General features: G+C 40.4%; 3 protein-coding genes across 5 annotated transcripts; 1 reads left to right on the top strand and 2 right to left on the bottom strand.

Moving 5' to 3' along the window:
- The first annotated feature begins 6,313 nt into the window (after positions 1–6,313).
- Positions 6,314–17,098, top strand: slc16a7 (solute carrier family 16 member 7). Of its 3 annotated transcripts, none has more exons than XM_036591739.1 (6): positions 6,314–6,434; positions 8,152–8,276; positions 8,438–8,662; positions 8,941–9,084; positions 12,386–13,252; positions 15,202–17,098. In XM_036591739.1, exons 3-6 carry the CDS (start codon positions 8,446–8,448, stop codon positions 15,465–15,467), a joined length of 1,494 nt encoding a protein of 497 aa, XP_036447632.1. In that variant the 5' UTR covers positions 6,314–6,434; positions 8,152–8,276; positions 8,438–8,445; the 3' UTR covers positions 15,468–17,098. The 3 variants fall into 3 exon arrangements, with proteins under 3 accessions (XP_036447632.1, XP_036447634.1, XP_036447635.1); XM_036591741.1 differs by having other exon boundaries at positions 8,434–8,662; XM_036591742.1 differs by lacking the exon at positions 8,152–8,276 and having other exon boundaries at positions 6,318–6,434.
- A 1,163-nt stretch (positions 17,099–18,261) lies between these two features.
- Positions 18,262–32,734, bottom strand: si:ch211-220i18.4 (SRSF protein kinase 3). Its single transcript, XM_036591743.1, has 12 exons — positions 32,642–32,734; positions 29,935–30,038; positions 28,213–28,321; positions 25,737–25,824; positions 25,554–25,641; positions 21,874–21,980; positions 21,614–21,755; positions 21,445–21,491; positions 21,222–21,329; positions 19,721–19,790; positions 19,539–19,631; positions 18,262–18,503 (listed from the first exon to the last, which is right to left on the bottom strand). The coding sequence occupies exons 1-12, from the start codon at positions 32,659–32,661 to the stop codon at positions 18,319–18,321; spliced, it is 1,161 nt and encodes a 386-aa protein (XP_036447636.1). The 5' UTR covers positions 32,662–32,734; the 3' UTR covers positions 18,262–18,318.
- A 10,000-nt stretch (positions 32,735–42,734) lies between these two features.
- Positions 42,735–139,753, bottom strand: plxnb1a (plexin b1a). The gene is made up of 37 exons (XM_036591738.1): positions 139,436–139,753; positions 93,579–93,646; positions 90,908–92,018; positions 89,651–89,833; positions 84,415–84,540; positions 82,936–83,036; positions 82,657–82,789; positions 80,982–81,138; positions 80,246–80,354; positions 72,596–72,704; positions 69,676–69,813; positions 67,262–67,384; positions 64,901–64,994; positions 62,914–63,080; positions 61,590–61,741; positions 59,610–59,715; positions 58,765–58,901; positions 58,342–58,518; positions 57,871–58,099; positions 56,624–56,866; positions 55,286–55,462; positions 54,883–55,031; positions 53,883–53,983; positions 53,572–53,789; positions 53,283–53,461; positions 52,385–52,451; positions 52,053–52,199; positions 50,500–50,665; positions 50,067–50,170; positions 49,894–49,978; positions 49,605–49,777; positions 48,829–48,989; positions 48,554–48,701; positions 47,421–47,485; positions 47,133–47,208; positions 45,798–45,872; positions 42,735–43,243 (listed from the first exon to the last, which is right to left on the bottom strand). Exons 3-37 carry the CDS (start codon positions 91,994–91,996, stop codon positions 43,139–43,141), a joined length of 5,769 nt encoding a protein of 1,922 aa, XP_036447631.1. The 5' UTR covers positions 91,997–92,018; positions 93,579–93,646; positions 139,436–139,753; the 3' UTR covers positions 42,735–43,138.
- Between the last annotated feature and the right edge of the window lie 4,345 nt (positions 139,754–144,098).

Genomic DNA, 144,098 nt, shown 5'->3' with positions numbered 1-144,098 from the left:
AAACATTTAAACAATTTAATATTTAAAGGCAAACAACATAGTAACACTGTGGCTTTGGATATTATACATATGTGTTCATTCACCTATCAGACATATATTTATGTGATATTAAGCAAATATATCCAATATTTGATACTTACCTATATGTACAGAACACATATGTATATATATTTTCAAATACAACCCCATTTCCAAAAAAGTTGGGACACTGTGCAAAATGTAAATAAAAACAAAATGCAATTGTGCAAAATATTTAAACCCTATATTTAATTGAAAATAGTACAAAGACAACATATCAAATATTATCCTATTTTGAATTTGATGCCAACGTCACATTCCAAAAAAGTTTAAGTTGGGACGGGGGGCAACAAAAGGCCGGTAAAGTTGTGTAATGCTAAAAAAAACATGGTGGTTGATTGGCAACAGGTCAGTAAAATGATTGGGTATAAAAAGAGCATCTCAGAGAGGCGGAGTCTTTCAGAAGTAAAGATGAGGAGGGGTTCACCACTCTGTGAAAGACTGCACCATCAAATAGTACAACAGTTCAAGAATAACGTTTCTCACTGTAAAATAGCAAAGAACTTTTGCTTTTCATCATCTACGGTACAAAATATCATTAAAAGATTCAGAGAATCTGGAGAAATCTCTGTATGTGAGGGACCAAAAGCCAAAAACCAGTATTTGCTGGCCGTGATCTTTGGGTCCTCAGGCAGTACTGCAACTTTCGACGACGTCTTTTTCAGGGAAGGCCTTGATTATTTCAGGAAGACAATGTAAAACCAATTCTGCATGTATTACAACAGCATTGCTCCGTATTAAAAGAGTCTGGCTGCAGTCCAGACCTGTCACCACTGACAACATTTGGCACATTATAAAATGAAAAATGTGACAAAGGAGACTCTGAACTGATGAGCAGCTGAAATCCTATGTTAAGCAAAAATGGGAAAACATTTCACTTTCAAAACTACAGCAGTGTCTCCTCAGTTCAGTGTTGTCAAAGAAGAGGTGATGAAACACAGTGGTAAACAGGCCCCCGTCCCAACTTTTTTGGAACATGTTGTTGGCATCAAATTCAAAATGCTCATATATTTTTTCAAAAAACAATACAATTTCTCAGTTGCAACATTTGATATGTTGTCTTTGTACTATTTTCAATGAAATACAGGGTTTAAATGATTTGCACATCATTGAATTTTGTTTTTATTTACATTTTGCACAGCGTCCCAATTTTTTGGGGAAATGGGGTTGTAAATGTCTGACCCTTTATTAGATTAGACTAGATTAGATTCAACTTTGTCACTGTGCAGAGTTCAGATACTGAGCCAAAGAAATGCAGTTAGCATCTAACCAGACATACAAAATACAGTATTATTTACATATAAATTGCAGGAAGGTAACCATGGTAAGTGATTCTGTGGTTACAATATGTACAATTAAGGATGGTAGAGTGGTAAAAATATAGATTTTGCAAGTATAAATATATACACATAATATACAGAGTGAGTGTAGAGAATGCAAATGAAGATCATATGTACTGTGAGAGCAGCATATTTAAAATGATAAGTATGCAGAGTAAAAACATGTACAATAACTGTCTGTGCAAATATGAATAGTGCAGTAATAGACTGTACAAGTATGAGTAGTACAATAATTCCAGGACATAAAGTGCAGTAACAGTGCAGTGAGTGCAAAGATGTGGTTAAATTGGTGGTGTGAAGTTCAGCAGGGTCACAGGGTCACATGATGTGTGTGCATATGTGGCTATGTATCAGATTTCCGTAAGGGAGGCCTGTTCAGTATCGCAGAACAGCAGCACATTTGTCTGACCATTTGCATTGTGACTTGGACGACATAGACGTCCCCATGTGGACTGAGAGGGAGGCTAACAAGGGCCATGCTATTAGCAGTTTTACATTACTAGCATGGACAGACATTCATAAGTCATTTATAAATTGACAAAAGAACAGTAATGAATGCACACAGCCCTGTGGTGCCTTTACATTTAAACCTCTTATTCTCCAGGGTATATTTTGGTTTTTCCATCTGAATTTACATGACAAAATCGTAAGGCAAATTATTCAGTAACTGCATGAATAAATGTACATTTTTATTTTATTTATTTGTTGTAAAAACTCCCCTCAGATTAACAGAACATGTGTTTTATGATCACACATATTGCTATATGCTTATAATTTACTGCTGAAAGCCAAAAATCTTAGACGCTCTTTGTATTATTTTATAAAAATAATGTTTACAGAGCAGATCACTGAAGAGACGCCATCTGTTTATAGTTTATAGCCCAGATTTGTGGAAAAATGGGTCGACTTTCAGTAGAATAAAAAACTGTGAGTTCAGCTTCTTTTATTATAAGGGTTTAAAATTACATCACCCATCTATTTGACTGGGAAGAAGACAGTTACAGCTCTCATACGACCCCCACCTTTAGAATGTAGCTTATGAAATATGAAAGTTATGAAGAATATGACGAAGTGCGTTTTGGAACCACCAGTGGTCCCAAGGAGTCAAATATGTTAAAACCATATGCAAATAAACTCTGTCCTTCATAACCCAATCAGAGAGGAAATCTGTAATCCAACTAATGAGACCCTCTTACACTTAGCCAAGAGTGTAGTGAGTGCAACATAGAGAATAGAATAGAATAGAATTCAGAACCATTGGCCAACGGTGTTTGCACACAGAGGAATTTGACCTCTGCATTTAACTCAGAGAGATGGGCAGCCCTATCCATGGCGCCTGGGGAGCAGTTGGGGTCTAGGTGTTTTGCTCAAGGGCACTTCAGTCATGTCCTGTGGGGTCCATGGGCAGGGGACCCTCCGGTCACAAGGCTGGTTAACCTCCAGCCCACGACTGCCCCACAAGAAACTCTTTTCGACGAAGGTAGGTTACGAACCCACGCATGCAGAGCACAGTGGATCACACAGCACAGTGGAAATCTGGAATCATACACACATTAAGCAAGAGCTGCAAGAGCTGATTAAGGACTTTAAGCTCATCATGGCATTTTTTGAGCTCTCTACCATTAAACAATCTAGACTTGGTGCTTGAAGGACCCGGATAATGAAAAAACAAATTTCCCTCACTTTTCTATTTCTTAATTAAAAAGTTTGATGTTAAATTTTCAGAACATACCATTCACTCCCTTGCAGCGATATGGGAATTCTGGGCTGATGCCGATATCCAGTATTTTTCATGTACATCTCTGCCAATGCCAATAGATAGATAATGGATGGATGGATGGATGGATACTTTATTGATCCCAAAGGAAATTTAGCAATATAAGCATTTATAAAAAATAGAAACTGGGACTAGGTCCACCTGGACTAGCATTACAGAGAACTGTATTTTATTTATTTCTATGGACTCACAAATGCAGTAAAATGAATAAAATGCAGACATCTTAGCGCAGTACCACAGCGTCACCTAAACATTCTGCTCTTCGCGAGTACAATAAATAAGTTATCAAATATCAGTTTTTAATATCAGTCAAATCTAAACATGTCACATGTCAGCCTATTTTGAATTCTTTGTTTTTATGACATCACATAAACTAATCAGTATTCATATGTACATTTGAATATTTAGTTTCAGCAGTTCACATGGAAGCGGCGAGGAGTGTTTTAGTCCGGATTGCTTTTTGAATGAGGCAGCCAATCAGACCAGAGGCACAGCTTATATATTATGTTATAGTTTGAATACTTTGTTTATGGCTTTGGTTGTAAGAAAGCAGATCCCAGAGCTTCCCGAGCTCAGGCTCTGAGATCATGTGCTCTAATAGGTTCAATGACAGGGCAGTCCCAGTATCGGTAACAGTGGCTCTGAATACTCACCCTCTCCTAAATTATTTACAGCTTTCAGATGGAGGCATCAAGCTTAGGGCACTGCATAATCAGATTTAACTGGGCCTTCACCAGGTCTTGTTATTGAAGGGGTGCAGGGCAGCAAGCCTCAAAGCAGACAGGTTCTTATTGAATAGCCAGTAACACTGACACCTAGTGGAAGATAAGGGAATGGTCACATACATATACATATCACATTCAGGATATTTTCATTAGCTGGTCTGGTCTACGGGGTGATTGTTCTTTTTGTTTTTTGAACTGCAAAACACCATTACAATACATAGACTTTTAAGCAAAGCAGTATTTTTAAAATATAACATTGTTGTGATAATAATTGGTGAAAATACCTAAATATTTCAGGGTGAGCTCAGTGATCAATGTCAGTCGTTTCTCTTTTTTTTCAATATATAGTCATCCATCATGGATAAATGGCTACAAACAGAAAACTATATGACTTTTTGGTGTTTATTATGTTGTATGTTTGTACATTCAAGTTAAATTCAATGGGCTGCATTAATTATTGTGTCATATTTGCTTGCATTTGAAACAATCAGGCTGGTTAAATCTTCTTGTGGGCCACAGAAGCTTTTGTGGTCGGCTGTGTGGGCTGTCAATTGCAAAAGCTTGGGAACCTCTGGTCTAGAGGATCTGGTTTCATCAACAAAAGGTAGAAGGAAGGAAGTCTGTTTCAGTGCACACCATCCATTTAATGATTTTGCAAACATCTACCATAAAGCAGAATCTTTTCCCCGTAAGCCATTTTAGAAAACCAGCTCACTTCTTTGTTTGTGCACTGAGCACTGTGTAATATCATTTATTACACTCTGCTGAACAGGTCTGTTTATCTTCATAAACGTTAACATTACCGGTTTTACACTATATGGCCAAAAGTATGTGGACATCACAAAAAATGATCACACTTACGAACTTGTTGGACATCCCTTTCCAAAACCATGGGCATTAAAATGGAGTTGGCCCTTCTTTGTGGCTATAACGGCCTCTACTCTTATGGACTTTGGAGTGTGTCTGTGGAAATGTGTGCCCATTCTGTCAAAAGAGCGTTTGTGAGGTCAGGCACTGATAGTGGATGAGAAGGCCTGGCTTGCAGTGGGGTTGAGGTCAGGGCTCTGTGCAGACTGCTGGAGTTCCTCCACACCAAACTCGTCAAACCATGTCTTTATGGATCTCACTTTGTGCACAGGGGCTCAGTCATGCTGGAACAGGAAATGGCCTTCCTAAAACTGTCACCAAAAAAGTTGGAAGCATATAATTGTTTAAAATGTCTTTGTGCTGTAGCATTAATAACCTTCACTGGAACTAAGAGGCCCAAATCCAGAAAAACAGCCCAAGACTTTATCCTCCCTCCACCAACTTTTACTGTTGGTACTATGCATTTCGGTATGGCATCCACCAAACCCAGATTCATCCATCAGATAGATAATGAAGATTTGTCTATCCGTTAGACAATGAAGCATGATTCTAGATGATTTTCACTGCTCCAGAGTCCAGTGGCGGCGTGCTTTACACCAACATTTGGCATTGTGCATAGTGATCTCAGGCTTGTGAAGAGGGTTTGGCCATCCAAGCCCTTTTCATGAAGCTCCTGATACACAGTTCTTGTGCTGTTGTTTCTTCTAGAGGCAGTTGGGAACTCTGTAGTGAGTAATGCAAGAGAGAATAAGTGTTTTTTATGCACTACGTGCTTCACCACTCCACCACTGTGAGTTTGCGCAGTCTACCACTTTGTGGCTGAGCGGTTGTTGCTGCTAGACGCTTCCCTTTCACTGTAATAGCACTTACAGTTGATCAGGACAGATCTAGCAGGACAGAAATCTCACTAACTGGCTTTGAGCAAAAGACGCATCCTATGGCAGTGCCATGTTTACAGTCTCTCAGCTCTTCAGTGCGACCCGTTCTACTGCCAGTGTTTGTCTATGGAGTCTGCATGGCTGTGTTTGATTTAATGCATGTGTTAGCAAAAGGTGTGGCTGAAACACCTGAAATCCATAAATAGGAGGGCTGGGCAATATGAAAACATTTATTGTTATTGTGAAAAATGAGGTCACGATATGTCACAGTATGTTTTTCTAAACATATTGTGGATATGAATGAAATGTTGAATAAAAATCATCGGATTCATAGTTTTTGATAGTGTCTTTGAAATGTGACGTGATATCGTATATCGTAAAAACGTCTTGAAGTATTGTTTTACATTTTTATGACAGTTTACCACTGCAAACGAACATGTGACATCCATTAGACTTCCCAGTATAAATACAATTTTTAATTATTTTAATCGTTCAGGCTGTCATTCATTAAGTAATACGTCAACTGAACTACAAATCAGTGTGACACTCTGAATCAGATAAACTCCCCCAGCCATAAGCATTGTGTGTGTGTGTGTCTGTGTATGAGTGTGTGGGGTTGCGGGGGGTGGGGTGGGGTGGGGTGGAGGTTACTGATAAGAGCTGGCAGCGGCGGGCGGCGGCTGTTAAAGGCAAAAGCACAGGTGTGATAAGAAAAAGACTGATGAACATGTGGTGATCTACAACCGTCTCTCACCAACTCCACGCAGAGGTAAGTCCATAACAAACAAGACAGTCATGTCAACATATCTGAACAGATTTTAGATGAGACGAGTCATATCGTGATGTCAGAGTTCGTTTTTCAATCATTTTAGTGGAATTTAAATTACTGAATCATGACAGATTAAAAAAATGCACATTACAGAAAAAAAAAATTGCAATTTCTGTTAAAAAAATTCGCAACGTTCAAATGTGTTTAATGTGTTTAATAACATGAAACCAATCTTGCTGCAGATAAGTGTATGAAACTGTTCTAATGAGCTGTTCCTGTGCACTTTCACAGCTTTCAAACCATTAGTAACACATTACTGGAGCTGTAGAATATTCTGACATGACTGAAAAAGCTGGATAACATTGAAAATCTTAATAAAATTAACATTCATTATTTATCACATTTCAATATTGGAGATCAAATCTCAAAATGCATGTTTTGGCACACAATAATATTAATAGATATTTATAGTATATTATTTATTATTTTATTCACTTGTTCACTGTTTTTGAAATTTGACAATTTTGTATTTTTTAAAAATATCTTTTGCTAAATAGTTTGTAATATTATATTTTCATTTATTATTATTTGCAGTTATTATTGTATATAAAATAACAAAAGCCCTTTGAACGAGACTGCAAAGCAGTATATAAAGGCATATCTCGAGAGGTGAACTATATTCTGCAAACAAATGAATGTACACAAATTAAAAGATGGTTCGTCAAGGGTTCTTTAGTAAAGAAAATGGTTCTATATAGAATCTAGAACACAGCATGATTAAAGGAGTCTTTGCATCGTGAAAGCGTTCTTCAGACTGATGGAGAATGTGGTGCTGATGGTTCTACACAGCACCAAAAAGGATTCTTCTATTATTATAAGCTTGACATCGTAACAATAGAAGAACCCTCTTCAAAAAGGTTCTATATAGAACATCGTCCATCAATCTGAAGATCGCTTTCCCGATGCAAAGACTCCTTTAATCACGCAAAGAGTTTTTGAGTGCTGATGGTTCTTTATATAACCATTTTCTTTATTAAAGAACCCTTCAAGAACCATATACCGGATTATAGTATAAGATCTTTGTTTATGAGAGCATATTTATCATATCATGAACCAAACGTTTGAAGTGTTTAATGTATGTAAAAGTGAACTGATAGGAATTTATTACATGAAATAGTTACAGATATGCTTAACATGACACAAAGGTTCATTTGTGGTTTTGGATAATAAATGAAATAGCTACAGTGGGGGGTCCAAACGTCTGAGACCACTGGTTGAAATGCTTTTATTTTGCATTCAATTCTAATTTAATACAATTTTTTTTTTTAGAAATCATATTATTAGCCTAAATATTTGAGTGAAAACTAGAATCTTCGAGTGTGTTCATGAATTTGAATTTCTTAATGTTTGCTTTAATAACAGCATGGGCTCAAGCTGGCATGGTCTCCACAAGTTTGTGCAAAAGCCTCTGATCAGTAGATCAAATCCACCTGAGAGTCGCTCGAACATGTTTCAAAGGAAGGAATAAGACTGAAAAATAATAATAATAAAAAAAAAACAGAACAAAAACATTAACCTCTTTGTACAAAGGCCTTCGATTTGAATAGTGACCAAGGAATAGTGCAGAATTTTCAATATTTCTTTTTCGTTTTAACTGTCAGAACTTTTTCTGTTTTAAATTTTTTAATTTCTCAAACTTTCTGTTGTTTATTTTCAGGTTTAAATGAAAAAATACCGGATTTTCAATGTGGTCAGACCTTTGGACTGCACTGTATATTTCCGTAGCTGTAAATATTGCAACCCCTGGTTCCTATCACCACCACTGTAAAGAACTCTGAGTCTGTAAGTTTATCTGCCATAAACCATTTCACATCAAACCACTCTGAACGGCATTGTTTACATCTCAGCAACTGAGTTAGGCTGAAATTTTTAAAATTTCCCCTTTTAGTATTGCTTCATCACCCATGCCACCACTTACATACTTTCTTTGTCTGTTTGGAAAGCACCCACAATGCCCCCTGCAACTGCTACTAATCTGGGCTACACTCCTCCTGACGGAGGCTGGGGGTGGGCGGTGGTGTTTGGATCCTTCATCTCCATTGGCTTCTCCTACGCCTTTCCCAAATCCCTCACCATCTACTTCAAGGAGATCCAGGAGTACTTCTCCATCTCCTACAGCGAGATCGCATGGGTTTCTTCCATCATGCTCGCTACCATGTATGCAGGAGGTGAGGGGGTTGCCTATGTGTGTTTATTTGTTTATTTCAGTCCCATAAATATTTTGCTCAGTCCAATATACCCAATATATATCAAATACAGCAGGTGGTTAAGCAAAGGTTGCATGGATGGCCCACAGTTGTGTAACTCCTCTTACTTTGCAATCATGTGGTTCTGTTCATCAGTGAAATTCTCAGTATTAGCTTTGAACCCAAGCGCCATCCTTCGTGTGACCTCTTGCCTCCTCGGCTCTTCTCATGTCCACCGACTCGTCTCTCTCTCTCTGCAGGACCCGTGAGCAGTATACTGGTCAATCGCTATGGAAGCCGGCCAGTGGTCATGGTTGGCGGCCTCATGGTTGGGGTCGCTATGGTCTCTGCTTCCTTTGGCACTACCATAATGCATCTGTACTTATGCGTAGGAGTCATTGGAGGTAAATCTCTGATCGTTTGTCACGACATGCGTAGATCACTGCTGAGTAGAACCGGGTTACTGTGTGGAAGGACATGTTGGTCAGTAAGTCTGATTAGTCAGGTTCACTGAACGTTGGGAGCCTCCCCTGAGTCTGTTTGTGTGTGTGGTTAATGATAGCTGGAGGTCAAAAGCAGAATCAGGCATTGCTCCCGTGGTCACTTTGAGCTCGTAGTTGCTTTGCCAAAAGGTGCTAGAATACGATCTAGCATTTAAAAAAGGAGGTTCCTGCATTGTTTCCAGCTTGGATGTATGTTCTAGGAAAATGGTTTAATTGGTATAGAACTATTACATAATGTGGAGGTTCTCAAAAAGTGCAAAAGGCTATTCACACTCACACTTCTGATCTACAAAAATGGCCCTTTAAAGAAACATCCATTGGAAGGTTCAACCCCATTTTCCAAAAAAGTTGGGACGCTGGGCAAAATGTAAATAAAAATAGAATGTAATGATACGCAAATCATGCAAACCATATTTTTAAAAGATTATACTACAAAGACAACAGATCAAATGTTGAAACTGAGAGAGTTTATTGTTTATTGAAATATATATGTCCATTTTGAATTTGATGCTAACAACACATTCCAAAAAAGTTAGGACGGGGGCCTGTTTACCACTGTGTTTCATCACCTCACATCACCTTTTAACAACACTCTGTAAGCGTTTGGGAACCGAGGAGACACTGCTGTAGTTCTGAAAGTGAAATGTTTTTCCACTTTTATGTGGAAATATTTATATATTTTTTTGACATAGGATTTTAGCTGCTCATCAGTTCAGGGTCTCCTTTGTCGTATTTTTCATTTCATAATGCGTCAGATGTTTTCAGTGGTGACAGGTCTGGACTGCAGGCAGGTCAGTTTAGCACCTGGACTCTTTTAATACGGAGCAATGCTGCTGTAATACATACAGAATGTGGTTTGACATCGTCTTGCTGAAATAATCAAGGCCTTCCCTGAAAAAGACGTCGTCTGGATGGCAGCATATGTTGCCAAAACACGTTTATTTCATTCAGCTTTAATGGTGCCTTCACAGATGTGCACGTCACCCATGCCATGTGCACTAATGCCCCCTATACCATCATGAATACTGGCTTTTGAACTGTGCACTGATAACAAGCTGAGGGGTCTTTAGCCCGGAGGACACAGTGTCCATGATTTCCAAAAACAATTACAAATGTCGATTCGTCGAATCACAGGACACTTTTCCACTTCGCCTCAGTCCATTTTAAATGAGCTCAGGCCCAGAGAAGGCGGCAGCGTTCTGGATCCTGTTTATGTACAGTTTCTTCTTTGCATTTTAGAGTTTTAACTTGCATTTGTGGATGCAGTGATGAACTGTTTTCACAGACAGTGGTTTTCAGAAGTGTTTCTGAGCCCATGCAGTGATTTCCTCTACAGAATCATGTCTGTTTTTAATGCAGTGCTGTCTGAGGGCCCAAAGATCACGGCCAGCAAATACTGGTTTTTGGCCTCGTCTCTTACATACAGAGATTTCTCCAGATTCTCTGAGTCTTTTAATGATATTATGTACCGTAGATGATGAAAAGCAAAGTTCTTTGCTATTTTATGTTGAGAAACGTTATTTTTGAATTGTTGCACTGTTTGATCATACAGTCTTTCACAGAGTGGTGAACCCCTCCTCATCTTTACTTCTGAAAGACTCCGCCTCTCTGAGATGCTCTTTTTATACCCAATCATTTTACTGACCTGTTGTCAATCAACCACCAGGCACCATTACACAACTTCACCAGCCTTTTGTTGCCCCCGTCCCAACTTTTTTTGGAATGTGTTGTTGGCATCAAATTCAAAATGGGCAAATATTTTTCAAAAAACAAAAAAAAATTCTCAGTTTGAACATCTGATTTGTTGTCTTTTGTTGTCTATTTTCATAAATAAATATAGGGTTTAAATGATTTGCACATGATTGCATTTTGTTTTTATTTACATTCTGCACAGTGTCCCAACTTTTTTGGAAATGGGGTTGTACCATTGGTATGACACAGAAACACCATTAATGCTTGTTTATTAGCTATTTAAAAATCAGCGCACAGCATGTAAAGAAACAACTTCTTTCTAAACTGAAGCTCCTGCTGAAGCCTGAGTAGACTGATAAACCAAAATGAAGAGCTGTTTATTAATCTCAGCATTAGTAAACTCTTTTGAGGGATGATGGATCCGAACAGTCGTGGACATGTTCAAGAGTGAAATTTTGTTAGTGTGATATGGTGAATTGCTTGCTTAGTTCATGAGACTGCAGTGGGATTGTGGGAGCTTCAGTGGACTGAAGCAAACAATGAGAGCCAAAATCCCCAAGGGCTTTATTAAGATGTGTTCTAAATGGATTATGGAAATCATGCTTTTATTGTAATTGAATATGTTACTGAATACATTTAGGACAGTGTATTCAGTTTTCAGCCATCACTACATTTACAAAGACACATTTACACCGACTGGTCACTTTGTTAAGTACATCTACTTTGTATCAACATTCTTTGTCCATTTTATCAGGTTTGTTGAACAGCAGTGCTGTTCACTCACTGTCCACTCTATTAGACACTCCTACCTTGTCGGTCCACCTTGTAGATGTAAAGTCAGAGACGATAGCTCATCTGCTGCTGCACAGTTTGTGTTGGTCATCCTCTAGTCCTTCATCAGTGGTCACAGGGCGCTGCCCACAGGACGCTGCTGGCTGGATATTTTTGGTTGGTGGACTATTCTCAGTCCAGCAGTGACACTGAGGTGTTTTAAAACTCCAGCAGCACTGCTGTGTCTGATCCACTCGTACCAGTGCGACACACTAATATGCCACCACGCTGTCAGTGTCACCGCAGTGCTAAGAATGATCCATGTGGGTCCTGTGGGGGTCCTGGCCATTGAAAAGCAGGGTAAAAGGGGGCTGACAAAGTGTGCAGAGAAACAGATGGACTACAGTCTCTACAAAGTGCTCCTGTATGGTAAACAGAGCTAATAAAATGGACAAAGAGTGTAGAAAGAAGGAGGTGTGCTTAATGAAGTGGCTGGTCGGTGTATTTACAGTTATGACGAAGACTTCTATCTCCAATATGGTAATTGAACAGAAGAAGGAAAAAAGAAATAATTTAATGAAGAAATAAAGTCCTTTACAGAGAAAAACTCTTTTAGGCAGCTTTAAGTCTCCAAAAACATTCCTGACAAGTGTGTGGTCAAATAAATAAAGCAATGTTTTGTATTAAAAGATGAGACAAAACGTCTATTAAGGTGTCTTTGTATCATGCCATTTCTCAGGTATTGGCCTTGCCTTTAACCTACAACCTGCGCTGACCATCATTGGGAAATACTTCCTTGTGAAGCGGCCAATCGCCAATGGTTTGGCTATGGCAGGAAGTCCAGTATTTTTGTGCACTCTGGCGCCACTAAACCAGTTTCTGTTTGACAACTTTGGCTGGAGAGGGAGCTTCTTCGTCTTGGGAGCCATAGTGCTCAACTGCTGCGTGGCTGGAGCCTTGATGAGACCCATTAACATCAAAACGAAGCCACCTGTGAGCCAAAGTGCTAGTGGCCAAGGAGCAGCTGGTGAGGTGGGCAAAGGAGAGGGGGATACTGACCCTCAAGTGGTTGGCTTACTTAATGGGAAGCAGCAGCCCAAGGAGGCAGGATGTGCAGCACGAGTGAACGAATTCATCGACCTGACTCTCTTCAAGCATCGCGGCTACCTCATCTATCTAGCGGGGAATGTGGTGATGTTTTTCGGCTTCTTTGCCCCTGTCGTGTTCCTGGCCCCCTACGCCAAGCACCAGGGCATTGATGAGTACTCTGCAGCCTTCCTGCTCTCAATCTTTGCTCTGGTGGACATGGTGGCTCGGCCAGGGACCGGCCTGGTGGCCAACACCAAATGGATCCGGCCCCGGATTCAGTACTTCTTTAGCTTCTCTGTGGCATATAACGGGGTGTGTCATTTAGTTCTACCCCTGCTGCCTGGATATACAGGCCTGGTGGCGTATGCTGTGTTCTTCGGGCTGGCCTTTGGGATGGTGTGTGCGCTGCTTTTCGAGGTGCTGATGGATTTGGTGGGAGCCCAGCGGTTCTCCAGTGCTGTTGGCCTCGCCACCATCATAGAATGCTGCCCTGTTCTCCTGGGGCCTCCGATTTCTGGTAAGTTGAAAAATTGCAGATCAAAAGTTTGGAATTAACTTTATCAATAATATCAAACCAATTAGTTTGAAGATAAATGTACAGAATGATTCTAATATGTTAAACTGTGCAACATTACAAGTTCAGATGTATCCAGAGCTGCATATGATTCTAAAAAGAAAGTATATCATCAAGAATGTTAATAAAATTAAAGTTATATGATACACTAATATTTCAAAAGTGGTGATCAAATCTTGAGGCGGATAACTTGACGAAAATGTTTGCAAATATATTAGTATATTATTATCTATGTGAAAAATTATTGCACAGTTCTGCATAATTGAATGCATAATTACTGTTTATTGGGCAAAAATAAACATGAATTATGACGTACAAAGGTTGTGGCACATATAATATGCTTCATTCTTTCAGCAAGTAATTGTGCTTAAAACGTCCCATATCTTTGTTTACTGTAGAGGATGTATTATTTTCCACTTAACAAAACATGTAATTTAACCAGAGGCGTTTAAACTTTTGCAAACAAATATATGCAGTTTTTGTATACTTGTATATGAGCTTCATCTTTGTTTGATATGGAGGACCTAGAAGACCATGGATTTACATATTTCACTTATTTTGTTTCCCGTGATGATGCTTTTCTCAAGATCTCAAATTATTTGTCATTATCATGAAATAATAAATATTGTTTTCCTGAGATAATGGGATCATTTAGTCATGAACTTCCATCCATATGTTTGTGTGATGGCCTCATATCTCATGAAAATGATTTGAATCAGCGAGATCTCAAAATAATTGTGCTGTTATCTCAAGAAAACAACATTAGATTTTCTCAAGATCTCAAGAACATGATCCTGTTATTATCCAGTTAAAAGTGGGTAAATAAAATAGGTGAATCCTCAGCCTTTAAGTCTTCCATAGTTGTATATTATATTATTATTGTGTATTATTTGTACATGACAAGTGATTCCAAACTCTTGAACAGCAGTTACACAACTACATGATCTTAGACTAATATGCAAATCCATGTTAAGTGTATGTATATAAACCGATCAGCCATAACATTCTGACCACCTCCTTGTTTCTACACTCATTGTCCATTTTATCAGCTCCACTTACTATATAGGTGCACTTTGTAGTTCTACAGTTACAGACTGTAGTCCATCTGTTTCTCTGATACTTTGTTAGCCCCCTTTTACCCTGTTCTTCAGTGGTCAGGACCCCCATGGACCCTCACAGAGCAGGTACTATCTGGGTGGAGAATCATTCTCAGCACTGCAGTAACACTGACGTGGTGGTGGTGTGTTAGTGTGTGTTGTGCTGGTATGAGTGGATCAGACACAGCAGTGCTGATGGAGTTTTTAAACACTGTGTCCACTCACTGTCCACTCTATTAGACACTCCTAGCTTGTCAGTCCACCTTGTAGATGTAAAGTCAGAGACGATAGCTCATCTGCTGCTGCACGGTTTGTGTTGTTCATCCTCTAGTCCTTCATCAGTGGTCACAGGACGCTGTTGGCTGGATATTTTTGGTTGGTGGACTATTCTCAGTCCAGCAATGACACTGAGGTGTTTAAAAACTCCAGCAGCACTGCTGTGTCTGATCCACTCAGACCAGCGCAACACACACTAACACACCACCACCACATCAGTGTTACTGCAGTGCTGAGAATGATCCACCACCCAAATAGTCCCTGCTCTGTGAGGGTCCATGGGGGTCCTGACCACTGAAGAACAGGGTAAAAGGGGGCAAAGTATGCAGAGAAGCAGATGGACTACAGTCTGTAACTGTAGAACTACAAAGTGCACCTATATAGTAAGTGGAGCTGATAAAATGGACAATGAGCGTAGAAACAAGGAGGTGGTCAGAATGTTATGCCTGATCGATGTATATTACCATGTATTTGTGTTTATCACCTGATGGTTTTTGGTGTTGACCCTTTCTCCTTTAGGAGCGTTGGTCGACATCTTCATGGACTATAAGTACATGTACTATGCATGTGGCGTTATGATGCTGGTCCCGGGACTCTTTCTCTTCATCATGAACTTCTTCAACTACAGATGGCTGGAGAAGGAAGAGCGAGAGAGGAAGCAGGAGGAGCTTCAGATCGGTTCTGCCAGAGAGCTTGCTGCTATTGAGGAGGCCACTGATGCTAAGCATGGCATCAAACTCATTCAAGAGAAGCACTTAACAGACTCAGAGAGCACAGAGGCGTAAAGTGCTTATATTATCAGTGGAAAGATGCTTCATTTATATCTTCATATAAGATTTATTACTAGCATATTGATGCATTGATGTTGCTAGAACTTTTTTGGCTATAAAATAATTTTTGATTGTCCATCTGAGCTAATTCTTTATTTTCTTTATTATATTCGCTACTTTCCCTGCTGTAGCACACCGAATGAGCCTGCTAACTCAGTGCTGAGTGGAATCAGGTGAGATGGAGCAGGAAAATCACCATACTGTGCTGGACAACAGCCGTCCAGTACCAGAGCTGAACACACCTGATCTAATATGTATCTATGTGTCATTATTCAAATGGAATAGTTCATAGTCAATATTAAATTACACAAACTCTTAAACATCCAAACAATCCGAAGACGGTTCTTGCGACAAAAAAGACCTGCAACACTGTTTATTAGTATGTATTTAAAATGACGCCACTGTTAAAGATAACAGCTTCTATAGGCTTCTTGTGAACGTTTTTTTTTTATTGTTTTGCCAAATAGTGGTGTCATCTTAAATAAACACTGATAAATACTGTTGCAGGTTTTCATAACAAGGCCCGTATGGAAAGCTTGTGGACCCTTAATCTGAGATGCAAACAATCACCAGCAAGACGTAGTCTAACAGCTCACAGCAGAGATGCTCACAACTTGCTTCCTGCAAGCCTGAGCCCAAGTCTCAAATCTCTGAGTCTGAATCGAGTCTCAAGTCTGAGTAGAGTCTCAAGTTTCTGAGGTGCAAATCTGAGTCGAGTCTGGAGTCTCTGGGCGTCCGAGTGGAGTCTTGAGTGTCTGAGATGCAAGTCTGAGTCTGGAGTCTCTGAGGTGCGAATCTGAGTTGAGTCTTAGGTCTTTGATGTGTAAGTCGGAGTCGAGTCTAAAATGTCTGGGGGTACGAGTTCGAGACGAGTCTAGAGTCTAAGGTGGGTGTTTGAGTTGAGTCTCAAATCTCTGAGTTGAGTCTGGAGTCTGAGTTGAGCCGAGCCTGGAGTCTCAGTGGTGCAAGTCCAAGTGGAATCTCAAGAAATATGAGTATGAGTCAAGTCTCGGGTCTCTAAGGTGCAAGTCCGACTTGTGTCTCGAGTCTCTGAGCTTTGAGTCTGAGTCAAGTCTTGAGTCTCTGAGGTCTCAATTATCAAGAGTTTGAGGTACAAGTCTGAGGCGACTCTCGAGTCTCTGAGGTGCGAGTCTGAGTCTCTGGGATACAAGTCCAAGTTGAGTCTAGAGTCTCTGAGGTGTGAATTGAGTTGAGTCTGAAGTTGGTGAGATGTGAATTGAGCCTCAAGTTTCTGAGGTGCAAGTCTGAGTTGAGTCTAGAGTCTCCAGGGTACGAGTCTAAATCAAGTCTGCAGTCTCAGCGAAGCGAGTCAGAGTGGAATCTTGAGTCTGAAATATGACTCTGAGTCAAGTCCTGAGTCTCTGAGGTGCAGGTCAGAGTCTTGAGAGTCAAGTCTGGAGTCTCAGGGGTGCAAGCCTGGGTGGAATCTCGAGTCTCTGTGATACACATTGGAGTCAGGTCTCAAGTCTCTGAGGTGACAGAACGCTGTTATGTTAATGACACTGATAGATATTTTACCAGAAATTTCTGCAAATTTACATAAAATAAGTATTCATCACTATCAAGTCATCAGTCTTTTTATCTGTCATCAGTTAGTCTTTTTAAGTACATAGTTGTGTGTATACATTGTTAATGACTATATAAACACATGAAAATAATTGCAAAATTAGCGTTTATCTCTGACAGTAGTTCACTGTGCTGCCATGTTACTTATCCAGCAAAAGCACAGGAATGTTTGAATAAGCAGCTGCAAAACATATAGCAACAGTATTAGCACAGTAGCTCTACTTTTGCAAAAACATTTTTTTGTTTGAGATTAACTCTTAACTGTAAATTGTGGCTGTACAAGCATGTCTTATAACATAGAGAAGCAAACACAACTACTTTTGAACACTTAATTTTTCTATTAATATTCTGTATTGTTGCTGTTACTTTACAGGATAAATGGTTCTTTTCTGTATTTTCACATATTCTTAAAAAACACAGCAAAATCATACAAATACAGCACTAACACTCTATAATAATTGCAAAGTCATAACGTCATTTTAAACAAAATGTGCAGGATTACAGATCAAAGCAACACAAATCACATCAATTGCTTACTGTCTGTGCTGCACATGTCAGGACTTTAAAGCATCATTCCCAACATTACATGAATACGTTACTCACTCAAAACAGAAAACAAATCCACTATTATTCAAGTTTTTTAGTTGTGTATTGACATTTGATGCATTTCCCAACCAAATGTATCTTAAATTTGAAAAGAAATACAAAGCAAGGTGAAGTCAGTTGACTTTCTGCATATTACATAACACTGTTGTGGGAAGAAAACCTCGTATCTCCAAAATGGTAACTTTACAGGAGAAGGAAAAAACCTACTATACTTTTAATGTAAGTCAATGGAACCAGAATTTTTCCCAAGTCATTTTGGACCATTTCTTTTGGTCCATTCATCATGAAATTTACACACAATGTAAAGAACAACAGGCATTTTCAAATTATGTAAAAAACTGAAAAATGACAAAAATGGGGATACTAGGTTTCCTTCCGACAGCAGCGATATGTATCAAAAACAAACAGAAGTGTGGAATTTTAGATGAGGGATTAACTTCAAGACAATACATAAACCTTTCTCTATAAATTCAAGTTTTTACTAGATTTATTTACTATATATATTCAAGTTTTGAGGCAAATTTGGCTAAAAAGCTACTAAGGCAAAGGTGTGAAGCTCTTTAATCTATTAAAATGTTAGATAAAAGTCTTTTATGTCAAAGGGAATGTAAGGTCACAGTTTAAGCCAGGGGTGTTTTAGACACTGAGCTGCCGTCGCTCTCCGCTCAGGCAGGAAGTCCAGCATCCGAAGCAGGAAATCGGAGAAGAGGACGGCCTCTTGGAGAGGAAATTGATATTTCTCCACCAGGACTTCATACAGCCCCCATGGACGCAGGGCAGGAATCCTCTGGAGGTCACCTGCGTCATCATACATAAGCATGGGCCAATGAGAGGACCTATCTGTTCCTTGCATTGGACAACTGGTCTTCTTAAAGTCTTCTAAGGCCTTGTGTGACTCATCATGGTTAACTTATTAATTGTGAGATTTATGCTAAATACACCGATCAGGCATAACATTATTCCTTGTTTCTATGCTCATTGTCCATTTTATCAGCTCCACTTATTATATAGGTGCACTTTGTAGTTCTACAGTTACAGACTGTAGTCCATCTGTTTCTCTGATACTTTGTTAGCCCCCTTTTACCCTGTTCTTCAGTGGTCAGGACCCCCATGGACCCTCACAGAGCAGGTACTATTTGGGTGGTGGATCATTCTCAGCACTGCAGTAACACTGACGTGGTGGTGGTGTGTTAGTGTGTGTTGTGCTGATATGAGTGGATCAGACACAGTGCTGCTGGAGTTTTTAAACACTGTGTCCACTCACTGTCCACTCTATTAGACACTCCCACCTTGTCAGTCCACCTTGTAGATGTAAAGTCAGAGACGATAGCTCATCTGCTGCTGCACAGTTTGTGTTGGTCATCCTCTAGTCCTTCATCAGTGGTCACAGGACGCTGCCCGCAGGACGCTGTTGGCTGGATGTTTTTGGTTGGTGGACTATTCTCAGTCCAGCAGTGACACTGAGGTGTTTAAAAACTCCAGCAGCACTGCTGTGTCTGATCCACTCAGACCAGTGCAACACACACTAACACACCACCACCACATCAGTGTTACTGCAGTGCTGAGAATGATCCACCACCCAAACAGTACCTGCTCTGTGAGGGTCCATGGGGGTCCTGACCACTGAAGAACAGGGTAAAAGGGGGCTAACAAAGTATCAGAGAAACAGATGGACTACAGTCTGTAACTGTAGAACTACAAAGTGCACCTATATAGTAAGTGGAGCTGATAAAATGGACAATGAGCGTAGAAACAAGGAGGTGGTCAGAATGTTATGGCTGATCGGTGTATGTTTTATGCTAATTATGCCACTTGTAGAGATTTTCTACTCACCTTTCCGGTTGAAGTACTCAGATGAATATTTGCCAGACAGGGCTACTGACGCAGGGATCTTCCCTAAGAGTTCAATGATGTGTGCAAGGTGGTCTGAAAGGCACAAAATGGTCAGTATAAACACCAAAACTATTTATTTTTTGTTAGACGTTCCAAATAGATTCATAACTTAATCAGCATACCTTCTTCCAAAGAGAAATTCTTTCCAGCTTTGGGCTCAAATAAAGAGTCTCCGGTGGAAAGCTCAAATGCCTTGGGAAAACAGAAATGTGGCTTTGAAAATCTGGGCCAAATATTAAGATCTATAGCACTCAAGGTAAAGTGCATCATTCCTTTATTTATCCATGTTGCGCCCAAACACAACATCTGGGTTTGTATGACTGGGTTGGAGTCATTTTCATGAACTCAGCTCATGAGGTCAGTGTAAAAACGAGTGAATAGTATTCTTCAAAATGTATCAGTGAATGGCATTTCTGATTTCTACACCCGAACCGTGAGGAATCCGCCTGTGAAAAGTTTTGCAAAGCAGAGTAAAAGCAGATCGGATCTTTATGGAGCCTGCGGAATCTGTGTCCCGCTGTAATGGTGTTATAATGGTGTTTTGTAATGTCAACATCACAAATAGACATTTTGAACCTACACATATTTTTTATAAGCAATGTTGATAACGGTATAATGGTGCCCCCTCGTGGCGAATTTTTGGCCTGCTAAACATGAATGAGTGAGGGCATATGTGAGTTAGTTGAATTAGGTGATTTACATCTAAAAATAAGTTTTCTTTGGGGACTATTTTGCCTTACAACACGCTGCATGTACCTCTCTGCCATTAATGTATTTTTAAACGTAAGTTTTAGATCAAAACTTTGTTTTGAAAATATAAAAAAAAACAACAGTGAGTGTGTTTACAAGCACTTAATAATCCGATAACTGCAGAAAATCAGATTTTGTCAGTAATCCGATCAATCCGTGTTTAAATGCTCTTGAGTAATCAGATAATTTGAAACTCCAAGTCAACATGAGTCAGGCAGTAATCAGATTTCTGCTTTGTAACTAGCCAATAAACTTACAGAAGAGAACGCGATGTAAACATAACGTAAAACTCAAACTTCATGCTGCAGCTTTTTTTTTAAAACATTGCACCATTTTACCTGAAAATATGGAACATACATCATCTAGAAAATGAAGAATATTAAAACATGTAGTTAGTTTCGTCAAACATGTAGTTGGTTTCAGTGTCGCTTCAAATCCGAAAGAAATCCGAGTAAGAGTTTACATGCACTGGGAAATCTGATTACTGAGCTAAAATCCAGCCTCTTTAATTGGATTACTTGATTGGATTTCTAGACCTTATTCCAATCTAAGAAATTGGAGGATGACGTTTACATGACTATATGAATAATTAAATAACTGCAGAAATCTGATTATGATCGGATTCCTGAGTGCATGTAAACGCACTCAATGTCTGAGGCATCAGGCAACATGTTTGTAATCATTGTAACGACTTTCTGTGAGGGAGCTTTCAGAAGCATTAAACGCTCAGGACATCTGGTTCCCCTCGATTTCTAAAGAACTGAACTCACTGTATGGTTCAGCTTAACCCTCTTAAGAGCGTCTTGGAAGTGCACAGTTAGGGGAGCTCATTTCTGATGAATGCAATGTTTGGTTAAGGCCTTGAAGACTGACCATGCAGGCTACACTCCAGATATCAGCAGGAGGGCCGTACTCTGAGCCCAGCAGAACTTCTAGCGAGCGATACTGCCGGGTCTGGATCTCCTCACAGAAGTGCTTGTACTGGAACAAAATGAGGGAGAGATTTCATTTAATTTTTGTAGACATGCAGGTAGCTGGTCAAAGCAGTATGTCACAGTACCATAGAAGTTTATGAAGGCTGCAGCCTTGGACTCACCACCCAGCAAGAGCTGCCTAGATCTGCAATCTTCACTGAAACGTTCTCTAGATTTGTTTGGTAAGTAGGAGAGACAAAAGATCACTGAATGCACCAAACCTTCTTAAAACAGTTTTAACTTCTGCTTCAGATTTACAGTGGATGCTGATTTTCTCCTGGGATGTCCTACCTGTATCTGTGTGTGTTGTGGGCCTGTGGCCTGCTGTGTTTGCTGGAGGTTGCTGCTCCAGGCACAGCAGAATGTTCTCAGGCTTGATGTCAGTATGGATGATCTTACAGTGGGTGTGCAGATAGTCAAGACCCTCAAGCACCTGAGAAAGAAGAAGGTAGCAGGACCCAGTACTTGTAAAAGCAACATGGCATTCCTTATTAAAGCACATAGGGCTCATGTAGCTTCCAGGGCTCTGATATGCAGAACGCACGACTCACCTGAGCGATTACTCTCCTCACACAGCCGAGCGACAGACCAGGTTTGCCGAAACACACCTGCCAGCAGCGAAGGTCTGGCCCTAGCAGCTCCAGCACCAGACATATGTCTGCATCAGCAAGTCAAGAATCAAAGTATCCCATTCTGCTCTGAGTCTGTAAATGCCTTCATCCTATTTGTCATTTTTTTATTTGATATATGTAAATGAGCCATGTTCTGATTGGCTGTCTTGTATTCAAAAAGCACCCAGAGCTGAAACACTGTAGAACTTCAGTATGAATGGGCAGAGCTAAACTGCTGTACACTCTCAGAAATAAAGGTACTAAACTGTCGCTGGGTCAGTGGCCCTCTTGTCACTGGGGTGGGACCCTCAAGGGTCCATCTCAGTACCTTCAGTCAGGGAACATAACTGAACCATAATCCACTGAAATGATATGTTCTAAGCTGTACTGACTCCACACACCCCGTCTCGTCTCCAGGCTTTTATTTTACTGTTCTGTTTAAAACATTCGGTTATGAAAAGGTACAAATACGAACTTTTCACCTGGAAAAACTTATTTAAGGTTCACAATCAGACCTTAAAACCACTGTTGGAGCTTTGAGGGAACATTTACACTGTTTGTACCTTGATAAATGAAAAATGTACCTGAACAGAACCTTCATTTCTAACAGTGCAGGCTGAATAGGTGGGTAGACAGTGGCAAGGAAAATGATGTGAACCCTTTGGAATGGCCTAGTTTTCTGCATTAGTTGGTCATAAAATGTGACCTGTTGAAACATGGACAAATGCAATGCTCTAAGGCTAACAGCGTAAAAATAATTACAATATTGTATGTCTTTATGAGCGCACCAATTAAACAGTCACAGCACTGGTGGAAAAAGCAAGTAAACCTTTGGATGTAATAACTGGCCAAACTTCAATCAGGCACTTCCGGCAGCTGTAAATCAGACCAGCATAATGTTTAAGAGGAATACTGGACTGGAGAGCTGTCACTAGGATCTTTGGGTGGGCATTTGAATGATTTGGGTGGGCAACAAAAGCAATGGGCCTCATTCATCAGTATCTAAGTTTTCTTAATGTGTTCTTGAGAAAGGTCCTAAGAAAAAGTCTACGTCAGATTCATGACAAGTTCTTAAAGCGCAGAACTGTTCTCCCCTTTGTGCTCTTGAGTGTGTAGATTCTGTGCTTACCTAAGAACAAATCCCAGATAAGAGAACAGTGGTGAGTCAGAGTCTTTAAGGCCCAATGTCGGTTCACCATGTCTGTACTGCGTATGTTGAAGAAGTGCCTGGTTTGTCGATAATGACAAGGAGGAGCTCTGACTAAACACACCCACCTTCAGAACGGCCAATAGGAAAGCAGCGCATTTTAGATGAGCAGTAACAAAATTGTCCATGACAAAAAACTATGAACACTCAAAAAACAGCTATAATGGTGATTTTATTCAGGGTTTTCTTTGGATGGGCAGATGATTCCTCTGGGAGGACAAGGCTTATCTCTAGGTGGACAACGCCCACCCCAGCCCAACTGAAGACACGCCCCTGCTGGACTGTTTTTCCTTACAAAACTGCTTAAGCTCTGCTATGCCATATGTAGTGCTTTGTGTTCCTCCTGAACAATTCAACCTTATTTTCTTCAGCCCACCAGACATTTTTCCATAATAAGGTGGCAAACTTGGCTTACAGCGAAGTTTTTGTGTTCGGAGAGCAGCAGTTCAATGTTTTTGTACGGTAGATTCATTAACAGAGATGTTAACCGGTTCTAATGATTCCTTAAAGCCTTTAGCGGTTTCTCTGGGCCTCTTTTATCCTTTATTGAGCATTCTGCATTGTGCCTTTGGTGACCTTGGTTGGGCGCCTTCATAAACTTTTTCCAATCTACACTGAACGATATATTTAACAGGGACAAGAATAATACATTGTTTAATGTTTTATTAGTATAAACAGATCGTGCTCGTATTTAATAGTAACCTAGATAAAGACCAGACCATATTTTAAGACAATATTACGCATAAATGCAGATAATTCAAAAGGGTTCACATACTTTTTGGCCATTGTATGTAAGTGGGGCGGCACGGTGGTGCAGTGGGTAGTGCTGTCGGCTCACAGCAAGAAGGGCCTGGGTTCGATTCCTGGCTGGGTGACCAGGGTCATTTCTGTGTGGAGTCTGCATGTTCTCCCCGTGTCTGTGTGGGTTTCCTCCGGGTACTCCGGTTTCCTCCCACAGTCCAAAGACATGCAGTCAGGCTGATTGGACATGCTAAATTGCCCCTAGGTGTGAGTGTGTGTGTGATTGTATATGTCTGTCTGTCTGTCTGCCCTGCGATGGACTGGCGACCTGTCCAGGGTGTATCCTGCCTTCCGCCCAATGACAGCTGGGATAGGCTCCAGCACCCCACCGTGACCCAGAAGGATAAGCGGTTTAGATGATGTATGTATGTAAGTGAGTGGGTTCTTGTGACATCACAGAGACGGAGTTTAATACAGGCTATTTTTGCAGCATGGTTTCCATATATGGACTGCATGGACTAGAAAGAGAAACTTTAAGAATGTTTACATGTTACTTCATACTAATTTGGTTTTCTATAATATGGGCCATTTAAACTGGACGCTTATTCAGTTTTTAATGTTCCAGTGCACTATTAAGTAACTTCTATAAACTAGAGATGGAACAATGCCAAATTTTCTTTTCTGATATGGATAGTAAAGTCTTGCATATCGGCCTACATTGATCCGATATTTCTTCTTTTAAAATGACTAATAAGATTTGTTACAGGATTGGATCAATTTTTTATTTTTTGGTGAAGTTATCTGCATTGACATTTGACTCCATTTGATTCTAAACTGACTGAGAAAGCTGTACAGCAGTGAGAATTAAGTTATAATAAATTCAACACTAACTTAATTTTCTATGCTAGGCAGTTTTCTGTTCATTCTGAACACACATCTAACATGTCTTATTTTTTATTTACAGCTTCCTCTTCCCTACTAATTATTTGGAAGCTGCGGAGTTGTGCAGAGCTAGCACATTAAAATCATTTTATACACATGGTTTTGCATTGTTGACTATCTAGCATTCCAATGTTACATAATAAATATTATTCTTTTGAACACTAGTTTATATCTAACACAAACTGATCTGGTATATATTATATAATAATATTTGATATCTGTTATATCTATTATCCATGATAAAACTTTCAAAACATTTTATTTACAGTAACACTTATTATACAATAAAAAATATATGCAATAAAATGAAAAGTTGGATTTACTAAAAAATGTTATGTCTAGTGGTTCATGCAACTGTGTTAAGTAACTGGACAACACAAAGGGGATGAGTAAAACAGGAATATATGAATAGAGGATGCCGGGAGTTTTACTCAACAAGACTGCACTGACTAAACAAACGCTTACTGGGTAAAGCTGACAACTCACTTAGTTTCATTGCAAAAGACAGAACTAACTCAGTTTCACTGACTTGCATGCGTTTGTTAATAAAATCAACAAAACTCATTAAAACCAACAACAGAGCGATTTGATTTGAGTACAGAAATCATAGAATAAAATGCATTTTGTTAGTTTGGTCACTGACAAATAGAGGCAGATGGAGAAATGAGGTCACAGGGCATTAGTGATATGAGCTATGCACTAAAGATTCATGTGGACATTAAAAGGATACGGACTCCGTTAACTCCAACGATCTTAAACTCATCCAGCAACTGCACAATGCGGCCTTTTAAGGGGTTTCGAGCTGTAGGACCACTGGCCTGGAGGAGCAAGAGGAAGAGCTTAGTAAGTTGATAGAGAGCAAGGGAAAATAAGAGAGAGAGAGAGAGAGAGAGAGAGAGAGAGACTGACTCACACAGCGCAGTAGTGTTAGTTCATCCTGGCCGGCCTGGGTGAAGCCAGATCCACTCTTCAGGATCTTCACAGCAACATGCCTGCCTGATCTGAAACACACACGTACAGTACGTGTACATTCTTTTAACATCTCAAGGGCACAGTTCTGATTAAAAAACAGGGCGCAGCAGGGGTCAGCTCTTGTCCTAGAAGGTCAGTGTCCAGCACAGTTTGGTCATTCCTCTATGCAGACACCTGATTCAACTCAGTAAGTTATTTAAAGGGACACCAGCCAAAATGAGAAACGTAAACATGCCTACACTGTAAAACTCACTGCACATATTAATGAAAGAATTAAGTTAATACGACTTCAATACTACAGAAAGTTGGAAGAACATAATCTGAAAAAATCAAATCAACTCAAAAATGAATTGTTGAGATAGCAACTCAGTGGCGGTGGTGGTTAGTGTGTGTTGTGCTCGTATGAGTGGATCAGACACAGCAGTGCTGCTGGAGTTTTTAAACACTGTGTCCACTCACTGTCCACTCTATTAGACACACCTACCTTGTCAGTCCACCTTGTAGATGTAAAGTCAGAGACGATAGCTCATCTGCTGCTGCACAGTTTGTGTTGGTCATCCTCTAGTCCTTCATCAGTGGTCACAGGACGCTGCCCACACGACGCTGTTGGCTGGATATGTTTGGTTGGTGGACTGTTCTCAGTCCAGCAGCGACACTGAGGTGTTTAAAACTCCAGCACCACTGCTGTGTCTGATCCACTCAGACCAGCACAACACACACTAACACACCACCACCACGTCAGTGTTACTGCAGTGCTGAGAATGATCCACCACCCAAATAGTACCTGCTCTGTGAGGGTCCATGGGGGTCCTGACCACTGAAGAACAGGGTAAAAGGGGGCTAACAAAGTATCAGAGAAACAGATGGACTACAGTCTGTAACTGTAGAACTACAAAGTGCACCTATATAGTAAGTGGAGCTGATAAAATGGACAATGAGCGTAGAAACAAGGAGGTGGTCATAATGTTATGCCTGGTTGGTGTATGTTCTAATAAGCTGACTGCCTCATTGCAGCCGTGTTACTTTAGTTAAAGTCATTACAATAGAGAGAATGACGGAAATGACTCGTCAGATGAGGACAGGAAGATTAAAACTAAAGTTAGCAAGACAGATTGTTATCTATGTAACTTACCTCAATCTGTCTTTCCTCTAGCTAAAAAGGAGAGAGTGGGAGATACAGAGAGAGAGGAAGTGCTGAGATTAGACTGAGATTAGAGTCGCAGCAGCACCAGCTTGTCTTTAATTTGTATTTATTAGCCTATAGATCAGATTCTAGGCTAGCAGGCAGGACTGGTTGACGCCACAGGGATTCCCAACGGCTGTTTGACGTATTTGCAGAATGCTGTTGTTGTAATGAGCAAACATTCATGAACAAAAACATGAAATCAGCATAAAATCATGAATTCTGTAAAAAGGTCATTCTACAGAAACGTCCACTTTTCTATCTGTCCATAGGAGTCACTGGTGTTACTGATCCTCACTGGTGTTACTCATAATAAAGGAACACCAGAGACATTTTTAATGAACAATGCATTTTACTAAACGGCTGCTACAGAACATCAAACCACATGTCAATCATGGAATATCCACTAAAATATGTCATTTAATCCATTTGTATTCTATTTTTTCACAGTTACCTCAGAATAAAGTCGGTCACACCAGTGACTTCAGCTAAAAGCTTCATATGAAATCATGAGCTAAATGAGAAAATCTCTGATAACTGAAAGACACAGTGGACTCACCATGTGCTTTTCTTAATAGATCCTCAGAAAACAGGTAAAAGGAAGTCAAGTGATGTCATCAGTGTGACTTTTATTTCAAAATAAGAGAGTTTTTGTTACACAGTAACACCAGTGACACGACTCCTGGGGACCACAACTTTCATTATATATTTTATAATATTTATTTGTTTTCTTTATGTCATTTAATTCATATATTCCATAATCATGTATAGATTATTGCAGTTAAAATTGCAGAAAAATTTGTTTTTACCTCAAAATATGGCCTCAGCCTTCACACATGACTGTGAGGACGAGCTCTTCTGTGGTGCTTGGAGTTCTAGATGATTGATTTAAATACCAATATTGCTAAATTGAAGCTCAAGAAGGTGTAATTGTCAAAATAACTTATTTTATTTAAAATATAAATAAATTGTAACCCTAACATGTTTTATATATCTGCAAATGCTAGGAACACAAAAATGGACATTCTGTAGAATGACCCAACACTTGTGAGGCTGATGTAATGCTGGGTTACAGATATTACACAATATAACAAACTAAACCCTTATTTTAGGCTGGAATGTCCCTTTAACAGGTTTAGCTGGTATGTTTGAGCTGGAAACCTACCTGTGCTGGACTTCGGCCCTCCAGAACTGGAGCTGATGACCCCTGGTGAGCAACAATGACACTACATACCTGAGGTCCACACAGAGCCACACAGTAGCAAAGTAGCCCCAGCCGAGTTTGGACAGAACCTTGTATCTCTTGTTAAAAACATCTCCCTCTTGTACGGGATGGTACCCTCCTTAGGACAGAGCAGACGCAAGAGTCAAGCAGCTTCACTGTTTCCTGCTGCTTATTTATTTATTTATTTATTTATATATTTATTTTTGCATTTTTCCACAAATTAATTTTCCTCCAATTTGCTCCTGTCCAGTTTCACCCACTAGCTCCCCCAATCACATAGCACTACCAGCGCCAGGAAGCTGAAGGCCAGCAAATGCTTCCTCCGAGCCTGTGAAGCCAGACACTGTTATCTCCTCAAACTGTAACGTCATTGGACAGCCCAACACATTCGAGGACAACATTACCTGCCAGTTCTCTGATGGTCACTAAGAGCTGCCTGCACTGGCTAGCACTGCACTGAGTGACGTGGAGAGTGGGAGGGTCATCCTACCCATTCACAGAGTAAGGCCAATTGTGCTGTCTTGAACTCCTGACCACCAGTGGTGGACAGTGACTAAGTAAATGTAATTCGTTTCTGTACTTAAGTAGTTTTTTCCTGTATCTTTATTTTACTGAAGTTTTTCCATTTTGGTGTCTTTCTACTTTCACTCCACTACATTTCAAAGTCAAATATCTCACTTTTTACTCCACTACATTCTGAGAAATCTGTCGCTCCTTTTGGTTTATGTGTGTATAAAAACGTAACATGTCAAAACGAAAGAAGCGCGAAGCAACAACACCAATCAGGGCACAGCGGTCACTTTGTTTTGAGCTCGTTTTGACCTGTTGGTCATACCGACCCAGTGCAGCACACGGTTCAACGTCAGTGCAGCAGCGTAAAGTTTTGGGAGAGTCTATTCAACATAAATGATGAACTAACCTAACTTTGTGTAAACAGACCACAATATAGAAATATGTACACATATGCAGTTGTGACTGACGGGTCTTTATTCTGAATTTATACAAACACATTTCATTTTATAGTAAATTAGTTTTGTCTAGTTTATGTTTATGAACAGAGACCTACAGATGCAGTTTAGTAAAGGAAACTCATTTGTGAATCTGAGTTTAAAGTTTTTATTAAACTTAAACTTGTAACTAAGTTGCAAATAAATCTTAAACTGAAACTTTGCTTGTTTGTAAAAAGTGATTTCAGAGCCACTCAGTTCTACCTGATGGAAACTGTTTGCCTTCAGTGTTTTGTGCTTATGATAATTTTAATAGACATCAGCGTCACTAATTAATGACCTTCTATTAAAAGACTGGTTTACCAAGAGAGACACTGGAGTATTTTCACCTAAACTGAGTTGATAATGCAAGAGTCCTATAACAAAAATGATAATAGGACATTAAAGTCATAATTAATCTTTTAGTACTGTTACTTTCGATACTTAAGTACATTAGAAGATGAATACTTTAGTACTTTTACTCAAGTGGAGGTCTAAAGGGAGGAACTTCTACTTTTACTGGGGTAATATTTTACTTTGGGGGTCTCTACTTTAACTCAAGCACATGATGTGTGTACTTCGTCCGCCACTGCTGACCACAGATGCCTGTGGCATCACCGGGGATCAAACTCATGACCTCCCGATAATCCAGCTGCTTATTTGTATTGCATGCAACAAACAAGACATTTGTACTTATATTGGCTTTATGAATGGTGGAATCGTATTAAGGATAACAATCACTGACCATAGCAGTACTCTCTTGGGTCCTCATGCTCCTCTGCCTTATCCGGCTCCAGATGTTCATAACAACTCAGCTCATTAAAGGTAGAAACTCTCTCAATATGAGACCTGTTTTGGACACAGACGCATTCACATAATCAGTACCTCTTCTTATGAATCTTAGACATTTAAAGCATTTTTCCACAAATTACTAGAACCTTGGACAAAAGTAGACCTGTGCTGATACACTCGCACCAGCACCACTACTATATCAGCTCTGTTATGAGACCCAAATAATATCTGGTCAGCAGGGTCAGAAACTGACCAGTGATGGTAGAGGGGTGCCTGACAAATTATACATGACATCAGATGGACTACACACTGTATTTCTACACCTTTATAGTGGACCTACAGGATAGACGGACCCCATTAAGTGGTCAGTGGAAGTACAAGGTGTGGACAGTAAGCATGCGGCATTAATACCCTGTGTTCACTGCACATATAAGTTCACTGTACATATAAATACATATGCTTACGTAATGGAACAAATACAGAGAAATAAACAGTGCTTGTGTATTATTAGACCACCATAAAACTCCAGTATGGATGGATAAAGTGACCTCTCCGCCCTGCTGGTGTTGAGTTACCAGGGCCAGACACAGGGCTACTTATAGAGAGACACTTATAAACATCCTTTCAGCTCACGCAATAAACCTCATTAGACTCATGCAGGAATAGGAAGTCTTGGAGATCTCCCACTCTGCAGGCACCATGACGGGTCAACAGGTTCCAGTTTAACAAATTGGAAGAAACATAAAATGTGGCCTGTACAAAAGTTATAACACATGTTATATGTTATGTTTTATTTTTTCTAATGTGTTAAACATGGCAAATACAACCCCATTTCCAAAAAAGTTGGGATGCTGTGCAAAATGTAAATAAAAACAAAAAGCAATGATGTGTAAATCATTTAAACCCTATATTTAATTGAAAACAGTACAAAGACAACAAATCGAATGTTGAAATTGAGAAGTTTTATGTTTTTTTGAAAAATATTTGCCCATTTTGAACTTGATGTCAATAACATGTTCCAAAAAAGTTGGGACGGGGGAACAAAAGGCTGGTAAAATTGTGTAACGCTAAAAACACCTGGTGGTTGATTGACAACAGGTCAGTAACATGACTGGGTATAAAAGAGCATCTCAGAGAGGCGGAGTCTTTCAGAAGTAAAGATGAGGAGGGGTTCACCACTCTGTGAAAGACTGCACCATCAAATAGTGCAACAATTCAAGAATAACGTTTCTCAACATAAAACAGCAAAGAACTTCTGCTTTTCATCATCTACGGTTCATAATATCATTAAAAGATTCAGAGAGTCTGGAGAAATCTCTGTATGTGAGGGACGAGGCGGAAAACCAGTATTTGACTCTCAGACAGCACTGCATTAGAAACAGACATGTTTCTCTACTGGAAATCATGTTATGATACGTTTATGATTTTATGAAAAATATATACAATGTAAAACGATGGGCGACTGTCCTTGTTCAGTGCTCCATGGTTGCTTGGCAACAAAAGCCTTCTCAAGCCTGCTCTTGTGGCTTAATGCTTTAAAGCATTTCTAACAGAACCTTAATAAAACTGTAGCCTTGCTGTTTGTGAGGTGATTTGTGTTTCTGTCCTGGATGGAGGACGTCCAAAACATCAGGGTCCACCACATTCATGTAGGCACCATGTGGGTGCAAATGACTCACCTTTTTTACCAAGAATAAAGTCACGTTTTAATGCACAATCATTATGCATAAAATGATGGCAAATTTGATGTTTTATGTTTCATTTTTCCACATTATGTTAAACTATATGCATTAATATCATCAGAAAAATGGCGTATTTGAATGTGCTCTCTGTAGAGGGTGTGTTAACTTACTTTCACTTAGAAAATGAAAATGTAAACTTTTGCATATATCTGTAAATCTCTGACCTAATGATTCTAATTCTATAGAAAATTAGTCAGTGTATCATGAAATATCATTTTGCCACATTTAATTAGACTCACTTGTAATTCGCTGCTGTCGGAACAAAACCTTGTATCTCCATTTTTGTCGTTTTTCAGTTTTTGACAACATTTGAAAGCACTATACACTGTGTGTAAATTTCATGATGAATGGACCAAAAGAAACGACCCAAAATGACTAGAAAAAACGTCTGGTTCCATTGACTTACATTAAAAGTAAAGTAGGTTTTTTCTTCTCCTGGAAAATTCTCATTTTGGAGGTACAAGGTTTTGTTCCGAGAGCAGCTACTACTTATAAAAATGCATTAAATGTACAAATGTGGCTGAATGAACTATTTAAACAGGAGTATATTAGTACAGCAAGATTTCTTCAGATTTTTTTCTTTAAATTTAACTTTCATTTAACCACGAAAAACTCATTGAGTGCATTAAAAAACTCTTTCATATGCATTTCCAGTAAAAGAAGAACATCCTGAGAATTTCGGTTCATCCATACATTTAAGGAATATTATTATAATTGATCAGAATTTTCCAAAACCCTTTTAAAACTCATGCAGCTGAATCAGCATATCACACCATGCATCCATGCATTTTTACAACCCTAATAAGCATCACTGTCATCCAGCTGGCTTAAAACAACTTGTTAGTTCATTAATATGATGAATTCAAAAATGAAATTCAAAAAAATTGAATTCAAAAGTGGAAGAAAAAGGTTACTCACATTGTAGTGCTGGTCAGCATGCTGGTCAGCTTTGGCTTCGATTTGATTGAAGGTTCCCACAGACACTGTGAATGTGTGCAGGGGAAACCCCCTCTCAACTCATTTTCCATCACCCCCCTCCACACACTCTCTCTCTCACACACAGCTGGGGGATATTCTGAGCGGACGGTGAGACAGGTGGCTGGAGCAGCGTTCAGGATCTTCAGCTCAGCCCTGAAAAGCCCCTGTAGAACAAAACAAGCAAAGCGTTTAAACTACAGCCAGCATAGCAGCACTGAAATCAGAGAAGCATGTAAATCCAGCCTGGCACGGCGCTCGGACTGCGCTTTACACGAGCCTGTTAACACTCAGCCCTGACACAGAGCTCACAGATCCTCACAGCAGCAGCTCAGGAGGGCTGGAAAGGCGACAGCGACTGATAAGACTGGCTTTTACAGTGACCCGTGGTTTTAACTGTATCCATGGAAAAATAAAAAGAAAGTTGATAATGACCAACCGTTTTGTTGTGGCTTCCCTAGGATTTAAACTCATGATCTCCCAACAATATAGCTACTAATTAACAGGTTGGCCGCTGGGGAAGCTGGTAAAAGGCAGCGCCACCCTGAACTGCGACAATGTTTATATTATTTAAGACGGTGAGTTTCTGCTGTTTGTTTAAGTTAATGAAGTCTGACAACAGAGCGAAGAGTTTAACACCTGTAACTCCTGATAGAACTGACTGTTACATCAGCCACAGCACTGCTTCCCTAAAAGAAGTAAAATTATATTGTTCAGATTATTGGTTATCTGAAATTTTAGCCTGTTAAAGTTGGTTTCAGCATTGGCCATGAAATGTTCATATCGGTCAGGCACTACTAAAGAACGAGAGGCGGCACTGCATTAAAAACAGACATGATTCTGTAGTGGAAATCACTGCATGGGCTCAGAAACACTTCTGAAAACCACTGTCTGAAAACAGTTCGTCGCTGCATCCACAAATGCAAGTTAAAACTTTATCATGCAAAGCAGAAATCATATATGAACAGGATCCAGAAATGCTGCCACCTTCTCTGGGCCTGAGCCCTTTTAAAATGGACTGAGTGGAAGTGGAAAAGTGTCCTGTGGTCCGACGAATGAAAATTTGAAATTCTTTTTGGAAATCATGAACACAGCCAGCATCCATGATGGTGTAGGGGTACGTTAGTGCAAATGGTATAGGTGGCTTGCACATCTGTGAAGGCAACATTAATATAACAATAATAACAATAATATATATATGGCAAGACAATGCATTACAACAGCATTGCTCCGTATTAAAAGAGTCTGGGTGCTAAACTGACCTGCCTGCAGTCCAGACCTGTCACCACTGCAAACATTTGGAATTATTAAACGAAAAATACAACAAATGAGCCCCTGAACTGATGAGCAGCTGAAATCCTGTATCAAACAAGAACAGAAAACATTTCACTTTCAGAACTACAGCAGTGTCTCCTCAGTTCCCAAACGCTTACAGTGTTGTTAAAAGAAGAGGTGATGAAACACAGTGTTTTTTTCAAAACATCTTGTTGACATCAAATTCAAAATGGGCATATATATTTCAAAAACTAATAAAACTTCACCGTTTCAACATTTGATATGTTGTCTTTGCACTACAATACAATATAATACAATACAATAATTTCCAATAACAGTTTTTTGGGTGTTTTTTGATTTTGTCTGATTTTGTGTAAGTGATTTGCTAATAAAACCAACTCTGATTCTGATTTAAGTGTGGATGCTGCTTGACCAACTCAGATACCTTTAAAAGACGTTTACTTCTTTCTATTTTCTATCTGACCTGGATTTTAAGACGTGGCTGTTTCGTTTTCCTCTCTTCCCCAACGCTAACAGCTGTCGTTGGGTTTAGCTTGATGTTTTGGCACACAAGCATCCCTAAAACATCCCTAAAAGCATTTGCACTCATAAATACAGCATGTGAACCTGAGAAGCCCAGCAGGACCCCTGTTGTCCTCCTTTAAGTCCAAATGATCTGACCCTCACTCTCTGGAAGTGACATTGTTCCCAAAAATAGTCCCTCACGTGCCTCAGTGGCACATCTAATTTAGGTTAGTGGTGCTTAGTTATTGGAACACAGGCTTGAATGCATTTAAACAGCCGACAGTTCAGTGAATGTATTTTCCTCATTGTTAGGATCACTTAAATACTGTAATTACTCATTACTTTGACAGACATTTATGACAAGGATTTGTTAGGTAATCATAAATGAGTCACAAAGCCTGGAATATGAAAAATAAACTAATATACACACACACATATATGTATATATACATATATATAAAAAATACTTTACATTGTGTGTAAATTTCATGATGAATGGACCAAAAGAAACGACCCAAAATGGTTCCCCTAACTTACATTAAAAGTAGTAGTTGTTCAGACAACAGCGATGTGTGTGTATATATATATAAATATATACACACACATATATATAAAATCAGGCATAACATTCTGACCACCTCCTTGTTTCTACGCTCATTGTCCATTTTATCAGCTCCACTTACTATATAGGTGCACTTTGTAGTTCTACAGTTACAGACTGTAGTCCATCTGTTTCTCTGATACTTTGTTAGCCCCCTTTACCCTGTTCTTCAGTGGTCAGGACCCCCATGGACCCTCACAGAGCAGGTACTATTTGGGTGGTGGATCATTCTCAGCACTGCAGTAACACTGACGTGGTGGTGATGTGTTAGTGTGTGTTGTGCTGGTCTGAGTGGATCAGACACAGCAGTGCTGCTGGAGTTTTTAAACACTGTGTCCACTCACTGTCCACTCTATTAGACACTCCTACCTTGTCAGTCCACCTTGTAGATGTAAAGTCAGAGACGATAGCTCATCTGCTGCTGCACAGTTTGTGTTGGTCATCCTCTAGTCCTTCATCAGTTGTCAAAGAACGCTGCCCACAGGACGCTGTTGGCTGGATATTTTTGGTTGGTGGACTATTCTCAGTCCAGCAACGACAATGAGGTGATTAAAAACTCCAGTAGCACTGCTGTGTCTGATCCACTCGTACCAGCACAACACACACTAACACACCACCACCATGTCAGTGTTACTGCAGTGCTGAGAATGATCCACCACCCAAATAGTACCTGCTCTGTGAGGGTCCATGGGGGTCCTGACCACTGAAGAACAGGGTAAAAGGGGGCTAACAAAGTATCAGAGAAACAGATGGACTACAGTCTGTAACTGTAGAACTACAAAGTGCACCTATATATATAAATAAACATGACCACAGGATTTCTGAACGTTGTTGTGGTGCGATGTGTGAAGGTGTGAGATGGTAACTGACAGACTCACATAAAGCCTCACACAGAGGCTGTGCAGGTTTGCTGATATTTAATCTGTGTTTGAGCTGATTTTAGACATGGCAAAGTGTCAGACGGCCGTATCTCAGGGCAATTGCGGCTTTGAGTGACAGCCTGGCGCTTTGATCCCACTCTGCGTGGTGAGGGACGCTGCAGATTCCTTACATGGTAAACTCAGCTCAACCTCCCTCTCTCAACTGTACTAATACAGTCAATACAGTCTGCATATAATGTGGAACACAGACATGAGGATTTCACATCCAGACGAAACAGAAAACAAACGGGCGTTTAATTTGCTGCAGATTGAGAATGAGCCCATGAATGTAACAGGTAGGCCAGCAAGTTTAAACAGTCACTACACAGTTTAGTAAAACGATGCAAAACACAGTTAGTGTTGCTTGACCCTGTTATGGGCCGGCAGGGAGACGGACCCAAGTGCAGAGAGGAAACCGGTGAGAAAGGCTCTTAAATGAGTTTATTGAGGTGATGGAGTGTGAATTTGGTGATTGTGCACATTGGAGTTGAGGTGACCCAGAGCCAGGCTCGAACCACTGAGATATTAATTGGCAGTCCATGGAGTGACCACTGCACCACCCGAAAGCACAGGAAACACTGGGAAAAACACCTCAAGGAACGGCAAAGAAAAAGGTGGGAAAATGGCAAACAAAGGGGACGCTGAAAGCAGCGCTCAAACAAAGGCTGAACTAGAAAAGTGAAATAAAAGATAATCAGAAAAAAAAAACTCTTCCTCTGTAATTATGAGAGAAAGGTCAGCTTTATGTTTCACCTCATTGCTCTTAATGGAGCAAACACTCTTGTATGGATTGTAGCCGTTTCTTGTTCAAGCCTTCTTTTGGTTTTAAGTAGTTTTGGGGAAATTTCTCTCTTCTGTTTTTCCAGGCCTCTTTTCTTTCTTCTGTACCGGTCATCCCTCTACAAAGGTGTAACAAACGGCTGCTGTTTGCCACAGCCTTAAGTAGAGGAGTCCACAGGTGTGCCAGGCTCCCTGAAGTTATGGCACCTCGCTGCCTTTGCCCTCTGCTAGTGGCCAGCGGCTCAGGCTGGGTCCTTACAGAACCAGATGAGCTTTCCAACTTAAACACAGTTTTTGGGCTTTTTTGGCATTTTTCCATTTTTCTCCCCAGTCTAGCTCCACCCACTAGCTGGGTGACCCACAACACACAATATGACCAATGCTGGGAGGGTGAAGTCTGAGTCATGTGAAGCCAGCCTCCACATCTGTTTGATCTGCTGCTAATGCAATGTCATTGGATAGCTCAACACGCTTGAAGGAGAATGCTGACTACCAATTCTTATACATCAGCTAGCAGATGCCTCACCGTGAGTTGTTTCTGTCTCAAAATGGGGCTATATTACAGCCAAGAGGATGATTAAAATAATATTGGTGTGAATTCTGTGACTTACACCAAAGTCCTTACATGAAAGTCTGTTCAGATCTTTGCAACGCAGCTGGGCAGGTGTTTTCAAGACCAGGCTCCCATCTCTTTAAATACAGAGATCAAAATATTCAAAAAAGAAGGTCAATTTAGTGTTTAAACAACATATTTGAAGTCACTGATAAAACCTGACACAAACTTCATAAATGGTTTGTAACATTTGGCCCAGTAACATACAAAAAACATGCCTTTTCGGGTTGTTCTGGATTGTGCTTGGGCAGATCTCCACAACGAGGTGAGGGCTTTTCTCACTCGTAGAGTGAACAGCAAGCTGATTGGCTCTTTTTTCTTGAAGGCCAGGACTTTGTCCACAAACAGATGGCATATTGAGCGTTACAAGCTTTCCCATTCATATTTCAACCAATGACTGGTCTCTTCCTTTATAGTGTATCTGTTTATACGCAGTATCTCAATAATTTAAAAACACAAACAAAAACTTGTGGGACCAACAGGACTATTAGAGCTAGGCCTTCAGTTTGACCGATAAATGTCAAAACTATGTCAAAATCAAGGATCAAACACCTCTAAGGCAATTATAATTTCTGCCCTAATGGGATTCTAGTGGTTTGCTAGCACTAAGCTATTTTATGCTGATCTATAGTAGAAACGAACATGAAGCATGGAAATGATGTCCCATGTTTTATTTATTGCTTGTAACAGACGTTAACATATACGTCACCTTGTATGTAGCAGTTTTACAGTGACTCTTTCAGTAAAGAGCTGCCGCTATAATTTCTAACAGCTGACTGAATCCTGATTAGACTACAGCTCACATTCACATTCAGTGTGTTGGCCCATGTCTTTCAGAAGGCCTAAGTCAGAGGTCACTAACAGGCGGACCGCAGTCCGAATCCGGACGCTGTCCTATGTGGACCTGGACCTGTAACCGATAAACTATGGAGAATTATGTAATTTCGACGGGGTCGTATTTTAATCGGCGTAACTTTTCTAGCCTTTACAGTAGCTTTAGCAGCCCGCATGCAGTGTAAATATCACACGTGACGCTACTCAGCCAATCAGATCTGTGTATTACGATGAGCACTGAGACTCGAGTGAGTGAGGCACACACAGGGGAGGGACGAGGCGAGACACAGCAGTCAGAGAGGAAAGTGAGTCAGAGGGAAGTTATTTCACATGGCGTGATCTAAAAAGAGAAAACTGACAGTAAATGTTGTTGAAATATGACTGAACTGTACTTTATTTGATTTGATATTCAGTTGTTGACTGTATAAGATGTTGATATACCTACTAGGCTACTTCAGTAAACAGTATATGGCACTGAGTCATAATGTAAGTTAGACATTATGATGTTTCGGACCTTCGCTTGAGGAAATGATCTCAAACTGGACCTTGCTGAATTTTAATTAAAGACCTCTGGCCTAAGGAGACGTTTTTCATTGGTCCCACCCATTGGAAATTAAAGGCTGATTGGTCGATTTCACTGTCGCGTCCTAATTATGTCAGTGGCTAATCTGACAGACCAGCTTCTGAAGGCCTAACCAATGGAAAAGCTCACTTTGCTGTACCTTCCTACATACTACAGCAAAAAAAATCCTGACTGGATAATCTTCCTTCGGACATTTCAAGAATTTAACCTTTTATTCGAAGAAATTAACCTTTCGTTAAAGAGTGTTTATCCCCAAACATTTGATTAAAACTACATCAGAACTGGCAAAGCTGATCTTTCTGACAACTTTATTACAGGACAGCTTTTCACAAATGCACCTTTGCTCCATTTCAACTGCTTGGGATGCATATGGGTGTTTACAACATCTCTATTTACAATAAAAAAGCGCAGCTAAAAATGACAAAAATGTTAACGTGACATGATCAACAGTCAAGAAGAGCTCAAAATACCTCCAAAGCATGATTTACAACAAACAATGTGTAACTTTCACCACCACACAAAGTTCCTAAAATAATCAGGACACTGTAAATAAGACTCGTACATTTGTAATTGTCAGTGTAAACTATAACAACACTGGGGAATCGGAGGCCTTCAGAAACGGGGTCGAAAATCATTTATGGGAATTTGGTCTTCACATAAACCCAACTGTTAGCAGCCAATCGGACACAAAATAAATAAATAAATAAATAAAAACTTAAGAACATTCGAAAGGAAAACGGTAAGCAGTATAACCTGTTGGTACGCAGTGGCTTGCTTTACCCATTATTAATGTACCTGATGTATTCGCAACTTTTGGCTATTAAAAGCAACAAGGAAATACATAAAGCATTATAAGTCCACATGAACAGTGCATGCTGAAGTTATCTGAGTGAAATTTGAGGAAAGGTTCCTCTGGCATGCCTAACGTTTTGTGCTTTACTGGGATTCGGGGATTTACAGGGATTTGGAGAGCAATTTCCACACAAAGTTTTCTCTTCATTTCTATCCAAACACAGCACAAATATACAATGTCAATCATTTTTCTAGGCATTTAAGGGGAAGAAAACGATCTGGTGGTAGCCCAGCCCAAAGCAGGAGAGCCTGTATGCAGTAGTATTAGCAGGTTAAGAGCTTGAACTACACTAATTGTTAATTTGTCAGTACCTGCAGTGCTTTACTATTACATACCATTAGCACTGCACAAAGGTTCAAACTTCACAACCTGCAGAAGGACCCATATTACCACAAGGAATACAGAGGAAAAAATAAATTAATGTAATAAGTAATAAAAAGACTTGTGATTGGCCCTTGCTGAGAAAAAATCCACTTTAACTTGTCCAAGCAGCTTCTTTGGCTGATTAAACTGCTGTTGTGATGCACCGGTCAGGCATAACATTCTGACCACCTCCTTGTTTCTACGCTCATTGTCCATTTTATCAGCTCCACTTACTATATAGGTGCACTTTGTAGTTCTACAGTTACAGACTGTAGTCCATCTGTTTCTCTGATACTTTGTTAGCCCCCTTTTACCCTGTTCTTCAGTGGTCAGGACCCCCATTGACCCTCACAGAGCAGGGACTATTTGGGTGGTGGGTCATTCTCAGCACTGCAGTAACACTGATGTGGTGGTGGTGTGTTGGTGTGTGTTGCGCTGGTCTGAGTGGATCAGACACAGCAGTGCTGCTGGAGTTTTTAAACACCTCAGTGTCACTGCTGGACTGAGAATAGTCCACCAATCAAAAATATCCAGCCAACAGCGTCCTGTGGGCGGCGTCCTGTGACCACTGTTGAAGGACTAGAGGATGACCAACACAAACTGTGCAGCAGCAGATGAGCTATCGTCTCTGACTTTACATCTACAAGGTGGACTGACAAGGTCGGAGTGTCTAATAGAGTGGACAGTGAGTGGACACAGTGTTTAAAAACTCCAGCAGCACTGCTGTGTCTGATCCACCCGTACCAGCGCAACACACACTAAAACACACACACACCACCACGTTAGTGTTACTGCAGTGCTGAAAATGATCCACCACCCAAATAGTACCTGCTCAGTGAGGGTCCATGAGGGTTCTGACCACTGAAGAACAGGGTAAAAGGGGGCTAACAAAGTATCAGAGAAACAGATGGACTACAGTCTGTAACTGTAGAACTACAAAGTGCACCTATATAGTAAGTGGAGCTGATAAAATGGACAAGGAGTGTAGAAACAAGGAGGAGGTCAGAATGTTATGCCTGATCGGTGTATGTGATCTATACATACAGTACCGTATTATTTCAAGGGACATTGATAAAGTGTTGTAAGAGCATAAAGAAGCACAGCAAAGATTATGCACAGGTTAGTCTTCAACACTTATGGACAAATTAACGACAGAACAGTAGGTGCCACAAGCTACATTACAGAGTCATCCTAATGGTGTTAATCTAGCGATGAGTTAAACAAAATAGCTCAGCTCAGGGTCAAATCTGCAAATTTGAGAGAAGCATCCATGCATGCTTCTGTTGTGTAGTGCTTATTATCATCATCTAAAGCAAGTTATAACACTGTGCAAAGTCAGAGAGACTCTTCATTTATTTAATTTTCAGTCAAAAAAGCCATTCAGAGTTATAGGTTATTCAGGAGGTATCTCTGAGGAGATATGACACTCCAGACTTTCCAAACCTAATTTATAGATAGAATATAGAAAATGGGACTCTTAACAACCATACAAGACCTGGTGGATCACCAAAACTATCACCATCAGATAAACAGTAACTCTCATCTTTGAGAGAGAAGAAAAAAATCAAGCTCCATTTTTGCTTCAGACCTAAAAAGATCCATGTATTTGTCCATCCTTCCACTGAGAGACAACTGGTGTGAAAGGATGTGTAGTTGTCAAGAAGTTATTACTGAAAATAAAGACGTCCCAGACTTCCAACGCCACTGATCGTGTGGGATTATTTGGTATGTGAGAAGCAAAAAGACTGAACTTTGGAAAAAAGTGGAAAGTGGAAAAATATCCCTGCAGATTTCTTTGAACAACTGAAAGCAAGTCTCCTGAAAAGAATGGAAGCTGTAATGAAGGCAAAGCCTGAACAGAGTGAATACTGAGAAACTCTGAAAAACTGAATGTTGTTGTGAAGGATTGTGTCATTTGTTGTTAAATATGTTTTCCCTTTTCCTTTTTTTCCTGAAGAATGAACAACTTGTACCTAATGCCTTTTGACTGGAAATTAAATAAATGAAAGGATGGTCTTTAACTTTTACACAGTATTGTATTTTTCCCTTGAACCAGTGCTACTTCAAAACAATCCAGATAATAATCTGATAAGATAATAATGTCAGTTTTATTCGGCTTCACTGGTATCTGTCACAATTAATATAAAAAAAGCTGAACTGAAACATCTCACACAGTATGGCATAGTGTTCCCATTTGCTTTTGTGTCCTCTTAAGACTGTAAGTAAGGCTGAAGTGAACTGTACATCACACACTGTACCAAAAAATCCGAGAGAGCAGGTCCCATGCTGCCAAATGTAATGAACCGTGCACTTTCAAGTTGCTGTGTGTGCGAAGTTTGGTGGTCATCAGCTCGCTCTCTTAATCACTGAGCATTTCTGAATGCTTTTAAAGATGTAAAATTAATCAGCTACATGCATTTTAAGGTGTACTGCTATGTAGCTACAGTACATCTGACCTGTGTAACACAGCGTGTATTGCTATGCAGGTAATGCACTGAGTTTGTATTCGGCGTATCTGATATTTTTCTCTTTTTGCTCCTGCATATATTATTAGCCAGATGTGTCTATAATTCCCTTTAACCATTTCAAAGAACATTACTTTTCACTCATGAATGAATCAGGCTGAGCCAGATAAAAACTCAGGGCTCTTTCAAGACAAACCTTTTCTTTTCAAATTTCTTTTTGAGAAGGAGCTGCATTGTCCTTCATACAGCTGATGAAAAAGCTTCTCCCTTCAATGAAGAAAACGGCGACAATCAAGCTTCAACATATGTCCTTCCCAAACATCACTGAGCATCTGCCGAGGTTCAGCGGAGATCCAGACAAGCCTGTTTGCATCCTGCAGAGGCAACGTGACAAGAGTTCTGTTTTATGAGCAGGGGCAGTGGTCTTGACTTCGCTGGAGATGAAAAGCCCAGGGAATAATCTCAACACGCGCCCAAAGACCACCATAGCATCTCCCAGCAAGCACTTCTCAGTAAATCCGAGTAAGACAGTTTCGCTTTGTGTGAAGGAACATGCCTTTAGAAGTCTTAGCGCCATCTCTGTTCTTGGCCTTTGTGTCTTTTTTCAGTCTCTATCTGGGTCTGTGGGTTAAAGGTCAGTAACTTTATTCTCCACGGCGGCTGCGATCTGCTGAAGCCTGTAACCCAGCTGCATCTTCTGAGCTGTGGCGTCTTCCTCTAGAGCTGTGATAATCTAGTGGCAGCACAGAAAGAGAGAGGACAACGATACAGTGAGATTAAGGAGAAATGGGATGTCTAAAGGTAGTTCATGAGGTAGATACAGACCAGGGGTGTAAAGAGTACTGAAAATCCCTACTCAAGTACAAGTACTGTTACTGTAGTGATAATTTACTCAAGTACAAGTATTAGTAAATAAAATTACTCAAGTAAGAGTAAATGAGTAGTTCATTATAAAACTACGCAAGTACTGAGTTACTTTTCGTATTTCCGCTGTCACAACCTGAACATATTTCTGAGCTAATAATCTAATAAATAATCTGTACAGAAAAACACTAAAGCTAAAGTTCTGAGAGCTGAGACTACACACCTCTCTACACACCTTTCTGTGAACTCTATAAGGAACAAGGTTTACAGTAAACTGCATGTGTTTCATGGTTAAATTATTAGATGAGACATCCTAGTTTATCTGTTTCCAGTAAAGTATTTCAGAGTCTCTGAAAGACGGTGCAGAGGGTGTTACTGATTAATTAAGTTCATTTAAGAGAAAAAAATCAAAATTATGAGTAGATTGCTTAATTAATGAAGTAATTTTAGTGAGAGTCATGCTGCCCATCAGCTCCCTGGACTCTAGCTTACGTTAACAAGTGTGAACCTCTACACACAGTAAACACATTCACAGCCTTCACACTGTATATTTTCACTGATATCTGTTCAGAACATTTACACCATTAAAATCAGCAGCAACATCAGCAAATTACCCAGCTTTGATTTTTACTGTATTAAAGTAGCGAAGTAAAAGTATTTCATTAAAAATGAACTCAAGTAAGAGTAAAAGTACTATGATTTAATTCTACTCCAAAAAGTACCGTTACAGGGACAACTGTACTCAATTACAGTAACGAGAGTAAATGTAATTCGTTACTTACACCTCTGATACAGACGGGAGAACAACTAAAGTAAAAACCAACATAAACAACTTAATAAGGTGTTGGGCCACCACAAGCTGCCAGAACAGCTTCAACGTGCCATAGATAGATTCTACCAAGTTTGGAAGTGGACTGTAACGATGGAGCGCCATGTTCCAAAACACATTCCCTCAGTTGGTGCTTTGATGAAGTTGGTGATCAGTCAGGATAACTTATTCCCTCTAACGGGACAAGTGGACCCAAAGCATGCCAGGATAATGCCCCTAGCAGCACAACAGAGCCACAGGACCCTCTCATTGTAGGGGTCAAGCACTCAGGCGTATACTGTTCTCTTGGTGTAGGCCACACATGCACTCGCCCAGAATATGGTGAAGCATGACTATGGCCAAATCCCATTTCACCCCTTGCCCCTGCCACTTAGCCCTATCCCTCCATTTTGCATGTTCACATCTAGGGGTAGGGTGTCCTGTTAGAGCTATATGACCCTATTGTTTTTCAGAGACTCACTCCAAATGCAGTGTTGTGAAAAAAACCCCCAAAAAGGATGGCTGTGCGAGAGACCAAAGAAACCCACAAAAGTGAGAATTTTGTCCTTTAAAATTTTTGATATTATCTTAGGTTATTGTCATTTTAACGTATTATGGTCCTTTTCTTCATAACAAGCATAAAAATCGCATAAAAATGTAAGGTGGAACGGGAAAATTCGAACAAGAAGCTGGCAAATATCTGACTTCAGCTTCATATCACTGAGGAATTAGGGGTGGGTGATAATAAATAATTGCCCCCCGCTCTTTGAAGGCATATGATGCCCTAAATGTAACTAAAGCCCAGCAGTGAGGAGCTGAACTTTACCCTCCTCTGCTGTCACTGCAGACTGGCAGGGTCGCCTACAGAGCAGCGCTGGTAGCTGTTAATGAAGTGATGCTCTTTTTATTTGAGGGTCCCATTTCAGAGGAAGATTTCAACCACTACCCTGTAACTCAGTTCCAAGGGGAGACACTCAAAAACAAGGGGTAGGGGTAAAAATAATCAACTCTGTGAATGAGTGCTAATGGCTTCTGCACCACTGAACTCTCAAACGTGCATTCTTCTTTGTAATGAGACGTTTATGCACTGCACCCCTACTACAATGTCCCTGAGACTGTTCTTGCTGGCAGTCTGATGTCCTGCATGGACAACCTGAGTCATCTGAGGCACAGCTGCTCTTCTGTTTTTCTATACGTATCACACTCATGCACAAGCATCACGGTCACTGAATGTGCATACACGACCACAATTTTGCTCTATTTACAGGATGCATTTCCCATAAATTTCAATGCAGATGACATTTTAGTCATTGTTTCTACTGATGCACTAATCAGTCGTAGTAATTGAAGCTTCTGCCTGCAGGCCTGAATAATGGACCCTCTTTCAAAGTCACAGATATTTTCTTCTTTTCATCTTGGTCCAAAATCAAGGTCAACTGGGCCTGCTCAGCATTTTAATATCTGCCACTGGGCATGGTATTAAGTTAATGGTTTAACTGTCTCATGCAGTAGCCCCGTCATCTCCACTCGTTATGTTTCTCTTCTCATTCATTCAGGTCTTTTCCTTTGTCACCGTCTGCAGTAAAGAACAAGCTGGTCTGCACAATTTCCTTACCTGATCGTAATATTTGTTGATGTACTTGTATAATTCATGTAAGGCCACAAGGTGATTCACCTCACTGGAGTAATTCTGAAAGAGTAACATGTGAGTAATTTAATTAGACAGATATTAAAAGTATTTATGATTTTCTATGTGTGATCAATGAAGGGAATTGCCATAAACTGGAAGGAAGGACTACATGATGTATAAACAAAGTACAATATTATAATGATATCGCTGAAACATTCTGAATACAGTATGCTTTGTGAATGATTAAAAATACCCTGCATTATTCTGACCAAAATTATTCACTGTTGTTGGATCACAAGGATACCTTGATTAATCAAAACTACCGCAGAAACTCATAAGTGGCATCTGAGGCTGTTCAGAATGCTTACAGCACAATGAACATTTCTGTAATTTATTAAAGGGCTAATATGCATAATGCAGTCTTTTTGATTTGAGTATTGCCAACATTGTGATAATACTTAACAAACAATATATTATGTAGTCCTAATTTTCCAATAGTAATCAAAGAAAGAGGTCAGTGCAAGTGATGCAGAAGTGATTTATAACGTCCAGACAGAGCAAGTAAGCAAAATCCTCCGTGTTCGAGTAATGCCTACTGTGTAGAAAGAATGTTTATAAGTAGGTGCTAATGCAACAGAGGAATTTAGCAAACGTTTCAACTACTTGCTGTCCTTGAGGACCCTATGACAGCGTTTTAGGGCCACTGTTAATAAAAAACTAGAAAAAAGTTGTACTATTTCGAGAATAAAGTCGTACTATTTTGAGAAAAAAAAGTCACAATATTTGGAGGATAAAGTGGGCTAACTGTAGGGGGCTGCCATAACGCGTTGGGGTCTCGGTTGTTGTACTGGCGCTGGAGTTCCACTCCTGTCTCTTTGTGGATCAATCATTTTGATATTCATTCTCACTGTGAAACTTCATGTCCTCTTTGAATGGTGTGGAGATGTAGCCCCGATAACCACAGTTTCCTGCTCAGCCGTTTCTTATACTAATAACAGGCTGGTGCTGATGTGCAGGAGAAACAGGGAGACTGAGTGTTTCTTTATGGGTGAATCGATATGAAAGTAGAACCCCACCAACTCACCGCCCCTCATTTAACACGAGGAGGTGCTGCCTTCACTTCGCAAAGCCTTTGGCCACAATTTTGCGATCTTTCCTGGTATTAATGCCACTTTTATGTCGTAATTCTACGACTTATTTCTTGAAATATTACAACTTTTTTCTCAAAGACTAGTATTTTTGTTTTTATTAACAGCGGCCCTAAACGGTGTCATAGGACCCTCATTCTTTCCAACTATTTTTAAAACGAAATGCACTCACCCTGGACAGCTCCGCCAGAGCAGAGTTCATCTCTTGGTCACTGGCAGATATGGTCTGCCTTATATCTGCGTAATATCTGTATAAACACAAGAGTGGCAACAATCATACATAAATGCAGCTGTACACAATCACAATGTTTATCTTAATTTCCAAAATAAAATTGTTCAAAATTTTCTGTTTAAATAATTTTAAAACTCAAAAAAGGGGTAAATGAATAAATAAATAACAAGTAGGAGGCCAGATCAAAAAGAACAGAGTAATGGAGTCAAATGTAGGGAAAACACTCACCTCTCCACCATCTGTTTGTAGCGTGGGATGTCTCGAGCATACAGCAACTTATTGATAGGGGAGTCCTATATAAAGAAATAAACAGAACAAAAACTCACCACCTGTGACATCTTGTGTATTTTTTAAATAAGTACACTGAGTAGCTGGTTTATTACTACTACTAATAATAATAATAATAATAATTTTTATTTATATGGCACTTTTCATGCCAGTAAAAAACAGTTACACAAGAAATTCTAAGCATTAATTTAGGATCATAAGAAAATGACACAGATCAAATAAAAAAATAAATACTACAAAACATAGAACGATACAAACGATACAAACAGCCAGTACAGCTCTTTTAAATCGGGACTGATCTGATCTCTCTGTGTTGTTTTTGTGAGGATGCTGCTGTATTTTGTATGAGTTGTAAAGGATGTATTGTTTTCTTAGGAAGTTCAGTAAGAAGATCATTACAGTGATCAACTCTGCTGTAACAAATGCTTGAAAGAGTTTCTCTGGGATGATAAAAGATGGTAAAAGCTGCTTTAGTGACTGTGTTTACATGCAGATAAAACAGCTCAGAGTCTAAGATCACACCCAGGTTTCCTACTTCAAGTTTGGTATATGAAGCTAAAGACTGCCTGCTTTGTATCTGCACCTTCTGCCTATTTTCTTTGGTACACCTACCAGACTGGTGCACCCTGTAGGTTTACAATTACTGACTGTGGCTCATCGACTGCCAGCCACTCTCTATCCCATCCATCAACGGAACGGGACCACCACCTGACCAGATATTATTTGGTGGTAAACCACTCACAGCACAGTAACACTGACATAGTTTCATGTTAGTGAGTGTTGCGCTGGTACAAGTGGATCAAACACAGTCGCTTTGCCAGGGTTTTTCAACCTGTCATTATTACTGCTGGGTTCACAACAATCCACCAACCAAAAATATTCAGCAAACAGTGGTTTTGTGGTCATCTTGTCAAAAAACGACCACTGATAAACGTCTAGAGGATGAATAACAGAAACCAGCCAGGTGTACCAGCAAGGTAGGTGCGTCTAATAAAGTGCAAGTAAGTGTAAGTTTAGAAACTAATACTTTGCTCTGAGTTGCTTTTTAATGTGAAATTCTCCTCTTATCTCACCCTGCCCAGTTTGTGGTCAGCAATGGTGCAGGAGTCCATGAAGGTCTGAGCAATAACAGAGAGCACAGCATCCACGTTGTCCGATGCTTGAACATCGAAGATAAACTGTGGGTTCTTCAGAATATTGATCCAAAACCTCAAAGGCAGACTGCAGAACACAGACACGCAATTAAGTGTTGTTCACTGTCAGTTTATCTTCATCAGTCTGTGAAAGAGACTATCAGTACTCGTGCCATTACCATTTACTGATGATACAGTATTTCTGGAGTTATTACCTGTTTGTCTTCCAGATGTGGATGGTTTCTGGGTCAGTAATATTGTGTTGAGCTGCCTGGTCATCCAAAAGATCAAAGAAATACTTCACGGCCAAAGGAACCGGCCGACTGGTGCTTAGAATGACTGTGAACAGGTCATCTACGAACTTCTGCAGTGTGCCCTGCAACACAGAGACAGCAGAGGAAGTTTAAGGGTGAATTCACTAGCCAGTATTGTTGTAGTCAAGACCACTAGAGGCGAGACAGAGATGACCAAGACCAAATTAAGATTCGTGTCAGAATATACACTCATTATAATTCATTATACATGATATATATATATATATATATATATAATGTTTCATAATATATTTTGTAAGGTGTAATATGAAATAATATGAAGCCTAAAATATGATTAATTATTATTATAAGTATTATAGTCCGACTTTGCATTGTTCTTCTGGCAGCATGCACCTAAAATCAACTGAATATAAACCAAACAACATATGTCCATTTTAAATGTTAAATGAAAATTTTATGTACGGCTTGTAAACAGCTTTGTCCATCATTATTTTTGGGTTGTAAAAGAGAAAATACGTCAGGTCACAATGAGTTCTGCTGCCGAAGTTGACACTGGCGTTCACTCGATCCCTTGTTCCTCTAAGAGCTCATGTACCACCCTTCACTTGAGCTAATACAGTAATGGAATGGCCCTTAAGATGACAGCAGGGAATTCTCTGAGGGGAAATGGCAAGACCAAGTGGAATACAGTCTTCCACACAGTGTGTGTGCACTACCTTCATAGACAGCAGGCGTGTGAGGTAGATCTCTGGTATGGCCTTAGCTCTCTCCCGCTCTCTCTCTCTCAGACTGCCTCGTCTGTGTTTGGACAGCTCTGGCTCCTCACTGGCCTTCACCAGGTGCCACAGCCTCACCCCCCCTTCATCTCCATCCTCCAGCATAGGAGTCTCTGAGCGAGAGAGATGGAGAAGGAGAAAGAGAGATGGATAGTGACGGACAAAGATTTGGTTATGCAGGAATGTCCACACAAAGCTAAATGTAAGTGCAGTATGCCTTGTTACTCACTCTCTCCTGGTACATAGTCATGGCTGTCATGGTGGACTTGTTTGGACTGCCGTGCCACCAGTGTGACCGTGGCACCATCTGGAACCTGCACAGAGTAGATTACAAACAAAAATAAACATTAGCATTTCAACTACGTACAGATACAATATTATATCAGAATTCACAGATCGGACCTTGTAGTGCTGCAAGGTGTTGAGCCGTTTCCATGACCCCTGCACTACCGAGGTCAGGTCTTCATCAGACAGGATCAGATGTCCTGCCATGCCAGCCCTCCATTCTACATTAGTGTTGGAAGACAAAGCAACATTTAAGGAGTCACCTGCCTTGAAAATATAGTTCAACCAAACAATAACAATAACTAAAACCTTTGACATCTAACTGACGTGCTTTCAACAACAGCAAATCAAAGACGAATTATTTTACGTAATATAAAATGCAGACATGGCAAGTTAGAGCTGTATTAATGACCTATTAATCAGTACTGTTTGCTTTTTGGCATATTTCCTACAGCTACAGTGAACACATTACAGCTTATAACAAGCTGCTTATGAAGAATGAGGCACTTTAAGGTTTTCTAGCTGAGATTGTTTTGCGCTCCTCTCTTACCTAAGTGCACTGAGTCTGTGGAGGGTCTCTGAGAGTAAGATGTGCCCTTCCACGTCTGCTCCAGGATCTTCTCCTTCACCTGGGTGATGGTGTCACAGTCCAGAACTTTCGTAGGAACCGTCTGAGACTCACTTGCGCCCCCACTGGTTACCAAGACATTCAGTGTCTGGAGAATAAATTAAAGGAATAGTTTGTTGAGAAATCAAATTTACACAATTTTTCACATTTTGGTGTCCAAATTTTGTTTCTTTAGCTGAGAGCCGGAGCTACAACGTGAATATCACAAACAATAGTCAATAGTACATATTGTAACCCTGATTTGGTTTAAGGCATAGTATGACTTACTGTGAATTTTAACAATGAACAAAATGTCATTGTGTAATCAAACGTTGAGGGCAGGCACATAGGAGCTGGATGAGATTCACAATTCCTGTTGTTTGTAATTTTTTAAATGTATATCTTCAGTTAGAACTTTCAAAATTAATAGTTAATAAAAATCATAAACGTAATCTGTGGTGTTGATATGCCTGCCTGACGTACGTGCATACAACAGACGGCAGAATTTTGGCAAAACACCTGTTGTTTTAATTGCTGCCTGCAGTGTTCAGCTACATAGTGAAGTTTTGTACATTTTAATAGTTCATAGTAAATCATACGTGTCCTAAACCACATCAATTAGTCTGTGCAACCTTAAAGAAAATGTGGATGCAGGTTGAGCAGGTTGAGAGAACTTCTGGGGATGTATATTTGGAAAAGATATGGGTGACTATTGATTACTAGTGTGTGTTAGCAATGTTAGCCTCATAATGCTAGTGTCAAACCAGGAATTTAAAAAGCAAAATTTGGACAATAAACATGCCTTGGCAGATCAACATCTAAGGAAAATGTATTGTATACATGGGTATAGACTGTTTAATCCTATATATATATATATATATATATATATATATATATATATATATATATATATATATAGGACAAAGCCCCACAAGGACGGTGGAAAGAGGAGAACCACGAGTGAGCAGGGGAAGGCGCGTGAATCCCAAGCAACGCCGAGGGACACGAGTGACAGCAGGAGGAGAACGTCAGTCGCCAAAGAGGGGATGACGAGGACGGCCACAAAAGTCATGAAGGCGGGATGCTAGTCCCGGACTCCGCTGCCTGTACCCCGCCTCCTGTTCTGCAACGAGGCCGCTTCGCTACCCCTCACATTCGATTCATTCACTCAGAGAGAGAGAGAGAGTGACACGAGCAGCAGCAGCAGAGACTGAGTGAAGAGCTGAAAAGCTGGAGTGAGAAAACGACTGGAAAAAGACTAGTTTAATGCCGCCGAAAAGTGTCAGGTGTAGATTTGGTTGTTTGTTTTGTTTTGTCTTTAGTGAGAAAAATTAAAGCTGATGAATGCTGCAAACCTGAACCCTGTCTCCGATGTGCTTCCTGAGCCTGGGGTAGCACAGGCCTAATACACATACATTTCTCAGAGGAAAGAAACACAATAGAAAAGACACTGCTAACTTCAACACCAAAGCATTTACACCGGGCGTGTCTCTCACCAGTGTGCGGTATTCCACATCTTCACGCAGTAGCCGGTTGTCATTGAGTGTGTACTTGGCTTTGCCTGTCACGGCATCTACAGGGCCTTTGTCCACCTGATGCTTTATGGCTCGGAATAACATGTAGAAAGATTCACCAGCCGAGTCCTGCATTGCAGAGAAAATGCAGAGGAATAAAGAGAGCGAAATACAAGCTCACACTGAGCTGAACACACACTCACTATAACTAGGCTGGAATCCATCTCAGCCTTCTTTTTCTTCAGAAACATGAATGTGAATGATTAGCGCTGAACTGCAAGTTCATTAGAGAGAGTGTAGAAATCCAAACTCACCCTTAAAAAAGTGTATAGACAGATGGACATCCAGTTGGTCAGCAGTTTCTCAACCACAGACTCTGTTCTGCAACAGCACAGAAGACAAAAAGATTTTAATGAAGTTCTCTAAAAGTTGGTTCCTGGTCCTGGAGGCCCACTGCCCCACATTTTTTTGTTTTCCCTGCTCCCAACACACCTGATCCAACTAATCAGCTCATTAACAGCCTACTGTTGGGCTAAAGTGTTAAAGCAGGAAAAGCAATAAAAGTTGCAGAACACTGGGCCTCCAGGACCAGGAATGAGAAACAATGCTTTTAGGACCAAACCTATTTAAAGAACATGACTTTCAAAATGGACAAAATACAAGTTATAACATGTCTGCTACTACTGTTCATGCTCTATGGTGCATTTTATTATTTGTATGGATGACAATACACCGATCAGGCATAACATTATGATCTACGCTCATTGTCCATTTTATCAGCTCCACTTACTATATAGGTGCACTTTGTAGTTCTACAGTTACAGACTGTAGTCCATCTGTTTCTCTGATACTTTGTTAGCCCCCTTTTACTCTGTTCTTCAGTGGTCAGGACCCCCATGGACCCTCACAGAGCAGGTACTGTTTGGGTGGTGGGTCATTCTCAGCACTGCAGTAACCCTGATGTGGTGGTGGTGTGTTAGTGTGTGTTGCGCTGGTCTGAGTGGATCAGACACAGCAACAGTTATGCCTGATCGGTGTATATGAAACAGTGTCTATTTAAGATTGCTTGGTAACTTCTGGCGGCTTAGCCTTGTAACTTGGGTGCATTACTAATGAAGCAAACTCGGGACACCAAATATGTTTTAGTTGCTCAACTACATTTAAGCTAAGAGGCTTTTCTGAATCACTTTAAGTATCTAGTTGAGATCTGACCTGCGAAGCATGAGTTTGGGGTTCTTGGTGGTGTACTGCTCCACCAGGTGACTCAGCAGGGTTTTAAGGATGTCTGTGAAATATTCCAGCTTTCCATGCAGCGCCACAGTGAGGAGAGAGGCCACATATGCACGGTCCCGTGGAGAGAATGTTCTCTGCCCCTCCAGAGTGTGGATGAACTGCAGTTATGGAAAAAGCTAAATGAACTCCACACATTCAACTTTAAGGCTTTTTACAGGTCATGCCAGCCTAGGGCTGCGTAAGTGTTTTTGAGGGTGGAGGAGGCTACCTTGGTGAGGAAAAGCTTGCTGTTGAGTAAGTTGGAGAGCTGAACGAGGCCCTGCTCCACTGTAACCCGACGACAGGCCGGTACATCCAGGTCTCGTCTCAGTGGCGACTCCCGGTGGCCAGGGAAGAAAATCCTCTCTGCATAGGTGCGATAGTCCAGAAACGGAATACCTGATCCCACCAAATCGCTGGACATATCCATCATCTCTGTCATCAAATCTAACAACAATAAGACAAGATTTTGGTTTATCATAGGGGTTTTGCTAACTTTTGCATGGGGTACTTATCAACTTACTGCACAAGAAATTATACCTGTGAACTCTTTCTTGCAGCAATCCCTCACACTGGTCTCCAGGTTCTCAAGCTGAATTTGAACTTTTTTATAGTCCCTCAGAGCCTGTTTACTTTTCCTCCTGTGGAAACAAACACATGTAAATTCTCATACAAATATGTACACAGACAAACTTTGTAACTGACAAAGTATGTGAGGTCATGTGAAACATACAACTGACTGTATCCCCTAGCCATCGCTGACTGACAATTGCATGGTGGAGATGTGGAGAACATACTAAACATGGTAACAAGCCAACCAAGCTCCACTAGTGTACCATTTGGCAACAATCTTGTAAGCTAATTTTTTTATTATCATGGTTTGTTAAGACTAAACCACTTTTTATTAAAAATTACACGTGCTGAAACTTACCAAATTAAATTAACCTATATGCCACTGTTATTTTAAATGGTCTTTTTTAAATAAGAGCTTTGATGTAACTTCAACCTGTTTTGCAAACCCTAACCTTGGTGAGATGTGCACATCGCTGCTGTCGGAACAAAACCTCATATCTCCATTTTTGTCGTTTTTCGGTTTTTAACATAATTTGAAAATGCCTGTTGTTCTTTACATTGTGTGTCAATTTCATAAAGAATGGGCCAGAAGAAATGACCCAAAATGACTTGGGAAAATGTCTGGTTCCATTGACTTACATTAAAAGTAAAACAAGTTTTTTCCTTTTCCTGTAAAACTAACAATGTGGAGATAGGTTTTCTTCAGACAACAGCGATATGACAATATGACAACATATTAGGGCTGGTAAAGGACATGAACAACAAGAAGAAAGAAAACACAGATTATGGCACAAATATGAAAACACTAACAGCACAATTTCTGTCTTATTAATTTCCTCTAAAGGGAATGACCACCAAATTTGCCAGTTCAGTGGCCATTCTCTATCCTCTTCCTGACAGATTCCTGATACCATCATCAATCAGATATATAAGTTTATAGGTGACTATGGGGATTATGGCCTTGTACCTGTATATGAGCACGATGACGAGCACGATGAGAGCCACGATGAAGGCACCAACCCCCACCCCAACCTGAGCCTCCAGAGGGAACATGGCCTGGCCCTGTGAGTCATACTGCACTCTTCCCAGAGAAAAGTTCAGATTCCCCATCCGTACCTACACAAGGGAAACACTTTAAATATAATCTGAAAGATTTATATTTCTAAACAAATCTTTAAGGACAAAGCCTAGTAACCAAACTCATGCAAACGGGCTTGGATCATACCAAATTGAACACATGGACGTTGATAACAATTACTCTAGATCCTGAGGACTTTTTACAACAAAGAATCATCTGAATCAATTAATGAATAGATGCATCCATTCTAGTTAATCAATGGGAAACAGCAGATGATTCACTGATGACTCACTGTGAACTCTGGTAGAGCGTCTGTGCCCTCTCGCTTCTTTGATGCGGACACTGAGGGCTGCTGGGTTGGAGGCTCACAGTAAAGATGGTTCCTGGTGAGGGTCTTCACAGCACACACTCCGTCTCCTATCAGAGCCACCACTTCCTCCTTAAAAATGGCCAAATCCAGATTCTCCCCCTACATGAGACAGAAAACATTAGCTTAAACCTCCACAGACGTCACTGCTAAGTTAATAATGACTGAATTTAGGTTTCAGAAAACAAGTAACAACTATGAAGTTTTTAGGTGCACGTTTCTAAAAAGAGCTGCTTTACATGCTTACATATAACACTGAATTAAATGTTACTCACTTGGTCCCTCTACTGACAATCTAGCAATGTTGTGTCATACACTGATAACATGAGCAATGTAACTGCATTATAACATATGTTAATATACTGTATACAGCAGGTGTGCCCAAACTCTTATCTTCCGGGGGGTGGTGCAATGTTTGTGGTGGGTTGAGGGCCAAAAAGTCATTTAAACCCTATATTTCATTGAAAATAGTACTAGGACAACAAATCAAATGTCGAAACTGAGAAATTTTATTGTTTTTTGAAAAATATATGCAAACAAGAATGGGAAAACATTTTACTTTCAAACCTACACCAGTGCCTCCTCAGTTCCCAAACACTTACAGAGTGTTGTTAAAAGAAGAGGTGATGAAACACAGTGGTAAACAGGCCCCCGTCCCAACTTTTTTGGAACGTACTGTGAGCATCAAATTGAAAATGGGCATATATTTTTCAAAAACAATAAGATTTTTCAGTTTCCACATTTGATATTTTGTCTTTATAGTATTTTCCTTTAAAAATATGGTTTACATGATTTGCACATCATTGCTTTCTATTTTTAATTTACATTCTACACAGCGTCCCAACTTTTTTTTTTTTGGAAAATGGGGTTGTACAAAGTAAAGATGGAAGGGGAAAGTAGGTTACAAATTGAGCTTGTGAAAATATATTTCATAACATTATTTCATAACTATATTTTGTCCCTGAAATACTTAGAAAAAATACAATTTAACCCCTTAAAATCCCAGACTACATACTAAAGCTTCTTATCCAGTAACTACAAGGACTTCAATGCAAACTGGTTGAGCTATTCTTAGGTTACAGAAGTGTGTAACAATGTAAGGGGTTAACAAGTTAATAAGTTCTCTCACTGGCTATGTGAGTGGGGTGAGGGTAAAATTCTAGCAGGTCAAATCAAGCGACCTCACAGACCACTTTGGCCCGCAGGACATACTTTGAGCAGCCCTGGTATACAGTGTGCTGTGGGTGAAAGGTGATGTGTAACCTCCACAGAGATGACGCTCCCAGGTTTGTGGCGATAGGGTTTGCTGGGGTCGCCCCGGTTGAGAGGATGGAGGATGGGGTTCAGCTCATAAGAAAAGGGGCTGCCGCTGACCGCCTTGAAGTCAAAGCTGAGGTTATCCAGCAGGAAGTGGACGCTGATGGCAGCATGGCGAGCCTCTGGGCCCAGCTCCGGTGTGGGGCACAGGAGCAGAGTGGAGCTGTTGGCTGTACAGCGCTCCTCTATCTGAGTAAAACAGGACGTGTTCACATGCACTGCACGCATATGTCCAACAAGTAGATTGCACTGCACACAGAGTTGTGCGATCTGTCGAACATTTCTGTTTTCCGAATATTTCTCTGTGTTTCTCTATTCATTGGCTATCTATACAGAACATACTGAGTATGTCTAGAAGTTAATTTGTCTTTAAATCAAATAAAACCTAAAAAACAAAACAAATGGAGAGTCAAGGGTTTCTTGTAATAGTGATGATACACCGATAACATTATGACCACCTCCTTGTTTCTACACTCATTGTCCATTTTATCAGCTCCACTTACTATATAGGTGCACTTTGTAGTTCAACAGTTACAGACTGTAGTCCATCTGTTTCTCTGATACTTTGTTAGCCCCCTTTTACCCTGTTCTTAGAGGACTAGAGGATGACCAACACAATTGTGCAGCAGCAGATGAGCTATCATCTCTGACTTTACATCTATAAGGTGGACTGACAAGGTAGGAGTGTCTAATAGAGTGGACAGTGAGTGGACATAGTTGAGCAACTAAAACATATTTGGTGTCCCGAGTTTGCTTCATTAGTAATGCACCCAAGTTACAAGGCTAAGCCGCCAGAAGTTACCAAGCAATCTTAAATAGACACTGTTTCATATACACCGATCAGGCATAACTGTTGCTGTGTCTGATCCACTCAGACCAGCGCAACACACACTAACACACCACCACCACATCAGGGTTACTGCAGTGCTGAGAATGACCCACCACCCAAACAGTACCTGCTCTGTGAGGGTCCATGGGGGTCCTGACCACTGAAGAACAGGGTAAAAGGGGCTAACAAAGTATCAGAGAAACAGATGGACTACAGTCTGTAACTGTAGAACTACAAAGTGCACCTATATAGTAAGTGGAGCTGATAAAATGGACAATGAGCGTAGAAACAAGGAGGTGGTCTTAATGTTATGCCTGACCGGTGTATATTCATACACACACATGCACATTTATTCAATGCCTACCTGCTTGACATCACAGAGACTGTCTTCAGGACAGCCGGGTTCTGGGACTATCCGTCGCTGCCTTTTGAGAGGCCAGAGCCTGTCCTCTCTCCTTGAGTGTCCATCACTCTTTCTCTTCCTTCTCTTTCTCCCTGAAAAGAGTGGCTCCAGAGGGCTCAGGGTCACACGGATGCGAGGCTCCTGGACCACGTCCAAATTCTGACCAGAAACTCGAATTACGCGACCCCCGCTGGACCATGAGAAAAATAAATTTTTTTTCAGTTTGTATAGTTTATGTACTGTATCTGGGTAGAACCCTATTTGCCTCAAGAACATGCTGTTTGTGACATGTTTAAACAAAGTGCTGGAAACACTTTAAAACTTCATGCAGCACAATTTTGTTCCATCTCATGCTCATCTGTACACCATGCTGTTCTGTTGAAAAGAGTTTTCAGGTATAAGTTTCTTAGACATTTTTAAATATTAATATACCTGAGGAAGCTTTTAGAGGGAGCAGCACTCGTGATGTTGGGGTCTGGTGTGTAGTGATAGGAAGCTGTCTGTAGATGGCGCTCTGCACTACCAAACTGCACAGTCACGCCATGCTCCCCTGTTCTGTTACTCCCGCCCGTCAGACATTTGATTTGCTCGTCTTCCAGTTCAGAAGAACTGCAAACCAAGTTTTTTAAAACAGTGACTTTCCATAATCATATTTACACTAATGTAATGCAGTAAAACCAAAACTATATTTCAAATGAAGATCACCTTGATTCATTTTTACCAAAGTTGTCATTCATTATCATGACTCATCCTTTAATTAATCTGATTATAGTGTGTTTTTGAAGGAAGAGATACCAAGCAAACATCCTTCAGTGTGACTTCATAGTTAAACGACCTCTGAACAGTGTAACTCACATGAGACATGGCACTCCACCAATCAAAACACTGATCTCACTCAGCTGGCCTGTCCGTAGGCCCCGCCCCACAATGGTGAGTGACGTGCCTCCAGACATAGGGCCTTTCAGGGGGGACACTCCCAGTAACGCTGGGTCCTGATATTTAGAAACACACACACACACACATATACATCAAACAGCACATCTAAGTGCTAAAAATAACACATTAAAGGGGAATTCAGATTTGTTTTAATTTCTGCATAATTCACACCATTGAGATCTAATCTCATTACACGTTACTCAGTAGTCATTCCGCATCATTTAGGGTTGTCTGATGTCACTGTAGAGAAACTTACCGACTTACTGACTAATACTTCTTTACTGAGGTGATCAATGACCCAATGTTTACAACCCAATTATAGCCATTTTAATTGCTACCCAAGTTGCCCAGTGGAACTACACGCCTCAGACATCAGGCAGCGTATTTGTAACCATGTCATGTAACAACTCTCTGTGAAGGACCTGTTAAAGACATTAAATGCTTTGGATGTCTGTTTCCTATCACCACTACTGTGAACAATTCTGACTTAGTATGTTTTCTTTCACCAAATTGCTCTGAATGACTTTGTATACCTCTTAATCATTTTAAAGGTGCAGAAATTTGGAAAAATTGGTCAAATTCTCTTTCAACGTTTAACACAACAATTGAAGGAAATGACGAATAATACAAAGAATCTATTAAATTAAAACTGTATAAAACTAGATTTGGTACTTCATCCTGTTGTGGCTCAGCCATAAAGTCTTGCCCCAAATATCTGAAGGAAAATCTTGGAAAGTTCTAAGAAAAGTAGTTCAAGCAGTTACCTGGTAGTGAAAGTGTTGTACAGACTGTCCAGTCCCTCCTTCTTTAACCTCCACTGAGACCTGCCCTCTCCTCTCACCTCCGCTTGCTGTAGTCTCACACACAATACTGCGCACACACACACACACACACACACACACACACACACACGCTCCCATTAATAACAGACAGACTACTTAAAACAAATACTTGATTAAAGTTAAAGGAACAATATGTAATACTGACAGCAAGCATTCAAAATGGGATATTAGAGAGAGTTGTTTGCCCCCACCCAAACTCGCCAGACTGAAGGTTCATGAGGGTTGCCAGGTTAAGGACAATGAACCTATACCAGGGGTCGCAACCCAAATGTTAAAAGAAGCAATTTTGTCTTTTCAACAAAAATCAAACCACTTTGGAAGCCACAACATTTCATGTCCATTTTACCATGTTGACTGTAAATGTGTCTCAGTATGTTTTAACATACTTATATAGGAAAAAAAAATATAAAACAAAAAAAAATGATTAACAAAAACACAGACTTACTTTGCTCCGCTTTAAGCTTCAGCTCAGCTATAGCTGCTTTTCTCACATCTCCGGCAGGAAACTTTTTCACAAAAGTGGAATAGTTTCTTGTAAAATGTCTCCTAACGTTCGGGTTTTTACGAAGCTGAAGTCGCTTCTCATTCGCCAGCTTCTTGTTCGAATTTTCCCGTTCCACCTTAAATGGTGCCTGAGGGGCCAGAATGTAACTGCTGCACAATTTAAGGTGGAAAATTCAAACAAGAAGCTGGCAAACGAGAAGCGACTTCAGCTTTGCAACTTTTTAGTGTTCGACAGATTTTCATTGCAGATTAAACTTATTAGGAAACCAGCTGGAGCGATTATAAACGCAAATAAGTCCATTCGTGTCTAAATTATCGATGTTCGCCTTAAATCAATCTTTTTGCCCTGTCGTTAGCTGCTAGCTAGGGGAAATCATTGTCTGCGTTGCTGAGACCAGCAGTCTGTGCGCCAACCTTCAGGGTTAAAGGTTGGTAAATTAGCAGTTGTAGGCTACATTACCTCCAGTGTTTAAGACCATTTATTGCTAAAACTGTGTTAAAGCGATCAACAGAGCTTTATTTTACTGCAAAAGAAGGTTATTTCAGCTTTTTCTAACAATCTAATTCTGCTGGGGAGCCGCAACATGGCACTTAAAGAGCTGCATGTTGCCGACCCTGACCTACATGAATGAGCGCAAGACAAGCGCAACATTAAATAAATTCAGGGGCTGGATCCTACAAAGGACGTGGTCCACGAAGGCATGTCCATCGAAGGCTGTGTAGACCCACGAAGGCTTAACTGAAATGAGACGGTCTGCTCTACAGCGGATTTCCTGTTTGTGTGTGTGTTCACTAGTGTGTATGTGGTGTTTCACTGCACAGATGGGTTAAATGTGGAGGTGAAATTTCCCCGTTGTGGGACTAATAAGGGTCACTTAATCACTTAGTTTGTATCGTTAGCCAATTGCCTGTTTAAACCCAGAACTTATATTTACAGGTGGATCCTTCACCAGCCAACATATCCCGAAGTTCATTGCACGCAAGCGAGGATTCGGGAACACGGCAGCATCAGCAGAGCAGCGAATGGCGGCTGAAGAGTACAATTTTAAATATAAGTGGAAAAAGACACACTCGGCTGCGTATGAAGGAGCCTTCGAAATGGGACAGCCTGCGCTATTGGCCTTCGAATGCAACCTCCGTATGACGCAGCCCCTGAATTGGGACACAGCACTGGGAAGTGAACAGTACATTTTGAAATTAAACAATGTTTACATTCTAGATCAAACTCGTATTTCAAAAAAGTGAGCTTTCCACGATACAGGCCCTTTAAGTTGAGTAAAGACCACTTCTTTGCCTTAAAAACTTAACAGTATTGTTACACCACTGACTCCGAATAGTGTTTGGGTTCACTACATTGGTTAAACGTTGTAAAATGAGGGGATGTGAAATGAAGTTTACCTGGAGGAGACCTCGTATCTGCTGGGGATTACTTTGCAGGGCGCTCCAGCTACAATCACAGAGTGCTGGATGTCCTCTGCCCTCTGACCAAGATTTGACCCAGAGATGGTAATCACAGTACCGCCCTCCACTGGACCAGACAGAGGCTCTATCTACCACACAATGCATGACATTATAAGAGACTGTCAGAAAGAAACATTCAAAGAGAGTATTTAACAATATTTGAATATTTTTTGAACATACTGTTCTGACTGTACCGTCAACCCAGTATTGCACTGTGTACTGTAGAAGTGGAAACTGCTACAGACCTCATGACACAATATTATCACAATATCAAATCATGATACAGTTGAATTACTGCAGTTTAACATAATGATATATACTGTGATTTATGAAAATTATTCCTCCAAAAGATTGTTTTACCAAAGTCTGCACTTTATTCATCTCACTTGAATCTTTTTGTTGAAGCAAAACAGAGCTGTGAAGCTGACAAATCAACTTTTAAATATAGCAGATGCTTTTATTTGTAAAGTTTACAAAACAGTCTCTCTCTTTATCTATTTAACAAATGCTTTCATCTGAGGCATCTGAGTATCAGTACTATTTTTAACCTTTTTCTGCTGGTGGAATGAAAATTGATTTGCTATTTTTAATTAATATAACCAAATATTTTTTTCCCCCATAACTCTGTTATTAGATCAACAGAGTTATCTAACCACCACCAATCAGTCTGCAACTGTTTTTTTATGATTTTAGTTAACTTTTAAAGTGATTTTAGTATGTTTTTAGCTATTGTTGCATTTTTATTATTTTGTTCATTTTTATGTTGCCAAACTATTGTTTTACATCTTTTATTGATTTATTTTAATTACATATTTTTTCCTTATTCTTATTTGATCTTATTTACTATATTGTTGTACTTTTATATAATTTTATGTTGTATTTTTTTTTTTTATTCACTACTATGATTTTTTTTTGTTTTTACCATTTAACTTCTCAATCCCTGATCTCTGTATTGGCTCGGCTACATTGTAAATGAGTATCTCCCTCAATGTACTCTGAGTTTAAATAAAGGTTGATTGATTGATGGATTAACTAGGACACTGTCTGCTAGGACTATGGCTGCTATAAAAAAGGGTTAAATCACATTACATTGTGACAACATACTGCGTCGATGTGTACACTAGTCTACTGTACGGCACTGCTTTACTCTTCTGAACTGGACTGAAGTTAGGAATATGCATAAGTCAAAAGAACACAAAAAAGCCCAATATGTGGCATTACTGTACAGTTCACACACATACATACACACACACACACGCACCAGGTGTATGTGGGGTGCAGGGCAGGTGTGCTGGATGTGGTCGGTACAGGAGTTGTGGAAGACGCAGCTGGAGCGGGCCCCCTCACACCACACACAGCCGTACTGTGGCTGCGCTGTGTGGCAGCGGCTGCAGTCCGAACGGCCCACCGAGCAGTTATACAACCTCACTGTGAATCAAACACAAGCCCTACTGTAAACACGTACAGCCAAACATCAACTCAGACACTCCCAACCACTAGGAAACATGTTCCCACCAACACCATAGCAAACCTTTCACTGCAATTTAGGTGCTATAGTCGTATGCAAAACCTTGGGTTACATGTTTTATTAGGAGTTCTTTTTGAATTAATAAGTTAACACATTCTCTACAGAGTACATATTTCTGTACATTTTATTGCAATTTCACATATTGAGAAAAAAATTTGCAAAATTATGGCACATTTTATATTTTACGTTTTTTCAATGTGTTAACCCTCTATTGCACAATGTTGCCTCTAGGCATTTTCCTCACTTTACACTAACATACAGTAAGTCAATAAAAAGGATGTATCTGGCCATCCTCTCTCTTAGTGGACACTTTTAAACCTCTTTTTTTAACATTTCAGTATCTTTTTTTTTGTTATGAGAATTTGCAGAAGTATGTTTGTTGCCTAGAAGCAACACTGTAGGGCAGTGGAATGGATTCAGCCAGTCACAAACCAGATCTCACCATTTCAGGGAACACAGATCTATATCATTACTTCCCATTGTCGCACAATGTTGCTTCAGGGCAACATACCACAAAAGGACCCCTGCACACTTTATTTAAAAATGTTTTTGAATTTAATAATCAGATCGATTTTATGCAGGAAAAGTGATTTGAATACATTTTTTAATTGCTCTCATAATGTGTGCTGTAGAGGAAATAAATAAAATAAAAAACTGTGAGTTAGAATTAGCAAAAAACTAACAAGAGGTTCTCGGCAAGACTGTCATATGAAGACTCCTTATTTGTATTACATAATGCAAAACTGAACATCTACATCAACCAAGACCTCTTTGTCACGTTATCAAGAAGGACCAAAAAACATTTTCTGCATTAAAAAAAATTAGTGCAGAAAATGCTGTTGAACTGAATGATAAGCTGGCAAGAAAACATCGACATGAATGATGTAATATGTGGCAGGTAAAACACTTTGTTTGTTGTCCTGCAAGCAAAAAACTGTTAAACTCACGGAAAGCACCCTGCATTTAATTACACCCTCTTAAAAAGTGAAAGAAATAGCATAATGTATATGTTACTATATATTTTACTGGCCTTTTTAAACAATGTGTAATAGTTGTTTTCATCTGCCAGTGTTTGTCTTACACTATTCATCAAGAAAGGATGGACGACAGAAGACTGTAAAGGAGACTCCAGTAGTGTCCTCCAAAATTGTCTGAATGTAGGCTGCATTTCTCAGCTGTATTCAAAGGATCCTTCTAATTGGATCAGCCTTGGATGATCTACAAAAGCAGCCCACCCAGACTGTAGCCTAGCTTTTGGAATAGAGCTATGGTATAATGCAGGGGTGTCAAACTCAACCAGTTAAAGTGCCATATTAAAAAATCTCATCAAATCTGTGGGCCAGAAAAAAAAAAAAAAAAATTATTTAATGTTGTGCTGTAACTTTAATAGTAAAATACAGACACTTGTAGTAGACCTTGAAAAATTACATGGACACTTGAAATATTCAAAATTTAAATGTCCCCAAGTGCTCGGTCTTTTAAACCTACCTGGCATCCTTTCTTTGTTGCAAGTTCATTAAGACTTGGGCTCAATTTCTGAGCTGCTGAGCTGATGTTAAGTGTTTATATTGGTGTAGAATTGTGTAGAACTGAGGTGTAACCGCTGTCCCACAGATTGTTGTTGGGTAGGAGAGTCAGAGCACATTACTTTGTAGTGCAGCGCATTGTAATTATATCTGTTCACTGATACTGAGGCTGTTAACTAAAGGGCCTCGCTTACCGTGCAGGCCCTGAGGACTGTCCATCTGAAAAGAGCCTCGTCTCCTCACTGTGATCGCAGCATTGTATTCTTCCACAGCAGCAGAGTAGGAGTACTGCAACACATACACACAAGTTTCAGCTCATTGTTTCTCTAGAAATACTGAATACACTTCTGAAGCACTTTATTAGACCTTGCTGGTATAACTCGTAGGTGTACAGTTACGGACTATAGCTTATTTTTTTCTGTGTACAATTTCTATTATCCACCCTCTGGTTCCTTCCAGCAAAGCCTCCTGACTCCTGAAAAGGGAAAACTCCAATCTCTGCAAAACTGTGGCCTGGAGGGAATCAAGTTTGACACAGGTTATTTTTGATTTGTTTGGTAGACTATTCTTAAGCTACGTTCACATTACAAGCCTCGTTGCTCAAATCCGATTTTTTGCCCAAATCCGATCCCTCTGACAAGACGGTTCACGCTCGTTTAGGTAAGTGATTCAAATCTGTCATTAATGTGACGAACCGGCGTCCTGAAATGACCCTCATGAGCTCATCCTACTCAGTAACGTCACGTGAATGAATCACGTTCATCATCAGCACAAACTAACGAGCAGAACGAGCTTCGCTGAGAAGATAATTAACTCTGATCAGCTCTCAGCTTCATTATTAGAGTGAGACGAAGGAGAAAAAGGTGAGATGAGCTGCTTTTCCACCGTTTACAGGCTTTAACTTCTGTTCGGCGCTGCTGCCATGGTAACGCTGAATGATGGAGCACGCGCAGTGGGAAAAAAAGCACATGAATTCTGATCTGAGCGTCACATTAAGGTCGCACAGCCACGAATCGGATTCGTATCTGATCTAGGACCACATATGAAAGTGACTCAGGTCGGATTTGAAAAGATCAGATTTGTGTCCACACAGCCCCGAAAACATCAGATCTGAGTCACATTAGGGCAAAAAATCGGATTTGTGCCACTTCAACCTGGAAATGTGAACGTAGCCTTACTGAGGTGTGTACAATCCCCATCTGATGTGCCAGATACACTCATACCAGTGCAACACACTAACGTACCACTACCAAGTTAAGGTCAGTGCTGTACTGAGAATGATACACCTTGTAAATAATGTCTGGTCATTGATGGTTTGCTGTGGTGGTCCTTTTACACTGATGGATGGGGAAGGGGACCACCTCTGATTTGATCACCACTTTGAAATAAACGAATTTTATATTTTTAGTTCATTCTCGATGTTATACTAACTTCCTCAGTCATTTTAGAATCTTTGATGGCTCTGTTCATCATCCTGGACACATTTAAAATGTATTTATTTTTTACTTGCAGCTTCTTAGTGCACTGCTTATTATTTAAAAGCTGTGAAAAGTAGCATATCAAATTCAATTTAATAAATTTATCTGAAACGATGATTTCATGTTTTTGAAAACATTAATTCCGAACTTTTAAATGATAGTGTAGGTGAACCTGATAAAATGATCATTGGGTATAAGATATTTGGGTCATTCTACAGAAACGTCCACTTTTCTATCTCTCCATAGGAGCCACTGGTGTTACTGATCCTCATTGGTGTTCCACATAAGAAAAGTAACACCAGTGACATTTTGATGAAAAATGCATTTTACTAAACGGCTGCTACAGAGCATCAAACCACATGTTGTCAATCATGGAATATCCACTAAAATATGAAATTTAATCCATTTGTATTCTATTTTTTCACACTTACCCCAGAATAAAGTAGGTCACACCAGTGACTTCAGCTAAAAGTTTCATATGAAATCATGAGCTAAATGAGAAAATCTCTGATAACTGAAAGACACAGTGGACTCACCATGTGCTTTTCTTCATAGATCCTCAGAAAACAGGTAAAAGGAAGTCAAGTGATGTCATCAGTGTGACTTTTATTTCAAAATAAGAGATTTTTTGTTCCGTGGTAACACCAGTGACACGACTCCTGGAGACCACAGCTTTCATTATATTTTTAATAATATTTATTCGGCATTTGTCTCCTTTGTTATTAAATTTCTATATTTCATAGTCATGTATAGATTATTGTAGTTACATTTTTTTCTTCAAAATATGGCCTCAGCCTTCACACACGACTGTGAGGACGAGCTCTTCTGTGGTGCTTGGAATTATAGACAATTGATTAAAAAAAACCAATATTGCTAAACTGAGGCTCAAGAAGGTGTAATTGTTAAAATGACTTATTGTTTTATTTTAAAATATAAAGAAATTGTAACCCTAACATGTTTTCATGTGTAATATATCTGTAAATGCTAGGGACACAAAAATAGACGTTTCTGTAGAATGACCCATTTATGCTTAAACTGGCAACTCAATGTATATGTGTATAAAAAAACAGGGAAAACCTGGTGCAGCTGGCAGGTGATGTAGAACAAAGAGGACTGTGAATCATCCATCTCCACGAATGCAGCTACCACCACAGATCTGCCCTCGATGGCTAGCACGCACTCATAATCCAGCTCCTCATCCTGAGAGCACACACACAGCAGAAGAGTCGAAGGTTCAAATCTTTATGAATCCTCTCTTAAGGCCCAAACACAGACATACAGATACAGATCAGCCAGGTTTGCTCTGATGCAGCGAGTCTGGCATGTGTTTTAGGGGAAACCTTACTGGTGCCTCATATCTGAACAGGCATGTGAGGACATAGGATGTTTGTGTGTTATTGCGGATTAAAAAGATCCACAAATATTTCTGCTATATTAAACAGGATAATCAGCATCAAATTCAGATTAGAGCGTGCTGCCTGGCTTGCAGTGTCATGCAATGAACTGAATGGTTTAAATCCCATTTTTGGAAACCATCCTAACAGAAAATCATCTGTGTTTTTTTTTGGACCAATATCGCGATTTTTGCAATGATATAAGGTCCAGGCCTGTCTTAATGGGCCAATATGACCAACATATCCACTTTTTCTGGCTTGAGGCTTAAGGTAGTGTGCCATATGGCCAGTTTAGTTGTGGGTGTGTGGTCATGTAGGCATCATGCGGGTGTTTAGTTGCTTCTGATTGGTCTAATGCAACTACAGGCAGTTCACAAGCTCTGTGTTATCAGGTTACATTTCCACACTTAAAGCATGTTGGCTTTACGTATTATAATACATGTATAGCCTACATGTTTTGTAATACTAATTGCAGCTTTTGGAATTTGTAAATTGTGCTCTTTCAAATTGCAATTTCGATATATAATGATTAATATTACTGCCCTAGTTCTACCCCTGATGTGCTAGCATTCAAAAGATGAAAAACAGTTTAGCAGTTTACTTGGTCAAATCTAAGTCCAACTTAAAAAATCCTGCCTCATCAGCTTGTCCCCTATAAAACAATTCACAGAGCATATGCAAGGTACCAGATGAAGTGCATCTTGAACAGCAACTGCAACATCTGCAACAGTGCACCTGGTACATTTATGTACATGTTCTGGGAACGTCCCAAAGTAGTAGATGTACAGACCACTGCAGTAGACATTATGGCCCAGTCCCATTTCTTCTTTTTACCCCTACCCCTTGTTTTTGAGTGTCACCCTAACCCCTTGGAACTGAGTTACAAGAGGTAGTGGGTGAAATCTTGCCCTACGAAATGGGACCCTTAAATAAAAAAAACATCACTTCATTAACAGCTACCAGCGCTGCTCTGTAGGTGACCCTGCCCGTCTTCAGGGACAGCAGAGGAGGGTAAAGTTCAGCTCCTCACTGCTGGGCTTTAGTTACATTTAGGGAATCATATGCCTTCAAAGAGGGGGGCAATTATTTATTATCACCCCCCCTAATTCTTCAGTGATGTGAAGCTGAAGTCAGATATTCGCCAGCTTCTTGTTCGAATTTTTCCGTTCCACCTTAAATGGTGCAGCAGTTACATTCTGGCGCTTCAGCTAGCTACCGAGACATTAGCATGCTTTTAGAGATTTTTTTTTATGCTTGTTATGAAGAAAACGACCATAATACACTGAAATGACATTAAACTAAGATAATACAGTGGCTACAGTAATTTTTTAACAGAGAAAATTCACATTTGTGGGTTTCTTTGGTCTCTTGTTCAGCCATCTTGGCAGTTTTTCCTTTTTTCTCATAACTCTCTGTTTGGCCTCTGAAAAACCTCTGTTTGGAGGGTCATGTAGCCCTAACACTTCACCCTCCCCCTCTATCTCAACAAGAATCGGGACACCCTACCCCTAGATGTGAGCGAGGGCTAAGGGCTAAGTAGTAGGGGTGCAGGGATGAAATGGGATCGGGCCGTTATCCAGATTATAATGGTGCCAATATTCCATCATCACTGATTCAGACCTTTAGTTTTCCTTCACTCAGCACAAGATGGTACTGGCAGGTTTTACAGCCACCAAAAAAAAAACTGTCTTACAACTTTGGATCACCCTTTAGCTTTCACTTATAAGGTTCTGGATATCTAATTTCCAAAACAGCTTGTATGTAATATCTTACATTGGTATTGGTAAACTATTAGTAGAATTTATGATTAAATCAATTCTTCAGTCTCTGGTTTTCAACTGTACTATGTAATAATCGTCTTCACCTTGGTCTTTTTGTACATCTTTGATCTGTGTGTACATCTAACACTGTACGTTACCACCGTCTTGCTGCGCTCCCACCCTCCCTCTTGTGAGAAATGCAATAAAAAGATGATCACAAAATAAAAACAAAAACAGTTGACCATCTGTGGTAAGATGGACTGAGATACTGAGAAGAGTAAACAAAACAGACAAACAAAAAGTGGCAACAATGACACAAGCTTGTTTCTCATGTTACCTGATACAGGTGCAGGTTGCGTCCCACCAGGGTGATTTTCCTCTCAATATTAACAGGTAGGAGAGAAGACCCCTGAACAGTTTCAACACATGGACAGGCATAGGACCCCCCACTGACCAGCGAATCCTCATCGCCCTGCTTCAAACACACACATACAATGCAACACACCTGTTTCTTACACACTCTAAGCACTTCAGAACTTCATTTGCAACGTAAGAAGTTTCATTTCACACATTTAAATATGACCGTCTACATTAAGCTGTATCTATCACAAAAACCAAGCCTAATAACAGCAAAAGACAAATGAGCTGCTGCTCAAAAAATAGCAGACTCAGCGTTTACTGAGAAACAGCTATTTTTTGTCAGGTTGTGTTGGATGAGTTTTTCAATGAGGACAAAAGGACACAGAAACAGATGGAGAAAAGGGAAAAACACATGATCTTCCTAAACTGAAATGCAGGAATTAGCAAATAGATGAAGGAAATTATTACTTATGAACCAAAGGAAAGGTCAGTCCAAGAGCGTCAAGTGATACGAACTCAAATTTACAGTCGAACGCAAAAGTTTGAACTTCTCGGTCACATTACATGTTTTGTTGATTTTCTATGTTAAAATATGTACATAATAAACACATTCTCTACAGGGAATAAACTTAAATATGGCATTTCTGCAAATTTCTGCATATTGAAAAAAGAAAATATTGGAAAAAGGAAAAATAAAACATGAAAGTACCCAAACTTTTGCACAGGATCCCTATTATGTTTTTTTTGCAGTATGTTAAAATCAGCAAATAAAACAGTAATTGTACACCCATCAGGCATAACATTATGACCACCTCTTTGTTTCTACGCTCATTGTCCATTTTATCAGCTCCACTTACTATATAGGTGCACTTTGTAGTTCTACAGTTACAGACTGTAGTCCATCTGTTTCTCTGATACTTTGTTAGCCCCCTTTTACCCTGTTCTTCAGTGGTCAGGACCCCCATAGACCCTCACAGAGCAGGTACTATTTGGGTGGTGGATCATTCTCAGCACTGCAGTAACACTGAGGTGGTGGTGGTGTGTTAGTGTGTGTTGTGCTGGTCAACAGCGTCCTGTGGGCAGCGCGTCCTGTGACCACTGATGAAGGACTAGAGGATGACCAACACAAACTGTGCAGCAGCAGATGAGCTATTGTCTCTGACTTTACATCTACAGGGTGGACTGACAAGGTAGGAGTGTCTAATAGAGTGGACAGCGAGTGGACACAGTGCTTAAAAACTCCAGCAGCACAGCTGTGTCTGATCCACTCAGACCAGCACAACACACACTAACACACCACCACCACGTCAGTGTTACTGCAGTGCTGAAAATGATCCGCCACCCAAATAGTACCTGCTCTGTGAGGGTCCATGGGGGTCCTGACCACTGAAGAACAGGGTAAAAGGGGGCTAACAAAGTATCAGAGAAACAGACGGACTACAGTCTGTAACTGTAGAACTACAAAGTGCACCTATATAGTAAGTGGAGCTGATAAAATGGACAATGAGTGTAGAAACAGGGAGGTGGTCATAATGTTATGCCTGATCAGTATATATATGTATTTTATAAGCATTTTGTCGAATAGAGCACAACAAAACTGAAAAATAAGGAAGTTTATTCCCCATAGGATTATAATAGTATGTGACCATTGTTGCTTTACATGTATAAATATTAATATTATGCATTGGATTTTGTTTTTAGTTGATAATACTTAAAAACTGTTTAATTATAACAGGTTTAATTTGTGTTGGGCTATTTGTGGTTCACTGTTTTTTGGGGTTCGTGCTGGTACTTATGATATGGTAAAATCCACACCATGGGACAATCAGTATTCCGGTACACCTCCCACTCTTACTCACCGGGAGGAAAAACTCAGCTGGATCGGACTGGTAGTTCACATCTTGAACGTGCGAGAAATCAGTTGAGATGGGTCCTTCCTCGCCGTCTCCAGATGGAGCGGAGGCTGAGGACACTGGAGGCCCGGTCTCAAGAGAGGCTTCCCCGTCGTCATTCTCCTCTGACCAAAGGGTTACTACAGCAGTAGAGGAGGGGGGGAGCGCTTCACCCAGTGGCCCCATTACGCCCGCATCCCCAGAAAGGGCCGTTGAGGCGGCAACTGTAACCGAGTCTACAGCTGACTCTTTATGGGACACATCAGCCGTGTCTTCACTATGGCCACCAGGAGCAGGTGTTGACAGCAAACCCACATGTGCCTCCTTCCCACCTGCTATGCTGTCTTTAAGCAGAGTGTCGGCCCCTGCCACTGTGGTTGGAGCCTGTTGGGTTGAGGAAGGCATGGTATGCTGGAATGTGGTGGGCAGGTTGAGGGGGGGTGTAGTTCCCATGGTTGTTGAAGGGATTACAGCTGGCTCTGGAGTGAAGGGAGGGGCCACCGGAAGAGCACTCATGGCTACAGCTGTGGTTGGCATGGATTCTTTGTGTGGTGCCATGGTAGGATGTATGGGCATAGCTGACGTGAACTTACTAAAGTCACTTGTTGTTGTGGGAGTCGAAGCTGGTAGTTTGAACTGGACGTACAGTCAGAGTGAGGATAGGGAGAGGACAATAGGAAGATGGGAGGGAATTAATGAAAAATATGCAAAGAAAATAAATAATTGTAAACAGACAGACACACAAATTCTGGCAGACAATTAAAAGAACGGCAAAATATTGATGAGGACGTAACACTGACGCACACACACAAGCAAATGTATGAGACTAGTATTCTACTGCAGTCTGCTAGTTTTAGTAAGCCAGTACAAATTAACAGACATGCTTAGCACATCTCAGGCTAACCTGCCCTACAGTTCTGCTACAGCGGACTATGCTAATTTTAATGAAACACACAATGTTTACCACCCCCTGATGCTCTTTTGTTGGGCCCTGGTCACACTTACATGCTGGTTATATATGATCACCCCTCGGTCACACACGGCCTGGTGTGTGCACATGTGCTGATGGATGCACCAGTTACACCTCCAGCGACTACTCACACACCCTATACATCTGAAAAGAGAAAAAAGGAGAAAAATGCCTCCTGTTAATGCTTTAATGTTGAGGCAAAAAGCAGCTGTTTCGGCTGTTTTTACACTTTTGAATGTCAAAGAAAGAAAATAAAGAGAATTTAAACGCTGCATCTTAGTTTAAGTTCCCACAGACATATTTGACATTCAAACAAAAGTCACACAGGTAAAAAAATCACAACGGATTGGGAACATTTTAGGATGTACATCTGGTGACAAAAACTGCAATAAAATCCAACAAACAGTTTTTAACCCTTGTGTGGTGTTCAGGTCTGTGAGACCCATTTTCAGTGGTCACCAAAAGAAAAAATGATGATTTATTTTTATTTCGACCTCAGATTCTTGGTTTCTGCTCGTTTTCAGTTAAGAACATATAAAATAACCCATTTTCAGTATCTTCACTCTGTTCAACCCCCACACATTTATATTACACATGGTGTTGGGTGAACCTGCAGGGAGTAAAAGTGTGGAGATGCTGTGTCCTTCACTCTGTTCTCCTCCTACATGGCCTGCTGTTAGTGTGTGTGTGTGTGTGTGAGGGTGGACAACATGGACAGGCTGCTGACTGGCTACAGTTGCTAAAGGAGAACCCTACGCTGGACACTTGTGATATTTTAAACATCTGGTATTTTTACATAAATTGTTATGGCTGTATTGATTTAATAAACAATAATGCGGTGGGTCCAGCAGACCACTGAGTAACAAACACATCAGCACCACACAAGGGTTAACCATACTGTACTCCAGCCTAACTGGGCTTATGGATTCTATGTGCGCCTTACTCTAAATTAATCTGCCATGGGAGGCCGTGCTTTACCGTGTACCAAAGTCCAGTAAATTTAATGTAACAAACTGCCCTTTAGCCACTTACTGGTTTTATAAAATGCTGAAAACTGTATTAATATATGATATACCTGATGTGTGTGTGTGGTGTGTATATAGACCTTTTTACCAAATTACTAACTGCAGTTCCTCAGTAAAACAAATACTTAAAGGGAACCTATTATGCTTTTCCGGTTTTCCTCTTCTCTTCAGTGTGTTAAATAGCTTTTTGTGCATGTAAATGGTCCACAGAGTGACAAAGTACATGCCAGAGGGTCTAACTCTCTACCCACAGAAACCACTTTTCTCAGCTGCCTGAAGCATCTTGTTGATATTCCAGCGCTTTTTCTTTGTTACAAGATGAGGAAATCTTGTAACACAACACAATCTCGTAACAGTCCTTACTGCCCGCCTAATGGTGAGCTCGGCACACCCTCACACAACGCACAGCGACTACTGGAGGCCAGGAAGAGTGTGTTCAGTTTTGTAGCCATGTTGAGAAGATGCTGACCTGACTTTCAGGATCAGACTCAGGCTTAAACTCATTCACTGAAGGTGAATACGAGAAAAATAATGTGATTTTGGAACACTGGTGCATGGAAATATATTCTAGTAAACCCCAAAAATAAAATAATGAACATTAAAATGACCATAATAAAAAAACATAAAAACAACGAAGTATTCAGACCTTACATATTTAGAGATTTTGTTGTTATCCATTAAAACCAAGACATTAAGATAGTAAAAAGCTAAATATATACAAAATCATCATTTATAGGTTACTTTCTATTGGGAGTTTGTCCCAAACATCAACCCCTTAATTTCAACTTGTGAAAATCATACTTAACTGTTTTTTTTCCAATGTTCTTTTTTAAAACTTTTTGATATCTTTTAAAGTTGAACGATTTTGATTTATCATGAGTGTAATTTTTAAAAATAATAATGTTTAATTCCAAAAAAGCTGTCCCACGTTGTCACTACCAAAACACAAAGAATATTAATACATAGGTGGAGCCTTATGTTAACCACACCCCTCATTTTAGAGCAGGAAGTGAGGCTGCATTCTTGTCTCTCATGGCCACATGGTGAGCAGTTAGGTCCCTTTGTTTTGAAGTAAATTGTGTCCCAAAGTCTGAAAATGACTGTGTAACCTTAAGAACTGTCACTACCAAAACACATTTTCTGCAATTAAGTAAACGTTTTTGTGTTTTCATGACAAATATTATGATTTTATGCATGTTTAACTGTTCAAAGTGGTGTTTGCTAGCTGGATGCTGGCTAGCGGTTTTGAGTTATGCTCAAGTCTAAACTCCAAGTCAGTTAAAGTCTGAAATGTTTCGAACTCTTTAAACCAGTTCAGTAGAATAACCTAAAGAATATATAAAGCATTTTAAAATGGTGCAGAATGTACCTCATTCTTGTTTAATCTGTTCTATAAATACCAATTCAGAGCTCCTGAAGGTGATAAAACATGTTTACATATGAAAGCAGTTTCAGAAATTATCTGCTGAACATAATAAAGAAGGTCTGCAGAGAAAAGAGGAGGGTTTATTTCTCTGTCAGGCCCATAGTTCATTCACACATCAAATAAACCGACCTGCTCTGTCCACTTATCTGGTCGGCGTTAGGGTTCAAATGGCAGCACTTTCTTCTATCACACTGCACTAACAGTGCATCATTTTAATTCATCTACCTCTTAACCTCTTATTGACCAGGGTATATTTATTCAGTAACTGCATGAAATAAATGTACATTTTTATTTTATTTATTAATTTTTTGTAAAAGTTCCCTCAAATTAACAGAAAATGTGTTTTATGATCATACACATATCGCTATTTGCTTACAAATCACTGCTGAAAGCCAAAAATCTTAGACGCTCTTTGTATTATTTTATAAAAATTATTTTTACAGAGCAGATCACTGAAGAGACGCCATTTATAGTTTATAGCCCAGATTTGTGGAAAAATGGGTTTCTTCTATTATAAGGGTTTAAAATTACATCACCCATCTATTTGACTGGAAAGAAGACAGTTACAGCTCTCATACGACCCCCACCTTTAGAATGTAGCTTATGAAATATATAAGTTATGAAGAATATGACGAAGTGCGTTTTGGAACCACCGGTGGTCTCAAGGAGTTGAAAAAGGTTATTGGTTTCTCCATGCCGTTGTTGCATTTATTTTGACATCTAAAGAACATTATCAAATGAATTGATATTCTTAGATTTATTTAATATGTCCCACAAACTACCACTTTGATCAAGCATATCACTGCTGTCAGAACCAAACCTTGTATCTCAATTTTTTGTCATTTTTCAGTTTTTGACATATTTTGAAAACGCCTGTTACTTTTTACATTGTGTGTAAATTTCATGATGAATAGACCAAAAGAAACAACCCAAAACTACTTGCAAAAAAGTCTGGTTCCACTGACTTACATTAAAAGTAGAGCATGTCTTTTCCTTCTCCTATAGAGTTCTCATTTTGGAGATACAAGGTTTTAATCCGACAACAGCAATATAAATATGAATTAAATACTTTTAATAGCTTACACTTTCGTATACCTATAACTTTCCAGTCAACGGCCAAATCAAAAGCAACACAAGCGCGATCTGAGGCACTGGTATACGTCTACTGGGAACTATCATTCACCTTCATGGTTTCATCATGAGGAGGAATGTAAGAAGCAGCTGCTACATCATCAGAGAGACATCTGTCACTGAGACGGGACTGTGCCAGATGCTCTTACACTCTCTCACTTTCCTGAAGCTCTAAAACCCTGAGACTGCAGTTCTCTGAGCACAAAGCAATACGTGTAACAGGATTAGCTCAAACGGAGAAAAGGTTGAATGTAATCAAGCCAGCCAGCTAAAGCGTAAGATTACAAACGCTCAAGATTTAAACCTATATACACTGATCAGACATAACATTCTGACCACCTCCTTGTTTCTACGCTCATTGTCCATTTTATCAGCTCCACTTACTATATAGGTGCACTTTGTAGTTCTACAGTTACAGACTGTAGTCCATCTGTTTCTCTGATACTTTGTTAGCCCCCTTTTACCCTGTTCTTCAGTGGTCAGGACCCCCATGGACCCTCACAGAGCAGCTACTATTTGGGTGGTGGATCATTCTCAGCACTGCAGTAACACTGACGTGGTGGTGGTGGTGTGTTAGTGTGTGTTGCGCTGGTCTGAGTGGATCAGACACAGCAGTGCTGCTGGAGTTTTTAAACACTGTGTCCACTCACTGTCCACTCTATTAGACACACCTACATTGTCAGTCCACCTGTAAAGTCAAGATGTAAAGTCAGAAACGGTCACAGGACGCTGTTGGCTGGATATTTTTGGTTGGTGGACTATTCTCAGTCCAGCAGGAACACTGAGGTGTTTAAAAACTCCAGCAGCACTGCTGTGTCTGATCCACTCGCACCAGCGCAACACACACTAACACACCACCACCACGTCATTGTTACTGCAGTGCTGAGAATGATCCACCACCCAAATAGTAGCTGCTCTGTGAGGGTCCATGGGGGTCCTGACCACTGAAGAACAGGGTAAAAGGGGGCTAACAAAGTATCAGAGAAACAGATGGACTACAGTCTGTAACTGTAGAACTACAAAGTGCACCTATATAGTAAGTGGAGCTGATAAAATGGACAATGAGCGTAGAAACAAGGAGGTGGTCATAATGTTATGGCTGATCGGTGTATATATTGCAATGATTTTGGAGAACAAAACACTGGTGGGGAGCACGCAAGCAGTGAGCTTTTCTGCAACACTCCAGCAAATGTAAACGATGGAAAATCAAATAGAAGAATGAAAGGTGACACACTGACAGTAAACATGAGCTCCGGTAAAAAGGCTTTCACTGGAAATACAATCAGCAATTCATTTAGTACTTAAATGTATGGTCCTTAAATGGAAAATGATTTGAATAGCAGCAAATGGAGAGTTATCAGAGGACATTACTGATATGGTATAGAAAGCTCACTATGATTTAATGTAAAGATTATATTACTGATTACAGTTCCGTAATAGAATACATATCGAAAGTACCTTACTAACTACACATGGTCTCTTCTCCCTATGAAGTGATTTCACGTACATTAGCTCTATTAACTATTTCCATAATACAAGCCTGAAAAGCTTCCAAACTGAAGGACCCAAAACCAGCCAGTCTACGGGCTACGACATGTTGTGCTCTATTAATTTATTTTTGTTGAATTGATCTTTTTAATCACTAGTTATGTCTAATGCTTTTTCTCCAATTTGATTTATTTAATTTTCTAAGTCTTATGGTCGGTCTCCTGATGCACAAATTCAAATTATCAAAATAGGTGATGAAACGCACCAATGTTCAATAAAAAAATTAATTTATGATAAATAATAACTACAACTAACAATTCTTGATATGTTTGGTTTACTAAATATTTTATTTAATTGTTGCTGCAATTTTACCAACCAGTATTTCCATTTCTTTTCTTAGAAGCCATTGCTCTGATTCTGAGATTCTGAGCACAACCATTTATGCACCCAAACAAGCCTTTGCTGAACGGTGGTCATTTATGTGTGTTACCTCATTATCATGCAGATATTCACTGGCTTTTTCCTGGGACACACATAACAATAAAGTCCATATTTAACAATATTTTGTTGTAGACGAAGTTATTGTTATTTTAGCTGTCTACCACAGCATATTGGAGCTTTAATTAAATAATGAATATGAGCTCAATGTGCACTTTCAGCTTTAATTTCAGGGTATTTACATCTAAATCCAGTGAAAATACCACCATTTTCATGCCAACCCCAAAAGCCCCTAAACCCAAAATGGCTGAAAAGTAACAAGCTAATAGACAAAAAGTGGACGAACAGTGGACGAAGAACTTGGTTGTAAATCCTTCACAGTCAATGACTGTCTGAAGTCTGGAACCTCTGTTCGGGACTCTCTCCCTCCCTTCATTTGAGCCCCTGAGTGACGTTTGCCTGAGTCGCCACATGGGAGCCACCAGAGCTGCTAGAGTCACCAGAGCTCCATCTCCAGCTGATCTGCACCAGTTTGACCACCATGGAGCTTCACGCTGTACAAAGCTGTGCAAAGCTGTGCATATCTCACCTGAATGTACTGACCCTCCTGCTGCTGCTGCATAAACTCTAATTAGCTAATTAACCGTTGCTCCACCTGTTTTTCCCTGTTTTGTATTCTAATATTTCATTCTAATGCTGTGTGCTATCCGGTGTGGTCCAGAGGAGGATGGGTTCCCCTTTTGAGTCCTTGAGGATCCTCTCAGTGTTTCTTCCTCTTGCTCTTAGGGGGTTTTTCCTGGCCACTGTCGCCATTGGTGACGCTCATGGGGGCTCAGACCCGGATTTTTCTGTAAAGCTGCTTTGTGACAACACCTGTTGTAAAAAGCACTATATAAGTAAACTTTGACTTGACTTGACTTGACTTGACTTGGAACCCAAAGACACCACCAGACACTGAGTTTCTTCTCTGGTCATGCTCTACCAGGTCCTTACAGCAGTTGGCTTCAGTTCCCGCTTGTTCTTGGGGCATTTCACCTTCAGCTGAGCCTTCAGTAAGTGAAATACATGCTTGATTGGATTGAGCTCAGGCGACTGACTTGGCCATTGCAGAACATTTCACCTCTTTGCCTTGTAAAGAGTCTTGGGTTACCTTCACAGTATCCTTTGGGTTACTGTCCATAGGCACTTTGAGGCACCGCCCAAGTTTTAAAGTTTTGAAGCATCTGACTGAATCTGAGCAGATAATCACTTCTTGCTGCATTTGTCAGCAGTCACATCATCAATATATACAAGGCAACAGTTCCTTTGGCAGCCATAACCACACCTTAACACTACCTAACACTACCTTTGGATCATGAAGTTTCTTCCCCTCTCCAAACTCTTCTCTTCCCATCATTCTGGTACAAGCTGATCTTTCTCTCATCTGTCCATAAGATGTTGTTCCAGAACTGTACAGCCTTTTTAAAAATATATTTGGCAAACTAATCTGGTCATTCTGTTTTTTTAAAGCTTACAGATGGTTTATGTCTTCTGGTTCATAATGAGAGAAGCAAGAAATTGAAAACTCACTTGAAATAAACTCTAGAATTTTAATCTGCTTGGCTGTAAGTGAAATAATCAGAGGATATTCATCATAGTCAGGGGGCAGTCGTGGGCTGGAGGTTAGGGAACCAGCACTTGACCCCCTGAGCCGACAGTATGTGACTGATGTGCCCTTAAGCAAGGCACCTAACCCCCAACTGCTCCCCGGGCACCGTGGATAGGGCTGCCCACCGCTCCAGGAAGTGTGCGCACTGCCCCCTAGTGTGTGTGTTCACTAGTGTGTATGTGGTGTTTCACTACACAGATGGGTCAAAATGTGAAATTTCCCTGTTGTGGGACTAATAAGGGTCACTTAACTTAACTATATCACACGCTTAGCCATGAAACAGCTGATTGGCCAACTGTACAATTACTTTTGAGACCCCAAAAAAGGTTCTAATGTTCACCCGATTTGGATGTAAATACCCTCAAATTAAAGCTGAACGTCTGCACTTTGAGCTCATATTTATTAATTGATTTCAATTCATACGCTGTGGTAAAAAACTAAAATAACAATAACTTGAACATTTATGGACCGTTTCTGCTGAATTTTATGAATCTGGCCTAGAGTGTACCAGGATGAGTGAGGTACTTACGGCATGGTGCCTGAAAGCTGCTGCACAAGCGAGCAGTCATAGAAGGTGAACTCCTGAACTGCCACAGTTACATTCAGGAAGCGTAGAGACAGAGTGACTGTCAAAGAATCTGTCACAAGAGACAAACAACTAGTAAAACATGTCAGTCATTAAGAATTCGTCACTCTGCACAGAACTAAGCTGTGGTGAATCATTGCAAGACAAAGATAAAGCTGGTGACTAAACTGTTCCACGAGGAGCACTATGTTACCATCGTGTACCATTATGTTAACAAAGTCCAATCTCAGTGGATTATTTCTCTGGGAAAACAACTGAGGGAAACCCCAAAGAGAGACTTCCTTTAGTAGACCACAAACCACAAAGTTTGGGACACAGGAACTAAATGTGGGAATTCTTGGGTAGGAATGACTAAGTAAATTCAACCCAACTTGGGAAACAGCCAAATGAGCAGACTGGAAATAAGACACAAAAGGTTAAAACTGAGAAGTCTTAATTGATGTAATAACGTATTAATAGCTTACTAAAATAGCTTTACAATCACAAGTCAACAATAATCAAATGCATACTTATCCTATATTCTTATAACACTAATACTGCACAGTGTTCCAGCTCTTTTAAAATGCAGTTCTTGCCATTTCCCACACAGCCCTTAGTGCCAAATGCAACCAAACAGAAGGTTCTAAAATTGTTAGGGAGGAACTATTCCACCAGATAAGGTGAAGCTTGAGTGTCCTACCCTGTCCGCGAGGCACAGTAGGAACCTTGTGGGCTGGAGGAGTGGAGCAAGTGACTGTAGTGGCATTAACAGTAGCAGTACTCTGTGTTTCCTGAAAGAAACAGGAGTATTCCTCCCCATCAGAGAGGCTGGGCAAGCCTGGCACTTCCAGAGCCACCTGCAAGGACAGCAAGAGTGTATATTATATTGTATAGTCAAAAAATGACTATATTAGTATTTTGATGTCTGAAGGCCAAGATTTGAGCATCTTAATGTTATCTTACTGCTTATAACATAATATAAACCAGTGGTCTTCATAATTTTTTTTCAAAGGGTACAACCTCAACTTCTGGCATTTTTTCCATTGTTTTTAGTCTATAATTTTGTCTGAAAATTCCTGGCAAGACTTTCATTTAAAGATGTTTTAATTAGCTCACACAGTAAATGTTCACATTCCTATATTGTTTTTATTGGTTACCTACATAAACAAATACAGTTCTCAGTGTCTGACCTAGTGGTATATTGCTATTATTTAGCAATATTAGCTACTGGTTAAGGCTACTTTAACCAACTAGGCTAGTGACCATTTTCTAGCTATGCTAAAATAGCCTCGATGCTCTCAAGGCCTCTACATGTAGAGAGGGATTTTATCAAATTTTGGGAGTCATAATTTGTTATTATTTAGAATATTACAGGAATATCTATTCATTTTTATAGAAATTCATTTAAAATGCAATTTCATTATAATTAATTCATTAATATGCATGCTGATCATACACAGACACTAAAACATCTGCATGACAGCGACAGAAAATACTTTAGCAATTGTGGTTTGTTACTATACTTAGTATAATATACTATACTATACCGTACCATACCATACCATGAGAAGCCAAGTATTACTAAAACTATATACTTACTAAATACTCTTTACAGTCATATGCGAAGCTTTGAACACCTCCATCAAATGGCATGTTTTGTTGATTTTCTAAGTAAAATTAAGTAAACACGCCCTCTAAAGGGGACAGATGTAAATACAGCATGTTTTTGCTTATTTTAGTGCACAATTTCTATTTAAAGTATAGAAACATAGTTTAACATAAGAAAAAATAAAACAGTATAAAATTATAAAATATAAAAAAGACATTTAAATATGTTAAATTCAGCAAATAAAAATAATTGTGCATTTAAAATGTGCAGAAGTGTGTTCTCTGTAGAGGATGCGTAAACTTATGTTCACTTAAAAAAAAATCAACAAAACATAACGTAATTTGAGCAGGGGTGCCCACACTTTTGCATATGACTGTACATTTTAATTTGATTAAAGGACCTGTTATAAATCTCAAAGGCCAGATTTTTCTATTTTTCATTTGCTAATTTCTGTGCATTTGAATATATTGTTTTTATTGAAATATTCAGCTAAATTCATGTCACTATAACAATGCTAATTTATTTTTGTGCGAGGACCAGTACAGCTGTTTAGTAGACATACCACACGTTGCCAAATCACATACCACTTAAACCTGTCATTTTTAAAAAGCTTTTTACTTTTACATGCTTCAGAATGTTTAAATGTTGATTCTTTTTGACCTTCACTCAAGTATAGTTTTGCTTCATGCAGGTTTTGACGCTGTACTCATATTTTCACTTGTGTATAATTTCTCTGTAAATCTTTACACCCCTAAAATCTGCTTACGTTCTTCTGCTCTCCAATGCTGATGTTGTGCTGGCTCAGTGACTCCACCCTCAAACATTTCTGCTCCTTGTCAAAACTCCACAGCCAGTGGCCTTGACCCGAGCCTCGCCTGCAGTCGGAACGCACTCCACACCTATGAGACAAAACCGAGGACGTAGAAGATGAACGTAAAGATCAGTGGCGGAGAAAGAAAAAGAATCGTTGAACTCAAAAGCAAAACACAATAAAAAAAAGGTATTTTTATCATTTTGCTGTATTGAATTGACTAATGACACTTACTTGCCCTCGAGGACACACCAGCCACAGTAAGGATCACGGGCTGCAAGACAGGACTGACAGTCTGTGTGTCTCTCACACTCTGCTACAGGCCGTTTCTCGACCTGCGTTATCACAGACACAACACACACAGACAATGATACAAGTAAAATAAAGCACAGTTCTAACTGACTCCAGCGCTTTAGTACCCATTACATTATACAGTGACTGGATACTTCATTAAGTACAACTCATTGCTTTTACACTCTCTCCATTTTATGACCTCCACATACCATGTAGGTGCAGACTGTGTTAGTCCCTTTTCACCCTGTTTTCAGTGGTCAGGACCCCCACGGACCCTCACTGAGCAGGTATTATTTGGGTGGTGGATCATTCTCAGCACTGCAGTGACACTGACGTGATGATGGTGTGTTAGTGTGTGTTGTGCTGGTACGAGTGGATCAGACACAGCAGTGCTGCTGGAGTTTTTAAACACTGTGTCCACTCACTGTCCACTCTATTAGACACTCCTACCTTGTCAGTCCACCTTATAGATGTAAAGTCAGAGACGATAGCTCATCTGCTGCTGCACAGTTTGTGTTGGTCATCCTCTAGTCCTTCATCAGTGGTCACAGGACGCTGCCCACAGGACACTGTTGGCTGGATATTTTTGGTTGGTGGACTATTCTCAGCAGCGACACTGATTTGTTTAATAAGTCCAGGAGCACTGCTGTGTCTGATCCACTCAGACCACACTGCTGTGATTGTCAGTCCTCGCATTCTTTAAACTCATTTAGCTGAAACTAAGCCTTTTCAGTTAATTACCTCGTTTTTCATCAATTCTTTACAAAGAAAGATTTTTTAATTAGGACACTGAGGCGTGTGCCCGTTCCCTGGGCCCCGATGGTGGCCGTGAGAGTCAGCAGGAAGGCAGCAGCAGCAGAGACAGTGAAGAGCTGAGAAGCTTGAGTGAAGAGAAGGACAGAAAAGTCTGTAGTTCTGAAGCCACTGAAAAGTGTCTAGCTTTGCTTGGGTTTGTTTGAGTTTGTGTTGTTTGGTGAGTGAACATTAAAGCATGGCGGCCGCTGCTCGTCCCTCTCTCTCCGTTCCTTCTCCGCTTTTTTAAAAGGCGCTTATGCTGCCAGCCAGATCAGCATCAACCGGTTCTCATTAAGAGTAGTGTGAGCACCTGAGCGATGAGGGAACGAGAGCTCGATGCTCCGCCTCCCCGTCACCACCCCTGTTCGGAAGCTTGGCCGCCTGGATCGAACATGAGGCAAGTTAAAGTGGCCTCACTGCCGGACTGGAGGCGGCGTCTGGGAGGGGGGGCTTGGGACTCGCCGAGCTTTGTCCCTGCTTGGAGTTTTTTTGCGGCCGCCACAGACACACTTGTCCTAACCATGATCACAAATTTTGGTGCTTAATCAGCAGAATTTTTCCTGATATCAAAAAGCAGGCCTTAATTGATTTTTATCTTCAGCTGTGTTTGGCTAAAAAACTCACAGTATTGCTGGTCATAATGTACAGGTGTTTCTCCGAAGAATCCAGCAGCAGGTCTCTGCCAATAGGTGAGCCAGGCTGGATGGAAAGAGTGGAGTAACTCTTCACTTCTGATCTCCCCAGGAACACCTAAAATGTGGCAGACAGCAGCACAATCATTCACAAAATTAGTCTGAATAAAAGCCTAGAAAGCACTTCAAGAGCCAGTCAGATTTCAAGATGTAATCCAACCCTGAAGCCAAAATATTAAAAAAGAAATTACAGTTCCTCAACAGCCTCCCTAAGTACACACAAGTGCATCACATGCAACATAAAATCTCTGGGAACTACACAAAGTGTTCTGTGGGCTTGTAGACATGATAGAGTCTGCAGAGTAGACTGTACGAGCCAGAGTCTGGAGAAAATGTGAGCAACAGAATACATCCGTGAAAGGTACTTAATGCCTCTCGAATCATATCACGAGTGGAGTAGATTTCAGGAAATGAGATTACAGGCTCGAGAAGCCCATCAGCAAAGCAGGTGACATAGCTAAGAGTGTCGGACACCTCAGCCTAAGAGCCGCACAGGCCCTCACACACTCAGGTTAGGCAGCTTTAACTGGATTAGCATCGACTAGCTGCCAGCTACTGTAGCTTAGCAGCAGAATCACGCACAGTTCAAGTGTAAATGTTTAAGACTGACTAAGAATATAGGTGTGTTTGTCCATGGTTTGTTGGGCTGACCAACAAATAAATATAATATCAAAATTTGTCATATTTAGTGTGTCCATTCTTTTTCTTTATTACAGCTTTGATTCTTTTCAGGAAACTTGCTTTGAGTTTTTTAAAGACATCAGCAGGAAAATTTGTCCACACCTGTAAAGTTTAGTCTTAGAAGTCGGTTGCATTTCCTGTTTCTCTCAATCCAAGTGATCCCAAACACATTCAGCGATGTTGAGGGCTGGGCTCTGAGGTGGCCAGGGCAAGGCTTTGAAAACACCAGCAGCTTCTCTGATTTGCAAATTTTCCATCTACTTACTTTTCTCAATGTCTTCTTGACAGCTATACATGCTTTCAGAGCCACTGCACTGAGCTGTCCTCCCACAGTGGCAGGACAGACAGAAACTCCCTGAGGATTTTTTTTTAATCTGAAGCAACAGTGTAGCTTGATTTTCCCTTATCTCTCAAAGATGAAAGCTTTAAGTACTGTTAATCTGATGGTGACAGTTTTTCGTGATCTATTATGTCTTGCATGGCTGTTATGAGTTCCATTTTCTCTATCTTTTAACAATTTTTTGAACCCCACCTTAGAAACTCCTGATTTTCCTTAGACTTTCACCTTTCTTATGCAAGTGGATTCTCTCCTATCTAATTTCCTCAGAAATATCTTCTGAAAAATGAATCACCTGTACTGTTACGGACGGCAGGGAGGCGGACCCAAGTGCAGAGAGGAAAACCCGTCTTTGAATGAATTTATTGAGGTGATGGAGTGTGAATTTGGTGATTGTGCATGTTGGAGTTGAGGTGGCTCAGTGCCAGACTCGAACCGCTGATGTACTGATTGAAAACAGGAGAAACACCTCAACGAATAGGAAATTAAAAAAACAGCAGGAAAAAAGCAAACCAAGGGGACGCTGAAAGCGGTCTGCTCGAACAAAGGCTGAGATAGAAAAGTGAAATAAAAGATAATCAGAAAACAAAAACTCATGTTTCACCTAGTTGCCTTTTGTGGAGCAAACACTCTTTGTTTGGCTTGGAGTTGTTTCTTGTTCAAGCCTTCTTTTTGGCTTTTAAGTAGTTTTGGGGCAACTTCTCTCTTTTGTTTTTCCAGCCCTCTTTTCTTTTCTTTTTGTTTAAATACCCACCTGGGCTAAGTACCGTACTGGTCACCCCTCTACAAAGGTGTGACAAAGGGCTGCTGTTTGCCACTGCCTTAAGTAGAGGAGTCCACAGGTGTGCCAGGTTGGGCCTAATCAGCCCAAGGGCTTCTGGGAATTGAAGTTCCCTGAACTTGTGGTGCCTCACAGGCTGGGCCCTTACAGTACGTAATTGCCGCTTTGATAAGAAATTAAACAAATCAAAATAGCATGTCTCTGACTTTTTTCACAGTACTGTAAAGTGTGTGTACACAATATTTCCAAAAGTATTCAGATACCCTTTTTAGGTGTCTACTTTAAAGTATCTATTGCGCACATACACCTTATAAAAGCATTGCCAGTGGAATGGGGCACTGGGACAGCTGCGCCATGTCCAGTGCCAAGCGTTTATACCCTAGAGGGGTTTAAAGCCTTTTCCAACCACAAAGGGTTTGTGATCCAGAACTAATCATCAAACATCAGTACCTGACCTCACTAATGCTCTTGTGACCAAATGCAATCGAATTCTCACAGCAATGTTCCATCATGGGGTGGGGTGGGGCAAACTCTCTATTAATACCGCTGATTTGAGAAGATATACTGAATGAACATGTGTCTGCAAACCTTTGGACATACAGCGTATACATTTGTGTGTGTAAGTGTGCGCCTGTCGGCTTTGGAATTTGTCCTACTGTGATGTCTTAAGCTGGGTATAATAGAAAACTTCTGCTTAACTGAACACAGAGCTTTGATCTAAGACCGACTCAGGGCTTAGGAAAGAATGAACTGCAAGGTTAACACCTCAAGCTGACACGAAGCTGCATGATCAGAATGCCTAAGGTCAAGTTTATTACCTAAGTTGTGGAGAAAGACTGCAGAGTCCTTAATCCGGAAACTGAGAAATCCACAGGTCGTAGGCCTTTGGGACCAAATGCTGCAGTTGCCAAATTGGATTATGAAACCATGGACTAAATCAGAAGCATGGCAAGTAGATGTGAAACAATACACTCAGCTTACAATCTGAATCACAAAACTGGGTTTAAGATTCTCATGAACAAAGTTTTGAATGAAGAAAAATGTTAACCGCATCCATGTCACTGTGAAACCTACTAATAAGCCTGGAGCTGAGAGTGTCACGTACAATACGAATATGTTAGTGAGTAGTCCTGGGCGATATGACCTCAAATTAATATCACGATTAATTAATGTTTTACGATAAAAAGGAACAATTATTTTGTGTTTTTTTGTTTGTTTTTTTTGCCCTCATAGTTAACTGACAAGGTTTGTACTGTAATGTAATCCGTCAGGTCGGAATTCATGACTTTTACGTCAAACTCGACATTCGTTATAATTTTGCGCTGCTGAGACCTAATAAACGTTGATATTTCTGTACAATAATTAGAAGAAACTGATTCAAAACCCTCTGTGTTTCAAGAGATTTCGAAAGAAATGTCTGAATGCGGCCGCAGGAGAACGAGGCTGCAGCGTCAAAGAACAGTTAAAAGTCTGAAAGCAGAGTTTAAAGAATCCGAGGACGCGAACGAAAGAAGTGACCACGCCCTTTTTACGGCTCGAACACATTCTAGGTGATGAGCCCAGCTGTCAGTCAGTGAAGCTTCATGATGGCTCCTGTGATGCTGGTGAAGATGAAGCTGATCCTCCGGGAGCGACTGGCGTTCGGTGGCGGTCGTGATTGTTTACATCTGGATGAGCCGTGAAGCAGCGTGACGCTCTGTTCTTTTGTGCATGTGGGTCAGTTTAGGAGCTGATCTGTTCAGACTGATGATACAGATCACATTTAAAAGATAATCTGAACAGCCAAACAAAAAAATCTGATTTGGTGAGAAAATCAGATTTGGGCCACTTTTACCTGCTGTGTGAACGTAGCCTTAGCTTCCATGTCGCAGACTGGACGTGGCAGAGTGAAGTGACGACACGCGCGGTAGTAAGTTTTTAAGGGGACAGTTCATGAACACACAGAGTGGGGAAAGCATTAACAGAATAAAAAAAATCAAAATAACCGACATGGGCAAGTTTACGTCAGTTAGAGGTTCTGAATGTTGGTTTTGATTACTTTTGGATTAATCGCTCTATTAGTGAGAGTATGATACAGAATGTGCTGGTGTGGGTGAACCTCTCAACTGCAACAGATTCTCCCCTTTCCCTTAAAGTCCCCTTTAACTCGTTAAAATCTGTCGTTAACAGCTGTCAGAGTAGTTACAACATGTGCATTATCTACACTGGTTGTAGTAAAATGTGTGAGAAAGTGGAACAGGAGCTTTCTGAGTGCTACTGTGTTTTCTATCACTTTATAAAAGAACGTTAACTCGTTCCAAGCGGGAGCACTAACACATTCAGATTTGCAGTTTTGATCGATAAGGGCTGATTACTGATTGTTTTGAGTAACAGTACGTAAAGTGTGTAGTTATATTCCTCTTTATAAGTTTACTTGCTAATAAAGGTAGTTTTTGACACAAACAAAATAAAAAACTCAATGAAAGTGTTCTTTATATATCAAATAAAGGCAACAAAGGCATAGAGAAATCACAGTATTATACGGAGTAGAGCAGAATGACTTTTTTGCACTACTCTTAAAAGGTTCAATCAATCATATAATATTGAACATGCTGGTGTGGGCTAATATGAGAATGTAATGTAATGATGTGGGTTAAGTTGATTGTGACCTTTGATGCTAAACTGCGTTAGATGGTATAATTAACCCTTTAAGGCTTACGCAAAAAAAAGTGGCAATTTTCCTTATTTAATACACTGTTCTCAGTTAATCATTTGATTTCTCAGTGCTGATATCATATTCATTTCTTATGTAAAAGAACAAAACCAAAAACTCTTTTTTTCTTTTTCGACAAGAAAACACATGAAGCAGAATCGAAGTCACATATCAAATGCATTTTACTGTTACTCTGATTATACAAAATAATGATAAGTACCTAGCGATCCAAACTGCGCTCCAAATAAGCTTGGAAATAATCACAGTACATCCAACAATAAAGGACACCTGGTGCATCATTTATACAGTAATAGACACACACTTGCACACTTATACGCAGCTTGGATTTGGACATACCGATACTGAGAATTGGCTACCGGCAACATGCTCAGTTTGATAGGGTTAATAGAATGAAACTGATTTCGCTCATCTCTATGTGTATTGTCACATATTCGTGTCATGATGCATTGTTATACCTCTAATAGCATTCACTACAGCTTAAGTATAAAAACATGATCTAGGTCTTGCATAAACATGCTGGAAATAAACAGGGAACGATATCAATACTAAACTACACTATACCACACTATAACTACAACACAAAAACAACCAGGTGTCTGGACCACCTTTGGAAGTAATAAAGTGAATGTGCTTTGTAATTTCACAATATAAATTACCTTGTGCAAATTTCCTTTGGAGTCTCCCAGAAAAGCAATAGAGTGCCCCTCCCTCACGCTGACCGCCACGGCAGTCAGACGAGCAGACGGGCTGTCCCACACCGCCTCAGCTTCCACCGGCTCCCAACTGGCCATTGGACTAGGGGTGTGGTCCGAGCCGCAGGGGTAAGCATTCAGTGTGTTCTGGAAAAGAGAGATAGCCAAACTTTCCTTTCAGTGGATGTTCTTTTCATTGTCCTTCTAAACATAAGCCACCTCATACTGAGATGTTTCATCTCTTGGCTCGCCTTTCTGTACTGTAAAGCTTTAGGCTATTGTCTCTGAGTCCTTAAAATCCTCTTAGCCCAAATAAGCAGATTTCGCCTAGATTAGACTAATCTAATACTACGTCTGCAAGGTGGTTCCTTTCTTTGTGACTAACACCACCAAATCCGCCAACTGTAGCCCTTAGAAAAAAGACCAAGATTAGGTACACAGTGATGTCATCTCACCCATCATGTGGTTTTGGCTGCGCCTACATTTTTAGGAGGGAATCTACGTGATTATTATGATGTTAGTTTATGAGACAAACATAATGGTCCATTTGCAACTATTCTCTGTGTTTGCATCTTGGGGTTTTCCCGTCTATAACGCCAGACTGCTAATGGACATTCCTCTGTTTTTGCTTTCAATTCATGTCCTTCAAATCCTTAATTCTCATGATACCCCCCACAGGAGGCGTCATTAGAGTAGCTTGGATGAGTGGGCCTTATTGATCCTTAACAACCCTGGTAAAGGCACTGCAGGCTGAAGACTGGCCAGCCAGCAGGCAGCAATGTGGGGATCAGGCCAAGGTCAGGTGCCCACGGGCCTCCTTTCTGGATGTCCGCGATTCGTCCGGTAGCCTCGTTAAGGAGAATCCTAAACTCCGGAGTAGGCTTGCTCTACATTTGTCAAACAGCATGAAAATCACTCATTTAAAGGACTATAATAGATGCATATAATCTGCCTGTGATTTAATGAGGGCTCAAAACAAAATGGATCTTAACTTTCAAACACAATCATTTCAAACATAATCCTTCTGTAGTCTGTGTTTTTTTTCTAGTGAGAAAATATTATTATTATTATTATTATTATTATTATTATTATTATTATTACTACATGAACCACATGGCCTTAAAACCAATCAAACAGGTCAGCTGTTTGTTTATATATTTTGGCACATTATTTTTAAAACACAGATCTGGAAGAGATTAAAAGTACCAGCCGTGTTCTCACCGTGGGAAGGTTGGCACAGCTGGATTTGACATCGTACTCGATATACGCCACCTTCCTGCCCTCTTTCTGGCCATCCTGTGTGTAGCACAGGTCTCGTGTGGCATCAATATGGTTATCCAGTTCATCCAGTGCATAAACGCAAAGTGCCGATTCCTCGCTTGGCTTGCTGGCCGCATTTAGAGCAGTGGAAAACACCGCCATCAGAACCTGTCCATCGTCTGCCTCTTTTCCGCCGACCTGCGCCCCCTGCAGGAGGTTGTAGTTTTTCCCAGTTGAGCCAGAGCGGCACGCTAGAGGAACTTCGACATAGGAATAGTATGCTTGATCATCCAGACAGACCCGTGCAACATATGTTATGTATTCCCGAGAAGCACCTTTAAGATTGCGCCTGTAGAATAAAAAGTAAACATGGTTATGATGCGTAAAGGTGGCCACAAAATTGTGGTCGTACTCCGAGAGCCGGCCAGCCACGGCCAGTTTAGCTGTCTCTTCGTAGGAAAAAATGGGTTCGGCTGAAAGCTGGCGAGTTGAGATTGGCGGGTGGCTGCTTGTGTAACCCCGTCCTACATAGAGGAGGGACGGGGCCCCGTCTCGTGGTCTTACCACGAGTCCAACAGTGGAGACGGTTGGGTCGTTAGCGGCTACATACTGCGTATCCACAGGCCTCTCAGCAGAGAACAAAACGTTGCTGACGCTAACCAGGCTTCGCTTCTGACAGGTGCCCTGATGGGCGCTGCCGCAGGTAATGAGCTGGAGGGAGTAGGGGTCCACCAGCAGCAGCTTGTTGTGGTTACTGACCAGTCGGGCCTGGGGGCAGTTGTCCAAAGTTACAGGCGGGAGGCACTCCTTGCTGTCCCTCACCGGACCTGTCCGCTCCTCAACCTCCAGACGCAAGCCGTCTAGGCCAGCCAGCTGGTAGAGGTGATCACGTGCGCCCACATAGACTGTACCCACGGCAGGGTCAGGATGCAAGGCCAGATGCTGGAATGCAGTGTCGTTGGAGGAGAAGCGGGGAAAGTGGCTGCAGACCAGCGGAGCTCCCAGAACGCCCAGGAGGAGGGGAAGAAGCAGAGTGAAGATGAGAGCCATCCCACGAGGCACTACAAATGCACTGAACAGAGAGAAATGAGGAATAAGAAGAGGGCTGTCCCTAGGAACATTTGCAATACAATACAATAGTCCACCAGGCATGATCACATGATTACATACACCGACCAGCCACTTCATTAAGTACAACTTCTTGTATCTACAAGTCCATTTTATCAGCTCCACTTACTATACAGGTGCACTTTGTAGTTCTACAGTTACTGTAGTCCATCTGTTCCACTTCTTCATACTTTGTTAGCCCCCTTTTACCCTGTTCTTCAATGGTCAGGACCCCCAAAGAATCACCACAGAGAAGGTATTCTTTGGGTGGTGAATCGTTCTCAGCACTGCAGTAACACTGACGTAGTGGTGGTCGGTTAGTGTTCGTTGTGCTAGTATGAGTGGATCAGACATATGGAGTTAATTTTGTGCCAAAAAATTCAAATGAAACAATAAAATCCACAAGCAAAATATTAAGGATCAAAATGTCCAACATATTGCAATTACAAATTAAGAGAGTGAAAATGAGTGAAAATTAAGACAATTTAACTCTCCAGCAGCACTGCTGTGTCTGATCCACTCATACCAGCACAACACACACTAACACACCACCACCACGTCAGTGTTACTGCAGTGCTGACCACTGAAGAACAGGGCAAAAGGGGGCTAACAAAGTATCAGAGAAACAGATGGACTACAGTCTGTAACTGTAGAACTACAAAGTGCACCTATATAGTAAGTGGAGCTGATAAAATGGACAATGAGTATAGAAACAAGGAGGTGGTCATAATGTTATGCCTGATCAGTGTACAGTACTGCGCAAAAGCCTCATACATTAAAATTTGATTTTAACAATCTGTTTATCTGGGGAGTAAGCATTTATTTTCTCCAAAAAACACTAATGTCAAAATAAATCTAGCATCTTTATATATTATAGTAAATAGTGATTTTATGATTTTATGCTATGTGTCTCTTTAACCATTTCAAACTCTCCCAATACTTGGTTTAGCTAGTCAATCATTTATTAAAGTAAATCGAGAACATAACAAATCTATGTAATGGCTGTGACACTCTAACTAACTGACAAGAAAACAAGTAATTCTTTTATATAGTTTAATTTTATATTTCCATTTTACTGCTCAGATAAATGGTTTGCCTAAGGCTTTTGCACAGCTCATGCACTATTTTTATCTAACTGGTCTACATAAAATACTACACATATTGCATTTTATAGTTAGCTAGAAACCACTAACATGGTAATCCACAAAAAACAGACTGAACTATAAAATTACACACTATGTGAGCTTTGTGACTGGGTGGTCTGCCCAGTAATTTCTATGACAGGGGGTTTCCATTTTTGTTTACGAGTTCACGCTGCAGAAAAAAACACATCTCTTCAGATATCAAATTGATGTCGTTAGAAGCTGGAGGTGGAGGTGGAGCTGGAGGTGGTTTGTCTAGCGAGCTCTGGGTAATGCAGACGGACATTTCGAAACAGTTTAACCAGATTTTACTGGATTCAGCATTCCAACACCAATTTACTAACAAGTCGTCATCTTAAACATGTTATTGAATGTATTCTTACCATCAATACGTTGGAGTGGTTTCTGTTCTCTTGATCATCATGTAGCACAGCATATGCCCGCTGAGCCTCTGTGAGAAACAAACAGTTTAAGTTTCACCATCTAAATCTCCAAAAGGTATTAAAGTAATGCAGCTCATTAAAGTTACAGTAGCTGAGCAGAGCATCATTGCTATCGAAGGAGATGGGATAGTGTATATCTCTATCAAACCATGATAGCTGTGCTCTGCACTTATACAATGCTCACTGGCAGTCATCCCACAACAGACGGAGGCAGCCTGTAGTTGTTTTATTGCTTTACATCAATTAAACGCAACAAATGACAGGATAATAAAGTAGAGTGCTCAAGGGGAGCCGTCCAATCTATTAATAAACAAAGCCAAACAGACGTTCGGCTGATCAGATCTGTCTTTTCCTTTTACTTCTAAAGCATTTTAGCTTTAATTTCCAAACTCGATATCCATAAAGCCGTCTCTCTGTCTCTGACTTTTGCCCTCCATGAACTTTAGTCAGTTCCCCACACATTTGAAAGGAATACTATCATCCGTCTCAGACACAGACTCCCTTCACTGAGAGAGAAAGAGGCTCTCATTGTAAGGCATGTCACTGACCCACGGATGTGGGCCGAGAAAGGGAAAGTGGGGTCACTGCTGCTCTTAGCTCAGTAAAATATTAGCATTACCATCGAGCTGCTGTGCTGTTTGCTGATAGAATAATACAGGGAGATTCACTCGAAAGAGGCCCCGAATATTCTGTAATAACTGTCACTAGGATGAAGCAGTTCAGTTCAGTTCAGTTCATGTATGTATACATATATATATATACACATATATATAGCAGATAGCAGAAGGAATAAAAGACTTAAAATAGCTATTTGTTCTACTGAGGGGCGCGATATAACGCCGACCTGACGGCATTACAGTGAATTCGCTGGACAAAATATGATCAGATTGAGTGATAAGAGGCCAGGTCTCTCTGTTGGACTCCAATTATCTTTGAACAGATTTTTACAATACCATTCTGGCTATTCTTGTCCCTCATCGACAGTCCATTAAACCAACAAGTAAATGAAAAAGTAAAAACATTTTCAATAAATGACTGATAAAAATTGCACAGCACCGTATTACAAACATGAAAAGAATTCAGCTCACGCAGTAAATGAGTTCTTTGTTGACCCTTCTTAACAACCAGCTCTGTATCTGCATCAAATTTAAGTTGGGAGCCAAATACTGTTCCTAAGTACTTATATGTGTCCACAATTTGTAGCTCTTTTCCATGTATGATACTAGCTTTTGGTTTCTTTTTATTTTGCCTGAAATCTATAATTAACTCCTTAGTTTTTGTCACATTAAGGTCAAGAAAGTTCTCATCACACCACGTAACAAAAGCAGGTAGGGCACAACCATGATCTGACTCTGTAATCTGAACCAAACAACGTGCAATGTGCTCCTCAGGATATGGAGCTTCGAACAAGCCTGGAAGCCCCTGCAGAGCGATGACGTACGCGCCGGACAGCCGTCACGACGGTTAACATCTGTTTGCAACTTTACCCAGTCACTCGATTTCTCATCAGGATAGTGGTGTACAGTATACAGTATGCAAAGAACATGGCAGAAATTGAGTCGTCCTTTCAAAGGGGCTTCGGCTACCACAGTCGCCGGATCTGACACCACCAGACTTCTATCTTTGGGGTATGCTCAAAGTAAAAGTCTATGGGAACAGGCCTCGCGCTGTGGAAGATTTGAAGGAAAACATCCAACGTGACATCACTGCTATTCCCCCCGATATGCTAGCTGATATGCTGGTCGATCCAGGAACATGGAGTGCTGCGTCGAAATGTGTCGGGCAGAAAACGGAGATCACTTCCAGCATCGCATGTAATGCAATCGATTACACATACGTCAAGGTATGTGGCGTAGCGTCCTAACGGGAGTTACAACAGAATATTCGGGGCCTCTTTCGAGTGAATCTCCCTGTATATTCACAATATGTGAATCAAAAGTCACTTTGACAATTAGAAAGGAAGAAAGCTGGAAAGCCTCCTTTTTAATCAGCTGAACAAACTCTACCAAATTCCAATGTGCCATCCATGTGCTTTGAAGAACCTCTCAACAAAAAAACGACAAAAAAGCCCAGTTGTATCTAAAAAGCTCAAAAATTCCAAAGTTCCCAAGAATTGCCTCCCACAAAGAGCAGCAAAGACGAAGCGGACTGACGAGAGGACAATGGAATTTCCCTGCTGCATTACTGGAATTACACTCTGCGCCATTAAATCGTTATTATCACAGACATGCAGATGTGCTGTGGATTTAACACCTCAGACAGTCAGAGGATCACTAACAAAACAGATTCCACTTCTCTGTAAATCAATAATACGAACTGGAGGAACCAGGAATGCAGACAGTGCAAAAGATTTCCCCCCAAGAATGACAAGTACTTCAAGCCTCGTTCAAGCATAAAGGCTTCTGCCTGGCTGGCTGAATGGGTTGGGCCTGAAAGGAGAGCATTGTTTGGAAGTGTTCCCAAAGGCATGGATGCCGGGGACTGGCAGGCCGACGTCAGGCCCGCGAGGCCTTCTCCCGCGGCCGGCCGGGAGAGGAGACTGACCCCACTGTCTCGCGCTGAAGCACTGGCACTGACCCCACATTTTTATGGCCTTCAACAGAACGTCTCGCTGTCACGCCTCATTGGGCATGACAATGAACATGAGAAGTTGCCACTCTGAGTGATTAAGAAACCTATTTATCCCTCCCGGGGGACAATGTGACCATTCACCGAGCAGCAAGAGTGTCGAAACCGAGTTCACGCTGCAGAAAAAAGGACGTCTTTTCAGATATCAAACTGATGTCGTTAGGAGCTGGAGCTGGAGGTGGTTTGTCTAGCGAGCTCTGGGTAATGCGGATGGACATTTCGAAACAACAATGCTAATAGTTTATAATGCAATCATCATTTGGCAAGCGCTTACTGCTCACAATTACGGAGAGATTTATTGAAAGAGAGAGGGAGCTGACAGAAAGACGGCAGAGAGACAGAGTGAGGGGGGGGAGAGGGAGAGATAGAGGAAAAGAGATGGAGAGAGTGGGAGAGAGAGAGGTTATTTATAGGGCCTTTGGACAGGCACTGCAGTCAGAGAGGAGTTTTAGAGCATACTCTTCATACCACACACTACAGATGACTTTTCCAAATCAGGCTTTCCAGCTACTTTCTCCTGAGGGGCAGTTTCACTTGTCATTCATCATGTCATTAAACTAGTAATGCAGAAATGGCAGAAAAATATACGTGCAGTTTATGGAGTAAGTGTAATAAAATAGACACTGACTGTAAGAGCAGGTATAACGTAAAGCCAATAATAGGCCCTTTTCACAAGAAACTGAAGTGTGTAAACTCTGGGTAAAGAAAGTTCTGCTACTGCCTTTTGGACAGTTATTAACTTCAGAAATACAGGTGCTCTTATCACTTCAGCCTCCACAGAAAGGTGAGTCACTTTATCTTTGTCACAGTTGCCAAGATTGAAATCCGAGGGTGTGTCCAGAACTGTTGGAGAACCAAACCCACAACGATGTGGGAGTCCAAACTAAATAAAGGATATAAATGATTCCTGGAAAAATTCCTTCACAGCTATCAGAGCACAGTAATGTCAGCTAACGTCTACAGAGTGATAAATCGATGGACAGGTGAAAATAACTATAACTAAAATGCTAGATTAGCCATGTTAGTTGGAGATGCTGAAACAGCTCGATGACAATAAACTAGTTAAAGTGGCACAAAGCTAAACGCGCACATCCCAGCAGGGGGCGCGCCGGGTCGTCAGGGTCCGTAGCGCCACTGTAGATGTTTTCTCAATTGCATTTATAATCACTCAGCTGGTTTCATGATAAAAAACAAATAATATATTATATATTTCTATATTTATTTTATTGGATTTAGTTTTCTGCTGTACATCTTTTACTTGGAGAATAGATTCCGATTCTGATTCTGATTAAATCCTCTATCGGCCTCTCTTACATAGAAAGCCTGACAAACTCACCCATTTATATATTTTTCTTATGTATGTTTTTATGAAGAACATATCGTCGCTGTCCATAGAAAAACAAGTATCTCCGGAGAGGGCAAAAACATTCTTTACTTTCAATGTAAGTCTAAGGAAAGAGATTTTATTCTAAGTAATTTTGAAGCAGTTATATTGGTCCAATCATCACGAAATTTTCACACAATGAAAGGAGAGCTGCTGAGCTCAAATGATGCAGAAAAGTAAAAATCGCAAAAAATTTTGATTTGTAGGTTTTCATAGGACTGTGACGATATTCTGTCTAAAACTGCACCACTTTTTGTTAAAACTGAAAAAAAGCAGCATTAATCAGATAGGAGAAAAAAGAACACGCTAAAATACATTTTGTGTGCGTTGCAGTTAGTCGCCCTGTAAAGGCTAAAGTTTTTTGCTAAGCGGCATATGCCTTCACGTATTAAAGTCACAAGCACAGTCTCAAACAGAAGATGAGGTTTGTTGTTTAGGTATCAACAACTCGTGGGGGTCCGAAGCACAATTGATGTTACAAAATGTTCAAAAGTGTCTCATGAAAGATCTCGTAAACTGGCAGTCTGATACACTACATTCAGCATTCACGAATCCAGCCTGAAAAAAATTATGTGCTGGTCTTCTTGGTGAAAAAAGGCCTGGAACTTCATCATTTAATTTAAATAACACAATGTATATTTTCCCCATCTGTCTAGATTAGCATTATAGAGAAAAGTAACATTTAACCATTGTGTGGCGTTGATGTGTGTGTTACTCAGTGGTCTGCTGGACCCACTGCATTATTGTTGTTTAAATCAATACAGCCATAACAATTTATGTAAAAGTACCAGATATTTAAAATATCACGAGTGTCCAGCGTAGGGTCCTCCTTTAGCAGCTGTAGCCAGTCAGCAGCCTGGCCATGTTGTCCACCCTCACAAACACACACACATATACAAACACAGACACACACACACTTACAGCAGGCCATGTAGGAGGTGAACAGAGTGAAGGACACAGCACCTCCACACTTTTACTCCCCGCAGGTTCACCCAGCACCACATATGTAATATAAATGTGTGGGGGGTGAACAGAGTGAAGACACTGAAAATGGGTTAATTTATTTGTTCTTCACAGAAAATGAGCAAAGGACAAGAATCTGAGGTTGAAATAATAATAAATCACATCATTTTTTCTTTTGGTGACCACTGAAAATGGGTCTCACAGACCCCAACACCACACAAGGGTTAAAGAATTTTTACAAATGCAGTAAACTGCATAAAATTCGAACATTAGCATAGGAGCGCATTCTGCTCTTCCTGGATACATTATCTAAACGCATGATCAAAAATCAATTTAAAATATCGATCAAATATAAACATTTACACCTTTTTTTTTTAAAAGCAAATAGCAAATCGTCAATTATTATGATCTGATTCAGTGTTAGTGACATTGGCATATACGGTCCAACAATTCCTTTAAAGTGAACAGTTGAGGTTCTGACAGGCCAAATTAAATTCCAGCGCTGGCACAGGCATGAAAACAAACTCAACTCGTCTCAGGCTGTCTGAGGCATTCTGAACTAGTGCCCCACTCCCCTCTACCCAGAGGAAGTTCCCATGACAGCAAGGCCCCCAGTGCTATAAATAGGTCCACCCCTCGCCACTGAGGTCAGACGGTCAGACATGGGGTGGGGAACACCAACATCTCTTTACTGCTGATAGGGCTCCATTACATTTCAGTTAAAAGCCAAACCTTTCGTTTCTTTGCTTGATCAATCACAATATCACATCATAATATTATACAATATTCCATACAACAGACTGTTCACTGTATATAGAATACAACACATAACTGCTTACTCTAACAGTACCTAACATACCGTATATATTGTATTTATAGTATTATGTGTATATATACATGTATACATCATTCATAGACATATCTATAATTGTCTATATATTGTTCATATAGTCATATTTTTCATAGATACGTCATATTTATGCCTGTTATTGCATATTTGCACTGCCTGTTTTTCATTATTGCTACTATTTGCACTATTTGGTAGATGCTGACATTGACTGTAAAGGTGAATCAATCACAATCTATCTGTCTATCTATTTATCTGTCTATCTATCTTACATTCACACTCATTAAACTGGTGGTGTCTGTCTGCTTTTTCTCTGGTCTTTTGTCAGCGGTCAGAAAGGCAGACATGGCACGACTGTGTGGAATCTTGGCTAAGGTAACAAAGCCCTGAGTGTATTTGGTACATTGTGCTTCATGCCAGTTGACTCATGGACCACCAGTGAGAACGGGAAGCTTTTCAAAAAAGAGAATAAGTAGAAAACAAAAGCAAGCATTTAGAGCGAAGCCAGAAAACTAAATGAAAAATAAAATTAATGAAAAAATAAATAGCATAACAAAGATGAGCTTAAAATGGTGTAATTAGTTCTGACAGAGCTTACTTTCTAACAAATTAAGCTCTGTTAAGCATCAGCCGTCACAAAGTGTGTCACATTGTTTGAACAGTCCTAAAACGACCCCCTGCAGTTTCTAAATATTACTTTGGGTCATGAATTTTTCATGGCCTTTATTGCTAAAATGCACCTCAGTTGGCTGATGCCCGTCCTCCTCAAAGAGCAGAGGCTTTCTTCTGACTGACTGACCACTGAAAGGCTTTCTCTGGCTCAGCAGCATAATATTCGCCATCAAACGGGCTCTCGGTGGAGGAGATGCACACCTGCCTCTGAAGCTTGGTGGCCATTTTGGCCCCTCCTCACCGGCCCCACACTCAGCCAACAACCCACAGCCACAGGCCCAAACAGTGCCCAGACATCCGGGGGAGTCCTGGAGAAGGCATGTGGTTTGGGGCTGTTCAATTATTCAGCACGCTCTCAGCCTGTACGGTATTCCGACCGGTCACTGTCATCCAGCTCAGTGAAGTGTTAAGTAATGGATGAATGACCCCAGATGTGAGCACTGGTTTATTAGCCTGTTCGACTATGGCTGAGTGGCAGTCACAAAAAAACACGGAGCGGGTGAAGATTTGCGTCTATCAGGAGTTCCTACACTTCATACATCTACCAGCATCACTAAAGCTAAGAGAATGTGTCTAAACTGTTGTACACAAAGGTTTTAACACCTGCGGTCAAATTACATGTTTTGCAAAAATAAGTTAACAAATCTTTTACAGGGAACAAACCTGAATACAGCCTTTCACACTCAATTGAATGCACAACTTCTCTTTACTTGCTAATAACCATATTGGAAAAAAAAAATAAAACAATTTACAATCTAACATGTACCGTAACATTTGCATTAAATTCACCAAATTCATCAAAAAACAGCTGTCATGCAATAAAATGTGCAAAGGTCTGCTCTCTGTAGAGGATGTGTTAATTTATTTTCACTCAGAAAATCTAAAAAACATTTCATTTGTACCAAAGGAGCCCAAACCTTTGCTTATGACTGTATTACACAAAGTTTGTAAACTTCAAGATGAGGATTATTTAACCTTTAAAACTTGCCATTATTACTGGTGATAGAAAAGGCAGTGTCATGTGATATATTAGTAATTTCTCTTTCATAGCTCACTAAAACAAATAGTTACAGTGAGCTATGAGAGAAATAAATGTTAACAATATGGATTCTAAACTCAATCAATACTACATTTTAATTCATAAATAGAAGAGATGTTCTATTGTGATTTGAATGAAAACAATTCACTATTTTTACATTTTAGCCATGTATTTACATCACAACAAACAGAAAACCGGACGTGTAGACTCGAAATGAATGTAATCTGTGTAACCACATGAGAGGGAGTGTGTTATCGCGAAATCACGGCTGTGATTTAGTCGCCATTGATCATCACAGCTGATGTTATTGGCGATAACACACTCCTCAAGTCTTCTATTGCTTTTATACAACAGTTAAATAAATAAAGTAATAAATTAATAAACTGGGCCGTGAACGCAGCGTTTAATATGTTTTAATGTTCGCAGTTCCTTCACCAAATTATAGTTCCTTAACGAGCAGCTTGTTGCTACGTCAGAGTAATGAGCTCCGCCCACTCGCTGCACAGCCGGCAGTTCGTTCTCCAGCTCCTTACACTAAATTCCCAAACTGTCATCACCACTGAGCAGCTTTTCAGTCGGCAGCTGTGACAGAAGAACAGCTAAACAACCTGGAATCAGCCAGAAATGAACCCAACACCATTCGCCAAACTAAACAGGCTGTAAGATGCTTTACAGACTGGCTGGAACAAAACAACATTAATACTGATCTGGCAAAAACTGACAAAACTGAGCTAAACTTGATATTGCAGCAGTTTTATGGCTCAGTCTGATTTGGTCAGACTCTGAAGATCAGACTACACGTTTGGCGGTATTGGTTCATTTCTGGCTGATTCCAGGTTGTTCAGCTGTTCTTCTGTCACAGCTGCCGACTGAAAAGCTGCTCAGTGGTGATGACAGTTTGGGAATTCAGTGTCGTCTCATCTTCAGAGTCTGACCAAATCGGCTGTCGGTCAAAGGTGATCTTAAGTGTCCATTTTCTGTTTGTGGCAAAGTAAGAAGTAAAAACGTTCAAATGTCTTGAGCGTCTCCTACGGCTGTCAAAGTTGTTGCTTAGCAACGGTGTCTCAGCGGAGTGTGAAAAAGAACACTTCTCAACCAATCAGCTCGATATATACGCATTGCTGTGACTGTCTCATAACAACTGAATGCTGTACTGTTATGCTGCTTGCATGGACCACCGAGTGTACTGATAAAGTAAGAACCCAGAGGGGCTGACTACTTATTTTCTTAACTAGAACTAGGCGAGCTAACAGGCTATAAAATAGCTAACAGGTTAAAAAACTCCTCCACTAATATCAGCTTTGAATTCAAGTACTTACTGTATGATTCAAAAACTGCAATATTGTAAAACTGCAATATTAAATACCAAAGAATATGTCACTTGACTGTGTTACACGCTTTAATTGTCCAAGTCTAGTTAGATCTATCTTAACTAGCATCAAACCCAGCGGTGGTAATTTGGTGAGCAAAAAGTACTCATAAAGAACCCTGTTTGGTGCTGTATAGAACCATCAAAAAGGTTCTATATAGAACATCTACAGCACATTCTCCATCAGTCTGAAGAAACCTTTAATGATTCAAAGAGCCCTTTAGTCATGCAAAGCGTTGTTTGAGTGTTCATGGTTCTATATAGAACAATTGCCTTTACTGAAGAACCCTTTGAAGAACCATCATTTTTAAGAGTATAGCAGGTAAGACAGTCAAGTCAAGACAGCTGGACGTCCGTCCCACCGCCGTCTTTTAAAGATCAGAGCATAAACTTTGTCTCCTCTGCAGACCAGTTTCTGCTCCGCCATGTTGAACGTTATAAACTTTCCGATAGGGAACGTAATCAGATACGGGCGTTTACACGGATATTATTCTTCTATTTAACAGATTATTTACAAGATTACCCACCTCATTCAATCGGACATAAAATGTATTCCGAATGGCCTCAATCAGACTAGTCTATTCCGATTGAGGTGTTTACATGGACGTATTCTATTCCGATTGAGCTATTAGTCAGATTATTAACTGATTATTAGGCTGCATGTAAACGTGGCTAATGTATATCCAGTCCTCAAGGTTTCAGGTCAGACTACAGTCTCAAGATTATTCAGGAGTATAATTTGAAGCCAATGCAGCTTTTGAGTGGCTGTATATATTTTTTTCTCTTCTCTCTATTTGTATGTTTTATGTCTGTCTATGTCCTTTCTGTGTTTGCATGTTCTCCCCGTGTCTGGGTGAATTTCTCAATGCTGTCTAGCGTTGCGGGGGGGTCATCAGCAGAAAATATATATTGCTATCTTTCTTTCACTTATTCAGAAGAAATCTGCAATCGAATGTGTTGATGCCCCGTGGCCTTCATAATTAGTTCAGTCAAGCAGGTACAAAAATGTACAAAGTATAGGGACTTCTGAACTGGAACTATGAAATCAGCAACTTGTGGACAATGATTAATAATTGATCTGTTAAAATGTGAGCTATTTGATGATTCTCTGTCAGCACATGCTGCTCTGAGCAGTACTTTGGCATCACCCATCACTTTTTATCTACAGTAAAGTCACCCTGTGCTTCTTTTATTATGCATATGTGTTAAAACACATTTATTCTAGTTATTAAACATATTTCATTTTATTCAGATATTAAGATGTAAGGAAGATGGTATAAGAGTATCTTCTGGTGTTTACAGCAATCAGTTGGCCTAATTGCTCCTTTGCCATGCTGTTGCTTAGGTTGGCTTGTGGCAGGCCTCAGATAGCAGCAGTCAACAGTGCCTTGGTCACTGTTTTCTTGCTTGACTTAAAGCTAATTAGTACTCCTACAGTGATGCATAGAGTAAACCACACCCACCCCACCACCAACAACCCGTAATTAACATAAATTTACATGTTAGACACTTTGAAAAGGGCAAACTGTGATCATGCAAGAAATGCACTGTCAAAGCACAGCTTTGGGATGGAAACTGTGTTTACATCAATTAATCACTGTACCAAACTTCTGTGCATGTAATCTTTGCTTTTGTCTTTTTGTCAGTAGGTTTCTCATTTTAACTTTGGCTTTACTGTAACATCCCATCATGAAAAAAATTTTTTTTAAGATTATTTTGAAAATATTTTATTTCCATTCTGGCAGACATTTTACACACATGAAATGAACTTGTTAATGCTGTATAAAATGTCAATTTTACCATGTGAATTTGAATTTTAATATTGGCATGAAAATCCATAAGGAAGTAGCCATATCCCTCTATCTTCACCCTCATTTTCATAATGTAGGTAGCAGCGTTTTTGACAAAGCAAATCTTTGTGAGAGGCTCATAAACAGAATGTGCTATGAAACAGAGCTAAGCTCACATACTTATTCATCTATTCTGTTTGCACACTAAATGCATACATTACCTCCCACCCACAGCTCCACAGCCCTGCACAAAAGCCCCTCTCTCTCGTGCCTCTGAATGGGACTGAGAAGGCTCTTTGTGGCCTGCGGTTGTCTTGACGACACCCCGTGGTCCAAGGATGAGAGGGACTCCATGGATGCATGCTTCGCTTAGGAAAGGCTATTAGATCACCCTAAAATGAACAAAACTTAACTATAACCTCCTACACCCAGCCTAAGACAGCTACCCGTCCCCCTGCTAAGTAGCTAACTCCTTACCTTCATGTGCCTTAGAAGCGTCGGCCACAACTGCTAATAAAATAAACTGCTGTTAATAAAAATAAAAATAGTAGATTTTGAGAATAAAGTCGTAATATTTCGAGAAAAAAGTAGTAATATTTTGAGAAACAAGTCGTACTATTTTGAGAAAAAAAGTCGTAATATTCAAGAAAAAAGTCTTAATATTTCGAGAAAAAGTAGTAATATTTTGATAAAAACAGCTAAAGACAGCTCTTCGTAATATTTCGAGGAAAAAGTAATAATATTTTGAGAAAAAAGACATAATATTTTGAAAAACAAGTCGTAATATTTTGAGAAAAAAAGTCGTAATATTCGAGAAAAAGATGTAATATTTCGATAAAAAGTAGTAATATATTGAGAAAAAAGTCATAATATTTTGAGAAAAAAGTCGGAATATTACGATATTCTCAAAATATTAAAACATTTTTCTCAAAATATTAATTTTCCACTGTTTCTGTAAGGCAGTTTAATCACAAATGTATGTAGTTGTAAATACTCTAGTAGTATATTTGCCTGTAGATAGGTTTTTTGTACATATTCTGCTTTTTTGTATAGTATCACCCTTATAACTGTCCTGTGTTGTGTGACTGATACTGGCTGCTACATTTCCTTCGAGATCAATAAAGTATCTATCTATCTATCTCTCTCTCTCTCTCTCCCCATCTATCTATCTATCTATCTATCTATCTATCTATCTCTACTGAAAGAGCACCTGCGAGATTGCTAAGTCGTGCTAAACCATTAGCCCTTCTCTAACGTCCACGAAACCTTTTCTCCCCCTAAACTGGGCGGTTTATTTATGTCTCAAGAAGCCTTTAGCAGCTGTGCAGCGTCACTCCTGATCCAAACTGTTAGAACTGGGTTGGTTTGGAAGTGAACCTCTACCTACCTCTGGCAGCCTCACAGTGAAAGCCTTGTGAGAAACCTTTCACACAGAGCAGCTCTTCTGACAGACTGTACAGGCGTGAGGCCGCCGTCTGCTAAAATTAACATGGCTGTGTAGAACGTTCTTTCTGTTAGCGTGTGGAGTGTGACGACAGGCTAACACGTCCAGATGAGGCTACTTGTCAACGGTCAGTAAGAGAATTAAAAGAAAGAGTGGACTGAAGGCAGCAGTAGAGACAATAATAGAGACTACAGAGCTGATGTAATAGATGCGAGTTCATTAACAAGTGCCTGGGGCTGCATTCTTTCAAATGAGGTTTGGCAATAACAGGCACATGAAAATCCCTTTCCTTCTCCCTAACAGCCAAGGAAAGCTCTCAGTTCCTTAAATCCCCAAGTGATCATGACTTGGAGTGTTTATGGGACATATCCACATGCTTGATAATGGTTATACACTTCAGCTAAATCAAATCGCACTTGGCTGGGCTACAGCGACGGTTCCAGCACAACCACGGAGCAAAAAAAGCCCCGTCTCTCGCCTTTTCTGCTCCGTTTTATCCACTGCCAGTGAATCCATGCAGAAGTAATCGCGTCCAGTGGCTTGTGGTCATCCGTGAAGCACACCAGACCCTCTGGTTTATTTACTGTTTTTCCTGACAAACTGCAAATGGATTTAACGGATGCGTCTGCGAATCGAACCCTGGTATTATTCATGGGACAAACTGGAATTAGCTAAAAAGGACCATCCTTTTAGCAGCCACTGTCATGAAATATTCACGGTTTTGAGTTTTTCTTGGCAGGCGGCCAAATAAACAGGGCCCGGGACAGATAGCATCTGTGTCGGCTCTCCTAATTTCCACAATACAAAGGCCCACCAGACACTGGTCACTAGGGCTGCACAATATGGACAAAATACCATATTGCAATTATACTGCTACATATTGCGATTGCCATATGCCTTGCAGTACATCAAAAAAAAACAATGGTGAACCTTTATGTGATGTGGTTAACCCTTTAATGCTTACAGTTAAAAGCATCTATTTCTGCCTTTTAATCTACTCTTCTTTTTTAATGATGTGATGTTGGACTGTGATGTTGAGTTTCAACTTACTGGTTTTAAATAAGCACAAAGAGCAGGAATATACACTGATCCGGCATAACATTATGACCACCTCCTTGTTTCTACACTCATTGTCCATTTTATCAGCTCCACTTACTATATAGGTGCACTTTGTAGTTCTACAGTTACAGACTGTAGTCCATCTGTTTCTCTGATACTTTGTTAGCCCCCTTTTACCCTGTTCTTCAGTGGTCAGGACCACCATGGACCCTCACAGAGCAGGTACTATTTGGGTGCTGGATCATTCTCAGCACTGCAGTAACACTGACATGGTGGTGGTGTGTTAGTTTGTGTTGTGCTGGTCTGAGTGGATCAGACACAGCAGTGCTGCTGGAGTTTTTAAACACTGTGTCCACTCACTGTCCACTCTATTAGACACTCCTACCTTGTCAGTCCACCTTGTAGACGTAAAGTCAGAGACGATAGCTCATCTGCTGCTGCACAGTTTGTGTTGGTCATCCTCTAGTCCTTCATCAGTGGTCACAGGACGCTGTCGGCTGGATATTTTTGGTTGGTGGACACTGAGGTGTTTAAAAACTCCAGCAGCACTGCTGTGTCTGATCCACTCATACCAGCACAACACACACTAACACACCACCACCACCACGTCAGTGTTACTGCAGTGCTGAGAATGATCCACCACCCAAATAGTACCTGCTCTGTGAGGGTCCATGGTGGTCCTGACCACTGAAGAACAGGGTAAAAGGGGGCTAACAAAGTATCAGAGAAACAGATGGACTACAGTCTGTAACTGTAGAACTACAAAGTGCACCTATATAGTAAGTGGAGCTGATAAAATGGACAATGAGCGTAGAAACAAGGAGGTGGTCAGAATGTTATTCCTGATCTGTGTACATCACAGGTCAGTCGACTTTCATCGATACTCTGATTCAATAATAAGTGCTTATCGCTTATTCAGATTGCACTGTATTGCTCACTCAGAAACTACTGCAGTGCATCCAATAATAAAAGGCTGTCAACTGCTTATTTTACGTAGTCATATAAAACACACAGCACACAGAAAGCTCCAATTCCACATGCTGATCCTTTTTACAGTGCCCAGTGTTTACATGCATCCAACTACTCCAAGTACTGAGGCAGATTTTACTAAGTTAAAGAGGATGAAGCTAAACTGCCCATGTCAGTATCATTTTTTTAACAAGCGCTCATCCAAATGGCCTCATCATATCCCCTCGGGGGAATCCCCAACACCATCTTAAGGGTCATTCCATTACTGTATTAGCTCAAGTGAAGTGCATTAGGTGAGCCTTCAGAGAAGAGAGACTGAGTGAACACAAGTGTTGACTTTCTAAGAAATCACTGCAACCAGATGCATTTTCCTTTTTTAACCCTGAAAAAAATTGTGGTCAAAGCTGTTAATAAGGTATAGCACTTAACTACAACCCCATTTCCGAAAAAGTTGAAAAAAAAAAAGAAAACAAAATGCAATGATGTGCAAATCATTTAAACCCTATATTTGTTTGAAAATACTATGAAGACAACATATCAAATGTTGAAACTGAGAAATTGTACTGTCTTTTCAAAAACATTTGCCCATTTTGAATTTGATAGCAGCAACACATTCCAAAAAAGTTGGGACGTTCAGACTGAGTCACATCGCTGCAAATCAGATATGTATCACATTTCAGTACCACTAGGGCTGGGCGATAAAACGATAACGATAATTATCGCAATTTAACTTTTCCTCGATAGAGCGATACGACATGTTCGATAAATGTTCTATATAATACACCATTCTCACACTTCCACGTTCAGCGAAAGCCTTGGAGGCGTTTTCTACTGCAGGAAAGGCGACACCACTCTGCTGTTGCCAGGAGAGGGCGCACTTCAGAGTTTTTCTACATGATTAGTGAGAGAGGGGGCCACGAGTAAGATGAGTCTTTAGCAACGGCTGTAACGCGGAGTTATACATTCCCTGTTTGAGTGGAGCGACCGGCGATCTGTTCTCCTGTGACTGAGTCTGAGTGATGAGGTCAGTGGTGTAACTGTACTGACCTACAGCGAACTCACCTCTTTCCTCACATCCTAACCAGCTTTAGCAGCGTTAAATCACGTCTGATCCTCACAACTACAGCGCTGTTACAGCGCTCGGACAGTCATATTTTAGTATTAGTGCATTCCCAAGCAACGAAAGTGAAAGAAAGAAGTGGGTTCATGTAAATTACAGCCCTGATTTAAATGAAAGTAAACTGAGGAAGCTCTGAGGCATTGGAGAGCGGGAGAGCGCTATCTTTCCAGGCTAGCTGTTTTTAGCAGCTGGCTAACTTGAAGCAGCGCGGTCACTCCAAAACACGGAGAATTGATGATACTGTAGATCAAACACGACACAAAAGCATCGCTTTCAGTTTAAACGTACCTAAAGGAGGACTCTGTTTGTCTGGTGTTGATATTTTGCGGTTCACCCCTTAAACTACTACAATTGAATATCCAGTTGTCGCTAGCTGGTGTCAGAATACTGTGATGTCATGTGTAGCGGGGTAGCCGAGCGCTCGACACCAGCTAAGAATAATCTGTTTTCTTTCTTAAATTATGACTATTACAAAATAGCCGTGCTTTTCCAGCTGGTAAAACAGCTCAGCAGACACTCTCTCCCACTGTCCCATGACAGATCTGTGAAATGTTCCACTGGTTGGTGAGTGTTTGTCGTGTTCCGACCATAAAGGATAGTTTAAAATAGCGATTAACCAGCAAAAATCAGCCTTCAAACTTGAAAGAAATAATGATTTGACATTTATTGTGGTATGTATCGATATCGAACGATATGAATTTTGTTTATCGTGATAACATTTTTGGCCATATCGCCCAGCTCTAAGTACCACATACGAAAGCGTCTCAAATCGGAACTGAAAATGTCAGATTCAGTGTGTTTATCTGTTCACACAGACACACATCTGTGTCACATTTGAAGAAAAACATTGGATTTGGGCCACTTTTACCTGCTGTGTGAACAAAGCCTAAGACTAACCTGCTGAAGGTGAGCGTGTTCTACCTGAATAATCCGCTCATTACTGTGACCTCCTCCCCTTCTACCGTGAGCGTCCACTTGTGTATGTCACTGTGTATTGGAACTTTAGCCAAAGTCTCTGAATGTTTCACCAGTGAGACATCAGGTTTGATAAGGTTTAGGCGTGACTCTGGGAATTTTTAACAAAAATCACTTACCATTCAATAAAACTATTCGTGACTAGTTAGAGGTTCATTTGCATTTTGCAGCCTTCTGTGATTTCAGTGTTGAGAAGGCCAACATCGCGATGACGATTAACAATCGATACATTGAACAGCCCTGCTGGATTCTGATATGAATGCAAAATATCACATTTTTCCCATTTTACTTGACTGAGACTTCATCTATCACTCTACCTTGTCTACAGCTGTTGGAGCAAGCCTTAGGGAAACTGAGTGGAACAGAAACAATTAAGCAGCTGCCGTCACATATGGACGAGCATTAACCTGGGACTCGCAAAGTGCCGATGACAGATGAATCGTAATCGATACGTTCATCGTTTTATGAAACGTCCTCTAGATGAGTTCATAATAATGAATGCTCACTTAGCAGAAATGGATATTGAAAGGGATATCGGGATATTGGAACTGTGAAGGGTCATGTCTTATGATTAATGACTTTGACTTCTGGACAACAGTGATACAAGATGAGGTCAGCGGAGAGCGCTGTGAATTTCGGACCGCGGCTACAATCGTACGAAACTGCGTCAACAAAGAAGTCCTCCCACCGCCAGGAGAGAGCTTTCACGGCCTTCTGTTCCACTTTTGGAAGAGCGACAGCTTCATTTGAAAGACAATGGCCAACTGAGGGACACGCGCATTGTTCTTACCAGCAGACTGCAAATGAAGAGGGTGAAGAATCTAAGCTGTGGCTTTACGAGTGGGAGGTCTTCGGTTGTCAAACACTTTATAAACCCTTTCTTCCTTTCCTAGCACACACGCAAACACCCACATTAAAACATGTGCATGGACACATTTAAACAGTGTCAGTACTTGGAGTCATAAATAGATCCTATATGTATTATATCGCTGTTGTCGGAAGAAAACCTCTCCAAAATGATAACTTTACAGGAGAAGGAAAAAAACACTTTACTTTTAATGTAAGGCAATGGAACCAGACATTTTTCCCAGTCATTTTTAGGTTCAGTTCTTTAAGTCAATTCATCACGAAATTTACAAACAATGTAAAGGGTAACAGGTATTTTCAAATAATGTAAAAAAATGAAAAGCGTCAAAAATGGAGATACAAGGTTTTCTTCCAACAGCAGCGATATATATCTAACTGTATGCAGCCTGGTAAGATTTTTCTAATTGTAACACTAAGCTTATATAAATAAAATGCAGCTTTTATGAAAAAAATATTATTGGTCTTGTAAGTTACCAATTTGTCTATGAAAATTACTCAAAAACAAACGTATGTACTTATACCAATATGCTCTGACAAATACACAAAAACAAACATGCGTATACACACACACACACACACACACACACACACACACACACACACACACACACATATCCACACAGACAATTGCAAGTGATCAATCTTTGTGGCTCTCAGTCAACACCGACAGGAAATCGTTGGCGATCGATGCTTGCCAAGTTGAACAGCTCCAGTGTCGCTGACAGTGGGCATGAACGTGGACCCGGCACAGGCCGGAGGAGGATCGGCCCTAATGGGTAGGTGGAGCTCTGCAGGTGGTCCAAAATAAGACATCTGTCTGTTTGTTTCCTCTCTGCGAGCAACGGCAGCGGAATAAAGGAGCCGGGGACGTGAAGAGGTGACGAGTTCCGCTCGGGCTGAAAGAGAGCTGTGGAAATGGGAAGAGAGTGGAGGGGGTGTTTTTTTTTTTTGAAAGGATGAGCAGATGCCTCCTCTCTCTGAGAGGGCTTTCGGCAGTGCTGTCCACCACCGCCAGCATCTGCCCACGGCAGAGCAGACAAAGGGGCACGCCCGAGCATCTGCATCTGTCTGTCAGGCAAACGCAGCGGATCTGAATCCCAATCTCAAAATTGAAGGAGTCAATCAATATTGGTCGCCAACACACTTTGCTTTTACTGTCGTTCTCCTTCTGCTCTTTCGTTCTGCTCTCTCTCTCTCTCTCTCTCCGTCTCTCTCTCTCCGTCTGTCCTTCTGTTATTTCTGTACTAGATTGATTTTTATGTTATTTCATATCTTTTTAAGCAGTATATACTAAGGCAACACAATATATCATTATTTTGTTGTTTTAACATTTACAATATTGATATTGAATAAAACTATAATATGCAAATGATGCCTCAAACCAAAACAAATTAACAGCATCTCTGATGCTCCAGCTGAGGTTCTGTGGGCATTTTTGACCAATCAAATAATTTGAGATCCTACAAAGTTAAATAATTTTGGTCAAAATAATGCAGACTAGTTTTTAACCATGTTGCCTCAAGCATTTCTCTGTCTTTGTGATATATTGCAGAAATATTGTCCATATTGTGCAGTTCTTATTTCTACTATTTCAACTATTTAGTACTATTTTCTACAATTTATTTCTACAATACATGTCTGTCATTTTTTTTTCTGGATGAGTGAGAGAAAGAGAGAAAGTGAGGCAGAGGCTGAGGCAGAGGCTATGGCAGAGGGTGGGGGGGGGGAATCAAGGCTTCCAAAAATATGGCTAATGGCTTAAGGAACCCTGCCGCTTGCTTAATTGAAGCAATCTTTCCAAAATCAGGGATGGAGAGCAAGCGCGCGTGGTCTTAACTCCTCAGCCGACTCGAGTGGCCTCGGGAGATTAGAGGAAGGGTGTGGGGGAGCGGTAGGGGGGGAGGATCGGAGGAGAGGAAAAGCAGCCGGGCTCTCCCCTGTGGTCAATGCCAGGCGGTTAACAGCTCTGACACCTGGGAACCACATTAATGATTAATATGAGTGGAGTCACTCTCAGGACGAGCCTCAGTGGGCCGCGGGCACAGAGACGCACTGTTCAGTCTTCGGAGTCTATCTCCTTCGCCCAGACTGCTTGATAAAGAATACATCACAGCGCACATTCACAGCGCTCTCCTCAGAGACCTGGCCAAATCAATGCCTTTATCAGTAGGAGCTTTGATTGGGGCTGATTTTTGAACCTAGACGTTCAGCGAAATATTTAAGACCCTCTTCAAAACAGGAGGAATCTTAAAGGAGCAGCTTGGCCCCTGTAGCTGTCTGGTGTCTGAAATCCACATCTTTAGTTTTGCGCTTGAGCATCAAGGCTAATGTAGGTAACAAGTAAACAAACGTCTCACATTTGCCTCAAATCACGTTAAGTAAGTTCAAAGAGACTTGCTTATGTGGCTCGACAAAAACTTTTTGACATAGTTAAAAAAAAAAAATTATATATATATATCACTTACTATATAGGTGCACTTTGTAGTTCGACAGTTACAGACTGTAGTCCATCTGTTTCTCTGATACTTTGTTAGCCCCCTTTTACCCTGTTCTTCAGTGGTCAGGACCCCCATGGACCCTCACAGAGCAGGTACTGTTTAGGTGCTGGATCATTCTTAGCACTGCAGTAACACTGAGGTGGTGGTGGTGTGTTAGTGTGTGTTGCGCTGGTACGAGTGGATCAGACACAGCAGTGCTGCTAGAGTTTTTAAACACCTCAGTGTCACTGCTGGACTGAGAATAGTCCGCCAACCTGAAATATCCAGTCAACAGTGTCCTGTGGGCAGCGTCCTGTGACCACTGATGAAGGACTAGAGGATGACCAACACAAACTGTGCAGCAGCAGATGAGCTATCGTCTCTGACTTTACATCTACAAGGTGCATTTGTAGGATTGGCTGGCAGAAGAGGTGCGACATTGCAATCATTAAAATCCTCAAAAAATTACAAAAACGTGAGACGTTCCTCTTTGTTTTCTGTACAGTCTGGTTTGGACAACACATCCTAGATCAAACATTTACTTTACATACAAGTATGTTGGCACAACTATGCAAACGTCAGCACATGTTCATGCAGATATGCAGAAGTATAAATCAGCTTTTAGTGATACACCTTGCATGATGCTATGCAGCTTCAGTGCAAGACCGAAGATGCAAACTTGTAAAAATAAACGTCTTGGCTTTTCCAGCGCACTTGATTTTTCATGTTACACTCTCTCAGTGCTTAGAGGAGGAAACACATTTGCTATATTTAAATACTGGAGCATTAATTGCTTTTTAACTGACCAAATTTCCTCAAACTAATGTGAACTTAAGCCATCAGGATAATGTAGCATGTAGTTTTAGCATTCCGCCGGCGCGCTCTGTGGGGTCGGAAGATGAAGAGCGGACGCTCCCACACTCGTTAGCTGCTGCCGCTGGTCATCCCTACAACCCCCTCCTCCCCTTGTCTCCCCTCCAGTAAAAAAGGGGAGAGGAAGCAGAGTCGAGGATGTGCACAGCATCTGAACGACCGGATGCTCTAACGAGGGAGGCAGCCTCGCAGGCTTCTGCCTAAGCCCTTATTGCGCTTTAGCTTCATGACCCAGTTAGCTTTGCTCAATTAAGCACTGTCACTCCATCCAAATACTGTCTTTATATACGAGCTTCTGGCATGACCTCTTTTAAAATGCATTTCAGATGATGAGAGCATGTTTAACCCTTTAATGCTGATGCAGAAAGTGGCTATTTTTGCCTTATAGCAATCTGAATTCTGTTCTGAATGTGTGCAAATACTTACAGAGGAACAACAGCAGTGTATACAACCTTTAAGGCAGCACTGATTTTCTTTTGTAGAAGTGATAGAAAACACCAGTGTGAACATGCACACATCCCAATTACTCTGGGGGTAGATTTTAGTGAAATTAAAGAAGACTAAGGCCCAGTCTCATTTCTTATTTGTATTCCTACCCCTTGTTTTCGAGTGTCACCTTGCGCCTTGGAACTGAGTTAAGGGGTAGTGGCTGAAATCTTCCCCTACGAAATGGGACTCAAATAAAAAGAGCATTACTTCATTAACAGCTACCAGCGCTGCTCTGTAGGCGACCCTGCCAGTCTGCAGTGACAGCAGAGGAGGGTAAAGTTCAGCTCCTCACTGCTGGGCTTTAGTTACATTTAGGGAATCATATGCCTTCAAAGAAGGGGGCAATTATTTATTATCACTCACCCCTAATTCTTCAGTGATATGAAGCTGAAGTCAGATATTCACCAGATTCTCGTTCGAATTTTTACTCTAATAATTTTAGTACGCTTTCGTAATGTAAATGTTTTTACTTATTGTAAGCTTTTTTGGTTTTGGTTTTTGGCCAAGGGTGTCCCGAATTTCGGCTTCAGCCAAAGATTTCAACTTTGATGCATCACTAATGCGTTTAGATTTAGACACCAGGCCAATCATCAGTCCATATTTTGGATCATGCATGCTCGGTGGCTGACACAGCCTGATAAGACTGATATTGATGCATAATTACTTAGTAGTGATGCATCAATACCATTTTGTTCAGACAGAGCACAAGTAGGACTACGTTTTTAAGTACCTGTTGATACCAACTGCAATACCAAACTGACTAACCTGCAATGTACCTTAACGATTAAACCTAGCTGATTTTAAATAACATGCATTAGCTAGCTATGTTACATTAGTTACTTTCTTACTTCGGCACACCTTCATTATAGGTGCAGTGGACTGTTCTATGATCTCCAGCTAAGTATTCAAATGAAGTTCTTAGTGTTTGATAGCCACACTGCTGCCTGTGCAAATAGGCCTATTAGTAAAATGAGGCTGCAATATCAGCACTAGTCTGCTACCGTGGCTTCATGTGATCCACGAATATGGATCATTTATAGACGTTCAATATCCTTCTGCATTTCCTCTCTCAGAAAAAAAGAATGTTTAGACATAAGGGTTCCTGAAAAAAACAAAACAAACTGCATCACTTTTCCAGAAGAGTTTTTAAGGCTGAGTGCACATTTTACTTTGATTAATGTTCTGTTATGCAGCTACAGATGTTATGAGCGGAAGTCTAATCTAGACTTGCTGTTGACTTTGACTCTATTTGTATCTCAAGCATTATGCCACAGTAATAAATCTGAAGTGAGCAGAATGAAGCTTAGACAGGGTTTCAAAACACCACAAATGGAAGCTAATCAAAGTGCCCTAATGAAATATCGCTGCTTTCTACAGTGTTAGTTGCAACTGCTAGCGTGCTGAGAAAAATACCTCTCTAAATCTCCAGCACGTGATGCTGGTGAGCCAAAACAAAGGACACGGCACAGCTGGCAAAACAGAGAAGCCGCAACAGGAGCCAAGAGCGGCAGCAACATCAACAGAGCGGTCCAGCTTAGCAGCAGACACCCACTGAGCAAAGCCTATGGGGTAGAGCTCTGGGCTGAATAGATCTCTGATGGTTTTTACCAAAAAACTCTGCGCATGTTAATAAGAAAGATCTACACTATTTCAGTCATGAGACCAGGAGCACTTGTTGTTTTCTCCTTCTGAATAATTCTATAACGTTGCCTTCAATCTTGGGCCTCAGAACTGCTCCTGATATGATGGTGGCGCTGTCACTGTCAGTTATATTAGCAATCAACTAACTAGGTAAGGTAACAATAAGTACGGACTTAATTGAACGTTATACAACAGTTAGTTCTGGCCGTGCAAGCTGATTGGTTGAGAAGCGTTCTAACCGTGCTGTTATTTCACCATAACATCACTTTTTTTTTCACAAACACCGTATCACTCCGCTGAGACGCCACTGAGCAGCTTTTCAGTCGGCAGCTGTGACAGAAGAACAGCTAAACAACCTGGAATCAGCCAGAAATGAACCCAACACCATTCGCCAAACTTGTAGTCTCCGTTAACAGCTTCTCTTCCTCAGCTCCTCAGTCAGCGCCTCTCCGCCGCTGTAACGTTAGTCCCTGAGGACAGAATAAAATTCCTGAGTACTAACACTAAACTATACTAAACGCTACTGAACATTGAACAGCCAATATTTTAAACTGGACTCTCTCGTTTTGAACAGCCACCATGTTTACACAGCTAACGAGTTACAAACGCAGCCTGTCAATTCGCCTTCGACAAGCGAACTGCCAGAATTGTACCACAGTAACAATTTATTGATATCTACAAACACAAATATGTTAAATACTTTACATAAATACAACAACCAATCAAAACAGTAAAGCCAGAAGTAAAAAAAATAACTTACATTTTGAACTCCTGAGTCGGCAGAAACAGCCGCTTCGTCCGCCATGTTTATCTAACTGAAGCGATGGGACTCTCAGCTGGCGAGCAGGTGAGCAGTATTGTGGGATTGCCTTCACTGAGAAGGATACATGCGATGCTGCCTTCAAATTTGGTCAATATAAGGCACCTTAGAAGGCAGCTGCCTTATGCTGCCTTCCGAAAGGGACAGCCTTCGTCTCGGGAGCGCGCAAACGCTGCCTTAGAATGCTGCCTACTTAGACAGCTGCCTCCCGATTGGAACTCTGCTGACTAATCATTGCAGAACTCCTGGGAAAAACAGTACAATTCTGTACAGGACAGTCTGGGAAACCTACACTCAGCAAAGCCATGCAGTAGATTTAGCCTTGCGGTGTGAGGATGTGGCAAAATTACATGGTTTACATGGCCTCCTACCAGAACGCTCCAACAACAGCTCATCAAAGATTTTCTACAAGAGAAATTTGACCTCGTTTAGTTTCTATGCTCTTTCAAAAAACCACTGGTGTCATACAATCTGAATTCGCAAGTTAAAGAAAAGACAAGAAGCCCAAACATGAGTTACACTGAATGCTTGGATCATTCTGACATTTGCACCACATAAGGCTCTTGGTAAGAGGCAGTAATGACAGGATGCAAGTATAAGAGAACTAGTCATCCAAAAAGAGGGGAGGAAACAAGACTAAAAATAAATAAATACGGTTCCAAGCAGTTTTCCAAAGGCTCTCAGTCCCCGGCTGGTCAGCCTGTTCTCCATGTGTGTAATGTTTAACAAGCTCTCACTAGAACATTGTGCTCTTTTTCCATCACAGCCTAAAGTAAGCAGGATAATTAGACATTTTCTGGCCATTCCTGGTTAGCACAATTAGCATAGTCACACCAGAGAAAGTAAACAACTCCTACTGAGGTCTTACAGCTTAAAAACCCAAACACATCTAGGTCAACATAACGCTAATACAGGCGAGTCTCAATATGCTAACACTTCAGCTGTATTTTAGTATTTGAATAGAGAGATGAGCTCTTTGCAGGATGTTGATGATGATGACCACACGATAAAGAGTCTAGAAGAGGATATTAACCCTCGTGTGGTGTTCAGGTCTGTGGGACCCGTTTTCTATGTTGACCAAAAGAAAAAAATTATGTGATTTATTATTATTTCAACCTCAGATTCTTGGTTTTTGCTCGTTTTCTGTGAAGAACATATAAAATAACCCATTTTCAGTGTCTTCACTCTGTTCACCCCCCACACATTTATATTACACATGTGGTGTTGGGTGAACCTGCGGGGAGTAAAAGTGTGGAGGTGCTGTGTCCTTCACTCTGTTCTCCTCCTACATGGCCTGCTGTTAGTGTGCGTGTGTGTGTCTGTGTGTGTGTGTGTGTGTGTGTGAGAGGGTGGACAACATGGACAGGCCGCTGACTGGCTACAGCTGCTAAAGGAGAACCCTACGCTGACCATTTATGATATTTTAAACATCTGGTATTTTACATAAATCGTTATGGCTGTATTGATTAAAAAGAAACAATAATGTGGTGGTTCCACCAGACCACTGAGTAACACACACATCAACACCACACAAGGGTTAATATTTTACGTGTTCATTAATAATTATACTTTTTTAAAGAGTGGACTGAAAAATGTTCATAAATAGACTAAGGCCCAATCCCATTTCTTCTTTTTACCCCTACCCCTTGTTTTTGAGGGTCACCTTGCGCCTTGGAACTGAGTTACAGGGTAGTGGCTGAAATCTTCCCTCTGAAATGGGACCCTCAAATAAAAAGAGCATCACTTCATTAACAGCTACCAGCGCTGCTCTGTAGGCGACCCTGCCAGTCTGCAGTGACAGCAGAGGAGGGTAAAGTTCAGCTCCTCACTGCTGGGCTTTAGTTACATTTAGGGCATCATATGATCTTCAAAGAGGGGGGCAATTATTTACTATCACCCACCCCTAATTCTTCAGTGATACGAAGCTGAAGTCAGATATTCACCAGCTTCTCATTTGAATTTTCCCGTTCCACCTTAAATGATGCAGCAGTTCTGACGCTGTTGGACGCCTGATGCACCAGAACGTAACTGCTGCCCCATTTAAGGTGGAACGGGAAATTTAGCTAGCTAGCGAGACATCAGCACAGGACTGGTGATTTTTTATGCTTGTTATGAAGAGAAGAACCATAATAAATTGAAACGATATTAAACTAAAATAATTCAGTTGTTATTGTAATTTTTACAGAGAAAATTCTCATATTTGTGGGCCTCTTTGGTCGCTTGTGCAGCCATTTTGCTGTTTTTTCTTTTTTCTCATGTCACTCTGTTTGGAGTCTCTGAAAAACCTCCGTTTGGAGGGTCATGTAGCCCCAACACTTCCCCCCACCCCTCTATCTCAACAGAAATCAGGACACCCTACCCCTAGGTGTCAATGGGCAAAATGGAGGGGTAAGGGCTCAGTGGTAGTGGTCAGTGGTTACCAAAATTTACAGTCCTGTATCCCTTCAGACATCTGACCACTTGCTGTGCACCCCCCCCACTCTTTACACATACACGTGCACATATTGCCATGATGCATATGTAAGACATTAAGCCAAGTAAAATCAGTCCCCCTTAAAATATCATTTTTATGGTTCATGTTTATGGTTTGATGACACTTCGCACCAGATTTACTGACTAATACTGAATAAATAATGTTATTTACAAGTGCACGGTGGTCTATGAGAGCAAATATTATGTGTCTGAGTCAGTCTGCAGCTGTGAAATGAACAGCAAATAGCTAAACGTTCACCAATATGTGCCATAGATCACATTCAGCACAGTAAAAACATCCCTTTAGTTTTAAGAGCCCTATAGTTCGAACGGGCTCTGGAAACACAACCAAAATAATAATAACAAAAAGAACGAATAACTGACTTTAACCGCAAAACTGAACCACATCACAGGCGCGACAAACAAGGATCATACGGGCCTTAACTAACATCAGTTAGCGAATTATACTCATGTCATTCACGCCAACAACAGCAGGCAATAACCTAATGAACTGGACTATAAGTTATTTTCTCCAGAATGTGTGACTCACAGAAGAAACCAGAGTGAAACATGTTTTTCTCCAACACAGCTTTTTTATACAATTAATAGTAAATAAAGAGCAAAATACCTATTAGAGCATGTGTTTCTCATGTGCTGGATGATGTAAGTATCACACTCATTCATCACTTTTGCATAGACGCCAGCGCGGCTATTCAGAAATCCACTGGCTTTAAATTAAACTCAGTATTCAAAGATCTGCGGTTTCAGTGAGGTTCTCTTGTTCAGCAGTTGGAGAGTGAAGTGCTGGAATGGCAGAGCTGTTGTGTCTGCTGTATCCAGTGGTGCCTGTGTAACTGTGCAGCCAGCTAATGGAATGAAATGAGGATTAAATGAAGTGTAAATGCCAAACTTCAGAAATTTTTATGTACCTCAACCCCACTTGGTACCACAGTTTGGGAACCACTGGACTAGGCAATGCTGAAACTAGCTGGTCTGTAAGGCTACGTTCACACAGCAGGTAAAAGTGGCCCAAATCAGATTTTTTCACCAAATCCGATTTTTTTGTTTGGCTGTTCAGATTATCTTTTAAATGTGATCTGTATCATCAGTCTGAACAGATCAGCTCCTAAACTGACCCACATGAGCAAAAGAACAGAGCGTCACGCTGCTTCACGGCTCATCCAGAGGTAAACAATCACGACCGCCAACGAACGCCAGTCGCTCCCGGAGGATCAGCTTCATCTTCACCAGCATCACAGGAGCCATCATGAAGCTTCACTGACTGACAGATGGGCTCATCACCCAGAATGTGTTCAGCTCACCGTAAAAAAGGGCGCGGTCAATTCTTTCGTTTGCGTCCTCGGATTTTTAATTTTTTTTGGTGCTGCAGCCCCTGGCGCTCGGCCATTTCGTTCGAAATCTCTTTGACCACTAAGCGATTTGGATGAGTCTCTTCTAATTTTTTAGAACAGAAATATCAGTCTAAATATAAATGAGTCTCAGCAGCGCGAAATTATGATGAACGTCGAGTTGGATTGATATAAAAGCCGCATTAATTCCGATTTGGCTGTTCAGACTGAGCTGAATTGCCACATATCGGATACATATTGGATTTCAGTACCGAAAGCGTCTCAAATCAGAACTGAAAATGTCAGATTCAGTGTGTTTATCTGTTCACTCTGACACACAGACGCACATCTGCGTCACATGTGAAGAAAAAGAGCAGATCTGGGCCACTTTTACCTGCTGTGTGAACAAAGCCTAAGAAGCCGCCTGTAGATGTGACCGATACTCTCTCCAAAACTCCTTCTTCCTTTCACCCCCTTTGCTGTCACACTAGGCCGAAGTCCAGGTGGTCTTGTGGAGGACAGCTGACATCAGGCATTTCTTATTTGGCTAAAGAGCAGAGAGCAGCCAATAAACACAGTAATTTAAACCCACTTTTCAAATTCAGTATAACCCTCCAGACTGCTGAGGAGGCCTGTCCTTAGCCAGCTCCATCTGCGGCTGAGTAAAACGACCTTCCGGCCTGATCCTCAAGTACGCTATCACATAATGACATTCTGCTTCCCGATGTGAAGCACTCAGTGAAATCCAATTAATTGTGGTTGGAGCACCCAGAGCATGATCAACAGCATTACAATAAACAGTATGCAATGTCAAATTCAAGGAGTAGCAGATTTGGTGGGTTAGCTGTGGAGGTCAGTACCTGAGACGAACACAACCAGGAACAGTACAGTTTGAGCTTCCAAACAACGATTTTTAAACATGTAAACTGAATTGAAAAAGACAAATAAACACAGATCAGGCACAAATTATGACCACCTCCTTGTTTCTACGCTCATTGTCCATTTTATCAGCTCCACTTACTATATAGGTGCACTTTGTAGTTCTACAGTTACAGACTGTAGTCCATCTGTTTCTCTGCATACTTTGTTAGCCCACTTTTACCCTGTTCTTCAGTGGTCAGGACCCCCATGGACCCTTACAGAGCAGGTACTATTTGGGTGGTGGATCATTCTAAGCACTGCAGTAACACTGACGTGGTGGTGGTGTGTTAGTGTGTGTTGTGCTGGTATGAGTGGTTTAGACACAGCAGTGTGAAATAAAAAAGTTATAAAATCTCAAAAAGAAGTGCTTTGATTATAAAATGGACTAAATACAGAGAAACGCCTTCAACTGTATACAACTGTACTCTCCCTCTGGGCAACATGAAATTAAATCTTCATTTCTTAATTTACCAGTTTGTTTGGTTTAATTCATTTAAGGAAATCTAATTACTTTTCCACAGCTTGATATGGGATGCAGTGTAGATTACTAAAATAGATCCTTGAGTCTTTCGGGGTGGACTAGCAAAACAAATACGGTAATACAGAAAATAACAACTTCCTGCACTTGATAGAGTTCCTCTGTTTCTTTCTTTCTTTTTTTTTGAAGTAGGGTTGGAGATATATATCAGGCCTTAGTGCAGTCAATTCTACTGTAATCCCCTCCACTGACAGCCAGGAGACAGAGATCAACCTGGCAATTTTTAAATAAAGGAAAGATCAAAGACAGAGGGGGTTGCAGACTTGAGGGCTGTGAATACAGCACTGGAGACAAGGCAGCTGCGCAATCCATGTGAAAATACCCTTTAAGCAACCCCAAACAAAAGAGGGTGGACTGTAAGGCTACGTTCGCACAGCAAGTAAAAGTGGCACCAATCTGATTTTCTCACCAAATCCGATTTTTTTTGTTTGGCTGTTCACAATATCTTTTAAATGTGATCTCTATGCGACATCAATCTGAACAGATCAGCTCCTAAACTGACAAAAGAACAACACTTCACGCTGCTTAACGTGGCTCATCCAGAGGTAAACAGTCACGACCGCCAACGAATGCCAGTCGCTCCCGGAGGGTTCAGTTGCACCTTCACCAGCATCACAGGAGCGAGTATGAAGCTTTATTGACTGGCAGCTGGGCTCATCACCCAGAATGTGCTCAAGCTCGCCGTAAAAAGGGCGCGGTCACTTCTTTGGTTCATGTTGGATTCTTGGATTCTTTCAACTGTTTTTTTTTGTTTGAAATCTCTTTGAACACAGAGCGGTTGTGATGGGTCTCTTCTAATTTTATGGTACAGAAACATCAGCCTAAATGTTTGAGTCTCAGCAGCGCGAAATTATGACGAATGTCGAGTTGGATTGATGTAAAAGTCGCATGAATTCCGATCTCGCTGTTCAGACTGAGTCTCACTGCCGCAGATCGGATACGGATTTCAGTACCACATATGGAAGCGTCTCAAATCAGAATTGAAAAAGTCAGATTCAGTGTGTTTATCTGTTCACACTGACACACATCTGTGTCACATATAAGGGAAAAACATCGGATTTGGGCCACTTTTACCTGCTGAGTGAACAAAGCCTAAGAGTGATCCTAGATGAGAAATATACAATAATGTTAAAGCCAAAAAACACGTTAAGACACAGTACAGTCTGTAATCAAGCTCACTGAATTTGAAATAAATAAGAACAATGTTTAAGACTAAACCTCCAGCTTGAATTCAAAGATATGTACATAAATATAAAGGTTAACAACATGGAAATATAAACTGGACAAATAAATTAATTCAATTCTCATATAATATTACTTGGTTGAAAATCCTTTGAATTGATCTGCCTCGAAGTCTGTGATCAACGAAAATCAGGAGATACTCTGCGTGTTCCCTAGTAATGCTCTGGCAGGCCTGAAAAGGCTTTAGTAAGTGAAAAGCTCACTGGGGTTTGGATTGCGTGATTGACTTGGCCAGTCAAGAACGTTCCACATTTTGGTTCTGAAAACTCCACAGTAGCTCTAATAATACGTTTCAGGTCAATGACTGCAAGGCGAAGCACGATTTGCTGAGTTTTGAGGCATTTTATTGGATCTGCGCTGGATTTCCCAGAAGCATCTTTGTGCAAAGTGAGCACTACACTGAACACTCTCTCTACAAGTTAAGATGATCTTAACACTAAGATGTTTTTGGGAAACTGGGCCCTGAGCAGTTAAGATGCTTCTGTACACTTTCATTCATCATGCTGCTGCTGCTTATAGTCACATCAACAATACAGACGAGTAAGCAAGTGGTTTACATCATTTGGTGAATCCACTGAGATTCAAAATTCTGAATTCCTGCCTTATGATAGCTTTTTTTGACACATCTTTGGTCTTTAGATTAAAAGACAACAGTATAGATGCAAAAGCCTCATCTGGAATCACCTAAGGATCTCCTAATAGCTCTCTTGTGCATGAACAACTAAACTTAACATTAAGAAACATAAATGCAAAATAACATTATATAAAATTATAAAATATTCCACTTGCAAAAGGAAGGGGAAAGTCAGGAGTTTGGGTTAAAAAAAAGACTAAAAATATAGAGATAATGGGTTTCCTAACAAGACCTAGTAGACCATAACACTGCCACCATCAGATAAGCAGAACTTAAAGCTTTCATTTTTAAGTGAAACCACAGGTCTTTGGGTTTACCAACTTATAATACTGAGGTGTGGAATAATATCCCTGCAGATTTCTTTGAAAAACTGAAAGTAAATCTCTTGAAAAGAATAATAATGTAATAAATGCAAAGAGTGCACTCATTAATAATGAAAAAATATTATATTTAGTCCTTGAGGGTTCTGTGTAATTTTCTACTAAATATACAGGGCGATTCAAAAAGATTCATCTGATTTCAAAATGATTTATTTCACTTGTAAATCATTACAGATCAGTGCAGTAAACTGTAAATGGTTTAAATGAGCATAAAGTTTATTATGTAATTGTAGAAGGTCTCAGTCTGAACCTCCTCCAGCTGTACAGACAACATCAACACCATAGTCAAACTCATCCGTACTGGATTGAGCATGACGGGTGTCTCTGCACTCACGGCTCTTTCAGTGCGATTTCGGAGATCATCCAGTGTTGTGGAACCAACGACGAACGCTCTGAGCTGTTGGAGCTTCACTGCCCACGAAAATCACACTGCACAGTTATGACGGATTCACTCTTATTGAAGTGGAGAACGCAGAACGCTTTCTGCTCAGGGGTCTCATCTCCTCTCAGACTGAAGGGAGCCATCTTCCACTGGCAGTCAGAAACTCTATGACCCCCTCTTTCAATTGGATTGTGATTGGTTCCTCGGCACCTCACGTTTGTAAAAATATGGTGGTTTAAATTTGAATGAATCTTTTTGAATGACATATAAATAACTTGACTTTACTTTGTGTGTTGTGACAGGGAATGAAATAAAGTGTGGTCTCTGACTTGCACAGTACTGTATGTATAGGGACATTCATACACTTGCATTAAAGCACAGAGTCTGCATTTTAACCGTATAGTCTGTGTTCCATTTCAAATCCAGTACAGAGCCAAAAAAAACACAAACTGTTTCACTGTCCTATTACATATGGATGCGCATTGCAGAACTGCAAACGTCAATGAGTGTATGGGAAATCCATTATTGGCAAGAATAGAGTGTATAATGTGACGTTTTACAGTGATAATGGCTCTAAAATGTGGTTAGTTTGCACTCAGACGCTTGAAAGACCTCTAAGATGGATAAAATCAATGAGGATAATACCACAGCCTGGTGGAGGACCTCTCTGAAATGTACATTTCTATGCATCTGCCCTTTGCTCCAATCCCCACTGCTGCAGAAAACCGGGGGGGGGTGCGGATTAAACATCGTTATGTACGTTCACCTCGTTCTCACCCCAGATCCCTCAGAAAGAAAGAAAGAGAGAAGAGGGTGAGAAACTTGGCTGACTCTGCATTCCCAGTTTTCTAGTTATGTCTGATGTATAATCTCTTAATCCTATTGATTGAAGGATTAAATCTGTTTGATCAGTTGATCACTTTTAACTGCCACTTCACCAGCTCTTTGAAACATAGCAGTGGATACGCTTGCTTGCTGGCAATGCCCAACCCCATTTCCAAAAAAGGGGTTGGGGTGCTGTGCAAAATGTAAACAAAAAGCAATGATGTGCAAATCATTTAAATGCATATTTAACTGGAAATAGTACAAAGACAACATATCAAATGTTAAAATTGAGAAGTTTTATTGTTTTTTGAAAAATATTTGCCCATTTTGAACATGATGTCAACAACACGTTCCAAAAAAGTTGGGACGGGGACAACAAAAGGCTGGTAAAGTTGTGTAATGACAAAAAAAATACCTGGTGGTTGATTGACAACAGGTCAGTAACATGATTGGGTATAAAAAGAGCATCTCAGAGAGGCGGAGTCTTTCAGAAGTAAAGATGAGGAGGGGTTCACCACTCTGTGAAAGACTGCACGATCAAATAGTGCAACAATTCAAGAATAACGTTTCTTAACGTAAAATAGCAAAGAACTTTGGCACCATTAATGCTGAGCGATATATACAGGTTTTGGCAACATATGCCGCCATCCAGACCACATCTTTTTCAGGGAAGGCCTTGATTATTTCAGCAAGACGATGTTAAACCACATTCTTCATGTATTAAAACGGCTTTGATCCGTATTAAAAGAGTCCAGGTGCTAAAGTGACCTGCCTTCAGTCCAGATTTGTCACCACTGAAAACATTTGACACATTATGAAATGAAAAATACGACAAAGGAGACCCTGAACTGATGAGCAGCTGAAATCCTATATTAAGCAAGAATGGGCAACAATTCTCTTTCAAAACTACAGCAGTGTCTCCTCAGTTCCCAAACGCTTACAGAGTGATGTTAAAAGAAGAGGTGATGAAACACAGTGGTAAACAGGCCCCCGTCCAAACTTTTTTGGAATGTGTTGTTGGCATCAAATTCAAAATGGGCGTATATTGTTCAAAAAAACAATAAAACTTCTCAGTTTCAACATTTCATCTGTTGTCCTTGTACTATTTTCAATTAAATATAGGGTTTAAATGATTTGCACATCATTGTATTTTGTTTTTAATTTACATTTTTGCACAGCATCCAAACTTTTTTGGAAATGGGGTTGTAGTTGTGTCATGAGTTCTTACAGCACATAAACTTTTACTACTATCACCAGCCTCAGTGGACCTGTAGGCTATGTGTGTGTGTGTCCACTGGTGTGACCAATATATTGTATGGCAAAGTAGCCATGACCACAGGTCAAACCCCCTCCAGTGACTCGTAACATGTTGGTTAATGGATTGAAGCCGATGAGAACAGATGCAGCTGTCTGGAGTCAGGCTGTGGATCTGTGGCATACGCCCTGCTCCCTGCGAAGGAGGAGCCATATCTGAAATGGCTGGCAAGCCAAGAGACAAGTGGCACGGTGGCAAAGTGTCAAATTCCCCCCATCTACTGGGACAGGAGTCATACGAGCAAAGAGAATGAAGAACAGATACACAGGATAACCGTCATTACAGCCAAAAACAACAAACAGACATTCAGCACGGGCATTCCTGAAATTCTTTAGTCTGTGTTTATACGGTGGAGAGAATGTTTGGGTTTTGTAAGTAATATCATATTGATCATATTTACCGCTCTACGAAAAGTAATGCATTCATTTTCCTGAAGTGTGAAATCACCTTTTCACAAGTTTGGAATCAGTGAGTGCGTTTACATGCACTTAATAATCCGATAACTGCAGAAAATCAGATTTTGTCAGTAATCCGATCAACTAGTTCACATGCACTTGAGTAATCTGATAATGTGGAAACTCCAGGCCTACATGAGTCAGACTCATGAGTCAGACGGATTTCTGCTTTGCAACCAGCCAGTAAACTCACAGAAGAAGATGCGTGCTTGTATACAGCTTTTCGATCGGATGCACAGATTCCGTGTAGCAATGGAATTTTGCGGAATCTTTTCCCATAGGAATGAATGGGGTGAAAAATTGCATGACAATCTACTGTGCTTCTGCTTGCCCGAACAACACTGTTTCGCATACACTATCTCAGGGCAGGCCCCCAAGCACAAATTCACTGTTGTTCTAACCCGCACTCATCCGTTTGTCGTTTTTTTCCATCCCTCATTTCTCCTGTAGAGACCCATTCATTTTCGCCACCACTCAGACTCCATTAGTTCTTTGCCCGACAGCCACCAAACTACATGTCATGACTCAGGACAGGTCCTCAAGCTATAATCCACAGCCGTACTGACCCGCACTCATCTATGTGTCGTTTTTCATCCCTCATTCCTTCCTTAGAGTCCCACTGATTTTCGCCAACACACAAACATTAAGACTTCTTTGCCCAACAGCCACCAAACCACATATCCTCACTCAGGGCAGGTCCTCAAGCTCCAATCCACAGCCACACTGACCCACACTCCTCTATTTGCTGTTTTTTAATCCCTCGTTCCTCTCATAGACTCCTGTTCATTTTCACACTCAAACAAGACATATACTTTCCTTTGACTGACAGCCAAGAACATGCATGTCTTTACTCAAGGCAGGTCCCCAAACTCCAATCCACAGCCATATTGACCCGCACTCCTCTATTTTTCATTTTTTCATCCCTCATTCCTCCCATAGGGATCCGTTCATTTTTGCCCCCAACAAAGCCCTAATCTTTCTTTTTCCCGACAGCCACCAAAACACACGTACTCACTCAGTGCAAGCTCTAATCCACAGCCATACTGACCCGCACTCCTCTATCTCGTATTTTTTCATCCCTTGTTCATCACATGAACTCCCAATCATTTTCCACAACAAATATCTAACACTTGGCAACTCCCTACGGACAACTAAATACACACCCATACACCATGGCATCAGCCTAGCAGTAATTTGGCAAGGGCATGGCAACTGCCTAGCAACACTTTAGCAACCACCTGGGATATCAGAGTAACCGCTGCACAACCATTCCTTCAGGAATTGCACTTTCCTAGTTTTTGGCTATTTCTTTTGGTCCGTTCATCATGAAATTTACAGACAATGTAAAGGGTAACACGTATTTTCAAATTATGTCAAAAACTGGAAAACAACAAATATGGAGAAAAGAGGACGCAGCGATATAAACAACCATAATAATATTGCCCAGTCATTCTTAAATCTATCAGAACTAAACAAACTGGCAGATTTTAAAGGCATGTGGTGGTGATGAGATTATCTAGGATTATTAAGACGTCTGCAGATAATCTTCTCCATTAAACACCAGCTAACAACTGCTCCAAGCCCTGACTCTCGCCCAGGTCCATATTAAACTGATGGGCCAGGCATCCGGGAGAGACTCTTTCCAACAAAGTAAACACTTCAGCTTTGCCTTAATGAAACGGGTTATTTATGGAGAAGGCCCAGAGGATCAGCATTAGCATGGAAATGTGGCATCTGAAGGTTTAGCCACAAGAGCCCTAGACGCTGGAAGTGGAAATGAGGGGTCCGGCTGGGCTGTAGGAGCTTTAAGCCACTACAAAATGTAATAGTGCAAAGAAAAAAAGATCCTGCAACAAAATTAATATTAAGGTGCAGGTTAGGAACTATTAGCACTGCATGAGGGGCGGGGTTGCAGATTTGGGAGGGGGGGGGTGGGTCACTCGGGTGACCCTCTCGCCTGATGGAATAAAGGAGAAGTATGCAAGGCCTTCACACATGTGACCATAACTAATGAGGAGTAAGTCCTGGGTGGGATTGCCTTTCATACGCACCTCTGGCGAAACACAGACAAGATCTCATACCACAGCACACCCACCCTGCACAGCACCATTAGGAGCTCTGCAATCACGCAACAGTAATTTAGATAGGGCTGCACAGACACACCGATCAGGCATAACGTTATGACCTCCTCCTTGTTTCTACACTCACTGTCCATTTTATCAGCTCCACTTACTATATAGGTGCACGTTGTAGTTCTACAGTTACAGACTGTAGTCCATCTGTTTCTCTGATACTTTGTTAGCCCCCTTTTACCCTGTTCTTCAGTGGTCAAGACCCCCATAGACCCTCACAGAGCAGGTACTATATGGGTGGTGGATCATTCTCAGCACTGCAGTAACACTGACGTGGTGGTGATGTGTTAGTGTGTGTTGCACTGGTGCAAGTGGATCAGACACAGCAGTGCTGTGCAGCTATATAGTAAGTGGAGCTGATAAAATGGACAATGAGCGTAGAAACAAGGACATAATGTTATGCCTGATTGGTGTATATCTGTGTTTATTTGTTAGTATGTTAATCTGTTTATTATTAGGGTAATTTGAAAAAAAGGGTAATTTAAATAAACATTGACTTAAGTAACCAAGAGCCTTTCAAAGACTCCAAGCCACTTTATTGCAAAAAAAAGGAGAAAGCTCTTAATTTGATCTGTCATTTTCTTATGATTCTAAATTAATACTTATAATTTCTTGTATTACTGTTTAACTTTATCACGTCTGTAAAGCACTTTGAGCTGCCACCAACTTGAAAAGTGTTATATAAATAAAAATGATTATTATTATTATTTTATTAGTATCTACTACATTTGAGTACTGCATTTGAAACCTAAACATCGAGCCAATTCTTCTTAAAGCCTGTGAGTGTGACTGTAATACATAAAGACATAAAACATGGTCCAAAAAACTTCCGTGAAATCTGACCTGACACCTTTTAGAGGTGTTGCAGCACTGCACACACACACACACACACACACACACAAACCATATTTTACCATTTCTTTTCTCCTGACTCAGTAATGCTACTTCTTTCAAGTTTAACAAAAAACTAGTACAGGTTGAACTCGCCTTTAAGTTGCATTCAACAAAATGTCTTTTAAATTCACCTTAACACACCTGACCCTAAGCCTAACTCTGAGCTTCACAAGACAATCTGTTAACAATTTGACCATCTGTTGATAATCCATAGGGGTTTATAGAGTACTATCCAAATAAAGTGACACCAAAACTGCTAAGACATAACAAATTATAAATGTTTGTGCCCTTCAAGCTCTGTTTCTTACTGTAAGAGAGGCCAGTAGAACTTAAAATATACATTATCATGATGCAAAACAACAACTAGGGTTGGCTAATCAGCGGCAGTTCACTAAGAGGGTAAATATTAATTATTTTTTGCTCAAGTAATTAAATGTAATCGAGTAATCATGACAGCCCTGGTGTGCTGTTAAACGCAGCTGAGTACAGTAACAGATTTACTGCTGCATGCTGTGGCCATATTGACCAACATAAAATGCTGCCAAAAAGTGTTCCTCTGAGATCTGGAGGGTTTTATGAATCAACATTGATGTAAACTAAATAATTGTGGTCAAAATAACACAGGTTAATATTTAACCATGTTACATCAAGCACTCCGCCTTGTGTTGTCAATTTATAAAAGCATACTGCAGTCACAATACGGTATGCAGCAAAGTACAACACAGTGCCTGATGATATGTTGTCTATACCCACACTCCTGTTACATCAGCACTGATTTAATTAGAGATGTTGATAGATAATAAAAATGTATTACTAGTTAACTGCAATGCATGTCATTTGACGTTTGCTGGATGCTTCTGATTTTTCTGAGAGAATATTAAAAAAACTAAAAATATATATAATATAAATATAATATAAAATACAAATATATAATAAAAATTAAATTTAAGTGACCTGTCTCTTAGTCTCTTTGTTTGGATGACTTTTAAAGTACCGTTTAAGGTTCCACTTGCCATTTTAAGAGAAGAAACAAAACTAAAAACAGTCCAATCACAAACTATGTCAGGTTTGTAAGACATTATTTTAGCATAGAGCAGCATCAGCCTCAGGAAGCATCCACCAACCTTTATGTCATCAAATACCGCAATATTGTGAAAATATCGTAATCGAATTTTATCAATAATGCCCTTTAATTTAAGACTCATACTCTGCACATTGTAAGGTTTACAGGTGTGGCTGTGGGTGTATGTCTGTGTGAGTGATGGTAGGAATGCATCTTTTATTTTATTTTATGTTATTTTATTTTATTTACTACATGTAAATGTTTGATACTGTGCACTGTGAGCTCCTGTAACCAAAACCAAATTCCTCGTATGTGTAAGCAAACCTGGCCAATAAAGCTTGATTCTGATTCTGATCCTGATCCTGATTCCTCTTATACAGGCCTGAAGGAAATGAAAGGCAGCATTCTTCCCAATAACCATGGCTACTATACAGCAAGTGTGAAGACTGATGAAACTGACAGTGAATAGGTAGAAACCTTCCACAGATGTTTGGGTAATTTAATTCCCCTTGCAAGTTTTCATCTGTTTGCTGAATGGTTAAGCGGCTGGATCCTGTACCCGTCATGGTAACTGACTGTGTGTGAAGGTCTTTTGCCATGCAAAACCTCAGAGGCCTTGGAGAAGTAGAATTTCTGTGGGCAGTGAAAGCCTGGCACCAGTAACTAAGTCACAATAGTGATTTCCTGTGGCTTTACCACGGCTCATTATTCACTAGACCGACGGAGTGGACTCTCACTGAAGTGTAATCTGACACCATGCAGTCAACCGCAAGAGAAGTGTTTTGATATCATAGCAAAAGTACAATAAATATCAAGCGAGACTAGAATTTTAGAGCCGATGCTCAAAAAAAATCCAACAGATGGATGTCCTCATATTGTTTGTATGAGCGTGATGTGCTTTCTGCTCTCTCTCTCTCTTAAATTCTTCTGAATGTCTAAACTATAACCCCCCCCGCTCTGAGCACAGAGCTTTTATACAGTGCTGAATCAACACTGGGCACTAAAAACAGCTCCCGGTCTGAGCGCAGGACATATTTTCAGATCTTAACTGACAAAAGATAAAAACAGAACAGAATAAATGTAGACCACCACATCATTAGGAAAGTATTACAATATCAGAATCATGTAGGTAAAACTACCATATTGATTTACAACCCCATTTCCAAAGAAGTTGGGACGCTGTGCAGAATGTAAATAAAACAAAATGCAATGATGTGCAAATCATTTAAACCCTATATTTCATTGGAAATAGTACAAAGACAAGAAATCAAATGTAGAAACTGAGAAGTTTTATTGTTTTTTTAAAAATATATGCCCATTTTGAACTTGATGCCAACAACCAAAAAAGTTGGGACGGGGGCAACAAAAGGCTGGTGAAGTTGTGTAATGCTAAAAAAAAACCTGGTGGTTAATTGGCAACAGGTCAGTAACATGATTGGGTATTAAAGAGCATCTCAGAGAGGCGGAGTCTTTCAGAAGTAAAGATGAGGAGGGGTTCACCACCACAACGTATTTTCATGCAAGACATCTACGGTACATAATATCATTAAAAGATTCAGAGAATCTGGAGAAATCTCTGTATGTGAGGGACAAAAACCAGTATTTGCTGGCCATGATTTTTGGACCCTCAGGTGGCACTGCATTAAAAACAGACATGATTCTGTAGTGGAAATCACTGCATGGGCTCAGAAACACTTCTGAAAACCACTGTCTGTGAAAACAGTTCATCACTGCATCCACAAATGCAAGTTAAAACTCTAAAACGCAAAGAAGAAACCAAATATAAAAAGGATCCAGAAATGCTGCCACCTTCTCTGGGCCTGAGCTCATTTAAAATGGACTGAGGGGAAGTGGAAAAGTGTCCTGTGGTCTGACGAATCAACATATGAAATTCTTTTTGGAAATCATGGACACTGTGTCCTCCAGACTAAAGACCCCTCAGCTTGTTACCAGTGCACAGTTCAAAAGCCAGTATTCATTATGGTATAGGGGGGCATTAGTGCACGTGGCATGGGTGATGTGCACATCTGTGAAGGCACCATTAATGCTGAACAGTATATATACAAGTTTTGGTAACATATGCTGCCATGCAGACAACGTCTTTTTCAGGGAAGGCCTTGATTATTTCAGCAAGACAATGTAAAACCACATTCTGCATGTATTACAACAGCATTACTACATATTCAAAGAGTCCGGGCGCTAAACTGACCCGCCTGCTGTCCAGACCTGTCACCACCGATAACATCTGGTGCATTATGAAATGAAAAATACGACAAAGGAGACCCTGAACTGGTGATCAGCTGAAATCCTGTATCAAACAAGAACAGGAAAACATTTCACTTTCAGAACTACAGCAGTGTCTCCTCAGTTCCCAAACACTTACAGAGTGTTGTTAATAGAAGAGGTGGTGAAACACAGTGGTAAACAGGGCCCCGTCCCAACTTTTTTGGAACATGTTGTTGGCATCAAAATCAAAATGGGCAAATATTTTTCAAAAAACAATAAAATTTCTCAGTTTCAACATTTGATATGTTGTCTTTGTAGTATTTTCCAAGATTACATGATTTGCACATCATTGCATTCTGTTTTTATTTACATTCTGCACAGCGTCCCAACTTTTTTGGAAATGGGGTTGTAAAAATATTAAATCAGTTGGTCTCAGCCTTCAAACATGATCATCTCCTGATCTGCTGGAACGAAAACCTGCAGCCACGCCAGGCCTTTGAGCGTAAAATAGGACACCCCTGGTTTAAAGGAGAACCCCACAGGTTTTTCAAATTATCTGCATAATTAAAAGGCTAACATGCAAACAAAGTCAATCAGAGTGGTTTGATGTGAAATGCTCCATTCTGGAGAAACTCAGAACTGTTTACAGTGGTGGTGAAGGGAACCAGATGTCTGCAGAGTTTAATGCCTTTAAAATCTCCCACACAGAAAGTTGGTACATTAAATGGCTATGAATATACTGTCTGATGCGTGAGACATTGTTTTATGAAAGCTTTGAGAACAAAAACGTTGGCCTAAAATGTATTTTTCAAAAACCATTCATGGCAAAGAGGTACATGCAGGGCATTGAGAGAAAAAATAGTCCCCAAAGAGAACAACTCTTTCAGCTTTACGATTATTTTATGATTGTCTGCATTACATGTTTCTCTGCAATCAATGAGTCCGTATACATGCACTCAATAATCCGATCATAATCGGATTTCTGCAGTTATCCGATTATTCAAATGGTCATGTAATCACCATATTCTGGTTAAGAAATCTGATAAAGAGGCCGGATTCTAGCTCAGTAATCAGATTTCTCAGTGCATTTAAACTCTTACTCTGATTTTTTTTGGATTTCTCAGTCTGCGCATGTGCGAGATCAGACAGAGGACGTCGCGAGACGCAGCAAAACACTGTTGGAGCGGCGCTGAAACCAAACAATAAATAAAGGATTTAAATATTCTTCATCTTTTAGATGATTTAAGTTCATATTTTCAGGTAAAGTGGCGCCATGTTTTAAAAAAAACAGCGGCATGAAGTTTGAGTTTTATATTACATTTACGTTACGTCTTCTTCTGTGAGTCTACTGGCTGGTTGTAAAGCAGATACCTGATTACTGTCTGACTCATGTAGACCTGGAGTTTCCCCACGATCTGCTTACTCAAGAGCATGCAAACGTGTTGACCGGTTTACTGACAAAATCTGATTTTCTGCAGTTATCGGATTATTAAATGCATGTAAACACACTCAATGAGTTTACACCTCCACTCTGAATGACTTTGTTTTACATCTCAAAGACGGAGTTATGCAGAAATTAGTAAAAAATCAGTGGAATATCTGCATTTTACCACCCACATGGATCTAGTCCTGGTTCCTACATTTTATATTTACTGATCCTGTTATGCTAAACACTTTAGCTTCAGTAGAAAACTTAAAAAGGGATATATATACACTTTAGTGAAAATGTATAAATGAATAAAAGTGAGAGAAAAAAGAAAGCATCCAGAACAATAAGTAGAGATACCTCAAATCATATCAAGTATCTACATGAGTGGACACCCGTCTGGATCAGTTTTCTCAGGCCACCTGTTAACCCTCCCTGGACGTCCAGTGTCATATACAACCCCTGCCGCCCTGGTGAGCTGAGCGGAGAGCTCCCCCAGACTGAGAGGTGACGAGTTTAATCTGATCTCACAACTACAGAGCATGGAAAACAGCTGGACATCAATCTGAATTCATAAAGGAGAAGGAAAAGAGTAGAAACAGAAGATGCATATTGGAGATCCTCCACTTGAAAGCTCTTACTCTCATCCATTGTGAACCTTAAAAAATAATTCCACTGATTTTTAACAGATTTCTGCGTAATTCAGTCTCTGACATGTAAAACACAGTCATTCAGAGCTGGTTGATTGCAGAGAAACTTATCAACTCAAATTTCTTTACAATGGTGGTGATAGGAACCGGGGGTCACAATGTCTGCAACTCAAATATACCCACTGACTATTCAAAATGACCATGTCTTCTGAGATTTTATATGTAATGATGATAAGTATATGAAAAACAGAGGTAAATTAAATAAAAAAACATGTTTGCTTTGGTAACGATTTTATGTTATAACCCCGTAAATGTGCCTCTCCATCGTGAACAGATTTTAAAAATATATATTTTAGGCCAAAAACCTTCTCAAAACTATCACCAAACAATGTCTCAGGTATTAGGCAACATATTTATAACCATCTCATGTAAAAGCTTTCAGAGATCTGGTTCTTTTCACCACAGTTGTGAACAATTCTGACTTGGCAAGTTTCTCTAAACACATTTCATGCCAAACCTCTCTGAGTGACTTTGTTTGCATTTTATTAATTTAATTATACAGAAGTTAAAAAAAAATGTGCGCATTCCCCTTTCAGTCGTCTACTCCAAGCTCGTCTAGGCTATTTGATTATAAAATGCCCTTTCAGGATCTTGGCCCAGTTCTCTTGACATATGGTGGCTTACAGAATACAGTCACCAGTCAGATAGAAAAGAGTGATCATTAAGCATGGACAGATACACCGATCAGGCATAACATTGTGACCACCTCACTGTCCATTTTATCAGCTCCACTTACTATATAGGTGCACTTTGTAGTTCTACAGTTACAGACTGTAGTCCATCTGTTTCTCTGATACTTTGTTAGCCCCCTTTTACCCTGTTCTTCAGTGGTCAGGACCCCCATGGACCCTCACAGAGCAGGTACTATTTGGGTGGTGGATCATTGTCAGCACTGCAGTAACACTGACGTGGTGGTGGTGTGTTAGTGTGTGTTGTGCTGGTCTGAGTGGATCAGACACAGCAGTGCTGCTGGAGTTTTTAAACACCTCAGTGTCACTGCTGGACTGACAATAGTCCACCAACCAAAAATATCCAGCCAACAGTGTCCTGTGGGCAGCGTCCTGTGACCACCGATGAAGGACTACAGGATGACCAGCACAAACTGAGCAGCAGCAGATGAGCTATCGTCTCTGACTTTACATCTACAAGGTGGACTGACAAGGTAGGAGTGTCTAATAGAGTGGACAGTGAGTGGACACAGTGTTTAAAAACTCCAGCAGCACTGCTGTGTCTGATCCACTCAGACCAGCACAACACACACTAACACACCACCAGTGTCACTGCAGTGCTGAGAATGATCCACCACCCAAATAGGTACCTGCTCTGTGAGGGTCCATGGGGGTCCTGACCACTGAAGAACAGGGTAAAAGGGGCTAACAAAGAACTACAAAGTGCACCTATATAGTAAGTGGAGCTGATAAAATGGACAATGAGCATAGAAACAAGGAGGTGGTCATAATGTTATGCCTAATCGGTGTTATTGATCCCAATTCCAGTACCAGTAACAACCTAGCTAATATAAGAATGATCAGAAACTGTACACATGCCCTGCATGAATATATGTCTGTCCTGTAAGAAAGACTAATTGACTATGAATGCTGATGAAATACACTCAATGAAATGTATGAGCTGCATGACATATGTGCAAAGTTTGCAAAGTCATCATGAGATTACATTGTGTTTGGGGCGGCATTGCTAATTTTTATATGACCAACACTGACAGAATACTTTAGTACCTGTGCCAGTATCAGTCTGGTAACAGAAGCGGTGCGTTTAATGGTCTTGCAGACTCAAATCCTCTCTAATAAGCTTAACTTACATTATAAACAGCAAATGTGGTGGCTGAGTTCACTTTAACTGTCTAATGTTTTATCTCAACTCACAACAGTCATGTTTAAAACTGCAAAAGTGACCATTCAAAAGTTGAATGGTGAAAGAAAAAATGAAAATCCGACTATGACACAAATACCCACACTTGATTTGGCTTTAACAAGCTGTAAACTGCAACACGGCCCAAGTCTAACTCAGTTTACACTCAAGTCTCTCCTACACCCTAAATTCTTCAGTGAATCCCAGAATAATGCTGGTCTGAGGCTCATGTGAGGGACAGTTTGAGCTTCCTCAGTAAATTCCTCCGGCAGTGAGGGGAGCAAATGGGACCAGCCACACACTGACATTGACAACCAGTGCAGCTGAACACAGATATCCATTTCAGTTCAAAGTGATGGGTGTGAGCTCTCATTATCCAGTTTCATTACCTAATGTGAAAATAAGCTATTTCGACTCAGACAGGCTCAGAACTGCCTGCTGTTTCAACAGGCGGTGCGTATTTCTTATAGAAGTTGTTACGTTAATATAGCTAATGCTCAGATTCTCCTTATCGCTGCTGTCGGAAGAAAACCTTGTATCTCCATTTTTGATGTCTTTCAGTTTTTGACATAATTTGAAAATACCCGTTACCCTTTATGTTGTACGTAAATTTCATCATGAATGGACAAAAGGAAACGGCCCAAAATGACTTGGAAAATATTCTGGTTCCATTGACTTACATTCAAAGTGAAGTAGGTTTTTTCCTTCTCCTGTAAAGTTACCATTTTGGATACAAGATTTTCTTCCAACATCAACGAGATATATGTGTGTATATAAGAAGAAAACCTTGTATCTCCATTCAGTTTATGGCATAATTTGAAAGTGTCTGTTGCCCTTTACATTGTATGTGAATTTCATGATGAATGTACCAAATAAACGGCCCAAAATGACTTGGAAAAACGTCTGGTTCCATTGACTTACATTCAAAGTAAAGTAGGTTTTTTCCTTCTCCTGTAAAGTTTTCTCCCCACAACAGCGAAATGCCAAACTTACGGCAAGTCAGCTTTTCATTCAGAATCCTCGCTACAACCTCATTAATGGACTTTGTCTGTGGAAATAATGTGTCTCAAAAAGCCAAAATACGTCTATTTTGTTAGCGTTATCCTTGTATATCTTCATTTTCACAAATCCAGCAGCTAAAATCTGCCCTTTAGCACAGTTTAGCTAGTTTCACTGGTCGTTAATACGGTTATTTTGGTCGTAATAGAAGAGAAACACGAACAGAAAACGGTTAAATAACAGTTATGTCTCACTGCTCCTGTCAGAAAGACTCAGAGTCGACTGTGTTCAGTCTTAGAAAGCTCGTTCATTCAGACACACCGTTGAGAAGCACATTAAAAAAGTTTGGGCGTTGCTTCGCGTCAGATTTAACACTTTTAACGCTTTAACACGTCAAAACTGTCCAAGTCTCGGTGTTGTGTTTGAGATGTTTTCCTCCATTTTAGCAAAACCGCACAGAAACACCTGTAATTCGTGCGTTAATAAGCGGCAGAAAAACACATTTCAGCTTAAATACGACCACAGAGGAAACCGCTTACCTCCACATCGCTGCAGCAGCTTTAAACCTGGCTGAAAACGGGAGCAGCTTCGATTTCACGCCGCTATTCCGGTTAATCCAAACTCCTGTCAGCCGCCATTCAAACGGGGCGGCCGTTCACTCCTCAGCGCTCACGGCGAGTGACGGTTGGGCATTGAGGCGCACGTGCGCTCCTGTTCTGTCCGCGCTTTCACTCAGAGGCGTCGAGGCTGCGGCACATTTAGCGAGATAACTGGCATCCTTTCCGCTTTTACAGACTCTAAAACTCGAAGGACCGCAGTCTGTCTCGTCCTCTCTCGATATGCGGGACGTTTGAAGAGAATAACGGGGAGCAGCGGACCCGTACTCAGGCGCTCTGCCGTTACTGTCCACTGCTGACACCCAGCGGCCAACAGAGGCACAGCCGGTCTGAGCGAGTTGAGAAGATGCTTTATTTTCATTGCGCAGGTTAGCAATCCTGACGGTGCATACAGAAAAAAACGATTAAACTAGGAATAAAACAAAAATATAGGCGAATAAATATAAAATGCAAGATATTAGAGAAAAAACTATATAATTTAAAATGATAAAAAAAGTAAAAAATCAAATCAAATCAAATCCCGTTTATTGTCACATCACATTTACAGGTGGAAAGTGAGTGACAATCTTAGGTTTGTAGCCCCCTTATATATATATATATATATATATATATATATATATATATATATATATATATATATATATATATATATACCGACTCTGAATATACACATGTACACAATGTGCACTAGTATTGCAATGTTCAGTCATACAGTAATAAGCTATGAAATAAAACTATGATACGCACTGTTGTACACATTTCCGTATGTGCAGTTAGTCTGAGGTAGATAATAAATGAGATGCAGGTACACAGGGATAGAATACTGATATAGAAATCTTCCAGATTATACAAGATATGGATAGAAGATGTACAAGATGTCAGTCTATATGTGTAAGTACAGATTTGCCAGATTGAAGGTGCAAAAATCAGAGTGAGTCTGATGAGATGTGGATGAGGTGTGGATTGTCCATGGAGATCATCATGATGATGACGACTCAGAGGTGCAGTGACAGGCCTATAGACCGATACACCAGCACTACTGGCTGTTCAGCAGCCTGATGGCCCAGGGGAAGAAAATGTCTCGGAACCGGCTGGTTCTGGACTTTATGCTTCTGTACCTCCTCCTGCTCGGCAGCTGTGAGAACAGACAGTGGCTTGGGTGGGTGGAGTCCTTTTGAATCCTCCTGGTCTTCCTCAGGCAGCGGCTGGTGTATAAATCCAGGAGGTTTGGGAGCTGGACCCCGGTGATATGCTGGGCTGTCCGCACTACCCTCTGCAGAGCTTTCCACTCAATGGCAGTGCAGATAAAACTATAAAATAATTTAAAATAAAATTATAAAAAAGTAAAAAATAAGTGAAATAAAAAAGGGTGGATATAAAAGAGTGTAGCAGCTGTGGTATTGCAAGTATGTGAGTGGAAGTGTTTCTATTTATGAATAGTGCAGTTTAATAATAAATATAAAGTGCAAATGAATGTAAACATTTTAATATCCTTTGAATGTTTTTAAAAGGTGCAGGTAGACAGATGGTACTGTACAATGTCAGCGTTGGGCAGTGTTCAGTTCTCTTGTTGCACTGGGGTAGAAGCTGAACAGTCCAAACAAGCAAACTATCTACTTAAGTCCTTACTTATCTGCATCAGAACATTTCAGTTCCGCCCTTATCACAGGAAGTTCAGCAGAGGAAGCTTATTAGGAGTTATTCTTCTCTTTTTCAAACACAACCTGGTCTAAAACCTCAAAAGTCAGAGCTGTGAAGCGATCTCAAAGCAGCCCAGGTGCTGTCACCAACAAATTACACACATAAACAGAATTAGCCACTAAATGTTATTGACTACAGTGGAATTTAGTAAAAATGTAGGTGACTTTCCTCACAAATATACTTGTACACCAAAAAGCCGTCATTATTTGTGCTTAAATAATCAAATTCTAATTACTTATTCTCTTGCAATGAGTTGCCATGAGTTAACCCAGGCGAGTTGTTTGTACTGTCTGGTTGAAAACTCAGATGTACCGATTTTATTGAGTACAACAAACTCAAAAACACAAGCAATGAGAGAGATGGTGTGGAGCTCCCCAGAGTTCTTAGCAAGTTAGTTGATTTGTGTTTGTTAGATCTTGCCTTTCATTCAGATTTTGTTTTCAAACAAACAAATAAATGAAACAAACCAAATAATAACAATAATTTGTGTTATGTATAGTGCAGTAAAAGACATTCTCAGCACTGCAGTAACACTGACGTGGTGGTGGTGTGTTAGTGTGTGTTGTGCTGGTATGAGTGGATCAGACACAGTCCACCTTGTAGATGTAAAGTCAGAGACGATAGCTCATCTGCTGCTGCACAGTTTGTGTTGGTCATCCTCTAATCCTTCATCAGTGGTCACAGGACGCTGCCCACAGGACGCTGTTGGCTGGATGTTTTTGGTTGGTGGACTATTCTCAGTCCAGCAGCGACACTGAGGTGTTTAAAACTCCAGCAGCACTGCTGTGTCTGATCCACTCGTACCAGCACAACACACACTATCACACCACCACCACGTCAGTGTTACTGCAGTGCTGAGAAGGGTCCACCACCCAAATAGTACCTGCTCTGTGAGGGTCCATGGGGGTCCTGACCACTGAAGAACAGGGTAAAAGGGGGCTAACAAAGTATCAGAGAAACAGATGGACTACAGTCTGTAACTGTAGAACTACAAAGTGCACCTATATAGTAAGTGGAGCTGATAAAATGGAGAATGAGCGTAGAAACAAGGAGGTGGTCGTAATGTTATGCCTGATTGGTGTATAATGTATATTATATTTATACTTGCACATCTACCTCTCTACCATCCTCAATTGTGTTGGGCGCTCCGACTCTCCTACCCCAACAGCCGTCTATGGGACAGTGGTTACATCTCAATTCTACACAATTCCACACCAGTTATATCACCAAAATGCATTTCAGCTGCAGTTCAACCAACATAAACACTTAAAATTAGCTCAGCTCGGAAACTGAACCCAAGAATGAATGAACTTGCAGCAAAGAAAAGATATCAGGTGTCTAATTCAAGCAAGTATAAAAGACCAAGCTCCTGGGGACATTTCAGTTTTGAATATTTATGTCTATGAAATATTTCAAGGTCTATTACAAGTGTCTGTATTTTACTGTTGATGTTTTTGCATATTATGAATAAACAATGGCCAGTTCGGGTTGCAGCACAACATTAATTAAAAATGAAATAAAACCTTTAGAACCTTTTTTTTTACCTCTGGCCCACAAATGAATTTGATATGGCCCTTTTACTTGTTGAGTTTGACACTGGTTTGGAATATGATCACTACAATTACGTAGATGCTATAGAAATATATATTTTTGAAAATCCGTGTAGTTACTGCAACTTAAAAGCTTTAAAAAGCAAAGAAAACCCAAAAATGTTATTGCTGTCTGTCATCACAGGAACTTAAGTTTGTTCGGCTCTGTTCTCTTTTTTTGGATCTGTTTGGTTTTGGTGTTATCAGTAAAGCAGTCCAGGTGTCACCAATGATATGAAATGAAACTCAAAATAGGAATTGAGAACCAAATGTGAATGGTTGAAATGGACCTATTGTTTTTCCTGATAAACATACTTGATTTCACAAACATGCTGAGTGTAGATAAAACTTAGTCAGTAAAAATAGGTGTAACTGACCTACACTGTTAGAAATAAAGGTACTGTTCAGGTACATTTCTGTTCATCAAGGTACAAACAGTGTAAATGTTCCCTCAAAGCTCCAACAGTGGTTTTAAGGTCTGATTGTGAACCTTAAATAAGTTTTTCCAGGTGAAAAGTTCGTATTTGTACCTTTTCATAACCGAATGTTTTAAACAGAACAGTAAAATAAAAGCCTGGAGACGAGACGGGGTGTGTGGAGTCAGCACAGCTTAGAACAGAGCATTTCAGTGGATTATGGTTCAGTTATGTTCCCTGACTAAAGGTACTGAGATGGAGCCTTGAGGGTTCCACCCCAGTGACAAGAGGGGAACTGCCCCAGTGCCAGTTTAGTACCTTTATTTCTGAGAGTGCAGTCATAGCCTGGACATTTAAACTTTTGATGAATGTATTAAGTTCTATTATGTACCCTATAAAGCTGTCTAAAGGAGATATGGCCTACTTATCATTGTCTTATAAAAGTACAGCATGTATAGCATGATTTACCCAGGGACGAATAGGCTGGGTTCAGGTAAAATGGGACAGTGTGTGAGGTAATATGGGATACACAGATCATGAGCCATAAATGATAAAGCCATTATTTCAGTCATATTAATTAGCAAAATTTCTACTTGCATGTTTAGAAAACATCAGATTCAGTGTGAACAAACAGGAGTTTTTATTTTATTTTGTCCAAAAATAAAATATGAGGTATTTTGGGCTATATTAATACCAAGATGGCAGCGTGTGCATTGCGAGGCCCAGCGTTTCACCAGTTTTAGCCAAATAATGTTTATTTACCTAACAATCACTTTATATCACTAGATAATATCACTAAATAATAATACTGTAATATTACTGTAATATCACTAAATAATAATACTATAATATTACTGTAATATCACTAAATAATAATAC

The sequence above is a fragment of the Colossoma macropomum genome, unplaced genomic scaffold, assembly GCF_904425465.1.
Source record: "Colossoma macropomum unplaced genomic scaffold, Colossoma_macropomum, whole genome shotgun sequence".
NCBI classification, from domain to species: domain Eukaryota; kingdom Metazoa; phylum Chordata; class Actinopteri; order Characiformes; family Serrasalmidae; genus Colossoma; species Colossoma macropomum.
This window is presented reverse-complemented; position numbering and strand designations above follow the sequence as displayed.

What these genes read in the sequence shown, in the direction of transcription:
- si:ch211-220i18.4 (XM_036591743.1), bottom strand. Translation starts at nt 32,661, where the DNA reads ATGCTGACCAGCACTACAAT. An exon ending in TCTGGAGTGTAGCCTGCATG is followed by an intron (nt 19,791 to 21,221) that starts GTCAGTCTTCAA and finishes TGTTTTCCCAAG; the next exon opens with GCATTTGAGCTTTCCACCGG. An exon ending in TGAGTACTTCAACCGGAAAG is followed by an intron (nt 18,504 to 19,538) that starts GTGAGTAGAAAA and finishes ATGATGACGCAG; the next exon opens with GTGACCTCCAGAGGATTCCT.
- plxnb1a (XM_036591738.1), bottom strand. Translation starts at nt 91,996, where the DNA reads ATGGCTCTCATCTTCACTCTGCTTCTTCCCCTCCTCCTGGGCGTTCTG. An exon ending in TGGTGTGTCCTCGAGGGCAA is followed by an intron (nt 82,790 to 82,935) that starts GTAAGTGTCATT and finishes TTTGTCTCATAG; the next exon opens with GTGTGGAGTGCGTTCCGACT. An exon ending in GTCTCTGTGATGTCAAGCAG is followed by an intron (nt 56,867 to 57,870) that starts GTAGGCATTGAA and finishes TGTTTTACTCAG; the next exon opens with ATAGAGGAGCGCTGTACAGC.
- slc16a7 (XM_036591739.1), top strand. Translation starts at nt 8,446, where the DNA reads ATGCCCCCTGCAACTGCTACTAATCTGGGCTACACTCCTCCTGACGGA. An exon ending in ATGCGTAGGAGTCATTGGAG is followed by an intron (nt 9,085 to 12,385) that starts GTAAATCTCTGA and finishes GCCATTTCTCAG; the next exon opens with GTATTGGCCTTGCCTTTAAC. An exon ending in CCTGGGGCCTCCGATTTCTG is followed by an intron (nt 13,253 to 15,201) that starts GTAAGTTGAAAA and finishes TTTCTCCTTTAG; the next exon opens with GAGCGTTGGTCGACATCTTC.